The following is a 126368-nucleotide window of genomic DNA, read 5'->3' on the forward strand; positions in this document are numbered from 1 at the left end:
CCATAATTTTCTGTCTACAAAAGTGGCGCGCTTACTTATTTAGCGTGTCATCCACTTTTGAAGTCTTGACGGATCATGACGCACTCAAGTACTTCATGATCACTAAGGTCCTCACTCGCCAACAAGCCAGATGGGCTGAATTCCTTGGCCAGTTTAATTTTATCATAACTTTCCGCCCCGGCCGATTATCTTGTCTGCCTGACGCATTGACGCGCCGCGAGGATGTATATCCCAAGTCAGGGGAGACATTCGCGGAAAAAAACCCGGGCAATATTGGCCAACTCTTCAAAACTCAGGAAGACGGGTCCGTGTCATTGTTTTCGATCTCCACGGACGAACTCGGAAACCGTGTGGACGCCTTCCGTTTGGCACAACTGAACGACCCGAAATTGAAAAGCATCATTGAGGACTTGAAGAAAGGAAGACGTCGCCAACATTTCAGCCTGGACGACAAGACAGATCTTCTGCTCTACGACGATCGAATGCACGTTCCAAATGATGAGGCCATGAAGCTGGAAGTTCTTTTGAGCCGCCATGACACTCCATTAGCGGGCCATTTCGGTCAAGACAAGACTCAACAGCTGATTTCTCGGGATTTTTATTGGCCGCGAATGACAAAGGAAATTTGTGACTATGTCTCTAGTTGTTACCACTGCCAGCGAAACAAGACCCCAAGACACAAGAAGTACGGCCTACTCCAACCTCTTCTGATTCCGCCACGTCCTTGGGAATCTCTTTCCATGGATTTTATTTCTCAATTGCCGGACTCGAACGGTTTTGACGCAATTCTTGTGATTGTGGACCGCTTCTCGAAAATGGCGCTGTTCATCAAAACTAATACTACCGCCACTGCTGAAGACTTGGCCAACCTCTACGTCGAATTCGTGTTTTCGAAAAACGGGCTGCCTTCGAACATAGTTTCGGACAGGGGATCGCTATTTGTCTCGACTTTCTGGACTGGTCTGTGTGATCAACTGAAAATTACTCGCAATTTGTCCACAGCTTATCATCCAGAATCAGACGGGCAGACTGAGCGAATCAATCAAATCCTTGAGCAGTATCTTCGAATGTTTGTCAATTACCAGCAAGATGACTGGAGTACTTGGTTACCTCTAGCCGAGTTTTCTTATAACAATTCAACCCATTCCGCCACAAAATACTCTCCTTTCTACACTCTTTATGGACGACATCCGGTTTTCGACTCAATACACGTGGACAACTCGAAACCCGCCTCCGACTATCTGAAGAATATCGAATCGTCCCAGCAAGACATCAAGACACAAATCTGCAGGCCGCCAACGAACGATATAAAGCAGCGGCTGACCGACATCGACTCGAACCTCCGGCTTTTTTGGTAGGCGACTTGGTCTGGCTGGATTCCTCAAAGATCAGATCAACCCGACCAACAAAGAAACTCTCAGAAAAGAAATTTGGGCCTTTTGAAATCACAGCGGTGGTCTCGAAGAACGCTTTCCGCCTGAAACTACCGAGCTCTTGGTCGCGGATTCACCCAGTCTTTCACGTTTGGCTCCTTTCTTCTTCAATCCCGCCTTTTCCTGGGAAGTCTCAACCACCCCCGGAACCTGTTGAGGTGCAAGACCACCTCGAGTGGGAAGTTTCTGGCATTCTTGATAGCCGGCGACAACGGGGGCGATTGCAATATTTGGTTGAGTGGTCCGGCTACATGGACAACTCAGACCGCACAACGTGGGAGCCAGCCTCGAACCTGACCAACTGTCCGGATCTTCTGAAGACTTTTCATTCGTCTTACCCGGATAAACCCCAACCTTGACACCCTATTTTATTGACATCATCTCTCTTCCTATTTCATCAACATCCTTTCTTTTCCTATTTCATTCGACATCATTTCTTTTCCTCCTTTTTTCTCTTTCTTTCCCTTTTTCCTTGTTCCTTTTTTTTTTAAAAAACAAAAAAAAAAAAAAATCAACACATTAACAACTTTTCTGCCTCTTTCCGACTCTTTACCCTGAAATTTTCGACCTCCGCCAACCTCAAGTTTCTTTTTGGCTTCGCCATTTTCACTTAGACTCTCTTGCCATTTTGTTCTTTTTCTATTTCGGATCTCTCAACGGTTCAAATCATCTCGACATACATTGTTATTCTTTTTCACATCGACAATCATTCACTGTTCATTCGCGATTCTTCAAAATCCTATTCATCACTATTCCATTCTAAACTCACAAAATTCTAATCATCACCATTCAATTCTAAACTCACAAAAAATTCTAATCATCACCATTCAATTCTAACTTAATTCAACAATAGACCAAATCAGAAAAAAAAAAAAAAAAAACTCTATTAATTCTCAATCACAAATCACATTCGCCTTTCTTCTCATATCACTAAAAATCGTCTCTTCTCTCGATCACAACTCTCTTCGGTACTCGACTTTTTGGTAATCTCTTGGTTTCGGTCTTCGGTTTGGACGACAAGCGTGGATCGGGCGTTGGGGTTGCTGGCCTCGGGAATCGGGGCGAGAAGTGTTGAAGGGTGGATGCAATGTGTGGTTTCAGTGGGGAAGGGATTGTGGATGGTGGACTGCTTGGTTACTCCTTTTTGGTTCGCTCTTGGGACCTTTGCTTTTTTTCAACCCGGGCACCTGTCATACGACAGAATGGATTGGCTCCAGTGTGTTGGCCAATAACCTTTCTCGGCCATTCACACAATATCGCACAACATCTTCAATCAGCGTTTTCAAAACATCTTCGAATTGACGCTTCCGACTCGCCATAGCCAACCATAAATCGCAACTAGTCACGTACCCAAATCTTCGACTAGTGCGATCGGGATAGGGAAGATAGGATCGAGTCCCAACCACCTCTTTCCAGTTCTTTGAGATTCAACTCATCGTTGCATAACCTTCGGCGCATAATCTTGTAGCACTTAACCTCTCCTTCGCTCCTGATTAGTTAGCAGGCCATACTCATCAAAACCCGCACGACTCGACAGGCACCGCTGTCATCTAAACACCTTATGCCATCTACCTTGTTTCATTATGCTTTACCCGCTTGTGCGCGCGTTCTACTATATGTACTGCCACGAGTTGTATGATTTCTTCCCCCTCATCAAAATAAGATTATCGTTCTCAGCACCTTGAGAATTTGCCTTCTGCAAACTTTGTCACTTCGAACCCCTTCTAGTGTTCTGACTTAAAGAACTCAAGTTATCCAAAGCTTAAAACCTCCGAAGTAAGAAATTACTTATCTTCCTTCTTCAAAATGCCCACCCGCCTGCCTGTACCAAGCGCCGTGTGACACACCCAAATACACAGTTTTGGAAAACCGTGTATTGTATCTGATAACCAATACATCCAAAATACATCTATTTTGATACAATACACGCACAATACTGATACTTGTAAAGTATCAGTCTCACCGTTGATATAGGTCCTGAAATACATGTTGGATACACAATCTCAAATCTAAAATCTAAACATTACATAATTTGATTTTACGATGAATTCATCCCCATTTGTTGTGTGATAAATAGTCTATTTTTTTTGTGAAACATGAAAACAGGTCCTGAAAAGAAATCTGGTTTAATGCAGCTTTTGAATGACTACACCAGAATGTTCAAAGTGCTAAAAAGCAGGGCCTTCTGATTTTTGTTGTCTATGAGAATCAATGTGGTTTCCACTACAGTAAGGTTCATTGAAAATGCTAGCACTGCAAGAAATATTTGTGCAAGTGTAACCATATGACCTACAAGAACTCTGAAGAATCTGAGAAACCAGAACAGCGGGCTATGAGCTAAGGAGGCGGTGTTGGAAGGCCAAAAACAAAGGATGTGAGGAAATGAAGAGACTCAGCACCTTGCAAGCTAAGGAGGCCAAAGAAGAAGGAGATGAGGATATGAAGAGGCTAAGCACCTATTGAGGTGCGGCATGGAATGACAAGAGAAACATCAGTGTGACATTGCATAGTGAACAAAAGTAAAAGAGACAGAGAAAAGGAAAGAGACTACAAGCAAACCTGAGGAACCATAGCAAAGGGCCGTGAGTTAAGGAATTTTGGGAGGCTGATGACAAATGAGATGAGGATATGAAAAGACTACAGTTGCGCGCAGCAAATTGCTGTATGTACCGCTAAGGTACAGCGCGAGTTCACTGTCCTTTGAGTCCACTGTATTGGGGAAAAAATCAACCTCGTCCATCTCTCTGTGGGCTCGTGGCTGTTTGTTGTTATTGCTGTTGTTGTCATTTGATTTAGACTTGGGTGGATGTTTTTCTTCATATTTGGTTTGTTTTTCATTGAACGCAGCTTGTAATAAGATCTGGGTGTACCAGTGTTTTTCTGGGAACCACATCTGGAACATGGAAATTTGATAACCAGGATTCAAAACCGTGGCAAGCAAGATTGCATCACATTGCAAACCTTCTTTGAGATACTTGTTAGTCTTCATGATTGGTCAAATAAAATTAGGATCAGTGCCACTGCGGATGGGGGTAGTAATACGGGTAGACTGGCTGGATAGGGTTCGTCGGGTGGGAGTACCCTGGGGGGATGGAGGTCTTGAAGTGCGCGCCATGGCCCATGAGGGAGGGATTTACTCGGTTGCTGGCGATACTGCCAACCGGACAAGTCTGAGGTTGTGGATTCTCTGGCAATACCGGGTCTGCTTGTGTGTACTTACATGTGTATCTGGGGTCAACAAATACTCCCCGGACACACAACGCGGCGCAGTCTCATCTTGTGCAATTTAGCCAATACATTCCGATATGTGTCAGTATTGGGAGTGTAACATATCAAATAACCAATACATGATCAGCAGCAAGGTTGGATTGTATCTAATACACTGCAAGAAAAACTCTAGAAACTGCTTGCAGTTGAGATGCAGCAAGCTTGAATCAAGCCTCAGCTCAAGCTGGAGTCAAGCACCCAAATTCCATGCTGGTGCACCTTGAGTGTGTACCTTGTTCAGCATCTCAATGCTGAACATGCTGTAGTGCTCATGCAGTAGGCTGAGGTAAATTTTCAACCTTGAAAATGAGCATACCCCTGAGCAACCTTTTATTTGCTTTTAGTAAACACTCCATCTGCCATTGAATCCAGCCAGAATAGCATAACAGGGGTATGTACACTTGAAAGGGATATCTACACATGAAAGGAATATGTACACATGAAAGGGGAATGTGATAAGGTGTATTAACACATAAAAGACACAAATGATTAAAGGGGTATGTATGCATGAAAGGGGTATGTGCAGTAAGGGGTCTTTGCACATGAAAGGGATATGTAAACATCACCTGAATGATGAAAGGGGTATTTAAAGGGATTTAAAAAACTCAAAGGGGACATGTAAACATCAAAGGGTCATGAATGCATGATGAAAAGGGTATGTACACATTGTGAAAGGGATACATGCACATGAAAGGGATACACACACATGAAAGGGGTATGTGCACATGAAGGGGTATGTACACATTATGAAAGGGGTGAATGCATAAAGGGAATGGTCACATGAAAGGGGAATTTGCAAAGGTATCAACTCAGTATTTTGGAGTGTGCATGTACTCAGTTTTTTGTACCTCAGACTCACTCTTGCATAAATTATACAATGTGCATGGAATCAACCAGTACTTGATTCTTGCATGAGGCACAGCTTGCCTTGAGCTCTTGCATCTCAACTGCAAGCAGTTTCTAGAGTTTTTCTTGCAGTGATAGGCAATCCAAGAGATACAATACAGGAGCAAGAGTATTGTTTTTCAATCCAATCCCAATCCATGGTATTGGGCCATATTTCAATACGTTACAGAGACAATACCAATAATTGTATTGTATCTGTTACAGCGTTGTCCACAGGTACCCACCTGTGGCTTGGTATTAACCCACCAACAGTTAATCAGGAACAGCTCTGATGGTGTGCAGTGAATTTGCAAGAAAAACTGTTGGGTTCTGTGGTGGATCTACAACAGTAGTTATTAGTATCTTGAATTTCAACTGTTGGAATTTGCACAAGTTTACTTGTAGTGTAGCCCATTCAAAAGACCCTGAATTTCATTCAGATCTAATATGAACACTCTCTCCTTGGCCAGTAACAGTAGCAACCATTATGTAAGCCCCCTCCTTTGGGGTCTCACAAAACTGTCACATAGTCATCAGTAGATTACATAATCCTCCCAATACTTAGTCTCAGCCCGTTCCTTCCCTAGCTCAGCAGAGATCCCTGTAGACTGACACATCTCTACCCAATTCTGTTGAAAACCAGTCTGCACAAGTATTTTGCAGTATTATTTTCACACCCTGTGTGATATTATAACCAGAAATAAATTGATTAAAACTGGTCATCAAGGCATTCAAAACTCTGCTTTATGTCAAGCTCCAAGGGTGCATTGAGAGAGTATACACTTGACCCTATTTGCTAATCCAATTGGTGATAAATCACCTTGTAATAAATGAGTTGAATAGTTCCCAAGTGAAATGATCCAGTCGGTATCATCTGTAAAGATAGCAATAGCTTCCTGGAATGACAATGGCCCTTTCTCATAATCAGAGAATTGCACCACTTTTAGCTCAGTTTATGGTTGGGAGAACGGTTATATTTAATTTCACCTGCAACATAGTTGCTAAATATTTTCATTGTGAAGGGATTTCATATCACTAGAGGCCAAGGCGGCTGCGCCGCTGTACACCTTATATCAAGCACAAGCTGAGGCTACCACAACCCTACCTAGAGCTATTACCTGTTAATGCAGTTCTGCACCAATACATGACTTCCTGTCACATCTGGCACCCTCATAGTTGCGGGTATAGACCAAAAAGTCAATATTTTTGCAGGTAAATCTAGCTTTTGGGGCTCCAGATTACTTTTGGGAGGCCCTCAGATCTTGATGGGAAGTTTCTCAATGTAAAAATTACATCAGGTACCTTTATAAATTTGTCTCCCCCTAATTGGAGGTATTAGCAGGATTTTCTCATCAATGCTAAATCTGAAAATACAATGTCAAGCAGCATCAATGGGACATTGCCTTGACTGCTAAATGACATTAAATTAATTCTTTGATTATTCTTCAATCAGGTATGTAGATATTATGATGAATCTAGGCAATGAAGCCCTGACAGATTATCATGAGTTTGTGGAATATTATTAACAGTACGGACCTACTTCGCGCAGCAGCAAAAAACTCTTCGCGCACAGAATTGACCGTCCCCCAACGTCAATCCCCCTGTGCGCGCAAGCGGAGAAATACTTCGCGCACAGCGACTTCCCCTGAAAGGAGGGGATTTTTCCCAAATTTTTTTTGATGGATCAAAAGAGGGGGTCTTAACTGCCCTCTCCAAAAAATATTGGATTTTTTGGAGGTGTCCTTGTCATGTAAAAAAAAAAATCATAATATTAATCCAAAAAAAGGCACCCGCCACCCCAATAGCCCACCCCGGGGACTTTTCACCGCTAAGACTTCAGCGGTCGGGTACCCAGCCCCTCGGAAAGAAAGTTCAAGGGGCAACAGCTCCGGGCCCAGCTACCCCTCAGCCGCCGTGCCAATGGCCGGCACAGGCCATTGAGCGGAGTTACACACTCCCCCAATGACCGGCCAGCACCTGTGTGCATGTGGCACAAATTGCCGGTCATCGAGGGGGTGTTCAACTGGACCCGGTCATTGAGGGAAGTATGTACTCCTCTTGATGACCGGCACGGACCCGGTCATCGACAGGAGTGAACACCTACTTGATGACCGGAATGGACCCGGTCATCGAGAGGAGTACATACTTCCCTCGGTGACCGGGTCCGTTCCGGTTCACCTTGATTGAGAGGAGTGAACACCCCCTCAATGACCGGGCCCGTTCCGGTCATCGAGGGGAGTGTTCACTCCTCTCGAAAACCGGAGCAACCAGGTCACCAAGAGGAGTATGTACTCCTCCGAGAATGCCCGGGACGTTCCGGTTATCAAGAGGTGTACACACCCCCCTCAATGACCGGAACGGACTCGGTCATCGAGGGAAGGATTTATTCCTCTCAATGACCGGAATGTTCCGGTCATCAAGAGAGGAGTATGTATGTACGTACTCCCCTTGACGGCCCAGTTGCTCCGGTTGTTGAGAGGAGTGAACACTCCCCTTGTGACTGGAACGTCATTGAGGGAAGTTTGTACTCCTGTTGATGACCGGAACAGAGTGGCCATCGAGAGGAGTAAATGATCCCCTCATTGACCGGTAGTCTGTGCTGGCCGGTCATTGGGGGGCGTGTAACTCCGCTCGATGGCCTGTGCTGGCCATCGGCACGGCATGGCGGCTGGGAGTTAGCCGGAGCTGCTGCCCCTCGAACTTACTTTTCGAGGGGCTGCATACCCGACCGCTTGAGTTTTGGCAGGTCAAAACTCCCCGGGGTGGGTTATCGGGGCAGGGGGAGCTTTTTTTTTTTTTGGAGGGGGCAAGCAAGACCCCCTCTTTTGATCCATCAAAAAAAAAAAATCCAGAAAAACTCTCTCCTTCTTTTGGGGGAAGTCGCTGTGCGCAAAGTATCTTTTTGCTTGCGCGCACAGCGGGCTCGACGTCGGGGGACGGTCCATTCTGTGTGCAAAGAGTTTTTCGCTGCTGCGCGAAGTAGGTCCGTAACAATACACTTTCATTGAATTTGCAATCAAAGAGAGAAAGGGGCACTCTCCCGGCAGAAATTTTCTCTTTGATGTTTGGACCATTTTGCTCTGTAAAACTCGTACTTGTGGAGAAGCAAGATTTATTTGAATACTTCTCCAAGTTGGGGGAAGCTTCTCATACACACAGTGACAGTGACATGTGGTATTCCAAAAAGGTTTCACAAAGGGAACTGGCAGGATCTGTCCTTCCGGGACCCCGGGGGCAAGGGACAAAAGGGATTTGTGCCCAAATTTTGGCAGGTTGAGAACTCATGGGTGCAAGATCAGGAGGTTCTTGCGTTTGGGGGCGTTCAAACTTCAAGGTAGAGCCCCCAGGTTGGTGTTTTTTTTCCTGGAAATTGGACCTGATCAAGGTCCTGCGCAATCTGATTTCAACTTTGAAATCCCCTATTACCCATCCATCTCTCAAGTCCTACACCATAAAAATAGACAGTATACTTTGTGTATTGGTTCCAGATCATCGGCCCAAATATAAACATATACAACAAGGCCCTCTGGAGGGTTTTCCTCTGATTGGTTCTTGATACATGAATGCACACATGAAAAGACCAAAGAATTGCCCATTTGATTTTTGTGCAAAGCCAGCAGCCACATGTCCTCCAAGTCTTGCTTGACAACCTTGCACAGATCCCCATGTATCATCTGGCCCAAAATATAAGAGGTCTGTGGCCAGTTCCATTGTGCCAATCACACATCTCCAGGATGAAATCTCTCCGCAGCCATCCCCCACAAAGCCAAAAAATCATTTGAATGCCAACAGAGATAAGTGCACATTTACCATCAAGGAACACATCTGACACCCCCACCCAGAAGGCAAAGATATTCTATAAGTGTTGAGATGGTGAAGCTGGTGTGTAGTCTTTGTATGCTTGTATGTAGATATGCTTCTACCAAGCAGCCCATTACTACAGTCTACCAGTTTCTAACTTGCCTTTCTTTCTGTACTATCATATCTATCATTTACCATCAAGTCCTACCATGAGTATTGGTGGCCCTCCCTGGTGTTCCTCAACAATAAGGGACACACAAAGAAGTGTGGCGTACGCGCCACCACCACACCCCAGCAATCTAGACCATCAGGCACAAATTGCAAACAAAGATAAGGCTACAGGAAGAAGAAACAAAAGGTACATATGCAAGTAAAATAAATCAGGCCCCACCAAGGAAAATATGTTGCAATTGGAATTTGGAGCAAAAAATTTACAAGAAATGGTATTTCCAACATCCTTGTGTCTCATGGAATCCGCTCGCCGCGCGCTCAAATCATCTCTAGCCATGACATGGCAAAAAAACATCAAGTCAAGCTGGAAGACAGGTACACAAACTCATCCAGAAGTCACCTAGGAACCAGAGGGCAATTTTGCAAGTTTCTCCCGGACGGTCTGAGCGGATCCCTGTAGCTCTATAATGTGTATCATGGCTGGCTGAGTAGGCACATAGTCTTCAGGCTGTCCGTGAGAATGGGAGGTCAGAAGGACAACGGTACTGCAACCTGAGCGAGGCAATCTGCTGAGATTCTGGCCGCTTCGTTGTCTCGGAGCCCATCCGTGCCAAGCAGAGGTTGCCTGGTGTTGTTATTGTTGCTGTTGGCAGTCGTTGAGAAACATCTGGTCGTGGGCAGACAGGGGCGCCTGTGGGACCCGTGAGTCGGCTGGGGTGAGCGCAAATAGAGACAGAAGCAGAAAAGATATTCGGAAAAGGAGAAATATCTTGTCAATTATTTTCATCGTGCTGCTCGGCCAAAAAGATGCCGCTCCTGCTCAAGGAGGCAAAGCGGGACATGAATCTGCAGCGCCAACTGACTCACCCCTCCGAGATGCAGTAAAGTCAAATCCAGTACTATTTTCTTGCCAGCTAGAGGGACCCGTCGGGAAGATCATGAGAGATCAGATGAGTCGGACAAGGAGATTTGTCAGGCAGACTGAGTGAGTAGGATAGTGGGAGGGAAGGGGAATTTTTCACCCAGCGTTCGAGGAGAGAGTTGATGGCGTCCATGAGCTTGTTCAAGAATAAATCCATCCACTGCGGCTGAACCTGGTTGGGGATGACAATAACGGAATGGTCGTGAGGAATGCTGTTGAGATGGCTGTAGACCTCCTGCAGCTCCAGCGCGTCCTCCGCCGTCATCTGGCCGCAGAAGCTGATCTAGAGGTCAAGAAGGCTCGAATTTGGAACACCGGGCGCTGCTTGGGTGTTAGAAGCATAGGACCTCTCCAATGGAACATGTACATACATTTGCAGCACCTTAATTTATCCACAGGTCTAGATGAGGTTGTGTGGCAAACCCAAAGGCTTGTCTGGTTGTTATGTGTGGATAGGGTCCGTTGGTAAGGCCGCGGCTAAATTGTAGGTTGTTGTTTGAAACTGGTTGGTATGCGGGCGATGTGGCATCGTGGAACAAAGAAACGGTTGCTGAGTGGCATCGAGGAACAGAGAGACATTTACAGACAGCTTTGGCAGGTGGATGGGCCATGTTTTGCTATAAAAGCAGAGCGTTATCCAAGGCTGTTTCCCCCAGGGCAATTGGGGATGCTGCACTTCCAGCTACCCATTGTCCTCAACCCCTCCGCTGTTGCGCCTGCGCAGTTTGAGGGGCAAAGAGTGGGCCCCCCACTGGTCAGCAGCCTTTGCTGCGGGCCGGGGGCCTTCACGTCCAACCTTTTTGACCCGCACGCTTGATGTGGGCTGGAGGTTGAGCCTGGGGGCACAGAACTGCTGATGTTGGAAGGCTAGGTTGAGAATTTAGAGTGCTACTTTTTTTTGATTCATATTGATTGAGGAAAAGTTGTGGATTTTACATTGGTTTTTTGTACAATGGGGAAACCCATGATTTTTTTTCTCATTTTGTGTGTTTACAGGGGGAACCCTTGAATTTTTTTTTTAGGTTTCTGGAAAATCTGTGTCTTTAATAAACTTGGATACATGTATCATCAAATTTGGAATCAAAGAAATCTACCAGAAATGAATTCTACAACTAGGAAGACTCATGGATGTTTGGCCTGCGTTTGCCTTTTTGACTTGGATGGTTCAACCTGATTGGCCTGTGGTGAGTTGGGCAAAGGATTAGTGAATGAGAGGTGGCCAATACCAAGACCTGTTCCCATGACCTAAACCAAAATCCATTGTTCAGGTCATGGGATGGGATTAAGGACTTGATATTTGTGAAGGTATTCACTTGTTATATTTTCTCTTCTCTGCTTTATAAATTGCTTTATTAAGTTGTCTACATGTCACAGATTGGATTTATCTAGTATGCTGAGGCAGCATTGGTAGGAGGAAAATCTTCTCATCCTTCAAAAATAAACCTTGCACACCAACTTATAAACAATGTCTGCTGCCTTCAGGCATGTATTTATTTCAAGATCATCCACAATCTTATTGGGCTCCTGTCCAACAGAAACCACTGCTCCTATCTCTCATGAAACAAGCCACCCCTAGAGCTCCAATCCACAGTCCTGAAACCGCTTCTGTGCTTGAGGTCTATGAAACAATTTTTTTTGTTCTCAGAAAAGTTGGAGAAGAGGGGTTTTAGTACCAGTCAAAGGATGCCCAGGCCGTAAAATCAAACAATGTTAATGGCAGGACTTCTTAACTCATGCACATTTTGATTTACAGCCCAAAACCGCAATTATTTGTGGGGACAAGAAGTCCCAGAGACTGGTGTTCTGGGTCTGGCCCGCTCTTCAGGGTTTGTAGATCTTGACAGGAGGCCTAAACTTGCTCCACTGGTGACAAGTTACACAGTCATGTCAGAAATCATGACAGATCTGCATACAAAATGAACTATCAAAACACAAGACATCAGTTCATATGGCTGTCATGAGAGAAACAGGGTTCCCAGACAAGTTACAGAAAAACTAGGCACAATGATCTTCATTGATTTCTTATATATCTAGACCAGCTTTTTAACTACCAGGAGTAATAACAAAATCCTTCCTCTTGTTTTAGGGTATTTCATTATAGATTTTCTTCCCAGCTGCTGATCTCATATCATGAAAAATATACTCTTGCTTGCTGTTTACTGCTTGCCAGTCACACAATGTATGCTCCTAGATGATGTTGGAACAAAAGGAAAGAACATTGCATCAAATCATGGTATGAATCAACATTGCATTTGATCCCATCATCCCTCTCTATTTCCTTCTGATTGAGGAGACTCATTTCTGCCTTTTTTTCTTGTTTCCTCTTCCAAGAAGGGGAAGAAATTAATTCAACCTCACCTGCTAGATTAACTACCCACTCAAGCAAATTTGAAGAGACCATTGATCCAAGATCCCAAGTTATTCCAGGTACCACTCATTTAGACACAACAGAAGAACTGGATGCTCTAGAATTCATAGAGACAATTCCACAGCTGAGGTTGAGACCACAAGGCAGAGAGAAAGGGGCTAATCTGGCAAGGAATCGTAAGTAGATGTAGTGGGTGACTTCCTGCCAATATTTGAGGGCTAGAACAGATCAAGAGTCCCAGAATCTAGATTTACCTGCAAAAATCTAGACTTTCTGGGTCTACAGATATGACAGGAAGTCATCCAGAAACAGTCCAAGAGCAATGTAAATGCAAATGAATAGAAATTGATGGTAATCTGTCTGCATTCTCATTTTTAGAAGTGGCAGATCCAAACTCTTCCAAAGGAAGGAGAAGTAAGCCTTTCAGCTTCTTCTCAATCCAACCTATGAAAAAAAAAATCCATATTGCTGACAAGTATTGACCAGCCCTTATGGAGCTGCTTCTACAGGACTTGAATTCCATAAGGAAAGACTCTCCAGAAATAGGCAGGAATTACAATGAGTTTGGCCATGAGGGTCCACTCATAGAAGCCTTGGAAGACGTTGACAAACTGCTGCTGATTCACATAAAACACCGGCTTTCAGTCTTGGCTAGTGGTAGAGTTAAACTTCCAAGCTGCAAGAAAGGTTTCCCTGCTTTGAGGATTCTGGACCATGGAAATATCCTGAGAAATGTCTATAGTCCTCAGCATAAAGTGTGGGTAGTTTTTCTTATGATTTTCATTTGAAATTTCTGGTGTGAAGTTTCACTACAGAGGATGGAGCCTTCTCAACTAACCAGCAAACACCCACATCACATCAGTGTTGTTCCCATAGGAAAAAGTGTAAAAAAATGTTTCAAGGATGTTTCAAAAGGCTTTCACAGCATTTTTGGGAGGACAGAGTTCCGAGATATTCCAACTCATTGCAAGGATACAAAACCCCCCAAAAGTAAATTGAGTAGGTGTCAATTGCCACCAGTTCTTGAAGAACAAATGTCTCATAGAGATAACTGCCAATGTCCAATGAGTCTGGAAAGCCTCAAGTTGGTGGGAAAGCTGCGTATTTTGGATGAAGAATTGGATTCTATTGAGGGGTTTGAAGGAAATCTGCAAATGAGATTCAGGATACTCTATTCCAAAGCAATCAATTTTATGTATAAGCATGAGTTGATTACCGTTGGAAATGTGCAGTCTTTGTTTGGAAAAAACAATCTGGAATATGCTGCATCACACATGACCTCGCTGAATGATTGTTATCACATATGATGAAGCCAAGTTCTGGTATCCCACCACCACAGAAGGCGTCTACAACTGCTGGTATACATCAGATTTTATGAACTTTTTCACAGCTAAGGGAAATCCACAACGTGCAGTCAAACCTTTGTTAATGCTTATTTTTTTTTTTCTTTTGAATCTACTTTTTCTCATAAGTTCTTCAGAAGGAACAACAGGATTATTTCTCATACTATCTTCTTTTTCTCAAAGCCAAGTACTACTTACACGAGCTTCCACACAGTCTCAAGCAAGGGAGATTCCAAGAGGGGATGCACAATCTCTTTGCCTCCTTTACCTCAATTGATCCGGATGAATACTTCAAGGAAAGAGCCAATGCTTTAGCAACTATCCAGCCAGAAATTCAGGAGGCAGTCCAGCTCTTCAAAGTATTAAAAGATGATGTATCAGACCAAGAAAGTGGGCTGGCAATAATACTCTTATCACAGTTTTTCGAATTCCTTCAAGGATATCATCCAGGAATGTTTCTTATAACAAAGGACCACGACCCAGATATGATCCGGGATCTGAAGTTGATGGGGTTGAGCAAACAACTGATCACAGAAGTAGACAAGTTCTCTACATACATATTCCAAAACTATCGCACCACCCCCAACGGTGAACACAGCCAAACTGTCCTGGAAAGGTATGCACGAGAAAGTTTGGCAGAGCTGGACAAGCTTTCAACTCACGTTGAGAGACTGATTGAGGAGCATTCCAAGGCTGTCTGTTCTGTCCTGCAAGGCCAATCCATCAATCACTACTTTCTTCAGCCGTTTGTGGACAGAGAAATCAAATGCCTGGGAGGATTCACAGCATACTTGAAGGAAGTATATAGTTCTGAGCTTTCCGTATAGGCTGCACCCTTATGAGCATGATTGGTTCAAATGATGTTCTGTCAAAAACAAAGAACTTTATTTATTATCTCCCATTGCCCGCTTCCTTACTTTGGAAATCTACACTTTTCACTGGTCTCTTTGGCCATGTTTTGTCATGTTTCTTTGCTTTCTCCACATGACTTTTTGGGGTTTTTCTTGCTTCTAAATATCCTCTTCTTGGGGGTTGTCCTTTTTGCATCTTTCTGTGGTCTTGTTGCTTTTTCATCTTTCATGTTTCATGGTTGTTTCTTTGGTCCTAAGTTTCGCGGCCATGGATTACAATTTCATCTTGTGAGCAAACTGTAGCAGGATGTGCATCCCAGAGGCTGCTGCAGATCTGAGCCCGGGCAGTCCTGTGCCCGGTTCACTTGTACTGGTGCTGTACATGCCTCCGAATCGGAGTTCATTTGGCAAATTGCTCGGAAATGAACAGGGGATGGACCAGCGGGAGAACCCCAACACAATCCAGCGCGGATTAATTGCCCTGGCCACTGGCGATCGATCCCCATTGAACTGTAGATTGCACTTAAATATGCCGCCAGTCGGACTCGGAGCAGCCCACAGTCCGCCCAGAGCCAGAGCCAGACCCACAGCACCCTCGCCCCCATGCCATCCCCCTTCTCGCCCGCCGAGCTGCGGCTGATCGCCGTCATCCTCGACACCGTCTTCCACGCCGAGCCGGCGGGGGCGGAGGGGCTGTCTTCGTACGCCTTCTCGACGCTTCCCGACTTCAGTCTGGCCGAGTTCGCGGCGCACGTCGTCGCCAGTCTGCGGCCGCCGGAGCTGCGCAGGTTCCGTCTCGGCCTGGCCTTGCTCTCCAGCCGGCCCGCCGCCCTCCTGCTCACCGGCCACTACGCCGCCTTCCCCGAGCTCCCCCCCGCCGCCCGCCAGAACGTGCTCGCCGGATGGCCCGCCTCCTCGCTCGCCCTCAAGCGCGCCCTCTTCTCCGCCTTCGTCCGTCTGCCCATCGCCGCCATCTACGCCAACAGCAGGACCGTCCAGCGCCTCATCGGCTTCCCCGCCGACGGCGACCCCCGCATCGCCCCCGCCCCCGCCCCCGCCCGCCGCATCCCGAGCTACCCTTACTCCTTCATCCAGCCCTCCCCCCTCGAGGTCTTCGAGACTGACGTCATCGTCGTCGGCTCCGGCGCCGGCGGCTCCGTCGTCGCCAGTCTGGTCGCCAAGGCCGGATACCAAACCCTGGTCATCGAGAAGGGCCGCTGGGTGCCCACCGAGCAGAGTATGTGTCTGCCCTCTCTCCCAACCACTCGTCCAGATCCACTCAGTCAGGCCCTCCGTTTCCATCCCCCCTTAGTCACGGGCTCTCTTCATGGCTTCAACGACATGCTCGAAGGGAACGGCCAGATCAGCACCTCCGACGGCAACCTCATCCTCCTACGTTTGTCCCTCCCCTCTCTGCGAAAACATGCCCAAAGCAATCTAAGACCATCCTGCCTGTTATAGTTGGCTCGACGTTTGGAGGGGGCACGACGATCAACTGGTCGGCCTCGCTTGCGCCGCCCTACCATGTCCGCAAAGCGTGGGCGGACGAGCACGGCCTGGGCTACTTCGCCTCCCCGGGCTTCGCGGCGGACATCGAGGCGGTGACGAGCCGGATGGGCGTCTCCACCACCGCCATCGTCCACTCTAAAGCTAACCAACTCTTCCACAAAGGCGCAAAGAAACTCGGCATCCATGTCGATCTCATTCCCCAGAACACGGCGGGAAAGGCACACGACTGCGGGATGTGTCAGCGAGGATGTGCGTGGCTCCCCCTCCCCCATCCGCCCATTGACCCAAAGTATATACATATATGTGTTGTTTTTTGTGTGTGTGTGTGTTTAGGTCCGTTTGGAGAGAAACAAGGCGCGGCGCAGACCTGGCTGAAAGACTGTGCCGAGGCGGGCGGGAAGTTCATGGAGCGAATGCGGGTGGAGCGGGTGCTGTTCTCGACGGAGCCGGAGCCGGAGCAGATCCGTACGGATCCGAAGGAGAGCAGTGCGGAGGGGCGTGGGCGACGATATGCGGTGGGCGTGCTGGTGCGCGACGCGACGAGCGGGCGCCGGATGGTCGTCCGCGCCCGCAAGGCCGTCGTCTGTGCCAGCGGGGCCATCAACACGCCCGCCCTTCTCCTCCGCAGCGGGCTCACTCTTAACGGGGCCGTCGGGAAGGGATTGCATGTCCACCCGGTGACCGCGGTCACCGGATGGTTCGACGCCCCTGTGCGGCCATGGGAGGGCAGCATCATGACCCTGGTCCGTCTCTCCCCTCCTCCTCCTCCCAGCCGCTGATGTTTTGTCGCGAGAGTCTCATGAGGATGGCGCGGTGTGCAGATCTCGTGCGAGCTCGAGAACCGCCAGGGCACCCATTACGGATGCAAGCTCGAAGTCTTTGCGTCCAACCCGGGCTTCTACGCGGCCCTGTTCGTCCCGTGGCGCTCGAGCGCGTCGCACAAGGCGCACATGGCCCGGTACGCCCAGAGCTTCACCATCGTCGTCCTCGCCCGGGACAAAGGCGCGGGCCGGGTCTCCCTGGACCCGGACGACGGCGACCAGCCGCTCGTCGACTACGCCGTCCACCCCTTCGACGCCGACAGTCTGCGCGATGGCATCCTCCTCGCCTGCCGCACCCTGCGCGCCGCCGGCGCCATCGAGATCGCCTCCACCCTGCCCGCCGTGCCCCACTTTGTCGCCGACGCTCGCCAGGCCCCCGACCACGCCGCCCGTCGCTTCGAGAAATGGCTGGCCCAGATCCGCGCCGCGGGCGTCAAGCCCGGCCACGGCGTCCTCGGCTCCGCCCACCAGGTACAGCCCTCTCCCCTCTCCCCTCCACGCCTTTCACTGACTGACGCGATCGATGGGTGTCCAGATGAGCTCGTGCAGGATGGGCTCCAAGCCATCGGACGGCTCTGTCGTCGACGGCCACGGGAAAGTATGGGGCCACGAGAAGCTGTGGGTCGCCGACGGCTCGGTGTTGCCGACGGCGACGGGCGTCAATCCGTCCATTTCAGTTCAGTCCTCGCTTGCCCCCCCCCCCCCCCCCCCCCCCCCCCCCCCCGATCCGCCGCCCAGCTAACACTCTCCCTCCCTCTAGATCATGAGCGTCGCCCATCACATCGGCTCCCAGCTCGTCAAGCATCTGGATGGCCAGGACCACGCCCGCAACGGGACTGGTGTGACCGCCTCGAAGCTATGAGCCGTCGTCCTCACATCTCTGCCCGCTTGTTACCCCTCTCTTCTCTCCCAGCACCAGCACAGCGGGCTCTCGGACACTCTGATTATTTATCCAGTCTGGTCGTTCTCCTTCAATGGCGGCCACGGTCGCGGAGACGGCTGACGCATGTTGCTGCATCCATTCTATACATGTACCAATAATATGCATGTGCCCACCGCCCGAGATGCGCTTCTTGGACGTGCGAGCCGGATGTGTGCGCCGACGATTAGCGGGATGGTGGATGTCTGGCCGGATGAGGGCCACTGGGGAACGGGCCAACATGAGGCTCCTGTCCGTATCCAGGCTCTGTCTCTGGAGGGGTCGGGCCCAGGAAGGCTTCCTGATCATCTGGATGTTAGGGTGGATGCCTTCCATCAAGGTATGGGGGGCTCCGGGGGGAGCCTCAAAGGCCCTCTCCGTGAGAGCCCCAAAGGAAGGGCCAGCCCCTTTCTCCCGACGGACGAGGAACTCTCGCTCGCAGGCTCTGTTGGGGCCTCAAAGGCTCACAAGGCCTCCTTGTGAGAGCCCCAAAAGGCCAGCCCCTTCCTGTGTCATGAGTTTCTCCCCACTGGCGAGGCACTCATGCTCAGTAGGGGTAGAAACCATCAGACAGATAAATAGGGTGTTCAAAATTGATTTTTGAATATCATTTTACATAAAATCATAAGATTTATCGAAGTTTTGAGAGGCGCTTGAAATGAAGAGAACCCCTAACTTAACACAGGACCCTCTTCGGAGGGCCTGGTGCAGCCTGGCTGGCGCGGAGCGCCCCTCGCCAAGCGAGCCTCCAAAGGAGGGTGTCAGGGTACGTCTCTAAGGTGGCGTTACCCTGAATTAACTTGATACTGAGTATCAATGAGGACAGCGCTGGCGAGGCGGAAAACAACTAAAACAAGTAGACCGTAGTCTATCTCTACTCAACCGTCTAGGCGGGAGGAGGAGCCACACCTCTTGTGCAAGAGGGGCCTAGCGGAAAAGGATTCTCGCTGGGATCTAGAGGATCCAGACGGCCGGAAAAGGAGAGAGTAGAAAGGAGGAGAGCCTCTTGAACTTACTTGGTCGGAGACTTACTAGTATCCGGGAGGTAAGTCAAAGGCCGAGGGGAGTTGCACGTGAAGGTTGGTGGAGATGGAGGGAAGGTCGAAGGGTTGTGAATCAAGGAAGTTGAGTAAATGAAAAGATGGGAGTTCTAGAGGTATAGGCCCCAATCGCTGATCTTTCAGCAATGTAGACGGGCTTGGTACCAAAAAACTCTGGGGGACAAACTCCCTCTCGAGAGCCCCCCTACTATATGAGAAGAGCAAGCTCCGATCCCGGAAGCCTTTCTTCTCCTAACTTCCTGCCCGCTGTTAAGTGGGCATAAACACATCGCGCAGACTGAGTTACTCAATACAAGTAACTCAGCTGTCGTACTAAGCAACCACCAAGCTGGTGCTGCTATTCATGCTGGAGGACGCGTAAGCGCAACTCCTTGTTGGCCCTCTGCGCTGTTGGAACTAGCAGAGGGCTGACACTTGCCCCCACAAAAAAGGACGGCTCGGATCCAAGCCTCCGGTTTTTTTTTCTGAGCACAAAACCATCGGAGTAAGGTATCAGCATTGGGTATTGCCGTCTGTGGTAACCACCTGTCCGAATCAGCGGATCAATTCTTGAAAAGCGTCAAATATAGACGACAATCTTGCCCCTGCACGCGTGTCAGTTTCTCATCCAATATTTTGGAAGGGAAATCCTGATCTGAACTTTCCTCCGCTTCCGGAAGTACCAACGGCTGAGGAACCTCATGGGTGTCCCCCTCGGTGACATACTTTTTCAAAAGACTGACTGGGAAGGTTGGATGTTTAAAATCATAGCCCTCCGTTAAGAACACTTCCACCGCATTACGGCCATGAAGATTGGTCAAAGACTCCGTAATTTTAGGCATAGGATAGCGATCTGGTGTAGTATACGTGTTTAGTGCCCTGAAGTTGCCCACAAGCCGCGACTTCCCGTTATTCCACGCAATGATGACTGGCGTGGTGATCTCGACGCCTTTGTTTGCACCAACTTTCCTGATTATGCCCATCTTGCTTAACAACAAGATGTGCTCCTCGATAGCCTCCCGTGTCCGTGGACTGGCTGGGTACAGAGCCTTTTGCAGAGCTGCCGGATAAGGCTTTTTGACCGTCAGCGTAATTCCCACCTGGTGGCCGTTAATCGCCCCAAATGGCTGGTCAACCGTTGCAAATGCTTCCTTGAATCTTTCCAACACAATTACCAGCTCGTTTTTGTATACTGACGTCAACTCTCCAGAAATCTTAGCGTCACGGTCTACTTCGTCGTTAAAAGAGAGCTCCGAGGACTTTTCCGGCAGTACCACATTAATGGACTCGTCAAACTCAAAAACCCGCTTCCCAACCGTAAATTTCCAACAGCCGTTGTTGAGGAGAGAGATCTTGTAGTGCGCCAGGTAGTCGTTACCCATAATAAAGTACCTGGCATTCATGTTTTCCATCACAACAAATGTCACGACCATGCGAATGGTACTCAATTGCAGCTTAATGTTCACTACTCCCAGCGGAACAAGCGCCCCCGATGCACTATGGAAGCTACCTGTTTCAATAGGCAGGATAAACTTCTCCCACCCCGGGCAAAACCGCTTAAGGTAGTTTTTGCCCACTACTGATTTAACTGCTCCACTGTCTAGCAAGACCATACAGTCTTTCTCACAGCACGACATGCGGACAAGATTGTTTTTCCCTAAGAGAATCCTTACCGGTCGAGCTATGTTGGCGCGAGTTTTGACTCGCAGCTGTTGCAAACTAACTTAGCGACAGCAATTCAGCCGTATCGGTTTGGCTTGCGCGGGGTGGAGCTGAGTGGTGGGCGCGGGAAATGGCAGTTAGCTTCGAGCTAACCGTCACTAAATGTAGTGACGGTTAGCTGAAATTCAAGCTTCCCACTAATTTAGCTTGGGCTTAGCTACACCCGGTGTGGTTGAGATTGGTGGCTAAACTAGCTAATTTCGAGCTAAACTAGTCACCGGTAAGGATGCTCTAAGGGCGTACCTATCGCAAACGCTCCCTGAGAGGTCTCCCCAATAATAGGCCCTTCTGGGTCGTAGACGCTACCGTCTTCCTCATCCCGCTGGACATTATCCTCATCAACGTTGTTGACCTTTGTAGGGCATCTTCGCGAGGTATGCCCTGACTCGTTACATGTGTAACACGTAATTTGGCCAGCCGCAGGTGGCACTTTGGGATTGGTTGTCGTTCCGGCAGGGACCTTCGCCGGAGCCGGCGCCTTCAGCTGAAACCTTTGCCAACATAGCCGAGTCTTGTCACAAATATCTTCCAAGACATTTGTAACCTCACTCAGGTCAGCAGCGGGATTCCTCATCGCTGTCTTGACCGCAAACTCCACCTCATTGTCCATCAATCTGAGCAACTTAAAATTGATTGATTCCTGAGAAATACCCAACGAGAAACATTGGAGCCTGTTGTACTGACGCGTGACCCAATCGGCCGGTACGGTCTCACCCGCGATAAACTTGTCCGCATCAAAAGCATCCTCTTTTTTTCGCTTCCAGCTTGAAGTCCCCCACTTCTTGCAAATCTCCTCTCGCCAGAAGCTCCACTTCTTATTCCGATGCATAGCTTCCATGGTCTTGAACCACAAGCGCGCCCCATCGGTAAGAATAGTGAGTAATTTGAGCACTATTACCCCATCATTAAGATGGCTGTGGCGCTTGGCGGAATCAATCCAGTGGATAAAGTCCATGTGGTCGTATTCACCCTTACCAGAAAAGGTCGGCCAGTCCGACTTGGCAATGGCATTAGTTAGTTGTTTCTGAACCTCCAGACTGACGGGTTCATCCTCATTATCTGAGTCCGATGGATTCAATTCCTGTCTGGGGGGAGCGGGGTGTTGCTTCCGCAAGGTTGATCCCTTTCACCAACCCAGCTAGTTCGGCAATTTCAGCCCGCAATCTACCTCCTTCCGCGCGGTTTTGACTCATCATCGTGTCGAAACGCTCATTTAACTTCAAAAAATCTCGCCGCTGGCCCTCGCTGGCCTCCTCAATACGAGTATGCAGCTCTTTGACTATCCCCGTCTCACTGGTTGTCCTCTCCCGCTGCTCGGGCCTATCCCTAGCCACGGCGCGCTCCATCCTTTCGACACAACCGTCCATGGCTAAACCAACCGTTGACGCTACCTGTTCTTTCACATCAGTGAGCTTAGCAAAACCAGTGAAGTCAATTGCTAGTAACTGATCTAGGCAACTAGTAACCTTGGCCATGTGGCCTCTATCACCGCCGCCACTTTATTACCATTGTCAAAGGGGCGTGACTTAGACTCCATGGCTTGCTCCAGTTTCTGCAGCCTGTTGGCAATGTCAGGTTGTGGTTCTGCTACTCTTAGCTTTATCATACCTGCTGGTGTCACTCATTCATGACCTGTCATTTACAGGTCTTACCCTCAATTAGGGATCTTCATGTGACACCAGTGGATGTTCATTCACCCACCTGCAGCCATTCATATCCAAGCGTCCTTAGTACAGTGGTTAGTACACTTGACATGGATATAAGAGACATGGGTTCAACTCCCATAGGACACATAATATTTTATGGAGTTTCACAGGTAATGTCTGCCGTGAGTTTGCCACTGTCAGACAGCACAGGTTTAAGCTCGATAGCCGCTTCCAAGCGGTGCACCTTAGCGTCCAGCTCCTGGATCACCTGCACTAGCTTAGCAGAGTCGCACTCCGGACGAGCTGTCAAAGCCGCCATGATGGACTCAGTTGCACTTTGCAATGAAGCCTCAAAAATATGTTCAATACCTGACAGATCCTGGGCTGTCCCCTTATTGGACTGCAGGGCACCAACCAAACTGTTCAATAGCTTTACTTCTCCCGCCACCTCGTTCAATTTCTTAATGGCAGACTGTAACGCAACAGAAGAGGAATTACCAACAGTAGTCAAGTTGGTCAAAGAGAATGTCAGTGATTTAGTGTGATTAAGAAGAAGGTCCTGCAGATGAGATAACTTATTGGACGTGGGGAGAGAGACTTCCGACGAAAGAGAAGCAACAACAGTTTTAATAGACTGATCTAAGTGGGAAACTATTTGTTTGGAGTTCCCATCCACTACTTTTTCTATTTGGCCGAACATATACGAAAGCAACCCAGTAGCTTCTTTTAGTGTAAGTCCCACTGGTTCCCTCGGTTCCTGCTTTGCAATTGATCTATTGCTTGGTAGCCTCCTTGGATCGTGCGGCTCATCCGGAACACTTCCCCGTATACTTGGTTTCTGTAGTGCTGGCAGCCCCGCATTCGACCCTGACCTCTCTGGTTTGCCTGCGGTGCTTGCGCCAGTCTCGCCTGCTGGTTCGGCTGGCCTTGCGGCTGAGGTTGACGGTTCCTTGCGTTCCTGGCGTTGGGGCGAGCCGTCGCCGGGTGAGCCGGCCCTCTTGGAATCTGAGCATTGGCGGGCCTGGGGCGCGTGTTGTGAGGATTCCACCCCTCCGTTATGTGGGATAACCCCTCCCAACCAATCAGTTGCACTAAGGTGTTGTGGGTTGGGATCGACTGGTCCCTGAAGAGCAACATCTGCTCGTAGTTTGAGGCCGCCATCGCCTGTCGGAACGCCTCCATGAATCACAGGTGGGTCTGGATGATCAGCTCCGTCGCCGGACTGAACTTGACGTCCTCCTCCTCCTCGCTTAAACTCTCCTGCTGGGACAAGTTCGGGTTTGGCGGCCCTGGTAGACGAAGATTTAGAACCAGCGTTAGATGCCGTCTTCTTTGGGGGAACCATATTAAAGGTTAAATCAAAACAAACCCTCAGTAACGATGGTCGTCAACGTCTCTGACTCTGGGCGAGGATGATCTTTTACTGTGGTATCTCTATGGGTCTGATCGCCGCTCAATTCCCAACCAGTGATCACAGTGGCATTGGCTGCAGGTGGAGCTGGCGTGGGCTCTGTTTGAGATTGGGTGTGGATTTGATCGATGAACCAACGCAAAACGGGGTTTGCTGATGGGGTGACTGGAGGGTCTGGTCTGAATGATGTTGCGGTTGACGGCGCCGGGCCAATATTCGCTGGTACGGCCCCTGTAGCCTGGATGGTACTGACTGGAGCTCTAGCCGTATTCCCGGTAGGACGGAACAACGAGTCGAATAGAGCCGCTACTCCGTTATCGGTGGTTGGTGGCTTGTTTGCCGCCTGGGGTTAGAGCTAGTATCTGCTGTCTCTACTTCTGGCGGAGCCGAACTTCGATTGGTAGGGGCTGCAGGAGTCCCGCGGTCCAACGCAAAGAAGCTATGTATGTAGTGATGTCTGACGGGGCCCCACTACACTTGCCTTTGATAAGCTTACACCTTTTGGAGAACGGGACTAAAGAATGTCTGCTCACTGATAAAGCGACGACGACGTAGACGATCTCGCTATTTGAGCAAGATAATCACGGACAACTGTGGTCCTAGCTAAGCTCCCGAGGGATGGAGTAATACATACAAAAAACTGGGCTCAATGAGGCCAATAACACAGGTCTGGGTAAATGGGATGAGGCCCCCAAATGTCAGGGTACGTCTCTAAGGTGGTGTTACCCTGAATTAACTTGATACTGAGTATCAATGAGGACAGCGCTGGCGAGGCGGAAAACAACTAAAACAAGTAGACCGTAGTCTATCTCTACTCAACCGTCTAGGCAGGAGGAGGAGCTGTCAGGATTTGGGCCCTGGCCCGACCGGCCCGGTCGCAGCCCCTGAACTCCTCAACTTGGAGGCTGACATCTCAAGCCCTTGTGCCCTCATACAACTCAATCACCCGTTCAACCGTAAGTACAAAAAGCCTTGCATCATCAATACTGAGGGAACCAAACCAGTTGAAACATTAAAAAGCTAACCAGTCCCTTGTCATACCGCCTCATCCAGGCGACGAAGACATGGACCGAGAAAACAATCAGAACCGCCAGGTTGACAGAACCCTGCCTTCCGACCCAAACCAAACCAGCCAACAACCAAGCGTCCCAACCGTCTCGTAGGGCAAAAGACTGGACCCTGAGATTCAACCAGGCCAGCAACAACCAGTGCGTACTCCTTGAAGCCACATCAGCAGTACTCCGGGTATAAAACCTGACCTCCACCTCTCTCACTCTTTTTCCTCAGCTCTTGTTCTTCTCCTTGACTACACATCAGCTCAAACCAGCCCACATCCCCCTTCATCTCAGCTCACACCAGCCTCACTCGCACTCAACACCCCTTGCCGACTTTAGCTCACTTTTTTCACCTTTTATCATCGACAGCTTGCGACGACCTCGTACCGCACTCGCGTCATTCTCAGACCTGTTTTCTTTTATCTCTCTTTATCTTCTTTGTTTCCATACTTAACCGCAATCGTTTAAGAACGCTATCTCAGTTGCCCACCACTGCCCTTAAGGTACAAAATTGTTACTTGTTTCTCTCTCTATTGTTTTCTCTCATGAAGATTACCATGAGCTGACAAAAAGATGAAATAAAACCCTTAAGTCTTGCTATTCTCACAGATTTACAGTCTCGGGGCTTTCCAAACGAACGAATTCCTCAAATCAAACGACTTAAAAGGGCAGCGAAGAAATGGCATCGAGCATTGCAACCAAGGAAGAACTCGCGTGTCTCCTCACTCTCCAGGGAGACACCAACTACGCCCTCTGGTTCCTTCGCATGCGGACGTTCATGAAAAACAAAGATCTTTGGGGCGCAATCAACGCCGATCCTGGACCAAACCCCACCCGCGCCTTGAAGAAGCAACTCAACGATTCAGCAGGAGTCATTAGCATGAAGATCTGCGATCGACTCTACCCCAGCCTCGTCACCGAAGAGAACGAAGATAATGGCTTCCTCCTATGGCGAAAAATCACCACTCAGTACTCAAGGTACACGGCCCATCGATTCAGCAGGTGCACCACGGCATGGGACAACCTCCAATTCAACGGTCATATGCTTGACTTCTTAGATGGCCTCGACCGATGCCTCACTAACTTCGCCGCCATAGGCGAGCCACGCAACAGCCGAGACATCTGTGGATATATCGTTGCCAAGATCGGATCCTCTCGCCGAGCTCTCACCGACTCATTCCTCATGCAGCCCGATCTCATGCACAACCACGAGCTCCTCATAAGCAAATTAAGGGACATAGAGGAAGAAGAAGAACCCTCCAAGCGCAAGTCACCATCTGAAAAGACCGCTCATGCACTCAGCACCAGAACCAGGCCACCCTCTGGATATCGGAACGGCCGACACAACCCGGAAGATCAATGCTGGGCATTACACCCTGAAAAACGACCTGTCCGAAAACCCCGTGTGGCACCCACTCAGCACTCCGCCGTGACCACAGAACAGCCGCCAACAGCGACTCCGTCCCAGTTCGAGCGCCCTGCGTTTGCCAACGTCACCACCGTCAACTTGTGCTCCCTGCAGTCTTGGACTCAGGAGCATCCCACCACATGTTCAACAACACAGCTTTCTTCTCCGAAGTCTCCGACTGTAACATTCCCATCAGCACTGGGAAGAACTCAATAGACCTAACGGCCACCAAGATCGGGACTGCTAGCGTTGTTGACTCCAGGGGAAGGATCGTGGCTCTCAAGGAATGCCTCTACGTTCCCGGCTTAACTCGCAACCTCCTCTCCATGGGACGTTTTCTGCGCACCTCTGTTAACATTTCCAGGAACAAGGACCTCTGCACAGTTGCAATCAATGGTACAGCCACTTTTGACTGTGTCCTCCGCAACGATATTCTGGAACTGAAAGAGAGCATTGGCCCGGTACCGCCCGCAACATCCGCACTCCTCACCAAAACCCACTCCGGAGGAACCACCACCTTCAAAACTTGGCATGCTAGACTTGGACATGCCGGCATAGCCAGGATCAGAGAAGCTGTCTCCAACAAAGGCATCACCAACGACTCCGCATGCGACACCTGCATGAAAGGCAAATCCTGCCGCTCCCCATTCAAAAGTCACTTCGACAAAACCTTCCACCCCTTGGAAGTAGTTCATGGAGATCTTGTCGGCCCCATCACGCCCGCCACCAACGCCGGTTCCAGGTACTTCCTCACCCTCGTCGACCAGCACACAGGCTACATCAGTGTTACCCTCCTCAAACGCAAGTCAGAAGCAACTTCGGCCATTATTGACTTCAAGTGCTTTTTCAAACGTCAAACCGGCCACTCCATCAAAAAGTTCGTCACCGATGGCGGGGGCGAGTTCTGCAACCGAGAACTCTCTGACATCCTTCGCCAGGACAGCATACAACACAACGTATCGCCACCGTACACCCCTCAACACAACGGGATCGCTGAACGCGCCAACAAAACCATCATCAACATGTCTCGCTGTATGATGGTTCAATCGGGCCTTGCCAAGGAGTGGTGGGGAGAAGCCGTTCTCACCGCGATGGCGACCACCAACTCTCTCCCCTCGCTGGGAAAGAGCAAAATCAGCCCTCTTGAGAATCTCTTTGGCAAACCCCCTAACATGTCCTTCTTTCGACCGTTTGGCTGCAAGACCTGGGTCATCAAGCCCAACCAACTCAGGACGGCAAAATTTGATCCCATTGCGTGGGAAGGAATCCTCCTCGGATACGCCAACGACTACTCGGTGTACAGGGTGGTTCGGCTGGACGACAAGAAGATCATCAAAACCAGGAACGCCTACTTTGACGAGTCAATCTTTCCCTCTCTATCAGCTCTCAATCCCAGCGTCGACATGCACCCCGAGGAACGCCTTCCAGACTTCTCCGGCGTCGCTCCTCTCCCCCTCATGACGGACAACTCTGATGAAGAAGATGTCCCACCTCCTTCTCCCTCCCCGAACGATCTAGCCACTCTGGACAATTCCGAAGAAGAAGACCGGATGGACATCAATGCAGATCCTGAGCCAGCACCACCTAAACAACGCCTTATTCTACGACTAGGCCCTCACCCCACGCAAATCACCAGCGACGTTGACCCCTCAAACATCTTGAACCACCCTCGGCGACCTGCTGTGAGCTACACCACGCTCACGGTCAAACCCAGCAACCACTTTCAGGCCATGAGGTGCGACGAGCACAAGCACTGGAAGAATGCCGAACTCAAAGAAATCCAGAACATGCGGGACCACAACGTCTGGACTGAGGTTCCTCGTCTTCCTTCCCACTCAACCATTCCCTCCACCTGAGCTTACAAGAAGAAGCTCGGTGCCAACAACCAAGTCACCGAGTACAAAGCCCGGATTTGCGCCCAGGGGTTTTGCCAAACCTACGGACTGAACTTCGACACCAAATACGCCCCCACAGGGAAACCTTCCTCCCTCCGTCTTCTTCTCTCTCACGCTGTCTCTAACTCCCTCCTCATTCACCAGCTCGACGTCAAGAGCGCCTTCCTCACCTGCCAGCTTGAAGAGACAGTCTATATGCTTCCGCCCCCCGGTTACAAGACCGACGAAAACATTGTCCTTCACCTCAGAAAGGCCATCTATGGCCTCAGGCAGGCCTCCCTCGCGTGGTACAAAAGATTGAGCCAGTTCCTCGTCTCCATTGGATTCTCAATCTCTCTCGCCGACCCGTGCGTCTTCTGGCGTGCACATCCCAGCCCACTCTGGATCTTCTCCCATGTAGACAATCTCATCATCGTTGGCTCGGATCCCGAGTCCTTTCGAGTTCAAATGGCTGCTGATTTCTCCATCAAGTACATGGGGGCCGCTTTGTTTCTCCTCGGTATGAAGCTTGATCGCACTCCGACCGGCTTCGTGCTCCACCAGTCACAATACATCGAACGCAAACTGGTCGAGTTTGACATTGTTTCCCTTCCTAACGCTTCATGCCCTCTTGACCCGCGCACTCACCTTGCCAAAGCAACCCAAGCCGACATCAGTCGCCTCGCTCCCCTCAATGTCAACTACAGGGCTCTCATTGGGTCACTCAACTACCTCAGCATACTTACACGTCCTGACATCTTGTTCGCCGTCAGCAAACTCTCCCAGTTCCTTGAACACCCCGGCCTGTCTCACTACACCGCTGCGATACAGGTATTCAGGTACCTCAAAGGCACTATCAACCGTGGCTTGACCTTCTATCCCTCAGCTGTCACTCCTCTCTCTTGTTCAGTTGACGCTGATTGGGGCAACTGCCCGGACTCTTGGCGATCTCACACAGGATATGATGTTCTGTGGAATGGTCACCTCATCTCGTGGAAATCCACCAAACAATGCACCGTTTCACTCTCGTCCTCGGAAGCCAAATACAAAGCGCTCACGGACGCTAGCAAAGAGCTGGCTTGGATGACCAACCTCATGAAAGAGGTCTTCTGCGATGTGCCTTGACTGACCTCCGTTGTTCGCGTTGACAACCGGGGCGCAATTGATCTCGCTCACAGTGAAACCAGCCAGAACAACTTCCGAACCAAGCACATGGACTTGCGCTTACACTTTGTTCGGGAGCTAATTCAGTCCAAAGTCATCCGCCTTCAGTACGTCCCCTCGGCGAGCAACATTGCCGACTTCCTCACCAAGCCCGTTGGCCGCAGCAAGATCACCCACGCTCTTCGACATCTGACCGGGGACGCCACAAGCATCTCTGCTTCTTGCTCTGACGCACGAAGCACGGCAGCCTGTCAGGATTCGGGCCCTGGCCCGACCGGCCCGGTCGCAGCCCCTGAACTCCTCAACTTGGAGGCTGACATCTTGAGCGCTTGTGCCCTCATACAACTCAATCACCCGTTCAACCGTAAGTACAAAAAGCCTCGCATCATCAATACTGAGGGAACCAAACCAGTTGAAACATTAAAAAGCTAACCAGTCCCTTGTCATACCGCCTCATCCAGGAGACAAAGACATGGACCGAGAAAACAATCAGAACCGCCAGGTTGACAGAACCCTGCCTTCCGACCCAAACCAAACCAGCCAACAACCGAGCGTCCCAACCGTCTCGTAGGGCAAAAGACTGGACCCTGAGATTCAACCAGGCCAGCAACAACCAGTGCGTACTCCTTGAAGCCACATCAGCAGTACTCCGGGTATAAAACCTGACCTCCACCTCTCTCACTCTTTTTCCTCAGCTCTTGTTCTTCTCCTTGACTACACATCAGCTCAAACCAGCCCACATCCCCCTTCATCTCAGCTCACACCAGCCTCACTCGCACTCAACACCCCTCGCCGACTTTAGCTCACTTTTTTCACCTTTTATCATCGACAGCTTGTGACGACCTCGTACCGCACTCGCGTCATTCTCAGACCTGTTTTCTTTTATCTCTCTTTATCTTCTTTTTTTCCATACTTAACCGCAATCGTTTAAGAACGCTATCTCAGTTGCCCACCACTGCCCTTAAGGTACAAAATTGTTACTTGTTTCTCTCTCTATTGTTTTCTCTGATGAAGATTACCATGAGCTGACAAAAAGATGAAATAAAACCCTTAAGTCTTGCTATTCTCACAGGAGCCCCACCTCTTGTGCAAGAGGGGCCTAGCGGAAAAGGATTCTCGCTGGGATCTAGAGGATCCAGACGGCCGGAAAAGGAGAGAGTAGAAAGGAGGAGAGCCTCTCGGACTTACTTGGTCGGAGACTTACTAGTATCCCGGAGGTAAGTCAAAGGCCAAGGGGAGTTGCACGTGAAGGTTGGTGGAGATGGAGGGAAGGTCAAAGGGTTGTGAATCAAGGAAGTTGAGTAAATGAAAAGATGGGAGTTCTAGAGGTATAGGCCCCAATCGCTGATCTTTCAGCAATGTAGACGGGCTTGGTACCAAAAAACTCTGGGGGACAAACTCCCTCTCGAGAGCCCCCCTACTATATGAGAAGAGCAAGCTCCGATCCCGGAAGCCTTTCTTCTCCTAACTTCCTGCCCGCTGTTAAGCGGGCATAAACACATCACACAGACTGAGTTACTCAATACAAGTAACTCAGCTGTTGTACTAAGCAACCACCAAGCTGGTGCTGCTATTCATGCTGGAGGACGCGTAAGCGCAACTCCTTGTTGGCCCTCTGCGCTGTTGGAACTAGCAGAGGGCTGACAGAGGGACTTGCACCCTATACCCCCCTGCCCGCCCTACTCTTTTTGGCATTTGGCAGGGCATTATTTTAGAAACACTATCAAATTTGATCCACTCAACCTTTTTTTTTCTTGTTCAGTGTGCCATGACCGCCTGCTTCTTCTCTACAAGCATGCCAAAAATCAAGTGTCCCACTCACTTCGAAATTGGTCTTTTTCCTTGTTTTCCATGGGCAATACATCTGCAGGCTGCTTATGTAATGTAAAGCCACCAGTCAGAGTACAGGGAGTGGTGCCATCAAACCTGAGCACTTTGAAAGTCTTATTATGACAGTAAAAAATGGTGAGAAGGTCCAAAAATAATGCTACATATCCTACAAGATGCAGGACAAGGAAGGGGTCATTTGGCTCAGTGGAACCTTCATGCTATTCCTCACGACTGAGTAGGTACAAGCAATAGAATGGACAACAGCAAAAAAACAAGAAAGAGCAGTGCAAGCACTGGCACATAGTGTATAAGCCCCTCCTTTGGAGGGTCCCTGCGGGACGGCATCCCCCCTCCACAAAGAGAGGGTCTAGTTAAGTTAGAGAGAACCCTCAACTTTGACCCCACCAAAAGTTTGGACATGTAGATCTTATGATTTTATGTAGAAAGTGGTTTGAAAATCAATTTTGAACACCACAAATCAGAGGACTTCCCGGGCAATCTGGGACCCCTGCAGATGTTGGTTTAGGTGGAAAAAGGCTAGATTTTTGCAGGGAAGTCTAGCGTGTGGTTCTGGATCATTTCTGGGATGCAGATCTTGGTTTGTGTCTGTTTCCACTCTTTCTATGCACTCCAGGACGCTCGGCACAGTAGCCATACAACCAATCACCCGGAAAAAGCCTGCCAAAACCAAGGATGCATCTCCAGACAAACAAGCGTGACGAAACCCACAAGATGCATCACCAGACCCAAGAAACATGACAAGACCCAAGAAAGATGACAGAAGCCAAGAAGCTTGGCCTAACCTTTGGAAACAAAGGCCAAGAAACCGGACAAAAGCCAACAAACTGGCAGAACCCAAGAAACCCAACAGAATTCAGGAAACATGACAGGACCATGGAAAGATGACAAAACCCAAGAAGAAACATTGCAGAACCAGGAAACCGGACAAAACCAACCAAACTCAACAAATCCAAGAATCATGACAGGACCAAGGAAAGATGACAAAACCCAAGAAGAAACATGCCAAAACCCAAAAAGAATAAAAAGAATGGCAGGCCCAAGAAGCTTGACAAACCAAAGAACATGATATGACCCAAGAAACATGAAAAAACCAAAGAATCCAAAAAAAAAAAAGGCAAGACCAAAGCAACTAGGATTTTTAAAGCAAGGGCACTTGCAATGAATGGTAATCATGAATTTTGGAAATTTTGCATTGTTCCTTTTTTGAAACTCATGATAAATAAAGTGCAGATCATTCAAAAGTTTTTGTTTGGTGGAAGAACCAGTTCATAGTGCTTTTTGTAGTATGATATGTCTTGGTTTATGTCTTGGATTTTTTTCTGTACATAAGAGTAAAAAAAGTATTGATTCATATGTTTATCTTGCAGAAGAGAATCAACAGCATTGGAATGCTCATGTATCATTCTCCCAATGTGCTCTGAATGTTCCTCCAGCTCTGCCAAATTCTTTCTTGCATAGTTTTGACTTTTGATGTTATGGCAATTCAGAAAAGTGGCCCTGCAAAACTTGTCAAGTATGTGTGGAGAAAGCTTGTCTGCTTCTGTGAGGAGGGTTTTGCTCAACTGTAGCAATTTGAGATTATGGATCAAATAGGGATCTTCCTCCTGGGTTGGAAAGAGTCTTGGATGGTATACTTGGAGGAATTCAAAAAACTGTGATAAAAGGATGATTGCCAAGCCATCTCCTTGGCCTGATGCATCATCCTTCAACATCCTGAAGAGTTGAACTGCCTCCTGAATTTCTGGCCAGATAGTTTCTAAAGCATTGGCCCTTTCCTCGTAGTATCGAGCAGGCTCAATTGCTAAAAATGAGCCCCAAAAAGAATCCATCATACCTTGAAATCTACATTTTTCAAAACCTTTTGTATCCAAATATAAGTATTTCCTGGCTTTGAGAACTAAAAGAAAGTATGAGAAATACTCCTTTTGTTTCTCCTGAAGAGCTATTGAGACAATGTGGATTGAACAGAGACAAACTGTCAGCATCAAATTTTTTTTACTGAGTTGTATTATTCTATCATACCTGGGAAAAAATTGTTAAAATCTGAGGTATACCAGCGGTTGTAGACACCTTGTGTGACTGTGGGATACCAGAATTTTCCTGCATCATATTGATTTTCAATGTGATACCAATCATTCAATGATGTCATGTGTGATGCAGCATATTCCAGATTTCTTTTGTCAAACAAAGACTGCAAATTCTCAGGAGCAATCAACTCATGCTTGTACATAAAATTAAGGGATTTTGAATAAGCTATTCTGAACCTTAGCTTCAGAATCTCATGCTGATTTGGGATGAAATCAATTTCATGATGTAAAATGCGCATCTTTTCAACCAAGTTGGAGGGCTCCATGCTTCTTTGATATTGGTCATATTCTATATCAGAAATTCTTCCCTCATGAACTGGTGCCTTGGCATGAGCTGGAATATCTTCAACATTATAATTCTTTCCACTTATAGAGTTGAAGTGTTTTGAAATTTTTTTGATAGTTTTTTTCACAAGTGTTTCTGTGGGAGGAACACTGATGCAAGAGAAATGTTTTGTTTTTGGGTAAGTTGAAGAGGCACCATCATCTGAAGTGAAACCTGAATACAGAATATGAAAAATATGACAATATGGAAAGAAAATCTATTTACTTACCGTATACTTTGGTCACTAAAGACATTTCGAAAAATATTTCCATGTTCCAAAACCTCCAAAGCAGGAAATGTTTTCTTGGAGCTTGGAAGTTTGATTTGACCAAGAGTCAAAACTGAAAGCCTATGTTTTATGTGAAGTAAAAGCAGCTTGTCAACTTCTTCCAAGGCTTCTTCTAATTTTTGACTTTTGGGACCAAACACAACAGGAGTGCTCTCTAGTTCTGGTGATTCTGTGCTTATATAATTCAAGTCCTTTAGAAGTAGCTCCACAAGAGCTTTTCAGGAATTATCAGCAATGTATATCTGTCAAAAGTTTATGAAATTGAGCTAAGAACCAAAAATATTCACCTTCTTTTCCTTCTGGAGAGTTTGGATTTTCTACTTCTGAATATCAAAATTTAAAATAAGTATTATTGATTCTTTCCTAACTTGATTTCAACTGGTTCTACTGAATTGAATCCACTTACCATTGATTGCTAAATTGACTCCTTTTTCTCTACCATGTGGTCTAGGAATCATCTGTGGATTTTTTTCCACAGGTTCCACCAGTACATTCTTTTCATCATTGCCATGGACAAGTGTGCTACTTGGAATATCTTGGAAGATTGGATCCCCAGTTCTCTTGAAGCTTTCTGATTGGCTAGCCAGTAAAGAAGTTGATCCTGGATGGATTTCTTCTTTTTTTAAAAAGAGGAAAAAATGAAAATGCAATGGATGAGTATGCTTGATAAGATTTCAACAGAGAGGGCTAATCTAATGAAATATAATTTTCAGGTGTACCTTTGTTTAGTGCAAACTCTTTTCCTCTTCCACTCCCCAGCATACATTGTGTTGCTGGCAAGCAGTACAAGGCAAATAAAAGTATTTGATTCATTATCTGAGAGCAGCTTCTGGGAAGATGATCAAAAATGAAATAAAAAAAAATCAGAAAGAATGTAGAGTTTGAGTATCCTTCTCATAGACCAAAGGCTGGTCTAGATATATAGGAAATCAATACAGATAATCAAACAGGTTCTCTCTCTAACCTGTCTGAGAAGCTGTTTGTCTTCTGCTGATACCAATCAATCATTGACATGATAAATTTCGGTTTCAGTTAGCTAGATGTATGGTCAACCCCCCTTTCCCACAAGCAACATCAATTGTATTACTCCTGTGCAGCCAAATTCTAATTACTGTTTCAGCATCCGCACCTAAAACATTTAGTGTTATACACATGTAGCCATTATTTTGAACTACTAATTTAAAGTTTGACTGCTGCACATTGCATGACATTTCCCATCTCACAACAGGTTATGTTTCAAGCACTAGGGGCAATGGTGTGTAGTTATAATACACTATGATAACCGCTGTTATCTGTGTAGCTTAACGCTTGCTGTTACTGCGCTCAGGCGTTAGCGCTACTAGTAACAACCAATTTTCCCCCTGGGCCCGATTTTTTTGGTGTGTTACTCGCGTTACTAGTAGCGTAACACGTTGTCCACTGTTTAAAAATATAAAGAGGGGCAAATGGACCCCTCTGAATCATACATAGTCCAATATCTGCCCCTCTGTGCAGACAGATATTTTAACAGATGTCAAAAATCAAACATCCTGGGTGTGCAATATTGTAACACACTTCCGTTACGGTTAACAATAACAGTAACAAGAGAAAGATTGTTACGGTATTGGTACGTTACCAATAACCGTACCATACCTACCTGCTGTTTCTAGGGGGATTCAGACTTGGCCATGCATGACTTGCATTCAATTTTGCAAGTTGGTGTTCAAGCCTCTTCTTGAACACCAAATTTCAAAAAATTATTCAAGCAGGCTTAGGGTGTAGTACCATATGGCCTGCATGCACTTTTGCAACTGAGTGAACTTGAACACTGAATTCAAGGATTGCATCCAAGTTTCACCTGGCCAACTTTGAGACCCCTACTATCTCCGACAAATTTTCTTCTTCACCATTCCTACAGGTATCATTGTTGCTGTTGGCCCATGGATCAATTTATGCTACTAGGGATCTCCTTCTTTCAGTGGTATTTTGATGCTTGTTGTAGGATGTTTTCAGAACTCTGTTGTCTGCCAGTGGGCAGGAGTGCAGTGCCTTTTGAAAAGGGTCAGCCTAAATGCACTCCATAAATTTACTTCATGCACTCCAAAAGTGAGTTGATGGAGCATGCACTCCAAGAAAGTTGTAGTGTGGGCCCCAGCAAGCCAAAGAAATTGGAGTAAGTCACCATGCACTCCATTTGCTACCAAATTTAATGAGTGTCCCAATAGCTCACTCCATACAATTGGAGTGCATGGACCCAGTACTCCCTTCCTGATATTTTTCTCCCTGAAAAAGGAGTGCCCCCTGCACACTCCAGCATCCAGTGGAGTACTCAATGAACAACCATCCATTGGAGCACTCCCCTCCGCTTGACCAGTCATCTTGTCATGTCCCCAGTCTATGGTTAGTCTCGGAGTGGGATGTGCACTCCTAGAGTCACCATACTGCTCAATGGCTGGCCATCGACAGACACATTCCACTTGATGGACGGTCATCGGGCAGAGCACACTTGATGACCGGTCATTGATCAGTGGGATGTGTACCCCAATGACCGGTCATCGAGCGGAGTACACACCTTGTTTGCTGACCGGCCATTGAGTGTGATGTTCACACTCGATGGCCGGTCATCGAGCAAGATGTGTATTCCGCTTGATTGCTGGTCATTGAGCCGAGAACACACCTCGCTTGATGATCGCCAATTGAGTGCACATCACACTTGCCGGTCATCAAGCGGGGTGTGCTCCGCTCAATGACCGGTCAACCAGGGTAAGCGGAGTGCACGCTTCGCTTGATAACCGGCCATCAAGTGCACATCACCGGTCAACCAGCGGGGTGTGTGCTCCGCTTGATGGCCGGTCATCGAGTGGGGTACACATCCCACTGGTTGACCAGTCATCAAGTGGGATGTGCACTCAATGGGCGGTCATTGAGCGAGGCGTGCACTCCGCTCAATGACCGGTCATCTTAATGACTGGTCATCAAGTGGGGTCTGTAATCCTCTTGGTGGCCAGTCTGGGGCCGGGTGGGCACTCCACAAAAGAGTGGAATGGAGTGTACTCCAATGCACTCCAGTTGAAATCGTGCCCAATGGAGTGCATAGCCAAGACCCTTTGCTCAAAAAGTGAGTGCTTGGGTGTATACTCCATTTTTTTTGGAGTGTATCTAGCTTCACTCCCTTATTTTGGTAAGTTTTGGCTTACCCTGGCCTGTACTCCAACATAAATGGAGTGCCCATGTGGAGACTCCATGAATTTGGAGTGCAAAATCACAGTTGGAGTACCCACTCCCCAAAGCCAAAAATGTGGAGTGCATGAAGTAAATTTTTGGAGTGCATTTAGGCTGACCCTTTGAAAATCATCTTGTGTAAAATTGGTTGAATTTTGCAATAATGCTGTGCATTAATGAGGCCACTAAATGAACTCAAATTGACAGCAAAAGCATGGAACTGGCCATGTATGGGTCAAAGCCTGAGAGATCTTCATTAAGGATTGCCAAGTGAACCCAGGTACCCACAGCGGGTGCAGTTACCCCCTGGTTTTTCTACCAAAACAGACACCTGCACCCACACCTGGCACCCACGGGTGTTTTTTGTGGGTACCGCGGGTACCATTTTTTTTTTCATCAGGAAACACCAATCTGGACAGCTGGCTGGTCATCAAGGTATACATACAACTCAATGACCGGCCCACGGGCTATTCATCAAGGTATACATACACATTGATGACCAGAGCCAGCCAGTCATCAAAGTATCCACCTCAATGAACAGCCAGCTGGCTTTTCATCAAGGTATACCTGCACCTTGATGACCGGCTGCATTGGTCATCAAGGTGTATCTATACCTTTATGAGCCTGAGAGACGGTCACGGTAGTTATGGTACGGTTATTGGTAACGTACCAATATTGTAACAGTTTTTCTCTTGTTACCGTTACTGTTAACCCTAACAGAAGTGCGTTACAATATTTAATAACCAGGATGTTTGACATTTGAAATCCGTTACAATATCTGCCTGCACGGAGGGGCAGATATTGGATTACATATGATCCAGAGGGTTCCATTTGCCCCTCTTTATCTCATTAAACAGTGGTTAACGTGTTACGCTGTGGTGTGCCCAATCTGTTTCAAGTATCAAATTACATCAAGTGATGGTTGAATACATGAGAAGGAGATATATTCTTAGATTTATTATTGCATAATTAGATTCTACAAGTCATTTAACCCCTAATCACTCACTTGAACCACTAGGATAGCTCCACTCAGTCAAAAGTTATTTTGGTTAAATGGTTTTCATCAAACATAAGTACATAGTATAGTAGTACATTGGTAGTACATACTATGGTATTAGAGCCAACCACAACTGGGTCATATTTTTTGTGGATATTCAATTAGAGTTAGGGCTAGAACCACAAGTTGGTCATATTTGTATGCATATTCAATTAGACTTAGGGCTAGAACCACAAGTCAGCCGCCTTGTAGATAGACTATATAAGGAGCCCTTCCTCCCCCCTCATTTGAATTCAGCATGTGAACAACACTGGGTCGCTACGCTAACCATAGCGGTTAGCGTAGCGTAGCGCAGCGCAAATGCGCTATTTTTCAGCGTAGCGTTAGCGCAATTGCACGCATATGCGCTAACGCTACGAGCACGCGGTGCGCAGCTATTTTAGCTGATAGCGTAGCGTTAGCGCAGATGCGCACAATTGCGCTAACGCTACACATGCAGGGCGCTACGCTGCGCTACAGCGCCTTCAGCGGGAAAAAAGGGCTTTTTTTCCGCTAAAAGCGCTGTAGCGCAGCGCAGCGTAGCGTAGCGACTGTAGCGGCGCGCTAATGCTAACAAAGAATTGGCGCGCTGTTAGCGCCGCTGAAAATTAGCGCAGCGTAGCGGCGCTAACAGCGCGCTAACGCTATGCAAAATAGATGGGCGCTTTTTGCCGCTACACTAACGCGTAGCGCTGAAATAGCGTAGCGTAGCGTAGCGACCCAGTGTTGATTTGAATAGCAGCCACCAACCAAACAGTCACTCATTCATTTTACAGTGTGATCTCAAACATCCACTCACCCAACACCTGAGATCATAATCAGGTTCTTAAATAGCTTGTGTCATTGCACATCATCTGCATTGTTTGATCTAATTCTGATAGAGACTACTACACATAGTGATCTCTATCAAGGTTTTGCCACAACAATAAATAAGTTTTTGTTGTCAGAATCCTTGTGTAGTACAATAGAGGGGCAGGTCCTTCAAACCACCCGTAACATAAATATTGCTTAACTGCAAATATCATATTTGTTATCTCCCCCTCGCAGAACTGCCACCCGTCCCAAAGGAGTTCTCACAACACTACTAGTAACACAAGTAAAACACCAAAAAAAATCAGGCCTGTTATGATAAGGGCTTGGGGTTACAACTGGTTGTTACTATTAGGGATAACACCTGAGTGCAGTAACGGCAAGTGTTAGGTTACACAGATAACAGCGGTTATTGTAGCGTATTATAACTACCCACCGCTGCCGGTCATCAAGGTCCTTGATGACTGGTTGGCTCCAGTCATTGAGGTCCTTGATGACCGGCTGGCTCCGGTGTGGTAGTTGGAAAAGTGAAAAATCAAAAAAAAAAAATCTACACCATATATTTACTCACCCTAGGCCTCAAAATACCATCAAAAAGACCTCAGAAATGGATTCTACGGCCAACTTTGCCCCCTAGTCACCACTGGAAGTGTCACCAGGACCCCACTGACACCCTCTTGGACCCCTCATTGACACAGCCATCCCCAGTCATCAACCTGTCACACCCCTCAAGTAACCTTCCCCAGGTATACCCATAATCAGGCCCAGCCAAACGTATACTTTTTTCTATCCCTCTTATCTCCACTGCATATGCAGGGGACCAACCCCATTCCCCCTGTATTTGACATGTCCACACTTTGTTTATGCACCCCTTGCAGCTATATGCAGTCTTCTGACGCTATTCCTGCACCCCTTGCATTAGTCTGACACCCTTTATGCACCCCTTGCATGAGATACCCCTGTATTTGGCATTTCCCTGCTTTGTTCATGCACTCCTTGCATTAGTATGACATCATCTTACATTTCTCACCCCACTTTTTGGCTGTATTTAGTATCTTCTGACACCACTTTTATGCAGCCCACCAGCTAAAATCCCTCATCCAGGGTCACCCTTGTAGCTAAAATCCCTCACATTTGTCTATGTAAGGAGCTCTCCCCCACTTGTTTTTCCCTCAGCTCAGTAGTGACCAGTTATGTACATACCATCCATAGCTTTACCATTACCATTATAAAAACCCTTATAACGACTCATGACATACCTTACATTGCAAATAACCACTGAGCTCATTTCTCATATTCTCATACTCTCATATCTCTTGGTTGACATATCATGTGCCTGTCACAAGTTACCCAGTTCCAGGCTCAACTCCCAACTGAGACATATACCCTTCTCAGCCTAGGCACTCTTCTCAACTTTATATATCACCCTCTTGAGGACCTGTGTTCAACCCCCACCAGAATCATCAAGTCAACTTTCACCCTTTTCACTCCTCATAAACTCTTACATTGGCGGTGGGCAGAGCCAGATACATTATCAATTTGGATAACTATGCCTGCAACGTAACCTTTACAGTTACGTTACTGCCCAGTTACCAATAACTGCTGGCTGAGTTACGTTATCCAATTTGCATAATTGGATAACGCAGTTTAAGTTACAATAACGGATAAAGTAACGTTTGTATTGCTCTGTTATCCGGAGCTTAACAAATGCAAATTATATAATTTGGTAAGGGGTTGGTTAAGTGCCTTCCTGCTTTTTTGTATGTTGCGCGTTCAACTCCCACCCCAGGAGGGGGTAGTCAGTCCCCTGTGTGGCTGTGTGTGCACCAACACATGTATGAGATGGGGTTTTTTGACGTTACGGATATTGTAATGCCCCAAAATTACGTTAACTGCACCTGATTCACGAAAAATTTATGTTAACAGGACTGTAAAAAAAGTACCACATCTGTGGGTTAAGTTACATTACAATACAGTAAAAAATATAACATACTTTATCCCGGAGGGCAGATATGGATAACTAAAAATAGTTATGGTATCCAAAATTGCCCCCATAATGTACCGTAATGTATCTACCCACTGCTGCTCACATCTATCACATACCTGTCATCAAACAACTTCATCTAGAACTAGACCGGACCTATCACTTGACATAAACTTGCCAAGCTTACCTTGGTGGGTCTTGTTATCTGATAGCAGAAGGGCATTTTTTGCACCTCCATCATACCTTTCACCATTCAGCAAAAGGGTTTCACAACTAATTTTGAGTCTTACACTGAGTCATGAGTATATCCATCATTGTCTTTGAATTCTAGTCCATATGTACAAAACCTCCTGATCATATCTTCAAGTGTTTGGATCATCCTTTCAGCTAATCCATCAGTCTGGGGGTGGTAAGCAGTAGAAAAGGAGAGTTTTTTTCCTAGCATACTACGCAAACCAGTCCAGAATTCAGATGTGAATTTGGGATCTCTGTCAGAGATGATGATTCTGGGGATGCCAGTTCTAGGCATTACTCTGTTCCAAAAAAGTATGGCAGTGTCCATGGAAGTATCATCTTTGAAGCAGGGCACAAATATGGGGGTCTTGGAGTATCTGTCTACTATCAGCATTGAAACTAGCAGCTCCTCCAGGAGACAAGGAAGTTACCCAACCTATTTTAATCACATCCCATGGCTTCAAAGGTTCCTCAATTTTCATGAGCAGTCCAAATCTCTTGCCTGTGGCTTTATTGGCTTTCTGGCATCTATCACAGGAAGAGCAATATTCACCAGTGTCTTGTCTCCAATTATCCCACCAGGCAGTATCAGCTACTTTCTCCAAAGTCCTGTCTTCAGAAAGATGACCAGAGTAGACAATGTCATGGCATTCATGTAAGATGGTGTTGATGCTTTCTTTGTCAGCTAGGACTAGGACAGAATTATGTTTTTCTCTGAAGTAGATGAGGCCATCAAATAGAGAGAATCTTCCTTCATCATATAGCTTTCTCCAAGGATTTTGCAGAGAGTTTTTCAGCTGGGCATCTTTAGCATCTTTCAACAAAAGTTCAGACAAGACAACAGTGTTTTTATTTTGTTGGTAACCTTCTCTTACTGGGTCAAAGAACTCATTCTTGAAATTAGAGACATGGATGCCCATGATGGGGAACCTGTCATCATCTTTGTCTTCTGGGTCATAAGCAGGGTTACTAGGATCATTTGGCAGAGCCCATCTGCTAAGTCCATCTGCATTCTTGTGAATGTTCCCATCTCTGTGGATTATGATCATATTGCCTCTGTATTCCTGGATAGCAATCTGCCACCTGAGCATGTGTCTATTGGGAGTCTTCATGCTCAGCAAGGATCTCAAAGCTGTGCAATCAGTTACAACATGAAAAACACTGCCATCCAAGTAGTAATGGAGTTTATCTAAGGCCCATATTAGAAACAAGCATTCAAGTTGACTAGCACCATATCTAGTTTCACTGTCCTTCAATTGTCTGGATATGAAAACAATGGGTCCTTCTTTCCTTACTCCATCAATGATTTGAGCTTGGTGTAAAGCAGCACCTAGACCAGTCATGCTAGCATCTACATAGAGTGTGAAAGGATGGGCCCATTCAGGGAACAATAGCAAGGGAGCTGTAGTCAGTTTCTCTGTCAACAAGTTGTAGGCCACTATCCTGTGATGAGTCATCTCATATATGACATCTATCCTGGTAAGCTCAGTAAGAGGCTTTGCTATCTCTGCAAACTTCTCAATGTGCTGTCTGTAGTAACCAGTAAAGCCAAGAAAGGATTGCATTTCTTTCCTACTACCAGGCACAGGCTTTTGGAGGACAGCAGCCACTTTATTCTGATCTATTCCTATGGAAATTCCAGAAACAAGATGGCCTAGAGCTTTGATTTGATCAAATCCAAAGTTACACTTATTCAGGGATATTTCATATTCATATTGATGACAACTTTAAGTATCCTGTCTATCCTAGTGTGGTGTTCTTCCCAAGTATTGGACATAATGATGATATAATCAATGTAGATAATGACCCACTTCTCATCAATCTCTTTTCTGAACTCAATGTCCATCATCCTCTGGAAATGAGAAGGGGCATTCTTTATCCCAAAGGGCATTCTCAGATATTCATAGACTCCTTTGTGCATAATTATCCTGAGCAGGTGTCTGGAATCTTCTGCAATGACATTCTGATGAAAACCTTTGAGCACATCAATGCTAGTCAGAGATTTAGCTTTGGCAAGGTTGTTCAGAGTCTCACTGAATTTGGGAATGGGATATCTGTCTGAAGCAGTGTAGGAGTTTAAAGCTCTGAAATCTCCTACCATTCAGGACTTCCCATTGTGCCAGGCAGTGATTACAGGAGTGGTGATCTCAACTACTTCATTATGGCCAACTTTCCTTAGAACATTCAGGTTTACTAGCTCTTCAATATGTTGCTCTAGGGCTTCTCTGATTTTGGGGCTAGCAGGATAAGGAGGTCTTCTGAGGAGAGGGGGATAAGGCCTTTCAGTTTAGAGATGTCACTGGGTACCCGTCGGCGGGTACCCGGCACCCGTGGGGGGGTACCCGGCACCTGTGGGCGGGTACCTGGCACCCGTGGGCGGGTACCCGGCACCCGTGGGCGGGTACCCGGCACCCGTGGGCGGGTACCCCCCTTCAGTGACGGGTACCCGCTAGAGATGGGCGCCACGCATCCGGGTACCCGCGGTTGATTTTAGCCATTTTCTGGCATCCGCATCCGCATCCAACAGCGGGTACCCGCGCGCCTGGGCGGATACCCGCGCGGGTATCTTTGGATACCCGCTCCTCAAAACGTGCTTACCGGTTGACTGCTGCATATGTCAATCAACCGGGAGGCACTTCTCCTGGCTGTCAACCAGGGGGGACTTCTCTTGTTCAACTGCTGCATAAATCTGTTGTCCAGGAGGGACGCCTCCCGGTTGACTGCTTGATATGGCTGTTGACCGGGAGGGACTCCTCCCGGTTGACTGCTCGATATGGGGAGGGACTCCTCCCGGTAGACTCCTCAATATAGGGAGGGACTCCTCCCAGTCGATTGCTTGTTATGACTGTTGACTGGGAGGGATTCCTCCCGGTTGACTGGTGTGTATAGTCGTCCCTCCCGGTCGACTGGTATGTCTAGTTGTCAACTGGGAGGGACTCCTCCCGGTCCACTAATCAATATGCCTGTTGACTGGGAAGGAATCATCCCGGTTGACTATTTTATGTTGCTGTTGACTGGGAGGGACTCCCCCCAATCGACAGCAACATAGAACGGCTTTATGGCTGCCGACCGCTGCAGCTCCCATACCCTAGGGAGAGCAGATACCCGCCGGAATACACGGGTACCCGCTGGATTCTGCCGGAATCTCAGACATCTGCATCCAAATCCGCATCCGCTGGCGGGTACCCAAGGGCCTCCAGCGGATAGCGGATACCCGCAACGGGTTACGTGCGCCCATCTCTAGTACCCGCTCACGGGTGCCAGGTGCGGGTGCGGGTATCTTGAATCCTGGGTTTTTAAGGCGGGTACCCGGGTACCCACACAGGTACCCGTCCCAAATGTCCCCTTGATGACCGGACAGAGGGGACTGCAGCCCAATCACCAGTCTGTGGGTTGAGAGGGCTGCCCAGTCCTTGAGGGTACTGCAGCTTGATTACCGGTTGGTCCGGTCATTGAGGGGACACAGCCCTCTCGATGAACGGTCTGTGATCCGGTCATCAAGACCAATCTTTCCGGTCATCAAGGGGACTGCAGCCCTCTTGGTGACCGGTCTGTCCAGTCATCAAGGGGACTGCAGTCCTCTTGGTGACCGGTCTGTCCGGTCATCAAGGAGACTGCCCTCTTGATGACCGGTCTGTCCGGTCATCAAGGGGACAGAGCCCTCTTGATGACCTGTCTGTCCGGTCACCAAGGGGACAAAGCCCTCTTGATGACCGGTCTGTCCGGTGACGGTCATCAAGAGGGATGGCTGCAGGTACCCGCGGGTACCTGCCTTTCGCACCCGGGTACCCGTCAACGGGTGCCGTTTGCGGGTGCGGGTGTCCAGAATCCTGGAAATTTGAGGCAGGTACCCGGGTGCAAAGTGACATCTATATTTCAGTTGTCAGTTTGAGGTGAACTTCATGGCCTTTAATGGCACCAAGGGGTTGGTTGGTGTTAGAGAAGGCAAGCTTGTTATTATAGAGGACTTCAAATAGCTTATCTTTCTGCTCAATGGTTAGCTAATCACTGAACTTGGCTTCACAGAGTTCCTCTACAATAAATTGCTGCAATTGAGGATGGGACTTCTTTACAGCAGAAATTTCATTGGAAGGACTCATTTTCTCCAGATGGTGAGATTTAAAACTGAATTTCTTCCTCTTGTTCTCATTGCCAATGGTAAAGAATCTCTCTTTACTATTGGTAAAGAATCTCTCTTTACTATTTGTGATATCAAAACCATACAGAGACATGTAATCATTTCCAAGTATAAGGTAATTTATTCTTGCATTTCTCATAACTACAAATTCTGCTAGAATTCTAATGAAACCTTTATTGTGGGGAAAAATCAAAGCCATTTCTATTATGACCATTGGCTGTAATTGATCACTACAGCTGTGGAACTTAGCATGGTTGATTGGCATGAGTTTGTTTTACCATTCTGGTATTATGGAGTCTAGCAATCTGTTGCTGATGATTGAACAAGAAGCTCCACTATCAAGAAGACATGAGTGCTCTTTGGATTCAATGAGGACAGTAGTGAGATTTGCTTTCCCAGTGAGATGAGCTTTTCCTCTATCAGGTTTACATTTCATCAGTCTAGCATCCTCTACATGGGAAAACTGGCAAGATTTGTCCCAGGTTTGAGGTTGGTGAGTCTCAGCTTGGATTTCAGCAATGGAGAAGTCTTGGTTTATCTCACACTCTACAGCATATGCTCCAAAATCAAAGTCAATTAGGGGATCATAATTGGCACCATTTCCATTGTCCATAGCAAGGATCATGTGGTTGGTTCTATGATTATCTTCTTCTTCATCTAGCTCTGATGCAGACTCTTGTGGCTCACTTTGATCTTCTCCGTTGTCACTCTTGGGATCATCATCATCATCCATTCCTACATTGTTGATCCTGCTCTTCTTCCTAGGGCATTCCCTGGAGAAGTGGCCAGTTTGTTTGCAGAAATGACATATAAGTTTTTCCTTTTCAGGGGCAGAGACAGGATTCCTTTTTGAAGAGGACTCAGTTGGCTTATCAGCTTTCTCAGGGGAAGGATTATTTCTCCATTGGGATCTGTTTGGAGCATTAAAACGTTTTGTCACAGGCTTGTTCCTTTTCATGACTCTGTCTATGACTTCTTCAGCAATTATAACCATGTCCTCAAAGCTCATTTCAGTAGCATCTCTCTTGTATCTGCTTTTAACAGCATGCTCAAGATTTGGAGGTAATTGCTTTAAGATCTTCTCACAAATGAGATACTCACTGAGATCAGGTTGATAAGCTTTCAGTCTTTCTCTTTGAGTACAAAACCATTTATGGATCTTTCTCCCATCATAAGCAAAGTGATCACTTTCAAACTCTTGTTGCATTTTCCATTTCCAGTTCTCAATGCCAAAATTATTTCTGATGGCATTCTTCCACCAAGCCCAAGATTTGTTTCCATACTGATCTCTGATGCCTAGGTACCAATCCCTTGCAGTGTCAGTCAACAAGATTGTTCATCTACTGATTATCATATTATCTAGCATCAAGTAGTCTCTGACCAGGATATCAGTGTTTTTAATCCAAAGTTCATGATTGTAAGGCAATTCTCCAGAGAATTTCTCCCAGTCTCCATTCTTAGGAATACCTTTCCACAATTCCTTCCTCATTTCAAAGTCTACTGCTCCATGATCAATGTAGGGGAATTCTTCTTGAGCATTTGCATCAGGAGTATTACTTGCAGGCTTGGGGAAATTATCTCTTGATGGTCTCTGGGGTTCAGGAGTAGGAACAGGAGGAGGGGCTCTGTGTTCCTGTTGTTGCTCATGATGGACATTCTGAAAAAGATTATTGTATAAGAGATGTGGGGGTTGCTCCCTGTCATCTTGTATTATCAAGGAATCCAGCTTTGAGCTCACAGAATTTACTACAGAAGATATGTCACTGAATCTTCTCTTAGATTGTTCAAATCTGTTGTGCTCATTTGCATGAAGGTCATTGATCTGATTACCAATGGATGAAAGATTGTTGCTCACTTTCTCCTCAAAATCTTTCAGATTTTGACCAATTGTATCCATGTTGGAATGGCATTGAGATTCATTTACCAGAGTCAAATCTTGAACTGTCTCAAATTTCTCATCTATGTGATTCTTCAGTTGTTCTAACACATTGTTACTCACTGTGGATTTCTCTCTGGAACTTTCACCTATGTTGTTCAGGATTTGGTCAAGTAAAAAGGGAATGAATTCATTCTTAAACAGATCAAGAATGGAATGATTCAAGACATCTTTAAAATTGCTGACACAAGATTCAAGAAGAGTACCAGGAATGGTTTCAACAGTACCAGATAATTCAGAGAGAAATTTTGAGAACAAGACTTGTAATTTTTCTTCTAGAAACAAAGGGCCATTTCTAGACATTTCATTGTTAAGATTATTGAGGAAAAATTCTCTATTTGAAGGGTCAGAGAGATTGTCAATATTCAAACTAAGACCTAATGGGGAATCACTACTCAGGGAACTTTTAGGTAAGGATTCATCTAATAAGGGCCTCTCCATCTGGATCTCCTGCGTCCATAGCCTCTCCTCACTCCCCGTGTGGCTCTCATTAGGTACTCTCCTATCTGGATAACCCGCTGAGTGTTGTCCCGTGGGCTTCTCCAGTTGCTCTCTGATCCTCTCCAATTGTCTTGAGGATGAGGGGGGTTGTGGTCTGCACACCCTTGCTGCATGGGAGGATAGGGGTGTTGATTGTACCCGCCAGGTTGATAATGCGGGTTGGGGCGGAATAACTGAACCACCTCTTGCAGTATAGAAGCTGGTGGTGGTCTCATTTGTAGCGTCTGCAGTGGTGGTGGCGGCATTTGAGGACCGTGGTAGGTCTGGCTCTCTAGGCGCGGCTGTTGTTGCGGCTATGGACAAGATTCTAGATGGTTGGGGGGGGGGGGGGGGGTAGGACTCAGGAACTCCTGCGCCATAGCTTGTTGTTGAAAACCCGTAGGTTCTGGAGTCGGCGTGACTAGCATAGTCTGCTGACTGGTGTGTGGTATTATTGCTAGCTGCGCAGGGGTTCGGATTTTCTGCGCGGTTGAGTCTGGCGGCCCATTGGCGTTGTTCTGATGCAGTAGAGAGGCCTCTAGATTGCTGAGTTCATCTCTGGGGATCCATTCCTGACACAGGTGTATCGCGTCTTTCCTCCCAACTAGCTCTATGATGATTTCTTGGGTCAACAAGGCTTGGGAGAGCGGTTGACTTGTCTGAGGAAGGTTCGCCGTTAAATCCATCTGTTACCTGTCTATTGGGCGCGGAACCGGAGTGGATCTGCTCAAAGCCAGAGCTATAGAATTCTCTCTTGGATGGTATAGCGCTGGAGGGATCCCTGTATCTGGTGGGAGAGGCCCCTCCTCCGGGAGCTTGAGGAAGTCCTATTGTAGAGGCGGCAAGGCTGATTCTAGCTCTTCAAGGCCGTTCTTCTGTGGAGGGGCTGAGGCGGTAGCAGAGGCGCTGTTCTGCGGAGAGATCTCTGCCATTTCTAAGGTGGGGAGGCATTATTGTAAGATTTTTAGAAAAGGAATATGGAGAATTTTAAAGGAAAAAGTTTGTAGATCCTAATTACCTGGATCTTTAGACATTCTAGAGAGTCTATCACTCCTACGTGTAGTAGTAGAGGTCTTTTTCTTGATTTCTTTTGTGCTAGACTTTGCTGGAGGTTTGGAAGTCCAATCAGAGATTTTTACCGCTGCCGTGACCTTTCTGCAACGGAATTTCGGAGCTTTAGCTGTAGCTATAGGGGTCCACAAGGTACTACTGATCAAGTTGCTGTTGCACGGATCTGCTACGCGCTTATCGTTGTAGTTTTCGTCTTCTGCGCTGTCCTGCGCCGTTGAGAAATTCTCTGCGGTCACTATTGGTAATCATAGTTAAGAAGGAGGAGAATATTTTGAGCGCACTCCGTTTTTTCGCTCTCTCTTCTTGATCTGAAGATATAGAGGATTCCGATGAGGATAAGTCCAAGGATGCTACTATTAAATTACGTTTAGTGTAAATAGCGCTAACTTAGCGGTTTTTGAGGCCGCTACGCTACGCTAGATTGTAGCTTAAAATCTATTACATTTAAAGCTAACAGGTATTTGAGAAAAAAGTGTAATTTTAGCTGCAAATTACAGCTAATTTAGCTTTAATGGGTAGCTAATTAGCTGTAATTTAGCGTTAGCGTGATTTAGCGGCTTTGTATTACAGCTAAAACTAACAGCCAAAATCATTAGCGGCCAACTACTACGCTACAGAATTAGCGCCGCTAATGTAATTAGCGTAGTAGTTGCTTCCTTGAATTAAGTCCGACAAAGGGATAAATAGATTTGCAGAGGAGTCGCAATTCTGCACTTTCACGAGTACACAGGACGTAAAAAAAAAAAAAACAATGGTTCAGTTAGGTATTTTATCAGTATAAGAGCGATTGAGCATAGTTTTGGAAGAATTTTGATGTTAGTAGGATATGTAGAAAGATTTTTTTAGTGAATTTTTGAAATTTTTATGAATTTTTCGTTTGATTTAATCAGGATGATCAGTCCTTTGGCTTTATGCAGTCTAGAATTATGAAAAGGATGAGTAATTTCCCGATGAGGCCCCCAATTGTGAGCCTGAGTCTCTATAGTGACAGCAGGACACAAGAAAATGGGGGGCAAGATTTGGATTTCTTTGGATAAAGAAAATACAAATATAAGAGAGAGAGAGAGAGAGAGAGAAAAGACTGAGCAGATTCAAGATAAGCAGATATTCAAGGTTATTCTGGTGGGTATGCACGTCCACTGGCAATGCTACCTCCTTAAAGGAGTGCTGCCAAGCTGTGCTAGAGAGTGCAACAGCCTCCTCTCACCAAAGAAACGTGGAGGCCTTCTGGATTAGATAAGTTTAATCCAGCCACAATTTTTTAGCTTCCTTCTGGATATTCAAGGTTCTTTAAAGGGAAACCTATGTGGTTTGTTTCTTACAAAAACCACAGAAAAAGAAGGATGTAAATCAGGCGCAGACCTGTGATCAAAGATTGGGCAAAGGCCAGAAAAAGAAGAGCAATCAAGCAGACACAGAGTTGTACCTCTGAGATGAACAAGGTTCAGTGAAAGAGGTTACTTACTGTCAATATCCTAGGCGCCTGTGACAGTAGGTATACTGGGAGCGTGGTAATCTCTTTGGTGGTGATCCTGGGGTTATCTGGGGTGTGGTTCTGGTGTGCTGAAGTCTGTAGATCCTCCTCAGGCAAGGGGGATCCTGACTTCGAAAATTTTCACAGTTTGCTTATGTAATTACATATGTACATGTGGTTTGGCGCGCCTGGTAGCGCTGACACGTCACGACTGTGCATGCGCGCCACAACTCAAGAACTCAGTGAAGGAGTAGAGTTACAAAGAATTGGTAAGTTGTGACTAGGATTAAAATTGCATGAGGAAACAGAATATGAATTCAAAACAAGGATATCTTCTAAGATGAAAAAGATATGAAGTAATTCATATGTAAAAAGTAGAAAAAGGCAGACTTTAGGTCAGCTGTATTGACTCTAAGGCTGACACCCTTTTGTCAACATACTGACCAAGAGGCTTGAAGCATGGACTCCATAAAAAGATAAGTCTCTCACTCAGTATCATTCAATCATCTGTATTGGTCATTGAACTTTTTTTTCTTATCTGCTTCTCCCATACATCCTGGCCCAGACCACCAACTCAGGGAGCAACAACTTTAAAATGTCCAGAGAAGGCTCAAAATAAATTACTTGCTTTTGATGGGACCAATTGGGATGTACTATAGCAAGCAACCACCATCGTTGTATTTGCTATGTCATTTCATTAATACTTGGAGCTGGTTTAATAGCACTCAAGCTCTCAAAAGCCATGGTAAGACCGGAAAGATGCAACATATGTTTACCAATCCTCAACACTATTGTCAAGGTCCGGGAGGAGGAGGAAGAGGAAGTGTTGGATAAGGATGTTGTTGATATTGACAACAATGACGTTGAATCTGATGATGAGCCTGTAGATCCTGATGATGCTGAGCAAGAAGCACCCAAGCCAGGTTGGGAGTGGAATGAAGATGACAGCAATGACGTTGAATGCCACAATTCTGGGATTGGATTCAAACTGAAAAAGGTATGCCATTTTCATTACTGCATCTTTGAATTGGAATTGGAGCAATCATCTTTTCTTATCTATTTTGATCATTTTAGATTGATTATATTTGTTGCCAAATTGCATCTTCACCTCAAAAACAGGCAGAGTGGAAGTTATGGGCAAGTAAACTTGGCTACAATGGGCAAGGACTTATTGGCGGGTACAGAATAAGATGGAATATAGCATATGATAGCCAACAGAGAGCTTATGAAGGACGTCAAGTAATTTTTTGATTGATTCTAGTGCGGTACCATTATCCAAATCTGAAGTAGCACCAACTTGTTTTAAATAGGTAATCAAGCAGCTGTTAGATAACAAGTCTGACAAGCACTTGGGTAAAAGGTCCAGCAAGCACTTCTTTAAGTCGTACGAGCTGACCACGCAGGAGTGGTCCAACATCCACAGCTTGAATGAAGTCCTAAATGTATGTGTCACTTTTTTTCTGCGCCACATTGCTAGAAAATGAGTGTAACACTCAACTCCTCATTAAAAATTATCTCAGGAGTTTCTTGAGATCACAAAGAGGGTCAAGGGGGATGGTCCAAACTTAGCAATGGTTTTATATGAGGATATTTGGCTCCTGGACTTGTTGGGAAAGAAGAAGATTGCAGCGGCTCTCACTCCATTGGAATCAATGTTTGATCCAATGCTTGCAACAGCAAACAAGTACCTCAATCTGGCCTTAGAATGCAAAATTGTCCTCATTGTCACGTATCTTCATCCAGGTTATTCACCAACCAATTTGCAGGACACCTTGAGAAGGTCATTGAACTTGTCTCGGAAAAGTATAATGAGTGCAAGGCTCTACTCAAGTCACTCAAACCCCAACCATCTTCCCAAAAGGCAACTCAATCGGATTCAAACACGCCACCAAACAACTCCAACACAGATGGAGACAAATACAACTACTACCCTGTCAGCAGAGACACCAACGAGGTTAATAACGAGATGGAGCAATACAACAACGGTGAATTCCCCATGGCAAGGAAAGGATGTGCATTGGGCTGGTGGAAGGTAAGCCATCACTTTCTTGCTTCAAAATATTGGATACTTTTGGTTATCTAATGTTTCTTTTTTCTCTTCCAGGCGCACAGAAAAGACTTCCCTGTCTTGGGATCTTTGGCAAGAGATCATCTTGCTTGTGTGGCCAGCTCTGCGCAGTGCAAGTGTCGGGCAAACTTTTTCGGCCGCTGCTTGGGTTTGTGCTTCTGGACGATTGGGGCTTGCAATACAATCAATTGAACAATGTATCAGCATTCACATGTGGCTGTGTGGATCCATCAAGCTAGGAGAGGTAGTTTTGCTGACTTCAAGATGTCATTGACACAGCCACAAGCGGTCCAAAATTCATAAAGTACATGGTTAAAAAATCAAAGAATTGTTGCGCGATTAGAGATTAGAATTCAAATAAGCTTAGTTTTTTTCTTTACTGTGATTTTCTGTTATGTGTGAAACTCTCCTGATTAAATATAGGGAGTTGAAACATTGACTCCCAAGAATTAATAAATCGACTCCCAAAAGTCGTTTACATTGTGCAGACCGTCTCAGGAAGTCCCCCCTGGGTCTTCAGGACCTCGCGCGGCCCCAACAGCATTTTGGGAGTCAATTAATTAATTCCCTTCTCAAGAATGGGAGTCGATACATTAATTTAACAAAAAATGACGGAATATACAAAACAATTTATATCTTGTCACTGTTGTACCCAAACACCCTAAAACTTTTACAGCAATCTAAATAAACTCTTTAGAGAATATTGTGAGATTCACGGCATTAGTACCCCTCAGGGAGACCCTGTGTAGCCGGGGGCGGATTTGGCGGATTTCCTACTAAGGCAAACCCCTGAAATGTTATCTACGGTGCTCCAAACAGCCCCAATTTTTTTCTGCTATAAGAATACACTCTTTAAAACCTATTTTGAGCTTCACGGCATTAGCACTCCTCAGGGAGACCCTGTGTAGCTGGGGGGCAGATTTGGCGGATTTCCTACTAAGGCAAAGCCCCAAAACCTTATCTATGGTGCTCCAAACGGCCCCAAATTTTTCTGCTATAAGAACACACTCTCTAAAAAGCATTATAAGCTCCAAGGAGGTATTACACATCAGGCACACCTTCTATTGACCGTGGTGTAGTGTAGCGCAGCGCAAACACACTATTTTTTAGCGTAGCATTAGCGCAATCATGCACATCTGCGCTAAAGCTACGCGCACAGGGTGCAAAGCGTCTTTATCTTTTAGTGTAATTTTAGTGCAGATACGCGCGATTGCGCTAATGCTACGCTAAAAAATAGCACATTTGCACTGCGCTACGCTACACCACGGTTGATAGAAGGTGTGCCTGATTTTTAATACCTCATTGGAGATCATAATGTTTTCTAAAGAGTTTATTATTATAGAAGAAAAATTTGGGGCCGTTTGGAGCACCATAGATAAGGTTTTGGGGGTTTGCCTTAGTAGGAAATCCGCCAAATCTGCCCCCCAGCTACACAGGGTCTCCCTGAGGAGTGCTAATGCCGTGAAGCTCAAAATAGGTTTTAAAGAGTGTATTCTTATAGCAGAAAAAAATTGGGGCTGTTTGGAGCACCGTAGATAACATTTCAGGGGTTTGCCTTAGTAGGAAATCCGCCAAATCCGCCCCCGGCTACACAGGGTCTCCCTGAGGGGTACTAATGCCGTGAATCTCACAATATTCTCTAAAGAGTTTATTTAGATTGCTGTAAAAGTTTTAGGGTGTTTGGTTACAACAGTGACAAGATATAAATTGTTTTGTATATTCCGTCATTTTTTGTTAAATTAACCCGGCTACACAGGGTCTCCCTGAGGAGGGCTAATGCTGTGAAGATTAACTTATATTTTAAAGAGTGTATTCTTATAGCAGAAAAAAATTGGGGCTGTTTGGAGCACCGTAGATAAGGTTTCGGGGGTTTGCCTTAGTAGGAAATCCACCAAATCCGCCCCCGGCTACACAGGTTCTCCCTGAGGAGTACTAATGCCGTGAATCTCACAATATTCTCTAAAGAGTTTATTTAGATTGCTGTAAAAGTTTTAGGGTGTTTGGGTACAACAGTGACAAGCTATAAATTGCTTTGTATATTCCGTCATTTTTTGTTAAATTAATGTATCGACTCCCATTCTTGAGAAGGGAATTAATTAATTGACTCCCAAAATGCTTGGGTCAGCCTAAATGCACTCCAAAAAAATCCCAAAAGCACTCCAAAAGTGAGTGTATGGAGTGTGCACTCCAATGATTGTTGGAGTACAGACTAGAGTACTCCAAGTCAATTGGAGTGCAGAACCGGGGACTCAAGACTCTTTAGAGTGCACCACAAAGAACTTCAGTGGCCAGGAAATGTAATGAGTGCCCATGAGTCTCACTCCATCGGATTGGAGTGCATTCCCCCAGCACTCCATTCCTGATGTTTCTCCTCCTCAAAAGGGGAGTGCAGTACTGTGCACTCCAGCCACTCCAGCCAGAGCTGGAGTGCCTACAACTTCAACTGGGCTATGTACAAACAAACCCCACTTGATCCTCCTGATATCCATGACCCGTACAGACCGGCATTGAGCGGATTAACATCTCCTCTCAATGACCAGTCTGTACCGGACCGCCGGTCATTGAGGGAAATCACAGAAATCACACCTCTTGATGACCGGTCTGTGCCGGTCATCAAGGGGAGTAACATCTCCTCTTGATGACCGGTCTGTGCCGGTCACCGAGGGGACTCACACCTCTCAATGACCGGCGCGGACCGGTCACACCTCCCAATGACCGGCACAGACCGGTCATCGAGGGGACTCACACCTCGATAATCGGTCACACCGGTCATCGAGGCTAATAACACCTCCTCTCGATGACCGGTCATCACCGGTCATCGAGGTGAGTCACATCTCTCGATGACCGGTCAGACCGGTCATCGAGGGTAATAACACCTCTCGATGACCGGTGATGACCGGTCATCGAGGTGAGTCACATCCCTCGATGACCGGTCAGACCGGTCATCGAGGTGAGTCACATCCCTCGATGACCGGTCAGACCGGTCATCGAGGGGAATAACACCTCCTCTGGATGACCGGTGTGTACCAGTCATCGAGGGGAGGCGCTACTCTCAATGACCGGTCGGTCTGACCGGTCATCGAGAGGAGGTGCTGCTCCCCTTGGTGACCGGCACAGACCGGTCATCGAAGGGACTCACACCTCTCGATGCTCCCGATGACCGGTCGGTCATCGAGAGGGCTCACACCGCTCACGCCACTCGATGACCGGTCAGACCGGTCATCGAGGGTAATAACACTTGATGACCGGTGATGACCGGTCATCGAGGTGAGTCACATCTCTCGATGACCGGTCTGTGCCGGTCATCGAGGGGAGTAACATCTCCTCTCGATGACCGGTCAGACCAACCGGTCATTGAGAGTAGCGCCTCCCCTCGATGACTGGTACACACCGGTCATCCAGAGGAGGTGTTATTCCCCTCGATGACCGGTCTGACCGGTCATCAAGGGATGTGACTCACCTCGATGACCGGAGATGACCGGTCATTGAGAGGTGTGAGTCCCCTCGATGACCGGTCTGACCAATTATCGAGAGGTGTGAGTCCTCTCGATGACCGGTGGTGACCGGTCATCGAGAGGTGTGAGTCCTCTCGATGACCGGACTGTGCCCGTCATCGGGAGGTGTGACTGATGACCGGTCCGCGCCGGTCATCGAGAGGTGGGAGTCCCTTCGATGACCGGTAAAGACCAGTCATCGAGAGTAGCACCTCCCCTCGTTGACCGGTACACACCGGTCATTGAGAGGTGTGACTGATGACCGGTCCGCGCCGGTCATCGAGAGGTATGAGTCCTCTGGATGACCGGTTGTGTGAGTCCCCTCATCGAGAGGTGTGATTGCTGTGGGCACTCCAAAGAAAAGGAGACTTGGAGTGCACCCCAATGTACTCCATTTGGTATTTGCTAGCTGGAGTGCAAAGCCAAAATCCTTCACTGAAAAGGTGGAGTGCTTGGGCTTGCACTCCATTTTTTTTGGAGTGCATCTAGCTGCACTCCCCTATTTTGGTCAATTTTGGATTACCCAGTTGTGTACTCCAAGAAACATGGAGTGCCCATCTGGGGACTCCATGTTTTGGGAGTACAAAATCAAGGCACTCCAACTTTTTTGGAGTGCTGGCCCCCTAAAGCCAAAAATGTGGAGTGCATGAAGTAAAAGTTTGGAGTGCATTTAGGCTGACCCAAATGCTTTTGGGGCGGCGGGAGGTCCCAAAGACCCAGGGGGGACGTCCCGAGACGGTCCGTGCAACGTAAACAACTTTTGGGAGTCAATTTATTAATTCTTGGGAGTCGATTTATTAATTCTTGGGAGTCGATTTATTGATTCTTGGGAGTCAATTTTTCAACTCCCTAAATATAAGTGATCTTGCCTTCCAACCCTTTTCCCCCCTTGGGAAAAAGTGGGTTTTAGTCCACTGCAAACCCGCTATATAGCAGATTTTCTCTACCGCTTTTTCCATAGCCCCTCTGAAAAAAAGCGGGTTTGGTACCGCTTGGAAACCGCTATAAAAGCGGGAAACGCGCTTTTGCACCGCTGAAATTAGCGCGCTTCCCGCCACGCGTGCGCTAAATAAGCGCGTTTTAAAAATGGACCGCTTTCTCCCCGGCCCAAAAAGCGATAGCACAGCGGGCCGGGCCGCTAAGCAAAGTGGCAGCCAAAACCGCTGTGCTTTCCGCAGCGAACAAACTTAACCCAAGGCCCTCGCTGCTGCAGGTGTGTGTCTCGCGAAGCAAGCCTCCGACAGCCCTCGGCAGGAGGGACTTGCGCCCTATCACCCCTTTTTGCGGGGGCTAGATTCTAAATTTAGGTGGCAGGAGTTTTCAACCCTCTATAGTTCCTTGCTTCCTTAACTTTATTTGCAATAAAATTGCTTAGGTTGAAGACTAGCTTGTGCCTGTCAAACCTAGAGAATTTGGGTAACTTCTCAACATTCCTTCCAGTCCAAAAAAACCCTTTAAAAACACTCAAAATATGGATTTTGCAAGGAGAGGGTCTGTGTTCCCCAAATCAGCCTCCACAGTTCCCTCTCCACCAGCACACAGAGGGGATCATGGGAGGTAAACAAATGTGTATGCTTTTCTGCAGCATGTTCCGACAACATTGAGATAATCAAATTGGAGTGGATGTGGTAGGTGAGCTGTAGAAAAAATAAACTAGCTACCTTGAAAATCCATTCTTGGTGCGTGAGTTCGGGGAGCTAAGGGGTAAGTCCCTCCTGACAGAGCCTCGCTTCGCGAGTCCCCCGAAGTCTCGAGCGACTTTGTTAAGTTCGCGCAGCGAAGCTGTTACACCGGTGCTGAGGATCAAAATGCGGGCAGCGGTTTTTTTTGCTGCGCGGCGCTGAAAACAGCTCTTGGCCGCTGACACTATTTCTTTTTGTTGTCAGGAAAAGAGGATGGCTGCTGCACTGCGCTATTTTGGCGCTTTTTTCAGCAACGCGCAGCTGTTGCGGTGGTGAGGACAGGTAAAGATGTAGGGACAGGTATCTGGTTTGGGAAAAAGAAAGACCAGGTACCCGTAACCACGGTAGGTACCCGGGTCCCAATTGCCATCTTCAACACTGTCAGTGCAGGAATAGAACCAGGGAAACTAATCCAGTCGTGGCATGCACAAGGAAATTGAGAAAAACATCATCCAGAAATTTTATAATGCTCACCATCCAACAACATCTGTTCATGACCAAAACATCTTCCAGAAATTTCATAATGCTCACCATCCAACTCAAGATATGCAGTGCCGCACAACACAACATGGGGTTCAATAGAATTCTTTTGCAATGATGCAGTCAGTATAGGAAATGCACCAGCGGACCCAGGTACCTGTTTGCACCTGGGTACCGCACTGTACCGCACCCTTCCTTGACCCAAATCCAATACTCATCACCACAACCGGCACCGCGGGTAACAACCTTAAACCAAGGTGATCAGCCAGAGGAAGAGCCCCTCCCTCCTGTCTCAGAGGTTGTATACATAAACTTGGCGAACGGAAGGAATACCTTCTGGTGACGGAAGGAATACCTTCTGGTGGTTGCTTTGGGCTTTAAGTCTGTGCCTCAGCAATGATATCCGCCCCTGATCACGCGCCTCCTCCCCCCGCCCTCAAAGAAACCTGCAAGCCCCCAAAGACTTGAAAAGGAACCCAAAAATATGACAAAAAACAAGAAGAATGAATGGCCATAAGAAAGATGAACAAAGAGTACCAAGAAGAATGACAAGAACATTTAAAAAGCATGTAAAACCAAAGAAACATGACATAATCCCAAGAAGTGCAACAAAAAAAAAGAAACATGACAAAAGCAGGGAAAAATGAAAGGAACAACAAGACCTGTGCCAGTGGATATAGGTTCTAAAAGCAATTAATCAGGCAATTGGAGATAATCACAACTTGGAATTTTTGCATTTCTGCCAAAACTTTGCTTGAAGCTATTGATTGATCAGAGAGTGCAGATTGGTTACATCTTTTTATGTAGTTGAAGCTCATATTCATATATTTCCTTCTTGATTGATATTATTTCTCCTATGAATTTGATGTTCTCTTCCACATAAGGTTGAAAGAAATATTCATCAATGGATTGAACCTTCAGAATAAAACATACAGCCTTGGAATGCTCAGCTATCAGTCTTTCAATGTGCTTTGAAAATTTATCCATTCCTTCCAATTTTTTTCTTGCATGCCTTACTAGGTTGATTTTGCTGTCTAGTACAAATGTGCCATTGGGGGTTGTATGATAAGTGTGCTCTACATAAGTAAAAAACTTGTCTGCTTCTCTAATAAGGTTTTTGCTCAATTGTAACAACTTGAGGCTCTGAATCAAATCTGGGTCTTGTTCTTCTTTTGGAAAGATTGTTGGATGATATACATGAAGGAATTCAAAAAACTGTGATAAAAGAATGATTGCCAAACCATTTCCCTGGCCTGAGACATCATTTTTTAATAATTTGAAGAGCTGAACTGTTTCTTAGATTTTTGGCTGTAAATTTTCTAACAAGTTTTTTCTTTCCTTGTAGTATTGATCAGGGTTCATTGACAAAAATGAGGAGAAAAAAGAATTCACACTAATTTGGAATCTACCTTTTTCAAAGTCTTCTGGAAGCCTATATAAGTAGTTCCTGGCTTTGAGAAAAATTAGATAGTATGAGAAATAGTCCTTCTGCTCCTTCTGAAGAACTTTTGAGAAAAATAGAATTTGAAAAAAGGACAAATTTTCAGCATTATTTAATTTCAACTGAGCTGCAGTGTTGAATATTTTCCCTTACCTGTGAAAAAATTCATAAAATCTGATGTATACCAGCAGTTGTAGACACCCTCTGTGACCGTGGGATACCAGAATTTACCTGCATTATAGCTACTTTTGATGTGATTCATGTTATTCAGTGATGTCATGTGTGATGCAGCATATTCTAGATTTTTTTGTTCAAACAAAGACTGCACATTTTGAACAGAAATCAACTCATGCCTGTACATGAAATTGAGGGCTTTGAAATAAACCATCTTGAACCTTATTTTTTCTTCAGGATCTTTAATTGAATTCAATTTTTCATCCATAGTGAGCATCTTTCTTGCCAACCCCATGCTTGCCTGTCTCATTGGACATTGGCAATTGTCCTTATGAGTCATTATTTCTTCAAGAAATGGTGGTGATTGAAATTTATGCATTTTATTTGTGAGTAGTTTGGTACTCTTGCAATGAGGTAAAACATCTTCAAAGTTCATCCTTCCACATATTTTGGGAGAGCCTCTTGAAAAAACCTTGAAAACCTTTTTGACCATTTGACCTGTGGGAACAGCACTGATAGGATAAAAATAAAGATTTTTCTGGTGAGTTGCAGAGGCTCCATCCTACCAAATTGGAATCAATCATGTGATGTGTAGATGAGATTCATGTAAAAATAAACATCTTACACTTTATTTTGTGGAAAGTAGATATTCCTCAAAATATTTCCATGGTCCAACATTCTCAAAGCAGGGAATTTTGTCTTTGAGCTTGGAATTTCCATTTTACCTGAAAGAGTTAAAACTGAAAGACGATGTTTTATGTGAGCTAAAAGTAATTTGTCAACTTCTTCCAAGGCTTCCAAAAGTGGAATGTTGTCATCAACCCCAACCACAATCCATCCTAGCTCTTTTGAATCTATGCTCAAAGAATTCAAGTCCTGTAGAAGGAGTTTTATGAGAGCTGTCCAGTACTTGTCAGCAATATAGATCTTTGGCCAGTTAATTCATTTGAGAAAAATCAAATAAAGACCTACTTTTTCTTCCTTTTGATGAGTTTGGATCTGCTACTTCTGAACAACCAAATGCAGAGATTTTCATCAACTCTTTTGTAAGTTTTTTGGCAATTGATATTATTTTGACACCTCCACTCACGATTTATTGCCAAATTACCTCCTTGTTCTCCCACCTGGGAACTCAACCTCAGCTGTGGAATGTTCTCTATGAATTCAAGAAACTCTTTTTCTTCTTTGCTATGGACATGTGTGGTACTTTGAACAAATTCAGATCTTGATTCCATTATGTTTTGCAATTCTCCTGAGTGGGTAGCCAATGTAGCTCTTGATTCTGGATGGATAAAAAGTAAACAGTAAAAAACAGCAGAATATGAGCCTCCTTGATCAGAAGGAAACAGATAGGGCTAATTGGATGAAATATTTTCATTCATACCTTGGTTTGATGCAATATTCATTCCTTTTGTTCCAAGAAACTTTTCCATCATACATTGTGTTCCTGGCAAGAAGTACAAACCAAAAAATAGTAATTTTTGCATTTTCTGAGAGGAGAAGCTGGTAAGATAATCCAAAATGAATTTGATTTTATATTTTAATGAAAAAAGAAGCAGGATTTTGTGTCTGCTTGTTGTTTTCAAATGGCTGGTCTAGAAATATAAGAATTAGATACAGATAATCAAAAAAATGGTTTGATGTGACTTGTCTGAGAGCCTTGATACCAACTAATCATTGTCATCATTTTTCTTCCCACTCTAGGCTCTGGCAAAACACAATAACCCAGCTGATTCCAGTTTATCAATCTGTCACATGGTGTCATACCAAACAGGATTGTTTCAGTTGGCTAAGTACATGTATGGTCAACCCCTCTTAACATATTTGAGTGTATAACCCATCTGTGGCCAGAGTCTAATTTTTGCTTCATCATCTGCGCACCAGCAGCCGGATGACTTATATCAGTGTTATGACTATGTAGCAGGTCCTTTGCAGGCTGCTAAACGCAAGCCAATCCATTCCCGGACCATTGGAGATGCTCTGACTGCTGCAGCTTTCATTATATTACAAAAGCTTATGAGCCAAGTGCTAGCTCTGGCCAATTCTTTTCTCCACTTGTTAGCCCATGGATACATATCCGTCTCCATCAACATCTACGAGTGTCCCAGATGAAAATAGGCTGGGAAGTGGAGGACTTCCCGTTGAGTCTGGGAGCCTCCCAGATCTCAATTTACACACCCAAATCCTTAATTTTTGACAAAAAGGGAAATGTTTTCCTAGTCCTACAGTTCATTACTTTCATGTGCACTGGTTGAGTTTTTGATAGGTGTCTTAATTTAGGATTTAGAGAGGCATCTAGAGCTCTCTAAATGATGACGGGAAGTCATCCAGTCACCCAGCCGATTCCTCAAAGATTTTGACAGTGCCCTGGTTATATATGGACCTTATCTGAAAAGAAGGTGTGTGAAGTTTGGACTTGATGGGCGCTTTGGATATCTGCGACTGCCCAGTGAGACCCTGTGCATAAATTTATATGCTCTCTCAGACTTCAGCATATCAGTTCAGTGCTATGTTGATGTTGAAGCAGGTCGAAGCTGATTGAAGGTGTTGAAGGATGCTGTGAAAACATTGTATTTATGCAAACCAAGCGTTGCAGACGGATAACCGCTGGGTCTCTGCTGGGTGCAGCATCCGGATTTGGCTTGGGAGTGCTATGTACAAACGCGTCGGCTTGGTCCGGTGGCCTCGAAGCTTGCGTGCCCCGACTGCCGAACTATGCTAGTCGGTCGCTCCAAACTGTCCGGCGCACAACAGAGCTGGAGACCAGCAGTTTGCGGTGTGCTGGAGTTCGGAATGCGCAAACAGGGCGAATTATTTGTTCTGTTGATCCAATATCTTCCACCCTTCACTGCCATGGCGGCGTCCCATGCTGCACCTAATGTAGAGTCCAAACCCTATCAGCGATCCGCCGTGTCCGGGACGGTGGAGTGGTTGCTTGTCAAGGCAAGTGGTGGTCTGGTGGATGGGCAAGTTTCCTGGGTACCAATACGGGCCTGCCTGAGTTGACTCAACTCCTCTATATAGTCTTTCTCCAACGCGCACCATATTTTGGCTCCTGAGGAGATAAGTAAATAGGTTCAACCTCAGCTGCATGTTAATTACGTGCGACAAGCTTTCCTCTGAACTAATTTTCAACTTTGTATACGAAAGTTTTGCTGTCCAAGCAGTGTACCAACAACCCAGCCGGATTGCCGGATGGCGGTATCCTGCTGAATCTTCCGGCGCTTCTTCTTCGTGCTCGTCCGAAGCTATTAAAAGACAGTCAGTCCTGTGGCCTTTGGTCAGCGCTGTTCCAACGTACTTCATCTCTTAATAGTTCTTTCTTGCCAAGGACATTATTACCTCGCCAGACAACCGACTATTTCCCGAGGAGAAGTGTATTACCCCAAGAATCGTGATGTCGTTCGGAGACAGAGCACAAGCAGCGAGCGAGAGCAGATGGATGGCTCTGAGGACACCAGCTAACATGGCTTCGTCAAGTGCTGGTCCAAAGTATGAGTCCTACCCTCCGATGCAAAGGCTACAGAGGCATTCTGCAGACTCCTTAAGCACTTCAAGCTGCCCCAATAGCCGGTATTCGAGCCAGCTCATCAGGACACCGGCGCTCTATTACGGCTGCGTGGGCCCTCGGAACCAAGTGGTAGCCGAGCAAAGTCGCGTGATGGTCCAAGTGAGAGAGCCCTTCATGCAACACCACTCTTCCGTCGATGTCGCTGATCTTGGTGCCTTCTGTTGGTATGAGAAAGCACCCGACGGCCTTTCGGTACGCCACCAGCAATACGCCAGTCTTGGTTGTGCCCCAGGTCTCGCATCGGAAGACGGTCTCCACCATGGATTCCACGATCGTGCAACGAGGCCCGGCGGAGTGGGCATTCCAACGTGCCTCAAGAGGGCCTGATGTCGAACAAGATGTGTTTAATCAACCTCATAACCCGGTGAGTTTTTGTAGTCAATTGCGGAAGGTGTGGAGCTCAGAAGTCCTGAATCCCTAAAATGTGTTCTTCCCGCAAAGATCGACCACGACCGCCCAACGAACCTCAGGATTACGACGGAATTCGGTTCATCAAGAGCAAGATCAGCTACCGAGTCAGGCCATCAACACGGGCTGCCGGAATCATTCAGAATCTTGATCACTAAGAACTTCGATCTATTTTACTTTATCAGCCTTCCCGAAGGCATCCTTGCCGCTTCCATAGTCGACAAGATCTTTGCACGGTATGAAATCCCGCAACAGGAACGATCCAGTTGGAGTATCTTTCGCGTGAGCGGAGTTCAGCCAGTGGGCCACGCCCTCGATCCACTGGAGATGTGGCAAGAATGTCTTGCAGGGTTAGCGGCAGATCGCGAGAAAGTGTTGATGTTCATCATCCTTCCTTCAAGCTCCAACCCCGAGCTCATGTCCAGTCATCTCGGAGGCCTACTCAACTCGACTGACTGTCCGCCTGAATATGAGGAGACTATACCGTCGGCCTCCCAAGTCTTTAGTCCCGAGCACCCCCTCTCCGGGCTGTCATCCGCGCCCCAGCCGCACGGGTTGGAGGAAATCCACGCCGATCTCGCCGAACAGCCACATCCGGATCCAGCATGCACGGATGAAGTCCAAAGCCCAAGGGATGCGCCTCCGCGAGGGGACATCGGCCGAAGAGTGAGCTTCATCCACGCCGAGCATGTCCCTTCTATCCGCAACTATCCGGTCACACCCCCGATCAGAATATCTGAGCTGGAATCTTCGCCTGGAGGTGATCGAGGAGCCTTCTCTTCCCAACAAGGCTCTAGTCGGTGGCTCCCTTGGCACAGTCCGCCCTTTGGGTCGTTGGATTACTCGGTCAACGAGAACGGCCCGGAAAGTCCCTTTCAGTATGCCGGTAGCTTGTCACCTGGTCATTCTCAGCGGCCAGACTCATCTCACCTTTCCGAATCATCTTCTGACCGTATTTTGCAACCACTTTATCCGAGAAAGCCTGGTTCCCAGTCTGCTTTACAGCTGTTTCCTGCGACCCATGCAGCCCTCGACAATCAAAACAAGAGTTCGAGCAAGGTGGCATGCCAAACTCAATGCAGATCCGACATGGGGTCGGATAAATCATCAGCGCCAATGGAGAGGAGTGAACCGATTGAAGTCGACCATTCGATCCGCTCTTCTCCTGCTCCTCCTGATTTAGAATTGTCGTCAAGCAAACAGACCTCAACGGATAGCAGTCAATCAAATCTTGGCGGTCCTTCATCCGGAGAGTACGAGGAAGAGGAAGGTAACTTGAGCGATGGCAAAGAGTCCTTCTCAACCTGCCCATTGAGTGATTTCCCGCCCCTCCAGGAAAATGGTCAAGCTGAAGATTCAAACACCAGCCAAACTGATCGCTCCGAGACGTCGGAGCCTGATCCGAACAGCAACGTGACGTGGTTGGATGAGCTTCTTGCAGACGCATTCAGCTCCAAACTTGATGATGCTATCGAAGATACATTTTTCAGCCCCCGCACCGAAGTGAACACCATTACGCCTTCGTCATCAGCTGAAGATCTGAGTGATGAATCTCTTCTCGAGAATCCCAGCGCAACGACTCCAGAAATCCGGCCTTCAGATAGCCAATTAAATCATCCTTCCCTTGATTCCACTCCAGATTGCCCCACCGAGGTCATTGGCAATGTTAAGGAGGACGGTGATGGTTTTCCATATTTCGAAGCCGGATCAGAAGACGACCTGGTTTCGGATGGCTTCCAGGTCCCAATGAAGAGTGGCACAGTAATAGAAAGGGACTATGGTGCGCATGAGGCCCACCTCCCACCGTACGATAGCGCCGGTCACGATCAACGGACCAAGCAACCTCCCACAGAATCCGAACCAGAGGAACCTGAACAGACCGTGAGGAAGGCTCGATCCGAAGAGAACATTTTTGCGGATCGACGTTGCTGGGCCACACGACCAAACATTGAGAAAGTGTGCGACCACCTAGAGACGTCCTTCCCAAACCACAACATCGACCAGCCGATCGTCCGCATCTTGAAGCATCCGCAAAATAGCCATCAATGCCAAAAACAATCTTCCTCACAACGTGTCTCGAGGGTTCTGTCCATCAGATCGACTGTGAGCTCACGAAAACAGAGACGCCATCAACCCAGCCTTGCACCCAGCCTTGCAACGGTGGACTCTCCACGAGCCACTCATCTGCCGGAATCCCCAGTTGGATCCAATGAGGTCCCTCTATACTCTTCTCCCCGAAACAGCATCAAATTGTGGGGGTTCAAGACAGAGGAAATCTTACCCGGGAGCCAGGCAGAAGTCGCTCCCGATCCTTCCGGTCAAGAAAGTCCCTTTGGTAAGGACTGCTTCTTCTTTGTGGTGTTTTACTTTTTCGACTCGCCAGTTGCTCAGATTGTCTGCGGTTCTATTGCTTTCTGATATCAAGCGTCTCAGAAATGGGTCAAGGGGAAGCTGATAGGAAGTGGAAGCTTCGGAAGGGTTTACTTGTGAGTTACTCTTTTATGTAATCATTGGCATTGGATTATCATCTCATCAGATTTTGAATCTGAACATTTCAACATCACAGGGCTCTTAATCTTACTAACCAGGCAATGATGGCTGTGAAGCAAGTCAAAACCGGAGACCGGAACTCCAACAGACCGTCCGTTAAACCAGCCTTAGAATCAATCAAGTTAGAGATACGTTTCTTGAAGGATTTGGAACACCCCAGTATCGTCCAATATTTAGGTCTGAACCCCTTTTTAAAATAAAGAAAACATAGCAAAATGATGATTTTTTGCTGATGCCAGATTTCACTGTGACACAGGATTCGAAGACACTCCGGAGCATTGCAATATATTTCTTGAATATGTCGAGGGCGGATCGATTGGAAGCTGTGTCGGTAAACATGGGAAATTAGAACGGGATGTGGTCAAGTCGTTTACGAAGCAAATTCTGGAGGGACTTGCATATCTCCACAGTTGCAACATTATGCACCGAGTAAGACATCAAACTGAGCTCATTCGGACCATATCGAGCTTCCGATTGAAAGACTGATCGTGCAAAACTTAAACATATTCCGGCAAAGGACCTCAAAGCTGACAACGTGTTGGTGGACTTGATGGGGAGATGCAAGATCTCGGACTTCGGGATCTCGAAACGGTCGCACGAGGCCTATCAGACCTCCCAGTACACGCCCATGCAAGGCACCGTATTTTCCATGGCTCCGGAGGTCTTCGATCAGAAGATGGGCTGCCGCTATAGCGCCAAGGCTGACATCTGGTCCTTGGGCTGTCTTGTTTTGGAAATGCTTTGTGGATCGCGAGCCTGGCATGGCTTAGGCTGTCTGCAAATCATTTACAAGGTATGTCTTCTTGTGGTTCAAATGAGTGTGCTTCCTTTCTCACTCCAGAGATTTTTCTTCAAGGTCGGCATCGAGAGACGTACACCGGAAATCCCTCAGGAGCTCCAAACCTGCAAGTTTCAAAGCCACTTCTTGAAAAAATGCCTGGAGATGTAAGCAATTCACTCCCAGTTTGGCCGTCTTTTCGCTTCCTTCCTTGCTAATAACCTCTGTGTCTATTCACATGAATCTCCTTCGACTTCGAATTGGTTAGTCAGCCCTCTTCGCGACCAACTGCTCGTAGACTCATCGACCACCTCTTCGTCGAGCTTGACCCTGAGTGGGACTTTCAAAAATCTGAACTGTTTAAGGTGCTTTGAAAAGGGCTTCTTCGTTAACTGATGTACAACTGTCCAATTCTGCATAGACAATCGTTTCTCTCTGCCTCATTCTTCCTTACTTCCAGATCGCACTGTAGCGATGACTGTTTGATAGTGTTTGCCAACTACGATTTTCTATAACATCAAATCTACAATTCAAATTGTTCCTGTTAGTGGTCTGGACCAGCATAAACTATTTGACGAGGACAATGTAAAGCCTATTTAAAGAGCTTCAATAACTACCAATATCGCGCTGTTTTTAGTAGATGACTTCCCGTCGCGAGCTGCGGGCCTCTCAGAAGTGATCTAGAGCCCAGAAAGCTAATTTCCCTGTGAAAATCTAGACCTTTCGGGTCTAAACCTACATCTGCGAGGGTCCCAGGTGGCACGGGAAGTCCTCCAGTCATAATCCAAAGTACATTTCCCCGCATAAATTTAGTTGTTGAGACTGTAATTCAACATACTTGTAAAAACATTTCATACAGTTACAGTCATGTCACAAATCATGACAGACTTGTGTGTACCATGATCTTTCAAAAATACAAGACATCAATACATGTTTCATGACGGGAAATTTGTGTGATTATCTGTATTCTTTTCCTCTACATATTGTCATGAGGGTGTCAGGGTCTTCAGGCAAGCTACAGTGGCACACTTCGTGATTATCTGTATTAATTTCCCATATATCTTGACCAGCCTTCCCACTACAAGAAGCATACCCAAGCTCCATTTTTTCTTGTTATTTCATTCTGGATTTTCTTACCAGCTGCTGCTCTCAAATAATGCACAATATACTCATACTATCACTTGCTGTGCACTGGTTACCAATCACACAATGTATGCTTGAAGCCAACTTTGGAATAAAAGGAAAAAATTTAGCATCAAACACAGGTATGCATTTGACTAGATTAGACTTTTCTGTTTCCTTCTGATCAACAGAATGCATGCTTTACCATTTTCTCCTTGTTTTCTCTGTCAAGAAATCCATTCGGGCTCAAATTCTATATTGGCTGCCCACTCAAGCAATTTGGAAGAAAGTGTCAATAAATACTCCCAATGTGGTTCAAGTACCACAGATTTCCATACAAAAGAAGAAAATGATGTTCTGCAATTCATAGAGACAATTCCACAGCTGGGGCCAATACCAAAAGGCAGAGAACAAGGAGGTAATTTAGCAGTAAATGGTAAGTGGATATGATCCCTTAAATACATTTCAAGTGAACTTAAGAATTCATAATTATCTTTTTCAATTCTGATATTCAGAAGTAAAAAATCACAACTCCCCAAAAGGAAGAAAAAGTATGAAATTTTCCTTCTTCTCAATTGAAAGAAATTGCTGACTGCTGTTGAACAGCTCTTATTGAAATACTTCTGCAGGACTTGTATTCCATAAAAATAGATTCACCAGAAATAAACTGGAATTATGACGAGTATGGTCAAGGAAGTCACCTAATTGAAGCCTTGGAAGAAGTTGACAAATTGCTTTTAGTGCACATCAAATATCGGCTTTCAGTCCTGACTGGTGGTAACATTAAACTGCCAAGTTCAAGGAAAGATTTCCCTGCGTTGGAAATTTTGGTTCATGGGAATATTTTGAGAAATATCTACAATCCCCAAGATGAAGTGTAAGTAAATTTAATGATTCTCATCCAAAAATGACCTATTCCAGTTCCACTTCAGAGTACAGAGTATTTGAAATTAACAAGCAAATGATCAATTTTCCCCGCATCAGTGTTGTTACCCATCCCATACGTAAAATTTTACCCAAATTTTTCAAGGATGTCTCAAAACACTTTCACAACCCTATTGGGAAAGTAAATTTTCAAGATATCCCTACTCATTGCAAGGATACAAGACCAATCAGAATCAACTTCAATGAACTGCAATCAACACCAGTTCTTGAAGAAATAATAACTCATGCAGATAACTGTCAATGTCCAATGAGCCAAGCAACTGTCAAGCTGGTGGAAAAGATGCTTGTTTTGGGTGAAGAATTGGATTCAATTATAGAGGTTGGAGGACATCTGCGGAGGGAGTTCAGAACAGTTTATTTCAAAGCCATCAACTTTATGTATAAGCATGAGTTGATTGCTGTTGAAAATTTGCAGTCTTTGTTTGACAAGAATAATCTGGAATATGCTGCATCCCAGATGAAATCACTGCATGATTGGTATCACAACCCATATGGACGTAATAACGAGAAGTTCTGGTATCCCACAGTCACAGAAGGTGGATACAACCGCTGGTATATGTCAGATTTTACAAACTTATTCAGAGGTAAGAGTGGATATTTCAGCTCAGTTGAAATTTCTTAATGCTGACCGTTTTTTTCTTTTAAATGCACTTTCTTTTCATCAGTTCTTCAAAAGGAACAGAAGGATTATTTATCATACTATCTTCTTTTCAAAAAATTTGAGGAATATTTACATTTGTTTCCAATTTATTTTGAAACAGATAGATCCCACATGAATATGGGCTCTTTTTGTGCTTCATTTTTGTCAATAGAACCTGATAATTATTACAAGGAAAGAACCACTGCTTTGGAAACTATTCAGCCAGATATTCAAGAGGCACTCAAAATCTTCAAATTATCAAAGAAGAATTTAACAAAACAAGGTGGTTTAACAATAATCATTCTGTCACAGTTTTTTGAATTCCTCCAAGTATACCATCCACAATTTTTTTCAACAGTTATGGATGTGGACCAAGATTTGATCAAGGATCTCAAGCTGCTAAACTTCAGCAAACAGCTTATCACAGAAGTAGACAAGTTTAGGACTTACATATCTCAGAATCACCACTTATTCCCTGATGGTGATTTGGCAGCAAGCACAATCAAGGTTAAAAGTCATGCAAGAACAAATTTGTTTGAACTGGATCAATTCTCAAAACATGTTGACAGAATGGTTGATGAGCATGCCAAGACTGTCTCTGCTATTCTCCAAGTAGAAACTATTGATGACTATTTTTTTCAGCACCACATGGAAGAAACGATTGAATCCTTTCGAGAACTCAGGTCGTATAAGAAGATGTGGTATGAACTGCGGCTCACCCGACTGGAAAACAGATAAATGATCCAGACTCTCCCAATTGATCCTACACTACAAATGATGTTGTGGAAGAACTAACAAAAATGCAAAAATCAATCATTATCCCTCACTGGAAGCTTCCTTGTTTTGATAATCAGCCTCACTCAATGTTTCCTTCCTTTGGTCCTGTTGTGTTTTCTCTGAGTTTTTCATTTCTCTAGACTTCTCGGTTTTGTCACAGTTCTTGATTTTTCTCATATTTCTTTGGTTTGTCACGCTAGCTTGGGTTGTCATGCTCGTGTTTATTCCGTTTTGTCCCACCTCTTGAGCTGTGTCATTTGTCTTGGTTTCGGACCGGTCCCACCGAGCGCTTCGTAACTTGCGATACTTTTTTACATACCACAAGGCAGTTTTGGGTCCAATCTTCCCTTTTGATGGTCGTCATTGAGAACAAAAATTTGTTGAAGGGCCCTGGAGCTGCGTCAACCTATGGAAACCCTTGAGTACTTCCGCCGCGCCCAGTCAAGGGATTTGTCTCCTTCTGTCTGGAGATTTCCTGGATACACATTCACATATCCCTTGTTGAGATCTTTTGTGACCGGCGAATTCAATTTGCCCACTCGGCTTCTTCTTATCTTGGGCATCTGATTGGTGCCGTAGCATTTGTGTCCCGGTTGTATTTCCTTTCCAACGTGTTTTTCCACTCAAGCACCCTCGCTCCTCACAAACAGCTGACTCGAACTTCCTCTCCGAAAAGCCCTCACATGGTTCGAAACTCCCAAGCCTAAATATTGATGCCTATGGTTCAATGCTCTCAGCTGCATTGTCTTTTGATATTTATCCTATTCAGTGCTAGAAGGTCGGGCCAATGTAGAACAGCCCATGATAAGGCTGAAGGTAAGCGGTCAGAGCTGGAGATTGCTTTCAAGTACGAATTCTAGCTCAACATGCTAAACATCCTTCGTCTTTTCATCATTTACCACAGGAGGATTCAAGAACAAGTCTGCAGTTCAAGATGAGACAAAAAAGCCAACCTCGAGTCTTCAGTCACACTATCACCAGACAAACCAGGAATCTCAAAATCTGAAAGAATATAGCAGTCCAGTTTTTACAGCCGTAGAATTACATTCGGTTGAAGATGAATCAAACACATCACAGTCCCCAAAAGACACTTCCAAACAATCCTCCAACGGCCATTCAGTTATAAGTCCCCCGAACGCCTCAACTTCGCTCTACGATTCAAAACCACAGGTCGCCGATATCCCGCCGACACCCTCTTCCGGAGATCACATCAAGCCGGACTTCGACGATGGGAAGGAGCAGAGCACGATTGTCATACGCGATATTCTTATCGCCATCTCAATCCTGGCACTATCCCTGCTTTTCCTCGGCATTATGTGGCTCGCACTGATAGTGTTCCGTCCTATGATCAGATCATCCCGGATGAGGTTTGATCCGCGATACCGGTTCAAAAGAAACAAAAAAACGGATGATCCGCCGCAATGGTGGACTCAGTTTCACATAAACTCACAACGGTCAGAAGGTGGGGTTTGGTCTGACACCAGAAATCTCGCTGAACGCTCGAATCCAGGTAAAGAGAAATGAAAACTATTAATAAACTGATCCTTGGAAACAAATACTGATGAAAATGATTTCCTTCACACTAGCTGGATCTACATTTGGACCAACAAACGGAATGATAACCGAATCCAAACCCTGGCATGTCAGCGAGGTTGTGCCCACAGAATTCCCCGAAACGTATGAAGTGTTGAACGACCCCGAAAGTCAGTGGGAACCGGAGAATACTAGGATCCACGAGAAACACGTCCCGCAAAGTCGACTCGAGACCTGGCTGAGAGGGAATGATGAAATGAGGGGAAGGCTGTTCTCAGCTACCGTGGTGTTAGTCTTCCATTTCAATGATACCATTTGTTGCTTGGTGATTTCTTCTCTCAAGGCGGTTAGTTCAACCCGGGCGACTGACACTGCTTCTTTCCCAGCTGGCATAAGGACCCAAGCCTCTTCTCGAAAAAAGAACCCACCCTGGTGCCGGGATTACCTTCGCTGGGACCTTCCGACTCGGCTTCTAGATTCTGATCTTGTTTGCCCTACCCATTCTGGTAAATATATATGTATCACATTTCTTCTGTTCTTCAACTTCTTCCGGTTCTATGCATCCATCCTGTCTAGCATGTATAAGTAGTGTATCATATGAATGTAGGCAGAAGAAGATATCCCTTCCGAGTTTTTCATGTCTCCAAAATGTATTCAATCTGAACCAGTTGCGCATTTGGGTCTTCAAACCCGATTAGTTCCTGGGGGTGATTTACGGGCGCTTAACACATCTCCCTGAGTAGACAGACTTGCTCTACACCCCAGTTGTTTAACAATTGATGACATCAAGCCTTGTTTATCAAGGCCCATCTCTGAGGGATGGTAGCCTACGTAGAACTTGTAACTCGGACAGCAGCTGATATCAAGAGTGCTCCACAGCCATGTATGTCATAGGTAACCTAGGAGGTTTGAGTGAGCTGGTGAAAGACACTTGGCTTGAACGAAAGCATTGGGCGGATTCAATGGGTTCACACAGAGCCCCAAACACCGGCGCGGGTCTTGCCAATATTCCAATGGGTGCTTGACGACCTAGTCATGAACCAGTCAAATCCATCTTCTTTTACGGGTGGACTGGCCCAGACCGAGCCAATGTGTTTGTCGGACTTGGCACTGTTAAAAAACTGGCGGTCACTCCATCTGAGCTGGCACTTAATGAGCCAAAAAACTGTAGGAATACAGACCAATGACACCAGCAGGAACCATTATGGACACTGCTTGGTTAGACTCAGCTGCGTTGAAAGGCAAGCCCTTCCGCGGTCCCCAGAACCCAGACCCAGTCGCGTTGAATGGCGAAGCCCTTCCGCGGTACCCAGAACCCAGACCCAGCCGTGTTGAATGGTAAGCCCTTCCGCGGTCCCCAGAACCCAGACCCAGCCATGTTGAATGGTAAGCCCTTCCGCGGTCCCAGAACCAAAACCTAACCCAGAGCGTAGCTGAGAAAGTATCGCTTCTACGTATGCAGAAGCGAGAACTAAAACAGTCAATGCCAAGGAAGAAGGAAGACTAGAACCAGAACCAAGACAACCTCCTAAAGGAAATCAAAGACAGCTCAACAAGCAATCACGCAGCGACGTTATCGTACGCACAGGACAAATTGAGGAGATTAAGCTGATCAAGCTAATTGCTCGTAAGTCCCAGAACAGAGACATAAGTAGGGAAGAACAGACACAAGATTGAAGGAGCTAACAAGCTCCACAATAGTTGACAGACAACAAGCTGAAGTAGCATTGGCCATATAGGCAACTGCTCAATACTACAAGATTCCACAGTCCTATCACTTAAGCTAGAACATCTTGTTCTGCTTTCAGGTAAATTTAGCCTACAAGTTTTAATCTCTTTACTTGTATCTAGTTAGTTTCTCTCAGCATCTAACAAAGCAATCTATTTCAGTTGCTCCAATTTTTTCAAAAACTACCAGTGACCATCTGCAAGGAAATACTACATTCATTCACTTCGGCCATTTCCCGAGCTTCCGCCCTTCAAGACATAGACTCTTTTTATAAAACATCCAATTCAAACATCAGAAGAATCATCTCAAGTTCAAACGCTCCAACCTAGCTACCACAATTACCACGATGCTGACCTTCAAAGTCGTCACCCTTTTAGGTCTATTCCCCAGCGTTTCTGTTTTCGAATTGCCTGCCGTCCCGCTCTCATCCTACGGAAATCAAGCTGCTTCTCGTCAGCTCGACTCATCGGCCGACTTACAATGCGGCCTGGATATCAACATATGGGGCCAGATTTCGCCCACTGTGGCTTCGGGACACGCCAACCTCTGTCTACAATGTCGGACAACAGGCCCTGGTGTTGCTCTGAGCTTTAGCTACGTTGAGGCTCTATCGACTAGTATCAGTGCTTACGGGGTCACTGAAAGTGCTGCCCAGATCTTGCAAGCTTCCATCAATGTACATGCGTTTTATATTTTCTCCCCGGTGTGATTCGTCCGTTGGGCATAAGAAACTGACGGTTTTCTGCTCTATCCTTGCGACTTCAAAAACAAACCGCTTTCATCAGGACGACCTCGGTAACAAGGCGAGCGAAGCGGAAACCAGTGCAAGTTGTGAATCGGTCTGCACCAGTGATGATCGTGGGTTCACCTTTGGTCGACATAAGCTGTTGAGACGAAGTTAACGAGATCGGTGGCTTCTACTACCTTAAATGCAGGCTGTGCTTCCTGCGAGTTTACAGAAAATGGATGCAAAATGAGGGCGGTTGACTATTCGAATGAGATTTTTGCGGGGAAAGTAGTTGCGGAGGCTTTTGAAAGATGCTTTACGAGAGGAGGTTCCCAATATTGCGGGCTATGCCGTACGTGAACCCATTTATCTGGGGGCCCTTTGACCCATCATCTCTTTCTTTCTCTGACATGCTCTCGTATGCTCCGTCTCGCAGCGAACGACCAAAGCTGCAGCGGTCCGAAACCTAGCGGCCTGCCTCGGAGGAGCCTCAAATCGAGGGGTTAGCCAAATCATGCTGCCCCCTCTCATTCTCTGTGGTTAACACATAGCTTATACACAAACTAGTCTCCTGCAAGAATTATTATGACTACTCTGAAACTGGTAATGAGTGCCTCAAAATTCCACCGTCTAATTCTTGAAAAGAAAATTAGACGTTGGATCAGAGCTAGTTTTGGACATCTTTGGGTTTTGAGTTTTTGGATTTTTTTTTGGGTGTGGGTCCAATTATAATTAGAAGTTGGTTGCAAAAGTTTTGACTAATTAGCAGTAGCATCATACTTTTTTCAGGAATATTTTTTCTCTACTAGCCATCTCATACCTGTAACCATGTCATTGGAAGTTGATAGATAGACTACAAGCACCCCCTCAAGGCCCTCAATAATCATCAAAAACATCCAAAGGTTCTCCCTCATCATGTGCACATCTTTGTTTCTGCCAAAGCTTCATCAAACAATATCAAATTTGGAGACAGACACTCAAAAAAGGATTGAGAAATTTCCAGATTCTCTCAGGCAGAAGGCACAGCTTGATGTAACATAAGAAAAACACAGTTACCATGCCCAAATGCAATGTTTCCATTAGGGGGGTTCACACAAGGCTCATTTTGAGGAATTTCCACAGAGGGTTTGACTCATAAACCTGAAAAGATTCCTGCATAAGTGATCCCTAATTAGTTCAGGCTTCAGCAAGGCCTCAACGGTAGAGGCCTTTCTGAAAGCTCTATTTATTATCATTCACACATATGTACATAAATAAGGTTTGGGGTGTTGGCCTGGCTGTGGTGGGACTTTCTTGGCGGATTGTGTTTGCATCCTGATGTGTGTATGTATGCTGTGAAGCCCCTCTTGAGGGTTCACAAGAAGAATCACAGCATGGGATTAGATAAGTGTTTCCCGGATTCATACTCCCAGACTCCCTGTGTCACTCCTAGCTCAGCAGAGAGAGCCAGGGCCAGGTGAGCACATATCCTATCCTAGAGAGAGAACTCAGGCTTCTATTGTCCTGGGCTAGCAATTCAAACACACAAGTGGATCCTCCTCCAATCCTGTGTGCCAGTGAGCCACCCCTGTCTCTAAGACCTTTAATGAACAGTCCAATTGGACTCTCACATATGCAGGTAAACATGGACACTGTAAGATGGAGAGATCAAAGATTTATTGCAAACACTTTTTATATACCAGTAGTAGTAATAACTGAACAATCAACACAATAAAGAAGAAGAATAATATACCAATTGATAGTATAAGTTTGAGCAACAACTTTTACCTGAAGATGAATAAATGAAATGTAAAGACAGGAAGAAAACTAACTTAACACAAGTCCCCCCTGGTGGGAGCGCTGTGGCTGGCGGCAAAGCCGCCCCTCCCGCAGGGAGGGACTTGTGCATTATCTCAAATTTCACGCGGGAGCAGAAAGTTCATTTGGCTGAGAGGTTTATAAAATTTTTATAGCTCCTCCCCCAGCCTCTCCACCAATATGCCCTATCTGTACCCTGTGCTACTTTTCTTTCTCTACAATTTAGTCTACTCAGATTTTTTCTATCCCAATCTGTTGACCTTTCCAAAAGATCAAAAATGCACAAGTCTTCCAAATGAGGCTCCACTTGTTTGGGACTCCAGGAGTTGTTTTTCTGGCTACAAGATAGATTATAAGTGGCTCAAATTCCTTGCAAGAACAGAACCTACAACTCTGTGTATTCAGTTTTTCTATATTGGTTGGGATTTTTAGTGTAGCAGATCCTTTCTGCTCCTGCTTAAATCAAGACATAACTCACAAGTCTCTCCTGCGGAGAGCCCTTTGGGCGGGGTCCCCCACACCCTCCACTCAAGAGGCTTTGTTAAGCTGGGGCAGACAATATGTTGCTGTAATTTTAACTTAATATAGAAACTGAGAAACACAATAACTATAAGTGCTTGACTCAGCCATGCAATAAATCCAATCTGCAAGGTACCTATTGATCTCCCCCTGAGTGTGTTATGTAGTTGTTGATGTGATGTGTGTCTGATTGAGTCTTGAGTGATTGTTGAGTTGATGTTTTTTTTTCTTTTGATCTTGAGTGTTGTCATTCAGTGAATAATGGGTGGGCCCAGCAAGTGATTTGTTGAAGCTGGCAGATTGAGGAAGAGGTCTTCTGGAATGCCATGGAAGTATCTGGAGCTTGACACAATTGCATGTGGCATTTCCATCCAACAAACATCCTGGCTGGGCTGCCTTTGGTATGCAGGGCCAGCTGCGGCATACTTCTTGTGTTGAGCTGGATGAGGAGCCCTCCGCATGGTTCACCAGCTGATTTCAAAATCAGCCCTGTGTGAACCCCCCTATTATGTCTGGCACAAAGCTGGACAAAAAAATCACACCCATTCAACTTGTTTCAATCAGTTCCTTTTTTTCCATCATGCTAATTACAAGTAAGGCCAAGTAGTGTGTCACATCTATGTACTGCAATAGGGGGGTGCAAGTTGTCAAAAATGTGCTGCGGATTTTGTCTGCTTCATGGGCCCCTTTCAGCAAGCTTTATGGATGGCAAACTGCTTCCAAAGGCGGGCTCCCCCCCCCAAGCCTTCAGGATGAGCCAAAGCTGCAGGCGATGGCTTTGATGACTGCTTTCGGAATCCGAGTTAAGTGAGTCCTCTTAATAACAGAGGGATAAGCTAATTTGGCGTGGCCAGCCGGTTCTTTGGAGGCTCCAGGAGGAACTGACGGAAGTTTGGCGCTGCCCGTACACACCCTTTCTTCGCGAAGGCTGATTATTATGGTTGCAAGGGTAGATAGGATGACGATAGATGAAGGGCAGCTGCACAGGCAGGGTCGAGGGCGTGTTGTGCTGAGGGTTCATGTCTGGTGATGGCTGATGGGAAGAGCTTGTCTGGCAGATATCGAGGGCTGGAGTGATCTGCGCCCTGATTGTCGAGTCGGGTTGATGGTCTAGCCCCGATATTATATTGTAAGGCTTTCCCAGCCCAGAGGGGAGAGTGGGCAAGTCCGGCCGGGGCACGGCGCGCGGGCTTGGCTGATCCGGGGAGGGCTTGAGGGCGTGGTAAGCCAGGGTATGCTTGCGCAGGATATGCTTCTGCCGGGGGCCAGCCCCGCATACATATAGCCCGCTCACCACCCCACCGACAACCCCACCACGCCCAGCATGGCCACCCTCCAGCACCACCCCCACCCACACCACCACTTCCCCCAGCGGCCCCACTCAACCACCCCGGACACCCACCACCGCCGGAAGTACCAGCGCCAGAACGCCAGCCTCCACCGCGCATCCGTGCCCACCGACCGCTTCAGCGCCGAGCCGCCCGCGCCCCACAGACACCCGAGCCTCCTCCGCCGGCCTGCGCCCGCCTCCGCCCCACACACCCTGCCCCTGCTGCCCTCCACCCTCGCCCGCGCCCACAGTCTGCCCGGCAAGCCCCTCCGCCCGGCGCCCCAACGCTCCGCAACCGCCGTCCGCCCCGCGCCCTCCAAACGCACCCTCACCACCTCCCCCCCGCCCCCGCTCTCCCGGCTGCCCACATCGCCCACACCCGCCTCCGCCGTCACCGGCGCCTCCGGGCTCACCGTCGCCGGCCGCATGGTCGAGCACGACCCCGCCCGCTCCCGCAGGTCCGTCCGCCCCCCCTCTCTCCCCACACACACCCCCGCTGACCCCGCTCGCGTGGCCACAGAGAAACGCTCTCCAGCGTCCTTCGCGCCGTCAGCCAGTCCGGCGCCGGAAGGGCCCGCCATCCCTGCCCGCCCAGCCCCGGCCCCAGTCCACGCCCAGCGCCCCCCGTCAACGCGACACCCGTAAGCCCCTCTCTCTTCCCGCCGCCCCCACACACCAGCCCTGACGAGTGTTTGCGCTCGACAGACGCCCGGGCCCCCGTCGCTGGCACAGGAAGACGAAGACGAGCCCGGCCCCGCCCGCCCCCCGCCCGGCTCCCACGCAAGCGGATACATCAGCTTCGCCAGCCTCAACCTGCGCGCCCCGCCCAGCCCGCCCGCCTCCCTCGCCGACGACCTTCCCGACGCGCTCCTGCCCGCCCGCTCCCCGGCCGAGCCCCACCCGGTGGCGCTCTGGCTCCCCCACCTGCCCGCCCCGCCCGCCGCCGACCCGCCACTGGCCGTGGACCTCAAAACCTAGACTAATACCACCCTTCCCGCGCTGTTTATATACACTCTCGCTATGCCCTGTCCATACTCTGTCACTCGCTCGCGAGCGGTGCTCTTTCTTGCGGATCGGCTATCTCCACACACACGCGGGCCCAGACACCCCCCTGTATATTCTTGTACACCCACATACATCTCCACATAATCATACCTTCACAACCACACCCTCGTTATCCTCCACCGTCCTCTTCGTTGTGCTGCGGGCCCAGGTGCCTGCTGCTTTGCCCCGGAGACAGAGACGCGCTTGGTACAGCTGCACGGCCGGTTCCAGGGATAAAGGCCCCCATCAGCCAGTAGTTGGAAGGGACGACAGAGGCTGGGCTCCTCCCGCCGAGCCACATAAAAACACCCGCCTGCTTCTTTGGCGCCGACTTCAGCCCCCGAACGGAGGGTCCGGGGGACCCCGCCCGGAGGGCTTTCCTGCGGGAGGCGCCGCCTCGCCGAGCTTGACTAAGCCTCTCCGAGGAGGCACTTGTGTGAAGTTTCGCCGCCTCGCCGCCAGCCACAGCGAGCCTCCCACCAGGGGACTTGTGTTACCTGGCGCGCCGATGTCCCTCTGCCCACAGCAACATTCACCGCCAGACGGTCCCGGTAAACTGTGTGATCAGCAGAAAACCATCCCGTCCACGCGAATCTCCAGCGAGTATGCGCACGTTTTACGCGTACTTGAAAAGGGCCAATCCATCCATCCAAAGCCAACGACCGTTGCCATTTTTCGCCTGCCGCGACACCCATTGAGCCTGGGTTCTAAACCAGACGCTGATTGGGTAAGAAGCGCCTGGGCCATTTTTCAGATCCTCACTCTGGGATGTCGATGATCCTGCTGTAGGTCTGGAAAGGCGAAGCACAAGCCTCCGTTCGATAGCACAACGGACTAGAAACATCGTCAGCTCTCCCCACCACTACGACCAGAACCCGCCAACCCCTGTTCAAGCCGCATCCAAGCCATTCATTCCTTCGATCTACTGAAACACCAGCCGAGATGAAACTCACCACCGCGGTTTTCCTGGCGGCATTCGTCCTGGCGCCGGCCGTCTGGGGCGCCTACGTGCGCTGCGCGCATTGCCGCGACGTCACGGCCATCGAGTCGCACCACTTTGGGCAGCAGCTAGTGCTGTGCGGGCACCCAGCGAGCAACGGACCGTGTCCCTTCATGATTATCAGGAAGGTCGTGGCTTGCGGCAGCGGCGAATGCGGCCTCCCTCCCCATGGCGTCAAGTTCTCCGGCGCGGCCGATACTAGGCACCGCCATTGCTCGCATGTCAATTGGTACCCTCTCGACAACAATGGCAACTACTTGCAACTGCCTGCTCCCCCCGCTGCGCCATCATCCTCAAGCCAACGTCAAGCCGCTCCAGCCTCACATAAGCCTACTTATACTTACCATGAATGGATATAATGATCAGTTGTCACATACACAGAGAAACTATGTAGCTTGTCCCCAATAGTTTGTGCTGTTAAATATGAAAATCTTGTGATTAGGGTGTCCAAACAAGCTGAAAAAGTACATATATTCACCAGCCAAACACGGCAAGTAGAGCAATTCTTTTGAAGGGTCTTGAAAAATCAACTCCCTGAAAATGGAGATCCCAACTCCCAAAACTTGGAGTGGCGGATGTTGGAGAGACCAGGTTTCTGGCATCTGGCCCGGGTCTCCAGGACCAAGCATTGGTCAGGGAAATCCTTGGGAGTTGGAATGCCCATTCCAACACATTGTGTGGGAGCTGGAAATTTGATTTCCTGGATGTATAACTGGAGTTATTTTGCACACTGCAAAAAGCTCTTTGCGTGCTGTAGGAGTCTTGTAATCAATATTTAAGAAAAATGTGGCAGATTCCAAGATAGCTCTTACTTTTATATAGTAATCTCTATCAGACCTAAATATCTAATTCAATGTGTTTTCCGACCAGTTATAACTAAGGATAACGTGGTTGGTTATGGTGAAGTTCATCTAATTTTGTTGATGTTATAATTTGTACTACTACTTCTACTACTACTACTAATATGCTAATAAGAAGAATGGGTTGTTGGTTGGTTGGTTGGTTGTTTGTTGTTTGGTTGTTTGTTGTTTGGTTGTTTGTTGTTTGGTTGTTTATTGTTTGGTTGTTTGTTGTTTGGTTGTTGATTGTTGCTTCTACTACTGCACTAACACTCTACTGACTGACTGACTCTACGCTACTCAAAACTAATACTGCTAAACTACTACTACTAAACTACTACTGTGACCAAACCTCTGTAGGCTGATGGGGAAAAAAGAGAAATCATGGGGGGGAGTGTAAGCTCTCCAAACAAGCTTCACTGATTGTGAGGAGCTATGAGGATCAATGAGGGCGCAATACAAGGTCAAGACCTTGGAGGGACACTTCTGGAACCTAACTCTGGATAAATTGCAACCTAGTCCAGGGGAAGTGTTAGTACTTCCCTTCTATATACAACGGGGAGAGAATAGGAAATGAGAAAGGACAAGGAGGAAGGGTTGGGTGCTCACCTAGTCCAGGGGAAGTGTTAGTACTTCCCTGCTGGACTAGGAGGGCGCAGGCCGGTGAGGTCTAAGAGTTCGGTCAGAGGCAGTTTGGTGACATGCTCGTGATTCCTTTGGTGAGGTCACGGGGGGTGGACTCACAGGGAGAAGAGCTCCTTTTATATTGAAGACTGAGGGATTTTAGCTCCAGGGGAATGTGTTTGAGGGAATTTAGCTGCAGGGAATCTCAGTTGCACAGCATATGTACACCTGTACTGCACAGCCACACAAACAATGAGGGAATTATGCTGCAGTGACACTATTTGTACACCTTATCTGCCTGCATATATTGCACTGCCTGATGTCATGCGTTGCTATGTACCCAAGCCACCTTCCATATCCTTCAGGATGTGTTGCTATGTAACCAAGCCACCTTCCATGCACTCTGCACCCAACTAGAATACTCCTCCTTTCCAGGATTTGGGGTCAAAGCCTCTCTCTGGTCCTCCTTCCTTCCTCCTCCCTTGTCCTTGTATCCATGTTGTGCATTCTTCCGTCCAATCCGCCGTGGCTACCAAAGGGTGTATGTATGTACATGTTGTAACTGTTGTGTAAGATTATCTCATCCTCTTGTAATGGGTTCCACATGTATGTAACTGTCCTGTTCCAATGTCTCTGTATACATGCTTTTGGCATTGCAACAGGCACAGCACACCACAGCGCATTTCCAAATACTTTGCGCACTGCAGGTGAAGGAAGCAAGTTTTTCAAGATTTTTTTGATGAATCAATAGACAGGCCTCTGATTGACCTCTGTGCATTTTTGAAGGTTCCTTTACTGGACTGCTTGGCAAGATGATAAAGCGGCCCTCTGAAAGAGGGCCTGGTAGAGCTGAGTTGTACCTGAACCTTCTAAGGAAGGTTTGTATAAAGAATCTTTAGCTTACCTTTCAAAGGCAGCAAGTTGTTGGAACCAACAAGATAGTAGAGTAGAAAGAGAAGGGGGAAGAGTTTGAGTTGGTGGGTTTGGGAGAAGCACTGATTTGAAAGGGAAAAGGATAAGTTGAGATTTGAAGATAAAAGCACCAGTTGTTTGTTGGGCAAGGAAGGCAGGCTTAGTATATAATCTGTAAATATTCTGCAGAACCTTCTTTTGCGCAAAGGTCCCAGATCTTTCATAGCCTAGTTACTGGTCTGACATGGAGGTTGTGTCTTTCTGGTATTCCTGCTCAAGGATAATCCACATGTGGAATCTTCATGTGGATTGTGCTCACTCAAGTGCAGCAACCAGAGGAAATAACACACCCAAGTCATACAATCTCAGAGGTTATTCACACATTCTCAAATCCTCTGGGGCATTTGTGTGCTCCCACATTGTCTGTGGCGCATGCTGTGTCAGTGTTGGCCCTGTCTGAGACTGGACTAGCTAATGGCTGACAAAAACCAAGTACAGTCATTTGAGGACCTGGAATTCATGTTCCCGCACTTCAAAAATTCCAAATGATTTATTGAAACATGATAGATATACAGCAATGCCAGGAAAGCTTGCGGCCAGCTTTTGGACCGCTGATTTCAGCCTCAAAGCCTGTATGGCTCCTGTATGTCAGGAATGCCATCAGAAGAAAAAACCTAGTTTCTTTGTTTTCCACTTTGGGGCCTTGAGGGCCCCACCATTGGATTCCTGGAGTGATTTTACTTTGATATGGCCCTTTGCTGCCCCTGCCCCCCTCGCCTCTTGCCCGGCCCGGCACCCATGTCAAGCAAAATCAGCTGCCCAAACGGGTTTTGTCTGCCTGTACAGTGAAGCTGTACAGGCCTGTGGCTGAAATGCAGAAATCATTCCAGCCACAAAATTTGGCAAGCTTTTCTGGCATTGCTGTATATTCAAGTGTTTTAGAACTTTGTGGCCACTTTGCAAGAATAAGCCTTCAAAAAATTAGGAGATTGCACCACGTACTGGCGCACTTTGACAGATTTCTTGCAAAATTTCCTGATTTTTCAACGTCATATTCTTGCAGAAAGTGGGAAAAAAATCTGAAACATTTGGCATGCAGGAACATGAATTGCATGTCCCCAAAGGACTGCACTTGTTTTCTTCTTAATGGGTGTTTTCAGCATACAACAACAGCTTCAAAAAATCTTGCAAAAAAATGCACAGGGGACAATCAGAGGCCTGTCTATTGATCCGTCAAAAAAAATCTTGAAAATTTTGCTTCCTTCCCATGCAGTCCACAAACTGTTTGGAAAGGCGCCCACTGCACAGTGTGCGGAGAGTTTTTTGCAGTGTGTGAAGTGAGTTTGTAAAATTGATGCAGTGAATTAGTATGCACAACTTCCAAAAAAAAATAATCTGTTTTTGGAAAACAACTCCCAAAAAAGGGGCTAGGTCAATGTCTGGAGCTGGTCAGAAAAATTTTCCTGGCAACATAAACACCTTTTGGGAGTTGTTTTCCCAATTTTTGAGAGCTGTTTCTCCAAGCCTCCACATCTATGTGATGTTTCATGTGCACCCTTTTGGGGTTGAAAGCCCATTCATACCATTTTGCAAAAAAATGCACAAATTCATACATTCTAATGCCACTCATTTATTTGGTGTTTCCAGGGTCCTAGCTAGAGATGGCCATTGGTACCCGCTGGCGGGTACCCGCCACTCTTCAGTGGTCCTTTATGCCCTGGGAAGTGCCAGCCAGCAGGCTTGGGGTGTTCAATTTTGGTAAAAATTCAAGCATGTAACTTTTCACCCGCCATGGTTGCCTGTAGGGGCAGATAGCTACCTGCTAAAGAGTAGCGGGTACCAGCCAGTGGATGCCAATGGCCATCTCTAGTCCTAGCACACCCAACTTGCTAGAGGAAATTTGTTGAGCCAAATGAACATGGATAAAGGCTAACTTTTTTCTTCATATTTCTGTGCCAGTGTAAGAGCCAGAGCTCTTCACTGGGATAGGGGCTCTGGCACACAGGTGAGAAAATGTTCTTGAGAGGTTCTGATGCCAAAATTGGGATCCTTATTGCACTAGCTCAGGGAGACAAGTCAGTTGGGGTTGGGACTCTGCTATCTGTAACTAAGAAAAAGGATAGAGAGAGGAGAGGAGAAAAGGGGAGAACATGCCTAGCTCAGGGATACAAGTCAGTTGGCAGGTCTCTGCTGAGCTAGAAACACCAGGAAAGAAAATAGTCACTTGATGGCAAGTGACATGATGTAGCTTTGGTTTCTGCTCTGGAGCTGCTCCAGCGCTGCTCCAAGTCTGCTCCACATGCACTTTTAGAGCTTGCAGGACTACACCAGAGCACTTGATGTGGTACAGTCAGCCAATCCTACATTTTTCCCAGAAACATCTGATGCTCATCAAAAGCTGAGCAGTAGGCAATTACTGAGCCTGGGCCAAAGCTGAGCATCATCTTGGAAAAGGCTTTTGCAGAGCTGAGGATCAGCTGGGACAATACTGTTCCAAAGATTAACACCAGCTGGGCCAAGAATTTTCAAAAGCTGAGCATCAGCTGAGCCAATGCTGGTCCAAAGCTGAGCATTGGCTGAGCCAAGGCTGTTCCAAAGCTGAGAATCAGATGTTTTAAGACTATTCAAAAGATTAGTATCACCTGATCCAAGGCTGTTCCACAGCTGAGAATCAGGGGAGCCAAAGCTGGTCCACAGCTGAGAATCAGCTGTTACAGGAGTGGTCAGAATCTGAGCATTGGCTGGGCCAAGATTGATCCAAAGCTGAAAATCAGCTGAGCCAATACTAGTTCAAAGCTGAGCATTGGCTGGGCCAATGATAGTCCTAATCTGAGTCTAAGCTGAGCCATGACTGGACTAAAGCTGAGAATCTGCTGGGCCAGGACTGGTTCAAAGCTGAGCATGAGCTGGACACAAAAGCTGAGCATGAGCTTGGAGCTAAAGCTGAGTATCAGCTGACCAGAAATGAGGATTAGTGGTGCCCAGAAAACTGAGGATCTCCTGTAGAAATTCTGAGAGGGGGAAGTAGATGGGGGTGAGATGTGGTCAGATGGTGGGTAGCCCACTGGAGCTGGCATGATGTCACTTGTCATCAAGTGAATTTTTTTTCCTGGTGTATGTAGGGCTGTGGCAAGTCTTGTGAAAGGGTGTGTGAAGCCGGTGAGGCAGGGGTTTTACAGCCAGACAGATGGCCAGGGGTTACGTACTTCACCATCAATAAATTATCAAAATTTCCTTTTTCATTTGTGTTTGTATTTCCTGAGTAGTTGTATGGATCTGGGGCTGCTATGGCCACAGTGCCAATTGAATAAGCCTCCAAGATAGAATTTCACTCACATTGCAGGAAATTGATATTATTAACTCAAAATTTGCCCAAAGAAGACATGGCCATCAAGCCAAAATGCTTGCGTTTCAAAGTTCACGGCATGGAAATTGGCTTGATGGATTGGGAGTTAAAAGTGTCTGAGTTGCAAAGAGGCCAAAAAAGTCACAAAGCCACAGCTCTCAGGCCATGGCTGGGACTGAAGCCCCTCTTTCAAAACCTTGAAGCGCGAGGCGCCCCAGCCCCTTTGTTAAACCAGAAGATTATGCAAAGGCTAGGCCCTGGAAAAACTTAACACAAGTCCCTCCCTCACGCCTACGCTTGGGGGGGGCAAAGGGAGGGACTTGCATCTAAAGTCGGCTTACAAGGGGGAGAGCTACTAGCCAAAGGGTGTGCAGGTGATCTCACCCCCCCCCCCCCCATCTTTTCCCCAGTAGCTCTTGTATAAACCTCTGGCCCTTGGCACCATTAGAAGCGCAAGACGTCCAGCATACTGATTCCAGCTTGAAAAGCCCAAATATCTCAATCCTCTCCCAATAATCCCTGTGTAAATTAAATAAAATTGTAAGCTATCCAACCTCTTCAAGCCCGGATATCCCAATAGATATATCTGGTGCTAAATGCATGAACAAGTATTGCACAGGAGCCACAATTGTACATACATATTATCAATAGATTCCAGAATCTATGGATTTAACACTAACAACTGGCTGTATTGAGTCAAAAACCTGTGAGAGGGTCCATGGACTGATGATCCGAATGGATCCGCACCTCTCAAAATCTACTTCCCAAAAAACCAGGGCATGATGGACTACACATCACAAGCCACTGGCTATTTTTGGCCAATTGTTTCCAAAAAAAAAAAAAAAGAGAATACACCTGAGAAGCAAGGCTACAGCTTTGTCTACTCAGGATTATCTTTGAGAGGTTCTGTTTTTTACATAGAGGTTGAGTTTAAAAATTGTGAAAATCAGGCCAACTTCTCGAAGTGCTCAGGCCGCGCGGCCGACTTTTGGGGTAAGCCTCTCCTACGGAGAGTCCCTTCGGGACCCCCGTTCGAGAGGTCGGGCCCCGGATGCGCCTCGCGATCCGGCGCGGAGGCATGCAACTCGCCCCGCCGTGTGGCCGTCGACGCGCATTTTTTCGAAAGCGGTGGCACCGAAAAACCCATTCCTGTTGCGCTTTTTCGAAGAAGTTTTCCTCTCTTCTGACTGATCAGGTGGTTTTTTTCTGTTATGTTGTGTTGCTTCTTTTTATTTGAAGACTGTTGGTCCAGATCAATTGTCCAGCCATGTTAGAATAGGTTGCACACAGTATTTCTGATTTCTTGCAAAGCGTTATGTTTGTTTGGCAGCTCCCATTTAGAAGCAAGATCACAAAGGCGTAAGCTTTATTAAAAGTGCGCATGGGCGTGCATGGTAGAGGGTTTGGCTGGAACTTCAACTTGTCCTCCCGACTACTTCCGTACCGTGATGTACAGTCCGTAGGATTCAAAGCAGCACAAGGTGGTGCTTATCTCTCCCTATGTGATTCTAATTGTGGTATATGATTACCTTGTTTCGTTCAAATACGTCAGACTCAGACAGTTCGTGAGTCGCCTTTTTAGCCGACCAAAATACGTCTCTACTTGCCATCGCGCCTGTCTTTTATACATTTGCCTGCAAACAAAGCCATTGAAAGGCCTGAGTTTCCCCCCAGCCAGAGCCGGTAGCAACTAAGGTTTTTTACTGTCGAAGGTTACCACAACGGGGGTAAGGGGACCATGGCGATCGCTAGCTGGGTCGCTCGGAGTCGTGGGTTCCTGCAAACTCAGTGTCTGTCCGCCGAACTCAAGCTGCCCCCAGCGGTCTTCTCGGCTCCTCGATCATCAGCAGCACACTTCAGAGTGTCATTGAGCTTGGTCTCCTCGGCCTATGTAGGTATGTAGGAACCGGATGATTTTTTTATCTGAAAGGGGGGGAAAGCTGCCGCCGACGAAGGCTATAAAGAAGCATACATACATATACACATGCACAGCGTGTTGGCTGTCCTCTTCGGAACTCCAAAGCCGTTCTCCTCCAAGGCAGTCCATCCCATCGATGAGATCAGTCAGCAGGTGTTTGAAACTCCGGGAGTGGAAACCGAAACGGGAACAACCTCGTGGTTCTTTCTTACAATACTCTCTTGACTTGCCACAAGCCATGCGTACACATGGACAAGCAGAGCGCTTCGCGATGTCCTGGAGAAGGTTGAAGTTATGTCGAAGGCCTGCAGCAGTCATCGCTTTTGCCTTTATGACGACGACGACTATGATGATGCAGAAACTGTATCTCTGGGCTGCCCTGAATCGATGGGCTGTATCGGAGGAGCCGACGGGTCCGACGAACAGACGGAAAGCAAGCGAAATATCAACTCAACCAGCCTCACAAGGTTATCGCCCATCCGCTCAAGAGAAGGCCGCTGGAGCCTTGCATCCACCGAGCGTACATACATGGCTTGCTGTCTTGGCTATCCGACGGCTGCCTGTGAGCACAGCGATTCTGTTTCGGTTTCCCCAGTTCCGGCTCCTCCACGTGCCCGTACAGTCCCAATCGAGCTTTCTTACAAGCCGTCTGGTATAAATATTCTTCCCAAAGCACAAGCATCTCCAAGGAATAGTATACGGGGCAACTGGGAGTGCGCTTCCGTGCTCTCTGGCCAGGTTACATCATCTGACATCATTGACTAGCATAAAACCACGCCTGCTGTATCCCTGAAACGCCGGCATCTCTCGGGATCGTAAATCTCGCAAATAATGATTTCCACAGGGCAATTCAGCCCTAGCTTCCAGAACTATCACCAATCCGAGAAGTACCTCAGTGATATGCGCCGGGAAGCGGAGATTGCAAATGGTAAGAGAGTCCATGATCTGTGTAAGTTAGATTGCTGATTTGGGAAGTTGAGGCTGACCTGTCTATACGGGACACCGGACTGGATCTCAGACCCTCAAGTGGGATGCTCTATCACGGCGATCGGAAACAGGGTGGACGGATTGATCCGTTCCTTGGAGCGCCAGAGCTTCCCGTCTGAAGTCTCGAGGTGTCGCGTGGCCAGCCAGGATAAGTGGGAAGCTTTTCGCCAGGTCGGGAGCAGCGAAAGCTCCAGCTCCGAAGGTGGGATGACCAACAGGAATCTGCATCGATTCCTTCTGTCAGATGTAAATTTCATGCTGCTAAGCCACACAGACCGATCGCTGGAAATACTCATCATAAAATATTTTTTTTGATTTTGCCACTTGCGCAAGGCCAGTGTAGCCAATTCTTGTCGTCCGACTCGACGGGCCAGCAGAGCTTCAAGTCCCTCGAAACCAAGCTGGGGATATGGGACGAGGAAGACAGCCCGCGAAACCTGCCGATCCTTCTAGCGCGGATACCGAACGCAAGCCAAGCGCAGCAATGTCTGGACTCGTACGACAAGAGTTGCGGCTGGATCCATCGGCTGCTTCATTGGCCGGCATTCCGCGCGAAAGCTGCACACATGCTGTCCCGGAAGCACCGGCTTTCGTACTGCAACCAGCCCGATATCCACTGGCTGGCCGTCCTGTTCGCCGCGTGTGGACTGGGCCTTTGGGCCGGCGATTCTATTGACACCGAGACGTGTCAAGACCTTCCCAGGACCAAACTGGGGCAACGAAGGCTGGCTTTGCGGTGGTTAAGGTGCGCAACTAGCGCCCTGGTGCTTGGCCGTGAGTGCATTCATTCCATTCAACTTTCAACTGGATTTATTTACTGGGCAATCTCTGGTACTTCACCCTCATATCTGCTAGAATACGATCAAGATCCTTCTTTAGATTCCCTACGAACAATGTCTCTTTTGTTATGCTTTCCACTGTGAGTCTGCCTGAAGTTCTCTTCCAGAATCAAAGCATCTAAGAGATACAAATTATTGATTCTCTGTGGGTCGACATGCAGTTATTTCTCTGTGAGTTGATTTTGTACACTTTAACAACTGAGCGAAAAGGGCGGTAAAGGTTAAACTGGATGGGTTGCGCGGGGTGTGTTTTAGGATGACCCTTCAATGGAAGGAGCGATGGAGCTGATCATGCAAACCATCAGCCTAGCACGCCAGCTGAACCTGGTAAGACAGCAATTATCTGGTATTTCAGGAGGGGGGGTTGATGTTGACGATGGCCTCTGAACCAGGACGTTGATCCAGACGATCTTCCCTACTGGAGGCTCAAGAGCGAGACGGCCAAGGATGAACGGCGCAGGTTTATGGTTGCAATCCTGTGCCAAGAGTTCCAGTTGGGCGGCCTGTTTTGCAAGAAATGGTACTTCGAATCGCCCTCGCAATTCGCGCTCAAGATGCCCAACCACCTCCCCGACGACGCCCATCGGCGGGACGAAAGCCCGGCCGAGAATCGCGACGCACCAGCCGAGCTAGACGGCGTGATCTCGCGCTACAAAGTCGGGCAGATATGGCAGTTGATCGGAATCGGCTTCAGGTACGTGTGCATTCTGTTTCCTTGGCTTTTGCGCCGGGTTGACTGACGTGATCGATGCGGGAACCAGCGAGCAGGCCGGTGCGCCCGCGCATGGCCGAGTATTGGAGCTGGACCAGCAACTGCTGGATGCCGAGGAGGAGTTCCCAGCACGGCTGAAGACAGCCTTCGAGCCACGCCTGGGCCTCCTTGATCCGCTGCCAACGCAAGGGACCGTGGCCGAGATGGACCGGCTGGGCACCCATCTCGTCCTGGCTAGCGCTCATATCCGGCTCCATCGGCCTTTCGTCATTCCTCGCGGTGGAGTCTCGTCCGCACACCTCGAATGGCACCGCAGAAGGATCTTGTATTACGGCCGTAAGTTTCTGCTACTCGGCTCTCAAACACGCTCATGGACTGAGGTATACATGGCGGACTGTTTTCTCAGGGTTTATTCTGGCTCTGTACGAATCCGATCACCTTCCCCTCCTCAAGCATGGTCAGTCTTTCCATCTCAGTATTTTCTATTTGGAATTCTCATCCTGCTTTTAAGAAAAAGAGAGAAAAAGGCAAAACTGATTATTAGAGTTCTCTCTGTGTGATCACCACAAGTATCCATGAATCTGTTTGTGCTCGCAGCGTGTATCGCACTTTCGGTGTTGTTGATTACCCCAACAGGCCCAGAAGAAGATCTCATGAACCTGAGACAACAAGTCCACCAAGTCTACAGCACTTACCAAAACACATCCGTAAGCTTCTGTTCGATTTAGGTGTCCTCCTCTCTCCAAGTATTGACGACTTTGTTCTTTCCCTTGTTTGTTAGTCTTATAGCAATAGCATGATTTGGAACCGTAGCTACAAACTACTCGGATCAATCTTGGAGACCGACAGGAAGATTCTCCTCAATCCAGAATACAAGATCAATTTCGCCCTCTTGGAGACTTTGCTTCAATGAAGACAACAAAAACTTGATTATAGTCATATTCGGTCTAGTTCTCACTTTAAACAACGCACAATAATCAATCAACCTCATTCACGACTTGTAATATTACTGTACTGATCCAATTTCGCTTGCATAATCTTTTTTGGGTACTCTACTAGCAACACATAAGTAAGGAACATAACTAATACATGAACATAGATTTCTTGACGCATTCTCAAGCAATTTATTTGATCACCAGTCCGTACATAATTGTAATTTTTCAAACAAAATCAGACAGCCTTGATTGTATTTTGTTGGCCAGATTGAAGCCCTTTAATCCACTGGGCCGATGAATATTATACTTCTGTGATCAAATTGTCGAATTTAAACTCGCACATTGGGTGTATGCATCCGTCTATGCATGTCGATCTGCATGCGTCATCAATCTACATAGTCATGACGATCGATCTGGACCCCGCTTGTGAACTCTGGTCATCCACACATTATTCGCCGATAACTCAATTCCCCCTTTCCGTTCCGTTCTCTCTTCCTCTTATCAAATCATCATCGCTTTCATTGTCAACCCTTCGACCCTCATCGATTCTATCTTATTCGAAGACATTCTCCTTTGCATCGAATCAATCATAAAAATCCGATAACTCAATCTTAACCCTCGTCGACTTCAATCTCTCAGGAGGAGCTAGGATCAGTCTCTGGGCAGGTATACAGTCTTATTTCTTACTGTCGACCAACATCATTCAACTTGTTATTGACATCGTTTTATACTCAATCACTTTAGGCTTTTCCGTTGTGATAATCCTGGTGTTTGCGTGTCGTCATCGTTATCATTGTGTCGAGATTTCTTTGGTTTAATTCATTTTTCTTTAAGGTATTTATCAGCATTTTATTGTTACGATTGTTCTATAACTATTGTTCTATAACTAATCTGTTTTCATTTCATTCCTTTAAGTGTTATTTACTTTTATTGAGTTTTATTATATAACTGTTTCAATAAAGTAATTCGTCTACCATTTTTACATGGTAGCGAGAGTCATTACTTGACAGTTATAAAAAACTCAAAATAAGAAAAACACTTCTAGATAAATACGAACGAGATGGCTGAGCTTCCAGTAAATCCACGAATCGATGACTCCTCGTCAAGCAACAATGATCATCGAAGTGATAAGATCCGTATAACTAAACTCCGTCGTGATAATTTTCCGGAGTGGAAGAAGTCATTCAAACATCTTATCGTCGGTCGTGGCGATGAAGAAGTATTCGATGAGAAATGGTGCGAAGAACACAAGAATGAGAAAATTTTTTGGAAGAAAACGTCCAACGCATATACTCTTCTTGAGCTATGTGTTTCAGCCGATCTTTATCCCGTCGTTCAAGCAGTCGATACATTTTCTAAAGCTATGAAGGACTTGGCTGAAGCTTGCGGCAAAAATTCGTTAATCAAACTCGGTGACAAACTTTTCGCACTCATTCATCTCGATTATGTTCCCGGGACATCTATTGCAGATCATATTAGTAAATTTCAAACGATGTATACGTCTTTAAAATCAGCTCAATTGGCTACTCCTGGTACTCAAGTTGATACTGCGATGGCTGGCATGTTCTTCCTCAAGAGTTTTCGACATGACGAATCTCTAGCTCCCCTTATTCAGAATCTCTTTGATGTTACTCCGTTCACATTCGAAAAACTCGCTATCCGAATGGGTATTGAACACAGCCGAAATCATATATCAGATTCAGTTAATGCAATTTCCTCTAAACCTTTCATCCGACCCAACAAGGACAAGTTTAAAGCAGTTGAGAAGAAATACAGAAATGTAGTTCCAACAAAAAATTGATCTCTCTCATCAAGCTCATCTTCAAAACCAAAGATGAGTGATATCGAACTTGACCAATTAATTGAATCTCTTACCAAACTTCGAGCACAACGACTTAACTCGATAGACGAAGAATTAAATGATGATGAAGATGCTGCTGAAGCTGTCGCGGAAGTAATAAACGATCCAGAAGATACAGGGTTCTTTGTCGACAAAGAATCCACTTTTCATATTGGTCCTGTTGACAATGAGCAAATTCGTTTAATTCTCGACACCGGTGCATCGAAATCAACTGTCTCCGACGTTCGCCTTTTGTCTAACTTGCAACCAATTAGCAAGACGATGAAGACATATTCTGGTTCCATTGATATAACTCATACGGGATCAATGCGGTTCGGAAAATACGACTTGTATCCAGTTTACCTTGCACCTTCTGGCAAGTGTAACCTTATATCAGTCTCACAGTTGGAGGATCATGGTTTTTGGTGCATACACAAAAACAAATTGTTTTTGGTGTATATGGGTTCTACGATTATCGAGCGATTTCCGCGAACTGGCGACTTATATGTTTCATCCGGTTCAAGCGTGGTCACCTCGAGAACGTTGTGTTCTATCAAGGAAACCAATGCTCTTAAGGACTGGCATGTTATTCTGGGTCACCCATCCGATGTCTATCTGAAGAAATTTTTTGAATTAATGAAGATTTCGCCAAACGACAAATCTGGATCGTCGATAAATTGCGAGATTTCTCCGAATTCCCGTGGCTCTTTTTGATATATTCTGGTTTTAATCAACGACTTTTCACAATTCAATCGAATCTTTCTGATGCAAAAAAAGTCTGAATCCGAAACTAAAATCATGTCGTATCTTAACGAGATAAAAAATCAATTGGACGTCACACCAGCCATCCTTCATATGGATCGCGGAGGAGAATTTGGTTCAGTGGTTTTTAAGGCTTTTCTTTCACAGCGTGGAATTTCCTTGGAGCAAGGACCGGCTAACTCTCCTCAAACGAATGGTCTAGCCGAACAATTCAATCAAACGCTCTTGATGAAAATGCGTTGCATGCTCGCGCAATGCTTGGTGCCGTTAAATTACTGGGACGAGGCTGCGAAATTTGCGTCCTCACTTATCAACATGCTACCAACTTTGGCATTGAACTGGCAATCACCGAATTTGGTTTTGACCAACAATCACTCCTTGATTGAGCAAGTAAGGCATGTTCACACCTTACTTCCTTTTGGTTTGAAAGTTTATGTACATTCTCAGTCACCCTCATCCAAGGTTCTCCCGCCATCGAAACCATTCTTTTTCCTTGGCTTCGAGTTGAGATCAGATGCTTTACGATTCTTTGATCCAATATCTCGCCGAACTATCATTAGCTGAGACTTCACCCCATCTATTCTCTCCTTTCCGTATAATTCTGCATCTGCAATGATGAAGTTGCCCACGACTTTGCCCAAGTCATTTGCAGATGAAGAATCTATGAGCAAAAACGTCACGCTTGATGCTTCTTCAAATAAAAAACGAACAATTCAAAGCCGACTCCTCACTCTGCTTCATCATCCGTTCCATCTCCACCAATATCTTTGCCCTCTCCGCCAACATCCTTGCCTTCGCCTCCGCCTACTCTTCCACCTATTCCCCCATCTCCTGCTTTGGATTTTCCAATTCGACAAACTGATCAACCTGCCTCATCATCAAAACAGCTTCCGACAAAGAGGTTTACTTACGAGTGGCAGCCTAAGGATCAACACGCTCAGAAAGACATTTCATCAATGATTGACCCGTCGAATATTGTAGAAGGCTCTCGACGTGCTGCACAAGAATTGCCAGATTTAACTTTTACCGCAGCCGATGAATTTCCTCACTTGAATTTAACTCAGTCGGTTTCAATCAACGATGCTATGAATGATAAACCATCTTTACCTCAATGGGAAAACGCATTGTCTTCCGAATTCAACTCTTTGCAATCAAAAAATACCGGCACCCTCGTTCCACCTCCCTCTGACGATAAAACCATCGGCGGTATGTGGCTGTTGACAAAAAAGCTTAATGAATTCAAAGAGGTTATTCGCCATAAGGCGCGTTGGGTGGTATTTGGAAATCATCAAGAACACATGCTCCACTATTTTGAAACGTACTCGTTGGTGGCAAGGAACGAATCACTTAAAATGCTGCTTTCTCTAGCGGTTAATTTAGACTGGAATGTGTTTCAATTCGATGTTGAAACTGCATTTCTTTATGGCGACATTGATGCTTCAATCTATGTATCTCAAGTTCTCGGGTTTGAAGATCCGGATCCATCGAAGAAGGGTTGGGTATGGAAACTCAACAAATCTCTGTACGGAACGAAGCAAGCTCCACGAATGTGGAAAGCTCATCTTGTGGCAACCCTCAAGTCAATTAATTTTGAGGCTTCCATTTTGGATGACGCCCTTTTTCACAACGCCGAAAAATCAATTTTTCTGCATATGCACGTGGACAACGGTTTGGTGGTTGGACGATCTCGAAAGGCGGTTCTGGCTTTTTTGGACGACTTGAAGAATTCATATGTGTTGAAGATTAAAGAAAAACCTCGGCAGCACCTCGGATATACTCTGGATTGGCATGATGACGGCTCATTAGTGATTCATCAATCTGACTTTGCGCGCAAGATAATCGAAGAGTTCGGCATGGCTAGCGCGACGACGGTAAAAGCTCCATCTCCGATGAATTTTCATCGAATTGTTGCTTCCGATTCCCCTTCTTTCGATGTTAAAACTATGCAAAAGGCGATTGGCATGTTAAATTATCTTGCTCTTCACACTCGCCCGGACATTGCCTTTACAGTCAATGTATTGGCACAGTTTGCATCTTCCCCTTCCTTTTCACACTGGTCTCTCATCAAGCATCTCCTTTGGTATCTTCAAGGCACGGCCGATGTTGGCATTCATTTCAAAAAGGGTCAACAAACCGATGTTTTGTGCGGCTGGGCGGACGCTGATTATGGTACATTGTTGGTATCTAAAAAGTCTATGTCTGGCTATGTCATTACTTTTTTTGGCAACCCGATTTCGTGGACAACAAAGAAGCAATCCGTGGTTGCGCAGTCAACGACTGAAGCCGAATTTATCGCTATCAACAAGTGCGCGAAGCAACTCCGTTGGATGTCTAATCTGATCACTTCTCTGAACATTGTCATCGATCCTCCCCTCATCTTCAACGACAACTCTGGCGCTGTTACAATCAGTAAAGAGGCTCAGCTCAACCCCAACACGAAACATATTGAAATTCGCTTTCAATATGTCCGACAACTTATGCTAATGAAGGTTCTCCGCGTGGGACAAGTGTCGACAAACGACATGATTGCAGACGTTTTGACGAAGCCATTTGGAAAAATTAAACTCCAGCTAGCGTATAAACAATTACATTTGATCAATGTGCGTGTTTAGGAGGAGTGTCGAATTTAAACTCGCACATTGGGTGTATGCATCCGTCTATGCATGTCGATCTGCATGCGTCATCAATCTACATAGTCATGACGATCGATCTGGACCCCGCTTGTGAACTCTGGTCATCCACACATTATTCGCCGATAACTCAATTCCCCCTTTCCGTTCCGTTCTCTCTTCCTCTTATCAAATCATCATCGCTTTCATTGTCAACCCTTCGACCCTCATCGATTCTATCTTATTCGAAGACATTCTCCTTTGCATCGAATCAATCATAAAAATCCGATAACTCAATCTTAACCCTCGTCGACTTCAATCTCTCAGGAGGAGCTAGGATCAGTCTCTGGGCAGGTATACAGTCTTATTTCTTACTGTCGACCAACATCATTCAACTTGTTATTGACATCGTTTTATACTCAATCACTTTAGGCTTTTCCGTTGTGATAATCCTGGTGTTTGCGTGTCGTCATTGTTATCATTATGTCGAGATTTCTTTGGTTTAATTCATTTTTCTTTAAGGTATTTATCAGCATTTTATTGTTACGATTGTTCTATAACTATTGTTCTATAACTAATCTGTTTTCATTTCATTCCTTTAAGTATTATTTACTTTTATTGAGTTTTATTATATAACTGTTTCAATAAAGTAATTCGTCTACCATTTTTACACAAATCAACGGTGCAATTCCCACTTTCATCAAAAGACATCCAACGACACCTGACATTTGGTGTCAAGCTGCTTCAAAACAGCCAAGTCAGAAAGGGGTCCAGTGAGTTGTCTAGTTGATTGCCATTCAGATGTTTTCCAATGAGCAAGTACATTAGAGCATCCTTGTGCCATGAAATCAAGCGTACCGGTGGCTAGCGAAGCGTCGAGTTCAGTTTTGTGCGCAGGTTGATGGCCGTTAGCTCGCCAGCTAACCGTCGCTAAATGTAGTGACGGTCAAACTTCCAGGGAAAGTCTCTTTGCTTCAGCCTGCCTCAGCGGCATGTGGAAGACATGGCTGCCCTTCCTTGGCTCACTGCCCGCGCACGAGTCACGCTCGGACGGGACTGGTAAGGGCTGAAGTTGCGAGGTACCGCTGAGTGCCTTGCTGCGTGCCGAATGCCGAACCGGAGCGAACCGGGCACTCACCCGTGGCCGAACCTGGCCGAACCGGAACTGACAGATCATGAATCGAGTTGGAACACCTGCAGACGGCAGTCGTAGGATGATTGATTCTGGATGGCATGGTACCTGTCCCATACGGGGTTTGTCTTCTAGTCTCAAGTTGCCTGGTTTGTGTAGTGAACAGTGGAAACATGTCGCCTCATCGTCCGTGTTCATCACCTGAAGCATCTGATTGGATTACAGCCACATCCCATGGTCCCGCGAAACGGGTCTTCCTCCGCCTGATCCCGGCTCATGGCCAAGCCGGTGGCTGCCGACCCAGGCATAAAAAGCCGAGCTACCTCTCTCCCCTCCAACCGCATCGACCTCCGGACACCACACCGCACTCGCTTGTTTCGCCGCCTTGTGCCTTCAATAAACCACTCGCAGTCATACTCCAACACTCACGAAGTCAAAAGTGAGCAGTCTTACGTATCCATTTACTTTCACATTCAGGTTTACCTGACCAGGTCTGCTTCCACACCAGATGAAAGCCTGCGACTTGTTCATACGACTCCTCTCACTTTTGGCGCTGGTCATCGGCGTCTGCTCAATGGTCGACTATGATCGACAAGTCTTCACGCACGTCTGGACGAGCCAGTCACCTGGATCAAGGAGACAGACATTCGGAGGCGCCCAGGTCGATACTGCAGTTTCCGTGCGCCACAACCCTAGTCGACAAGAGCCCCTCGCCATTTTCGTCAACAATCCTTTAGAAGTACCTGTGATGGTCCGGGTCAAAGTCATTGGCATAGACGGCAACCCTTTCCCGAACTCCATCACCGACCACTTCATTCGGCCCAACCCGCGACCCTGGCGAGAAACACGAGTGCGCGCATTGGACGAGCTTCCACTATCAGTAGAGGTTCAATATTTAATTACCGGGGCGGAATACGAGAGGCTCCTAGGAGCAGGACCCTCGATCCAAAGACAAGAGTCTATCGCGCTCCCCTCTGACGAAGTCCCCCACTCTGAACCAGGGTCCCCCTCTCATGAATAGATCACACTGTAGAGCAACTTTCATTGATCTTTTTTTCTGGGGCGTCGGTTACACATCAACACAATCAGTGTCTATCTCTACATTCCATCTAGAATCCCACCACATTTTCTGCCTCCCCGCATACATAGAAAATTAGTCTTTTACTCAACCAACACATCAAGTCTCACTTGTTGACTTCTTGCCGTAGAAGCAAAACACAAATGATCTTAGCTCAATATTGAGACATAGCCTGAGCAGAGCTCTTGTGCCATCATTGCCAAGGAGAGATAGATACACGAACGGCTGACATGTGGCCCGAGGAGGGGCGCAAGACGCTCCAGCAATCCAGGCCCTTGGCGAGCTCGGGCTGGACCTTCTCAGAGAAGTGGGAGGCCATGTTTTGCTGAGTGAGGAGTGTGCGGTGGCGGGTGCTGTTTTGTTCAGATATGTACCGTTCGAGCCGGCTTGGCCCGGCCCAGCTGTGTCCGGAGCACCTCGCCGGTCACTAGTGCTCATGCAGATCCGGCCGCCGTCTCCGATTGGTGGACTAAAGCCAACGGTAATGATCCCCTTCTTTATTTACATAAACATGTTTTCTCCGAGTAACTTTGGCGGCGTGTGGAAGCATCTGGCGTCAAACCTTGCCACATGTCTGCCCTTCCTTGCCTGACTGGCCGGCCCACGAGTCCCGCCGAGCCATGTCCAATCAGGAACTGATTAGGGAAATTACAAGAGGATGGTATCGGGCGTCAAGATAGCAAGCTTTCGAATAGAGGAAGAGGAAACTCGAGAGGTCGAGGATCTGGGGATAGGTTCGGGCAAGAAAGAAGAAATTCGGACTACTCGGTCCATCCGGATTATCATCAAGACGATGGCTATAACAAAAGATATCGTGACTACTCGGAACAAGACTATAATCGACAAGACGATTTTACTGGAGGCTACAATCAAGGTGCTCGAGGCGGCTATGGCCGCAATCAAGGCTCCAGATACGGATCTAAGAAGGATAATGACAAATCAGTCACGAAAGAAAAAGACCCGCAGTAGGCTCTCCCATTTCTTCATTGATGAATTGCTCAAAGCGCTCAGTGTACGCGGATACACGAGATGAAATTTGAATTGTTTTTCCTTTTTCAAATTCTTCTTTTCCTCTACCAAATTTCCATTGGTCATCATATAACGAGTTGCCGTAATCTGACCGGACAAGTTACTCATTTGTTTCTCGTGTCTATTGTATTCTCTTTTTCCCTTCGTTTTTGTTCATCATAGCAACAGAAATGAAAACCGTTCTACACGTGTCGTTGTGGTTTCCAATGTAGAGGAGGAGAAACGTTGGCCGTCAAAGCTGTGTTGTGAGATGAATTTGACGGCCTGGCGCACAGCCTTATTGGAGAACGGTGGGCGAAACTGGCAGCAATAAGTCCCGGCAAATGCATAATGAAGATGCTGATCCTTATGTATCAAGATTCAGCGACCAATGGGGACAATATTTGACAAATAATGAAATGCACATTAATCTGCCACGTTGCCGTACCCTTTGGCCGGAACGGCGAGAATTTAGGGAGGTTCTATGGTCTCAACAAAAAAGACATCGATCACTGGAAAGCACGAACTTTACACAAGCCGTGCTCGAGGGGTGCGAGAACCCTTCCTGGCGGGAGGGGATTCCTCCTCCTTGTTGCTGCCTGCTGGCCAAGAAAGGATCCCGTAAACCGCTGCAGCACCTGCTTGGTGGGAAGGTTCAGGATGGTTCCTCTGTGGCAAGCACCGAGTAGCCACTCATTGGGTAAGATCTCTTCCCAGCGAGCAGGTACAAGTATGCTCGCTTCCAAGGTGAGTTTATTATGTTACTTGAGAATACCTCAGTCCTAAGTACTCTAGTATGTTCACCGGGGACGTGCTCGGCCGGCGAGAGGGTTCATTCCTGAAGTGAAGCTCGGCATGCGTTGCTAGTGAGCCTCCGATTTTTTTTTCTTCCACATTGGGAATCAAAGATTTACCCTGTGATTATGTATTTGCCCAGACTTATTGATGCTAGTTTCGCCAACGCATTGGAGAATGATCTCTTGCCGCAGTATGAGGACGTATTGATCGGTTTCAAAGAAGGTTTTGATCAAGGTATCCCTGATCATAGGATAGGGAGTCTGGATTGTTTCACACCGGACAATCACAAATCTTCCGAAACCGCGCGACAAAAAATCGAGGACTCCATCCAGAAAGAACTGGAGGTAAAGCGGATGTTCGGCCCTTTCTCTCGGGAAGAAGTTGCAGCTAGGTTCAAATTTTTTAGATCAAATCCTTTAGGTGCAGTGGTCAACAATGATGGCGCGGTTCGGCCAATCAATGATCTTTCATTCCCGAGGGGAGATGCAGAGATTAGGTCGGTAAACTCTTTTGTCGATAAAGACCTTTTTAACACGACATGGGACGATTTCAACATCGTGTCAAAATTCTTCGCCGGCGATGAGCGGCAACTGGAGCTGGCGTTGTTCGACTGGGAAAAAGCCTACCGGCAAATCCCTACAAAGATGGAACAATGGAAGTTTTTGCTCATGAAAAACTTCGAAGGTCAATTTCTGTTGGATACGCGCATCACGTTCGGAGGCGTAGCTGGGTGCGGCTCTTTTGGACGACCAGCTGACGCGTGGAAATTGATAATGAAGGGGCATTTTGATTTGGTTACTGTTTTCAGATGGGTCGACAACAATCTTTTTGTACGGGTAAAAGGAGCGCCCGTGGACATGCGCGACATTGTGAAGAAGTCCTTGGAGCTGGGGGTCTTGACGAATGTGAAGAAATTCACGAACTTCTCCGATGAGCAAAAATTCATTGGTTTTGTGTGGAACGGCATCCATGGAGGACGCGCCGTAGCTGTACATTGTTCAGAGGCTGAGTTCTGTGAGGGTTTTAGCCCTTACTCAGCTTCCTAGGGGAGCCCGACCTTGTCGCTAATGCCACCAGCTCCAGGCTCCCCGATGTGTGGGTTGGCTGCGTGAGGAGCCCACTCATCCTTGATTTAGAAAGGCGCGCCGCAGCCGCTCTTTCGTCCAGGGCGTCCGCGTATTCTTATCGCGGTGGGCCTTGAGTGGCAACTCCTCCGCGAGACAGCTTTTAGCGCCTAGCAGGAGGCTTCTTGAGGAGGGCCTAATGTGAGCCCCATAAACTCAGCTTCTAAGAGCCTGAGACATTAGGTGAGCTCAAACCTCTGAGAAGCAGGAACCTGACACGCAACTTGATTACAACTAAACCACACACATCAATCCTACATCGACAAGATAGCCAAGGCGGACTCTTTCTCGGAGGGGGAGTACGGTCTCAGATAGAGCTTATAGCAGTCTGAGGTCCAACGACCCAGATAGCACAGTTGGTCTACCGGGACTCCCAAGGCATGCCGCAGCGAGGCTCCTCCGACTCGGAAGGAGTGCCCCGAGATGCCACGGAAGCCACCAGATTCTAAAGTTGTCTTTAGGAGAGAGACTACCGCTGGCCGCGTGAGGTGGCCACGTCCTGTCGGCGTGGGGTATCCAAAAAGACCGTCCTCTGGATGCCTAGAGTCCGCCAACCTCCTGAGAACCGCCGCGACGGGGCACAGCGGGCCTCCTACTGGTTTTAGGTGCACCAATTGAGGGGCACCGGGTCTTGCCGTCTTTGCGCCTCTCAAGGCCAAGGAGATGACCGGCGAATTGGAGTCGCCTTCGGGGTAGGACAATCGTACGTCTCCTACGAGGAGGGAGGAGGCCGCGTCCGGGGGTGTCGACTCGTGCCAGTACGTTAGTTCCGCCAAGCGGGTCATCCCCCAGAAGGCGACTAAGGCTAAGTCGAGCGCCGCGCGTTTGAAGGGATCCCCACCTCGCCAGGTGGCGTAGAGGTGGACCAGATGGTGCAGATGGATAGCCGATTTGGGGGGGCGGGCGGGAGATTCGGCGTCCAGCCATGCCGAAGAGCGTAGAAGCACGATAACCTTCGAGGCGGACCCGGAGGGGTATGTGTGGTCGTGGTAAAGATGCCACGCCTTCAAGCCGAATAAGTATCGAGCCACGGTTTTAGCCGTCACCTCTCGTGAGGTCTGCTTGCCAACCGCTCTTCCTGCCCACCAGCAGAAATGGTGGATGTCTTTTTCCGTTGCCGGTAGGAGGACGCGGACGTTAGGGGTGATGCGTTTGAAGCGAATATACTTCTTCACTCCTGCGTTGTATGTGAGTAGGGTATTCCATTTCCAACCATACTGCATGTGTATTTACTCTCCCTGTTTCTCCAGGATCCTGGGACCCTGAGACCGCAAGTTGGGTCGCGGCGAAGCCGCGTTTGGCGGCGGAGCCGCCCACAAACCCGGAGCAGCAATTTTGCGGCGAAGCCGCTGGCGGCCCCGGAGTCCCGCAGCGGGTGATTGGCGCGGAGCTGATGCTCTAGCAAAGGAACTGTGCTGATGCAACAGTAAAAAAAAGGACCGTTGGGCTGATGCCCCAATGCCCTAATGCGGGTAATTTTTTGGTTTTTTTTTTTTGGAATTTACTCTTGCTGTTTCTTCAAGAACCTGGCCCCTTGGGGCCGCAAGTTGGGTCGCGGCGGAGCCGCCCACTCAGTTGGAGCAGGAATTTTGCGGCGAAGCCGCCCACTCCGTTGGAGCAGCAATTTTGCGGCGAAACCGCGGGGCGGGGTAGAGCTGATGCTCGGCCCCTCGAGGGCTGGTGCTCGAAGAAGTTTGGGGCTGAGCTGATGCTCTGGGTTCAGACGCCAATGCGCACAAACAAATTTTGATGGCTAGGAAGGCTTACGCTGATGCGCTGCAGCCTTAGCAGACCAGGGGCATTTTGTGGTGAAAAGAAGAGCCCTATTTAAGCTAATCAGAAAGTCCTCGCAGCTACTGTATCCCGGTCCTCCCACAGAATTGTAACATGGGGTCATCTCCGATGAAGTCATGCCACGATCAGCCCCAAGACTTCCAATCTGGGTAGTGACCGCGAGTCCGCTCATTTGCTCGCACTTAGTCACGGGCTGCCAATCCCAGCCCGGCGCTTTTCCCCAAAGGAAACACATGCACCACCTTATGCGGAATATCATTCACGAAGCGTCTGACACCACGTAGTTTCAACTGTCCCTAGCCAGAGAGCCAGGATGAGCCCATACATTAAAGACACCATTCTTCACTGGCGTGCTGGTGCATACAACAGCTTAGCAAATAAAATCCTGCTTGGCAAGCAGGTGCTGGGTAGCTGCTCTGTGGAAAGGTGTCCTCAACGGCGAGAACATCGCCGAGGAGGAGGCTGCTCCGGCGAGCGGGTCTTTTCACTGCTTGCTGGGGAGGAATCTCTGTTGGAATCATCCCCGGCAAGCGGATCCCCACTCGCCCGGGAGGATTCCTCATGTCCGAGGACCTTGCACCTGCTTGCTGAGAAATCTTCCTCAACAAGCAGGTACAAGTCATGGGGGGAATGGAACAAAATCCATCCCGCCAAGTACAAAGGTGTACCCGTTTGGAAAGCCCCCCCAGAAAGCAGTTACCATTTTTAACTGCTTGGAGCAATCTTCCTTGGAATCATGCGCCAGCGGAACAATCCCCAAGTAATATGTACATGTACCCGCTTGCCCAAGATGATTCCCAGACCTTGGCAAGCAGGTGTAATTTTTATGACCAAGAGGAAGCCTTCCGGGCAAGCAGGGGAATCCATCACAAGGTCCTGCAACATTTCACGTCAAAGGTATCAACAGGTTTGAAGCAAGGAAAAGACACACAAAAATGATGAGCCCGGTATATTTTCCCACTGTCAATAAAGGCCAGAAATATTACCTTTGTCTGCTACTGTTACACTGACAAGGTATCACTAGCTTCACAGACATGAAAACAATCAACAGAGCGACCTATGACACTTACTGGAAAACAGCAGAGGTCCTCAGACTTGCATTGCTGCCAATGCTGGCACAAAACCGCAGGCTGGCAGATGGGCAAAGCCCTACATCATTTTTTCTGCATCCTACTTATCCACAGCCCACTCTCAAACCCTCAAGAATTGTTCAACCACATTGCTGTTGTGCTCTTGGATGACCTGCTGCACCAACTCCAAACGGTCTACCAGGTCAAAAACCCCTCAGATCAACTTCACATCTTGCTCTGCTACTACCTACTGGCAAGGAAGCCTCAGAAGAGTGGAAAAACTCTTGCCGGTTGGACTCCATACCCCCGCTTCTGGGGAGGGGCAATTATTGAAAACACTATGCATGAAGAAGATCTCCAGTAAGGGGAGTGTGCAGACCTATTCCAAAAAATGTGACAAACCCTGAACCATAAAAAATGGATCATTGTTGACTTAGCTGTGCATTTGGCGGAAGCAAATGCTGCCAGCATGCTATATGTGGATGAGCCCGGTGGGTGTGGCAAAACCTACACAATGAATACTGTTATCCATTCCCTGAAAGCCATGCACATCCCCGCAGTAGTGGTTTCATCCTCAGATGCTGCTTCCCTAATGTCAGTCAATGGTGCCACTGCCCACTCCCGGCTCAAATTTCCAATAGAAATCCACTCAACCAGCACCTTCATGTTTGCCCTTTGGTCTCAATGCGCTGAGGTATTGAAAGAGGCAGGTGTGATCATATGAGACAAGGTTTCAATGCAACATGACATGCTGTTGAGGTGGTTGCAGACCGCTTTCTTCAAGATCTTATGCAAGACGGCCAACCTTTTGGTGGCAAGTTAGTCATATTTGGGAGGGGGGGATTTCCAACAGACACTCTTGGTTGTGCGCAACGGGACTATCTTTGACCTGGAGGCAGCCTTCATGATCACCTCATCTCTATGGGCCCATGTTATCAAGTTCTCCTTGACCAAGAACTTGAGGCTGAGTGGTGGTTCAGACTCTGCACTGACAGAGCTGAATGCTTCATTCTACCGCTGGCTACTGACAATTGGAAACAGTACTGGGCAGCACAAATATCATACCCCCCAGACACTTGACTTTGGAGACGTATATGCAAGCCTGACTGAGACAGCTGTTCCCAATCATTTTATAACCACCGTGTACCCAAGTTCACCTCTGCACTCCTGAGATTGAGCCACCAACATCAAATACTATGGCTCACGTGTGATTTTGGTGTTGCTCAACCATCAATGATGTTTGTTCCCGGTGCCTGCCCGGGAGATTTGTTGAATTCCTCACAATTGACGCCATGGCCACCAATATGAATGGGATCAATGAAGAGGAAGCAGTGACAGAAGAAGTCCCCCACATCACCAGGAAAAAACAATGATCACTTGCCTACAAGTGACATGAAATAGTAAAAAGGCCCCTTTGCACTTTGCTGTGTCACCTGCAGACAAGTGATCATTAATTTTTCCTGGTGTATGTTCTTGATCCGCGGCCTGCCAGAATCAACCCTCCAAATCAAGTTTGCCATACTCATAATCCTGCTCCACAACCTTGACCTGGGAGCGGGACCAGACTATTGATAGATGAGATTGCCCCCGGTGGGTTCAAGTGCAGCATACTTACCAGATTGCATGTCAGCTCTATGTGCACCATCCCCAAGATCAAACTTATCCACAAAGCTAATGCCTCTAATGGTGTATTGTTCAGTTGGTTCCAATTCCTGGTTGCAATAGCATTTGCGCTCACAATCAACAAGTCCCAGGGCCAATCACTTGCGCAAAGGTCATGGTGTACCTCCCATACTCTGTTTTCAGCCATGGCCAACTGTACGTTGCCCTCTCCCAGGTAACATCCATCATGGCTCTCTCAATAGGGATTGTCACACAGCCAACACAGCCCAATTCCAAAATCAATGTTTTCAACCTTGATGTGATCAGGAGGCGCACAACTCACGTAGCACAAGCTTGAGTGAACCAGAGATCAGGATTCTTTGCACATGCATATACAATATGGGCCTTCAATGCTATGTTATATGATTTATTTCTTTGGGGGCCCAAGACCTGGAGCCAAATTGACCCCAGTTGCTCTCATCCATACCCTCACCCCTTTTCCTATCACTGATCGCGCGGCGTTTGCGCCGCGTTTTCCCCTAGTTTGTTTTCATTTCAAGTCAGCCTCCGCGCCGATGCGCTTAGCTAGATATCTGAGGGCCATGGCTTACGCTGATGTGCTCCAGCCATGGAACCCTGGGGAGCAATCAACAGCGGGAACACGGGACCATTTATGAAAATCCTTGGACCCAGGCAGCGGCAAGAAAATTAACACAAGGGAAGTCGGCTACGCGGCCCAAACCTGCGATCAATTTCATTTTTGAGATTAGCCTCGGAGATGCAAATCATGATCATTGAGATGAGCCCATAGATGCAAACATGACCTGGGTCCGCAAACCAAACAAATCAACCCAGATATTGACTGCCGGCGCATGACTTAGGCTAGCAACACGCTATTCCTCACCAGAGCCGCTACGCCCTCGCACAATCGTCGCAGTTCCTCCCGCGGACTTCCCACCCCGCAACCAGAGATCAGCGGTAATGTCAGTAGGTGAAATCTCTGCATCAGATCATTTACTCAACCAACTTCATCTCACCCCCGAAACAACCAAGCTGCGGATGAAATATCAATGCAGCACCGGCACACAGTCGAAGCGGTTGACCGCTCACTTCGAGACCTTATGCAAGACCTGACAACCGACCATTCGGGGGCAAGTTGATACTGTTTGGTGGAGATTTCAGGCAGACACTTCCGGTCGTCCGGAACAGCACCATATTTGACCAGGAAGGCGCCTGTATTATCAGCTCCTCTCTCTGGGCCGTTGTCTCCAAATTCTCTTTGATGGACAACCTGAGGTTGAGAAATGGTCCGGAGCCTGGGTCAACAGAACTGAATCTGGCCTTTTTCCGGTGGCTGCTAACCGTTGGCAATGGGAGCGCTCAGACCAAATACTCTGCTCCTGTGACCATCGACTTTGGCAGTGTATTTGCGAACCCCTGAGAAGCAGTTGTCTCAAATCACAGCATAACAACTGTCTACCCTGGGCTTCATGTTCCACACTCCCGGGATCACGACACAAACATTGAGTATTACGGCTTCCGCCTGATCTTGACGCCTCTTAACCGGGACATTCAAGAGATTAATGACGTTTGTGCCTGACGTCTGCCTGGGACCTTTGTACATTTCCAGTCGATTGACACTATGGCTACAGAACTGGACGGGGTTGGGGAAGAGGATGCGGTTCCAGAAGAAGTTCTGCACATGTTCTCAATTAAACTCATCCACCAGGCAAACACTGCACATGGGGTCTCCTTCAGTAGGTATCAGTTCCCGGTGGCAATGGTGTTTGCACTGACAATCAACAATTTGCAGGTCCAATCACTTGCGCAGGTTGTGGTCTACCTTCCAAGGCCCGTATTCAGCCACGGCCGACTCTACGTGGCATTATTGCGGGTCTATCTGTGGGGATTGTAACTGACCCATTGGCCACAACCACTACCAACATTGTTCATTTGGACGTACTCAGAAAGTGCTCCAAATACATAGATGACTAGGTCTACTCCCACAGACACTGATTAATTTGTATGTAGAGTTTTTATGTATGCGCGCATTCTGTTCCTGTAATTAATCCCAGATGTCTGAATACACAATGCATTCACAAGCCGGATACCAGCAAAAGCTTATCCAATTCCGGGCATGGTTGCTCGGGCGGACACACAAGAGATTGGGTTGCAGAGGAAGCAAACAAACCACAAAATCATGAAAGAGGAGTTAGGAGTTAGGGTTTGGCTTAGGGTTTTTTTTAAAAAAAAAAAACAGGCAAGGTGTTAAATGTTGGAAGGAAACATCAGCTACGCCCACCCCAAATTGCGGGCAAAATCTGGCCCCTCACAGCTCATTCCTTTAGCATGGAACGCCGGCGCGCCGCTCTGTACTCCTTTGCAAATCATATTTCAATTTCCCAATTGCGCGGCGTAACACGCCGCGTTTTTTCTAGTGTCTACCATTGTGGGCACCAAGATGGTGTGTCCATCTGAGAGAAACGCTGCAATGCTCGGTAGGTGGTATTGGACTGGCATTTCAGATGATCTTGGAAGAGGGCAAGGAGCGGGCTAGTATCTGACAAGAAAAATTGGAACGGAGGGGATTCAATGGGGGTTTCAGAGCCAGTAATCCCACAACCGACAACCACTATTTAAAGAAAAACGTGGATATCAGGGCTACACGATGTGTCAGGCGACGGGAGAGAGCAAGCTACACAGGTCCAACGGCAAATCTAAACGAATCCTGCTACTCTCTTGGAGTCTGGAGCAGTCTCCCCGGGAGAGTGCGTCAGCCCGGTTGCTAGCGGAAGTGATCCATCGTGCCTTGATGTCCACTTTAGGAGGTCTTGGATGACTTTCCATTCCTTGTTAACCGCTACTTTGCCAGACCTTTGTCTCCCAATTACTGATTCCGTAGACGTATTGTCCGTTCCCACCCAAAAAACCTTACCTTGATGTCCTCCCAGTGACAGCAGGATCAGCAAGCCTAGTCGAACCGCGACAGTCTCAAGCCAAGAGATGTCGCGAGGGTGGTCGGGGTCAGAGTTCCAGCCTGATCTGACGCGAAATTGGGCCCAGCGTCCGCAAACTATCACGCCAATGCCGAAAGAGGTGGAGGCGTCACCGACCCATCCTATATCGACTGGGTGCGGACAAGCCACTAGTCGAGTAAGCTTCTGGGTCGTCAACGTATGGATCCATCGCTCAACGTCGTCCAACACGTAAATCGGGGGTTGACGCGGGTGGTGGCGGAAAATCCAACTATTCATCCAGCGGTAGAACCCATTGATGTAACATTGGAGCTGGGGGAACAGGCAAGCCACGTGACCCAACCTGCCTGCCATTACTTCTACTTCATCGAAGGTGAAAACCTTCCCTGGGATCAGGAGGGAGCCTAGTTGATCGAGGCGCCGTTCAACCTTCTCCTGCAATAGTCGGACGGTCATTTCACAACCGTTCCAGATAAAGCCCAAGAACTTCTGTTCGTCTCCGAAGGGGGAGTACTTAGTTTTGTTTGTCAGTACCCCCAGAACTGCGGACCTGTCTGCCACTTCGTCCATATCTACCTGTGAGTCAATTTCCTTCACAAACAGGTTGTCGTCCACCCAACGGAAGATGGTGGTTAAGTTAAATTCATGTAGCATAATTAATTTCCAGGCGTCTGCTGGCCGGCCGGAGGAACCGCAACCGGCTACACTGCCAAAGGCTATCCAAGTATCTAGCAGCAGTTTGTTGTCAAAGGTGAGCGTAAACAGATATGGCCATTGTTCCGGGGCCGTGGGAATCTGGCGATACGCTTTCTCCCAGTCAAACAAGGCAAGCTGGCAGGGTTTGTCGCGCGTTCTGAAGAATGCGGCAACGACTTTGAAGTCGTCCCAAGTTGTCGTGAAGTCGAGCTTGTCGACAAAGGAGTTAACGGAAGGGATGTCGGGGTCTGACCTTGGTTCACGGGGTGGGTGAAAATTACAAAGTGTGTTTTGCACCGACACCTTGGTGTAAAACCCACCCAATGCAAAAATACTCAAACCCCCCTATTGGAGTAAATTTGCATTGACCATTGGCAAAACCAGTCGATGCAAACCTTGGAGTGCAAATATTTGCGTGCAAAAGACAATCTGAGGGGGTGTGCATTGGTAATTTTACACTCACACCCATTACACACCCTGCTGCACCGGGTGCAAAAATACCGACCAGGCCCCAAACATCTAAGTTTGCACCTTAAGAGCATCCGCATTGGTGCGGGTGTAACTCAAGGAGTAACAGATCTGCTTACTCCCGGATTAGCGCTAATCCCGGCCGGCAGCCGCATCGGTGCGGGATAAAAAGCTGTGTAAGTATGTGGTATGCACCTACAGCTTATGTAAGCTGTGTTTGGTGCATACTTTTGGGTGGGGAGGAGTGTCTGCATGCAGCGCTTACTCCCAGGATTAGCGAGGAGTAACTTTACTCCCGCTTACTCCAAATTGTACTCCCGGGAGGAGTTTAGTCCGATTAAATCGGACCCGATGCGGTTGCCGAGGAGGATTAGTTACGCTAATCCTCCCTTAATCCGCAACCGATGCGGATGCTCTAATGAGCACTCAGATGAGATCATCACCGTGTATCCTTGGTGAGTCAAGGTTAACCGTGGTCATCAACATTACCAATATGGATATCCCGCCCCCCGCAGGCTGTTTCGGAGTATCAAGACTTCCCTTCAAAGGTAATGTCACTGCCCCCTTCTGATCAACTGTTCCACCCTTTCGCCGTTTCAACCAATTTTCCCTTCTTCCTAATAGCAATCATTTCAACTGACTCTCTAACTCAAATCCAATCCCTACTTCCAGTTCCCAAATGGCGCGAACCAAGTCCACTCCATCCGTTAAACCTTTGAAGCGCACTGCATCCATACCCGGAATCCCAAACGTCTCAATACCCAGGAATAAGCAAGCTGAACAGCCAGCCGTGCCGGGCTCCCAACCGCCGTCCACCAATGGCGCTTCCCCCAAATTGAGAAAACCCCCAGACAAACCCAACTCGCCACCGGGATCGCCAGCATCAAACTGGCAGCTGCCTTGGGGAATGAGCAACGACCACAAGACTTTCATCAATCACGGCTGCATTCTGGACAGCCAGGGGTACCCCATCTACCCAAACCGAAATACAACTTTTGTACTCAAGCCCGGGGCGGAGATTTGTAATTTTGGATCGGTCGGTTTTACCCAGCGGATCAATTCCAGCAAGAACACAAACAATCAATGGCGTCTTGTCCGGGTCACCTGCCTTGGAGTCATACTCTGCGATCAGGAGAATTGTGACTACACGGGGTCACCTCCCACCGGCGCCGGAAAGATCGAAGAGCTGATTGAGAAGTGAGTTTCTCCAACCAACCAATCATCCACCCAAGAACTTACCTGGTTGCCTTTATGTGTTTACGCAGGAATCCTCCTTGCCCAGGGAAGGCCGGCAAGTGCAAAGGAAAGCTTTACTGGCAGGCCTGTGAAGACACCTCCATCCGGTTTGATTTACACACTAGCGGCTGGGCTCTCCTCCGACACCATGGTTTACACAACCATCCATGGCCCACAGCAAAGAAACCACCCCCGTTAGCAATGGAAGAGCTGGCCGCGCGAGTCAAGAAGAACCCAACAGCAGGGGCCTTAAAGCTAAAGGTAATTCCATTTCTTTTCCTTCTTCCCGTCTCCGTCTGCTTTACTCACTCTGACGAACTCACTCCCACACTAGGTTGGCAACACAGGCAATCCACAAGAGCCGATTGATAGTGTTTTAGACATTCATGAGTCTTTCGGGAATTCGGATCGACTGCGCCATCTCCGACGGACGATCCTCCGAGAACTGAACCTTGCACCAGACAAGAATGGCGGTGGCGTGGGTGACAGGTTCATCCACGAAATGCTCGAATGGAACAAGTTGAGTATTTTGATTATATGTAGTTACAACGACTGACTCACCTGTTCATTTTGAATTAACGTTGTTATTCATTCCGAAACCAATTCAGGAGGGGGATGGAAATGATTTCATGTGGGTTTCGGAAGGGGCAAGAACACTTCACGTTCCAAACCCAATGGATGTCAGAGCGGCTTCTCAATCGATCGGAGGCCGGAAACAAGCTTTATTCTGGCGGCCTAATTTCCGATGTTACGTACAAGTTTTTCGAATTTGGATACTTGCTCACAACATCGATGTATTGCGAAGCCATTCAATGATGGATACCAGTTCAGCTGAGTTGGATCCTAGGCCTAGCTGAAAGCTACTACACTATCCACTTCTCAGTCCTATTCCAACAATTCTTCGTACCCGGCATCCTCCCGCACGAACGCGAAAATCTTGAAATAAGTATTGTGGACTTCTCACTAGCTCAAAAGAAGGGATTTGCGGCCGCATACACAAGCAATTTTGGAGGTACAGAAGACAAGGCAATTGGGAAGCTCAAGGGTTGCAAGGAGCACTTCTGACAATCTATCACCCGGGTCGCTCGCAATCGTGCAGTCATAATGGCTGAAGAGGAAGTAAGTAGGATTCCACCAATCTTTCACACTTCCAATTGAATTTCCCCTAAAAAACCCTTGTGCAGTCTTTATTCAAGTCCATGTCTATGGGCTTGTTGCTTCCAATTAAAGATGGGGGCACGTCTCATCTCGAAAAGGTTGACGAACTACGACGTCGTTTTCCTAAAATCAGGAGGTGGCTCGACTGGTGGACCGTGGCAGACATTGAGGCCATCTTATTCCCTAGCGAAAGGAAAATGCTCAAGGACAACCCGGCCGCCGACGCTTCTCTTCCTTCCTCAACCAATGCTCAAGAAAGTATGCATAGGGTTTACTATATGTTCAGGTAAGCAACATTCCCTTTTTCAGAACAATTCTATTCTACATAAATGAATAATTTTGTAATGCTACTTTTGATAGCGCTGGCAAGAAGCCTGTCATGCTTGGGATGGGAGAGCTGTATGCGTTCGTCAAAGCTTTGGAGCGAGACTACCAACACGTCATGCGGGGCAATCCGATTGAGTATGGAACCCAGTTGAAAAAACAGATCGAAGTTTCTCAATCTCTCGGGTGGTCCAAACCAACAAAGCGTAGGAAGAATGACATCAATGACGGTCGGCCTCCTGATACAACCGCCGAACTCTTGGATGAAAAGAACCGAGATCACAAGCGGGTCAAGCTGGGTCGTCCTCCAAACTCACGAAACGTTGATCGGCACCCGTTGCACACATTTGTATCATATGGTGACTCAGCTGACCTCCGGAAGAAGAATCGATGCTGGCTTGTTGCAGCTTTGGAATCTCTATATGCCGTCTTCAGCCCGGTTTGGACGATGGAACCGACCGGAAGGAAGAACGACTTATTCTTCTTGCTCTTAAATCATTTCAACTCTCGGGCAACTTGGGAGCTTACACAGAGCTCCGCAATTCGCTCGATACTCACTCGGGGGTCCAACACTATCTTTGATGCTGCACAGGCACTCCACCCCCAGTCCTTTGTTTGCGGCGCGTTTGCATCACTCGATTTTTTTATCGAAATACTTTTAGACCCCAAGACAAACTCTTTGAAAGTGTTACCAAAGCTTTTCTCAACCGTGGTACATCGCGAATTGACCTGCGCCATCCATACTGATGGGACACCAATTGCTCATCCTCGATCAATCCTTGAGTCATTTGTTGTGAAGATTAGGAGGTCAATGTTTGTATCAAATGAAATCAGTTGCAAGAACTTGGCCGAGCTTCTACAGAAGTGGACAGCTGATGGCCTCATTGGAGTTTCGGGTCTGCAGTGTCAACATAACAACAACAATAACACCACTACTGCTCCTCGCAAGAAATCCAGCAAACGAGCCCCTCCAAAAGAGCCCTGCCCACCTTTATCCGAAAAGTCAAGACTTGCATTTGTGCAGGGGAATGCGCCTGTACATCTTTACTTTCACGTTGGCTTGGCAGAAATCGAGAGGTCGGAGCAACAGGATTTTCTAGCCAAAATTGACTGGCCTTTCAAGATAACCATGCTTGGCGTAGATTACACCCTTATCTCTCGGGGATTTTGGGATGGAGCTCACTACTCGGGGAAAGTCTTGCGAAATGTCAACGGTATCACAGCGGTATGGAAGCACGACAACCTCCGGAACAAAGGAATCGCTACTATGGTTGATGGAGTCCCAGGTAGTATTGGTGGGGCTCAGCCGCACACCAGTTGGCTCATCTATTCTTGCAAATGGAACACCGAAGAAACCAATTTTGTGAATCTTGGTATCCATAACTTGAAACGCGATAACCCTCGAGTCCAATCGGAATCACGTATCCCTTTCATTGGGATGGGTGCCATCATTGAATCATCCTATCACTCGCCAATGCCGATTCCTCAGAATGACGGGAGAAAAACCGCCCACGATGTCACTCCAACGGTAACATTTACTGAAGTCGATGGCCGAGATGCTCTAGCTGGTAAGGAAATCATCCATCCAGCGCCCTCATGTTTAATCTATCTCTGATTTGCTTTGAAATTTAGAAACTGAGGACATTTCACAGGTTCCAGAGACCGATTGGCCCGGCTTGAAGATCAAGATTCGCGTTGGCAAGAACGGTCGACGTAGTAGCCTTCAAGAAGAGGCCAACCCAGCGATCAATGACTCCGCCACCGCCCCTGCTGCGACATTTCCTGCAGTCAAGCCACCCCGAGAGCTCAACCGGGCCGCTGCAGCCAAGCCACAAAGTAAACGAATCAAGCGCCCCAAGCAGCCAATGTCGCAGGACAATCAGCCACGCTCGCAGGACGATGCTGACGATGCTATCTTGAAATTACCGGCTACATTCCCCGCAGTCAAGTCTCGCATAAAACCTGTGCGTGTCTCAGCGGAGCAAATAACGCGAGCTGCTTCAAATCTTGCCCAGGCCGCAAAAAGCGAAGCTTCAAGGCCAGCCCCAGGAACAAACTGGACTCAGGTTTCGGAAACTGCGTCTTCAAGGCCAGCCTCGGAGAAGAAACCTCCTGGAAAGCGTGGTAGGCCGAGGAAGAATTCCGCGCGTTACACGTCCAAGACGTTTCAGCCTGCTCCCTTGAATGACAACGATTGGAATCGTATTGCGGCAAATTATTGGCGCTCAGTCCGGGAGAAAGATGAAGGAAGTGAAGAGGCGGAAGTATTGGCCGCCTCCCCCGAACCAGCATCCAAGGTGGTTGATTTGGCTGTTCAAGAGCGCAAAAGTAAGGCAAATCCAAATCGTAAATCCGCCCGCGCCAAGGGCGTTCGGCCCGCTTGCTAGGTGTTCTTTTTTTTACAGTTTTTGTGCTGTTTGGTTGTTTCGGCAGCAATGGTCTGCCTCAACGTTTCTTTCTGTTTATGTTTATTTGTCCTACAGACGTTTTGCTTTGGCAGCAATGGTCTCCCTCTGAATGGCACCGTTTCTTTCTGATTATTTGTCCTACAACCTTTTTTCTTTCCTTTTGCGGCGCATTTTACGTTGCAAAATTGCTCTGTGCGCTTCGGCATATCTACTTCTACATTGTTATTTTTGCATTGCCTGGATGTTGTGTGCTTTTTTCTTTGTAAATTAGTTTTTTAGCTATAATGTATGTAATTTTACATTGTACATATTTTGCATTGAGGTGACCATGCGCGTGGTAATGTGCAAAACTCAGGTTTCCATGACTCAATGGGAGTTTTACCCTGATTTTTTGGCACCGCATGATTTTGCAGAGTGGTGATTATAATGTGGTGGGTGCAAAATTATATATTTGAGGCTGAGTGTATAATTTTGCATTGTTCCACTTTTGCATTGAGTAAGCAATGTAAAAAACAATTTGCAAAATTCAACATCCCCTTGGTTCACCACCGCTCCTAGAGGGCTGGAACGAAAGAATGGAAAAACTCTAGACACCTGCTTGTGAGTGTAGGGCCCGTACATCCTTCCTGCAGCTAGCTCGGCGGTGAAGGATTTCTCTATTTTCTCTCTTGCGAGCAATGCGGAAGAATGATTGGGAGGGGTCCACCACCTCACCTGTGGTGATAACGTGTGAGGAGGGATGCCTTGGTCGAATCCATTCTTGAACCCTTCAAGAACGTCATCATATTCTGGGAGTAGATTTGCTAGTGATAAGGCACTCTCCCACTCAACAATATTCATTTCACAGACGGAAGCAGTAGGCCAAGGGGTGTCTGTTTCAGAGACCCAGTCAGTGCGGTCTGCGGCACTGGTCAAGGCAAAAATTGAGATAACTTACCTATCTGTAGTTTATCGTACACTGGGGAAACTCTAACCCTTTTTGAGTCAGAGCAATATGGCACGCAAGTCAATTCAGGTAAAATAAAACCAGGAAATTGCATTATTTGAATTTAAAGAGGAACAACAATAAGTAAGTTGTGTCACAACAACGTATCATCCAATGAGGACAGGAAGGAATTGGATAGAAGAGTCAAAAAGTGAAGGGACCACATGTAGGACACTAGATCACAAAACAAGAAGATACAAAGAGGGGGGATGTGTAGTGGGTCTCACATCGGTGCTTGTTGATTGCCGGCACCTCTTTCTCTTTGACCTCTGCTATTGCCCAAGGCTCCTGGAGTCCTGCCGCCCGCCGGGTTGTAGAAAGCCCTGTCGCCGCCAAAATAGCCTCTGGACCTGCCGCCTCGGCCCCGAGGAAAGTTGTTTCGAGATGATCCTTCGGCTACGTGGGAGGGAGCTGATGTGAATGTGTTGGCAGCACGACCCTTTGGAGCTCCTGTTGACGGGTCCCAGCCGTTGCGGAGGCCCCCGACTACATAGGGATTGTCATCGAAGTCAATCTCATTCTTCTTCCTTACATCCGCATACACCTGATCCGCTATATCTTGACAAAAAACTGAGATATTGGGGATGAAGGTTTCGTCCCCAATGCTGATGTGGTGTGCAAAGGTATTGGCATGCATCTGAATGTCATATCTGAACACGGCCATGAAGCAGAAATTCGAGTGGATCCGGTCACAGTGAGCTTTGTGGATCAAGAGCCAGTCGGCGAAGATCTTGAAACCGTAGACGTCTCTGATGCAAACATGAAACTCCCTATGCGCCACCGGCCAAGCTCCAAGCGTTAAGGTCCATTCACTTGGGTAAGGAAAGCCGTAATAACGAAGGCCTTTCTCCGCTGCATTCTCCTCAGACTTGGGTCGGTTCAAAGCCTGGTGTGACATCGCATCTGATTGCCACTTGTGATTGAAGATGGTTAAGGGGATTTGCGCTTTGAGTTCTTTAAGATTTTTATCAAAGAACGGGGTGAAACCAACGCTTCCATGCTGATTGGAGCAACCGGTCTTGAAGCTTAATCCTTTCTGCTTCGCATCGACCAAAGTGGCTGACCCGGTGTGGGGAGTATTGAAGGAGGGCATGGATGTTTGTGGGGGGACATCATTCAACAGGTTGGAAAGAAGGGAAGGTCTGATGGTTCGGCCGTTGATTGAGGTCTCGGCAAGAGGGGTTTGGGTGTTATTGACAACTGATGCGAACATCTTATAGAAGAAATCGGATCGATCCATATCTCCTTCATTCTCAGCTTCTACCGCTTTCATCCAAATGGCTTCCCGGTTATCTTTGAAGGGAAGGGAACCTTGTGTTGCCGCCGGTTCAGCCACCTGCTCTGTGTCGCCCCTGCAGTTTGCATCGCCAAGGAGCTCAAGAATCTCTGGATCGCCATCCGTGGTCAGATCTTCTTGGAGCGCCGGCTGGTTCTTGGAAGTGGATTGCTTCTCCGGTTGCTCGGCCGCCTTCTTAGTGGACTTCTTTGGCTTAGCCGGTGTGTTCGCCTTAGCACGCGTATTCTTCGCAGGACCTGCGGCAGGATCTACCGGTGCTGATTCTAATCAAGTCACTCTCGTAAGCCCTTGCTCAACCAGTAAGGGAGGAGTTTCAACAAGTTGATACCTACCTTGAGGAACTAGGGCAGCTTCCACAGAATTCGCTTCTGCTTGTGAATTCTCTATGCCAGCCGGGGGAGTCAACTCCTCACCGGTCTTAGGGTCGGCTAGGGCTGCTCCAGATGCGACTGGGCGCGCTTCGGTGGGTGTTAAGGCACCAGTGGACTTGTCGTTTGACAGTTTCAGGTTGGAAGACTTTGAGAGAGTGTCGGACATGTTGGGGGTTGTGCAAGTGGTGAAAGGGGTAATACTATGGTAATTTAGCAGGCGGGAAATGGATGTATGGAATGGGCGAGTCTTTACGCTGAGGAGTTCTCAACTGGTGGTCGAAGGGATGACAGGATTTGTGTACTAAGTAATGGATGGGTTTTAAAGGAGGGGGATGAAGACTTCTGCCAAAAATTTCTGAGAATGAGTGATACGCGCTGTTGGAGGAAATAGCGAATGAATGGTAACGAATGCCGGACAAACCTGTCCCAACCTGAAGGTTTAAATACCTTCGAGTCCTCCAGGTCCCTTGGGGAGTGGGTGCCTCTCGTGGGGTCTGGCCTCGATGGTTCGGGTCGACCACGCGTATATCCGGGCCTTCGCAAGTGCGCGTATCTCCTCAGGCGAAACCAATCCGCGCGGTGTCGGTTCCCAACGTGTCTTGGGTCAGATCCTTCGTCACCGCGGGTTTGGGGGCAGGCGCAGGTCATGGACTTAGGCCACCTATGCTGCGCGCCGGTAACCCTCAATTAAGAAAACAGTTCGCCTGCCTGAAGGAAAAATAGAGAAAAGGATTGGTCAAATTGTCCCCTTCTTACGGCCCAAAGCCAAATTTCACTTCAAAGAAGTCCAGATACTTGCGGGAAGGCTGAATCACGTTTCGTACCTGCTACCCCACCTGAAGTGTTGTCTCAATTCGCTTTACCAGTGGTTGATGTCCTGGCAGCACAAGCGGTCTGCACGACATACTCCGGCGGACGCGTTGGTCGATCTGGCGTTTTGGAAAGAGACGCTAGAAAATTTTGAACACACACAAATCATCAGTCACGGGCCGCCGGTAGATGTTGGTTGGGTTGGGGACGCCTCTACCTCTTTTGAAATCGGCGTGTTAATTGGGAATTACTGGGCACAGTTTAAGCTGCTCAATCCGAGAGGAGACCCGAGAAGAATTTCCTATCTAGAGACTGTTGCTATCCGGTTGGGTCTTTTGATGCTCCTGAAGCTCCGGCCTCAGAAGGGTAAGACCCTTGTGGTATGGACAGATAACACGACGACCAAGAACGGTATCAACAACAATGGTGGGCCAGCTACGCTAACCGTAGTGTTGGCGTGGCGTAGCGTAGCGGAATTCCGCTAAATTTTAGCGTAGCGTTAGCGGAATTGCGCCTTTCTGCGCTAACGCTACACGCAAAGGGTGCACAGCTAATTTAGCTGTTAGCGTAGCGTTAGCGCAGATGCGCGCAATTGCGCTAACGCTACACACGCAAGGCGCAAAAGAGCGCGCGCTACGGTGCGCCACAGTGCTTTTAGCTGAAAAAAAGGCCTTTTTTTCCGCTAAAAGCGCTGTAGCGCAGCATAGCGTAGCGTAGTGACTGTAGAGGCGCGCTAACACTAACAAACAATTGGCGCACTGTTAGCGCCGCTGAAACGTAGCGCAGCGTAGCGGCGCTAACAGCGCGCTAACGCTACTCAAAATGGGTGGGCGCTTTTTGCCGCTACGCTAACGCTAAGTGGCCCTGTAGCGTAGCGGCCCACCGTTGTCAACAACAAGCGATCACGAGACATTCATGCAAATGAAGAATGGATCAAAATACAGGACCTTCTATTGATGGAAGGCGTGAATTTGACCTCTCGGAGGGTCGCGTCGAAGGATAACAAGTCAGACGCGCTGTTGCGCGGTATTAGGTCCGGACAGGACATGAAGCACCAGGTGGTCATTTCTTTACCGGAGGATCTGCGTGATCTCCTTGTCCAAATTGTTTTTATGATCTGATACCGGGTAGCAGAAATTAACTTGCAATTTCATGTGTTTTGGGTATCCAGGTGATGATAGTATAAGGTCGAAGTTAGGGGGCTTGCGTAGGCTCAGGCTTCTCCCTGAGTTATGGGTGTAGCGCTAGCCCCTATCTTCTCCGCTGCCATGATGGTGGCGCCTTATTTCTCTCTGCCCCAGGAGGAGAAACACTCACCCGCCACCGGTCCTCAGGCACAGGGTTTTTCCACCCGTGGTCTGAGGCGTCGCAAGGCGCCATAGTTACCTACCCGGTTTCTAGGTGAGACTCTCCGCCAAGACCCAAACACCGGCCCTAGTGAAAACCTACCGTGGAGGTAGGGACCACAAGAGCCTACGGCTGAGACTTAGCTATTGCGACACGCAGCAGCTAAGTTTTAGCCGGAAAAGTGTGCTAACAATCAGGAACTGATTGTAGGAATACAGACCAATGAGAACAGCAGGAACCCTTATGGAAAACTGCTTGGTTAAACTCAGCTGCGTTGAAAGGCAAGCCCTTCCGCGGTCCCCAGAACCCAGACCCGCTGCAACCAAAAAGGAAGCATGCACGGTTAAGCCCAGACCCTGCAGCGCGGACAGGTAAGCCCTTCCACACTTGCCCAGACCAAAACCCTAACCAGCGAGCTAATGTATCGGTTCGCCGATTGCAGAAGCGAGCTAGGTGAGAACCTTTTCGGTAATCGCTCCAGACCAAGACCAGAACAAGACAAAGTTAAAAACCTTGTACGTACCAAGACAACTCCGGCAGACTTGATAACCAAGGCTGACCGCAAGTTTGTTCTTACTCAGAACACTCGCAGAACGACTTGGCATTAACCCAAAGAACCTCAAAGACCTCTTGGAGGAAATCAAAGTTCGAAAAGTAGACTCAGAAGCTACGAAACCGTACGCACCAGATGATGCGAGAGACTCAAGCTATTTAAGCTATCTGCTTGTAAGTCCCAGAACCAGACAGTTGCCTTCAGTGACGGCAGCGCACTGGGCTAACAAGTCACTCCAGAGATCTTCACATTCTTCCCCACATCAGACGTTGCTCAGACCAGACAAAGCATTCCTAAGACCTTTACAAGTGACAGAACCACGTGTTCTGCTTTCAGGTAAATAAAGCACATTACTTTTGTTTCACGACAGCGTTGTAATTAGTTAGATAACTGTAGAGTCTAACAAAGGAATATATTTCAGTTATTCCAATTCTTTTACTGATGCTCCTGCAACATCAGAGGCGCTGCAACCATCCATTCCCAAAATTAGCAGCAGGCCCACTGCTTACTCTCCTCGTATTCACAAAGCCCAGGCTGCCAACCCTTAATGCATTTACTGTGTCAAAGAAGTCTTATAAGCACTGGCAACCTCACGCGCGGACGGGACTGGTAGGGTTGAAGTTGGTTTCGACTTCTAGTCTCAAGTTGCCTGGATTGTGTAGTCGACAGTGGAAACATGTCGCCAGTCATCGTCCGTATTCATCACCTGAAGCATCTGATTGGACTACAGCCACATCCCATGGTCCTGTGAAACGGGTCTTCCTCCTGCCCAATACCGACTCATGGCCAAGTCGCTGGCTGTCGACCCAAGCATTAAAAGCCGGGATATATCTCTCCCTTCCAACCGCATCTACCTCCGACCGCACTCGCTTGTCTCCCCGCCTTGGGCATTCAATAAATCACTCGTAGTCATACTCCAACCCTCACGAAGTCAAAAGTGAGCAGTCTTATAACATATCTGGCTTCACATTCAGGCCCCCCTGACAAAGTCTGCTTCCATACCAGATGAAAGCCTGCAACTTGTTCATCCGCCTCCTCTCACTTTCGACGCTGGTCATCGGCGTCTGCTCAACGGTCGACATTGGTTATCAAGACGTTTTCAAGCACATCTGGGCGGGACAAAATGGAGAAAGGCAACAAATATTCGGAAACCGCATGGTCAAAACTGGAGTTGACGTGGACTTCATCCGTGGGAGCCCTGGAGAAGGGGACTACGGCATTTACGTCAACAATCCGTTAGAAGTAGCTGTGAAGGTCCGGGTCAAAGTCATTCCCATGGACGGCAACGCTCTCCTGGACCCCATCACCGAACGCATCATTAAGCCCAATCTGGTTTCGTCATGGAAAGTGCGCAGATTGATAAAGCAACCAAGAGCAGTAGAGGTTCAATATTCAATCAACAAGGCAGATTACAAGACGCTCCCAGGACCCCTGATCCAAAGACAGGAGTCTATTGTGCTCCCCTCTCAAGAAGTCCCCCACTCTGAACCAGGGTCCCCCTCTCATGAATAGATCACACTGTAGAGCAACTTTCATTGATTTTTTTTTCTGGGGCGTCTGTTACACATCAACATAATTCGTGTCTATCTCTACATTCCATCTAGAATCCCACCACATTTCTGGCTCCATACATAGAAAATTAGTCTTTTACTCAACCAACACATTAAGTCTCACTTGTTAACTTCTTACCGTAGAAGCAAAACAGAAATAATCTTAGCTCAATATTGAGACATAGCCTGAGCAGAGCTCTTGTGCCATCATTGCCAAGGAGAGATAGATACACGAACGGCTGACATGTGGCCCGAGGAGGGGCGCAAGACGCTCCAGCAATCCAGGCCCTTGGCGAGCTCGGGCTGGACCTTCTCAGAGAAGTGGGAGGCCATGTTTTGCTGAGTGAGGAGTGTGCGGTGGCAGGTGCTGTTTTGCTCAGATATGTACCGTTCGAGCCGGCTTGGCCCGGCCCAGCTGTGTCCGGAGCACCTCGCCGGTCACTAGTGCTCATGCAGGTCGGGCCGCCGCTACCTTACACGCTTGGACGGGCCGAACCGGAACTGGCAGCCCCGGCTACAACAGGTACATAATCTGGGTGATCTGATCATGAATCGAGTTTTTTTTTTTTTTTTTTTTTTTTTTTTAAGTGAAATTTGGCCTATGGCATTGCACACTATGAATCTAGGTAACATCTACGTGACATGGGGCGTACACAATACTTATGACAAACACAACTACAGGATTGCTAGTGTTATGAGAGGTGGGGGTGGATATTGATGTAAACGAGATAACAGAAGAGAAGGGGAAAGGAGAATTGAAAGAGAGGGGGTTGTGTCTGGGAAACCAGGGAGGTCAAATCAATGAGGGAGTTGTTCAGAGAATCGGTTGGAGTCAATGAGGAATTTTGCCAATGCCACCTCAGCTCTTCGATTGCCAAGAACCAAGTCGAGTCTATCCGCTCTGAAACGGATTCGTAAGAGCCGCAGGTGCCTTCGCAATGCCCTCCTCTGAACTCGAGCACTCGGGCAGAAGTTCATAAGGTGGAAACTTGTTTCTCTTGCTCCACAATTGGGGCAGAGTGGATCGAATGACCTGCAAATTTTAAAAAGATGGCTTTTCAGTGCGTTATGACCAGAAGCCAACTGATTTATCAAAGAACTAATGGCAATATGTAGACCCGACGAGACTGCGGGTTTGGGAGAGAGGCCTGCTGTTGCAGTCCGATGCACTTTTTTGAAATTTCCCTTGACGGCTAGATTCTGTGTGGAGGGGGACTCCAATGCATCCTTAGCAAGTTCATCCGCGAGTTCGTTACCCAAGATGTCCCTGTGACCGGGGCACCACACAAAAGTGATTTTCAAATGCCCTGGCAGCTCTGACAATGCCAACCGTATTTGCTCAAAAAGCCATTGACCTGGTTTAGGGGCTCCCAAGTCGCCGGTTCTTATGAGTACACCTTGGTTGTCCACGAAGATCAATAGGTGAAGGACCGATGAATCCACGATCATTTTAGCCAATCCCAGAGCCGCCAGGACACCTGCCACCTCGCTTTCGTGGTTAGACACAAGCCTGTTGCCTCCTAATGCAAATGAGCTAAATGCATTTTTGGCCGGGCAAACAGCCGCCCCCGCACCTCCCTTCTCAGGGTGGAACGACCCGTCACTGAAAACTAGCAATCTTGTTGGGTCAAACTGATACATTGAAACAAGGGACTTAACCGCGGTAATTGCTTCCTCCTTGGAAGCTTCCAGATTCATGAATTCCAGCGTTCTCGGAACCAAGGAGCCGAAATCAAAGTAAAGATGGACCATCTCCGGGTCCATCCCCATCGCCTCTTCCACCAAGTCAGACGCCAGACCCACTCTTGCCGAGTCTGCAAGGCGTGTCGCAGGATCGGATCTGCTACGTAAAACAAAGGAGCGCACAATGTTGTTTGCTTTCAGTGTAATGCATTTCCTGAAAAAGAAGGCAAAACAGGTCTTTGAAATTTCATTAGCGAAGTCCGGTACAGCCGATCAATCTTGAATGAATTTGTTTGAGGTTGACTTGAAAACACCAAGGGTGAAGATACCCGCTAGTCGGTTGATCTTGTGTGCCAATGCTGTAACCTTGCCTTTGTTAGGAATGGTCGCCCAGAGAGAAGCCCCATACAAAATCCTAGGGAAGAGAACACATCGAATCAGCTTAACCCTGTCCGCTTCTTTAGTGCCCCAGCGAGAGTTGCCAAAGATCCTCAGCTGGTTTATTGTTCTGTGGGCCTTTTCCTCCAAGGCCTTGAAATTCCGATTGAACAGGAGTTTGCTATCAAGCCAAACTCCTAGCCACTTCACCTCGCTTGCCGGTTTGAGGGTCTGACTGCCAAAAGGGAACAAAACATCAGCAGCTATCTTTTTCTTGGTTAACCAAAGAAACTGGGCCTTGGCCTGATCAAAAATTGCACCATGGGTCACGCCCCACTTCAGGGAGCGGTGACCCTCCTCAATCAACGACGCCCTTGCTGAATCCGCCGTGTTTGCCGCGACAAGATGGACAACATCGTCCACGTAGCCTATTGACACTGTGTCTGAAGAATTAGAGAATGTTTTGTTCAGCAAGGAGTTGTTGTATAGAATATACAGGATTACCAAGAGGGGAGATCCTTGGGGGAGGCCAATTTCAATAGGGAACGCTTTGGACACAAAGTCATCGAGTCTGATTGTTGTCGACCTGTCTTTCAAGAAGTCTGCGATGATCAGCACAAGGTAAGTCGGGCATCTCAGCTGGAAAAGGTAGTGGATGAGTCTGGAGGGGTGGACAGAGGGGTACGCCGACTTCACGTCAAGAAACAGTGCGGCAACCACCTTTCCCTCCCTCCACTTATTCTTAACCCAATGTTCCAAAGCAAATAAAGCGTCTTCTGTGCCAGATCCCTTTCTGCCACCAAAATGTCCATCGGCCAACACGCCTGCACCTTCAGCCCATGCCGTGAGTCTTCTGGCCAGGATAAGCTCGAATAGCTTGCTCATGGAACCCAGTAGCGCAATCGGACGATAAGCTGCAGGGTTTGTATAGTTGGGCTTCCCCTGCTTCCGGATGATGGCGGTGACCGCAATCTTCCAGGAACGCGGATATTTGCTCTTGATTAGAATGTCATTGTACAAATCGGCCAGCTTTACTGATAGGGGTTCAGAAAGGGACTTAAGAAGCTCATTCGCCAATCCATCTATTCCCGGAGCCTTCTTGGGTCTGATTCGCCGGATCGCCGATAGAACCTCCTTCGTAGTCACTGGGGGGTAGCTAACGAACCTGCAAGATAAATCAAACTGAGTATCCGAGATGTCTATGGGTACTTGTGAAACTGAAGTGCCATCGAAAAGTAACTTAGCCTGTTGTGATTTCTCATGAACAACCAAGCCTCCTGGGCCTTTGAGTGGGAGGACTTCTCCTCCTGCCGACTTTGCGGAGAAATGGAGGACCCGATAGAGGTCGCCCTCTGAAGGGTCCTCCAGTAACCTCCACCAACTGCGTTGTTTAAGGGAGTTCACAAGGGAAAGGAAGTAGTTGTTCCATTGACGGTAACATTCAATGGACTCGGGCGACTTAGCTATGAGCATCCACCTTCGGGCGCTGTTCCGGGTACGCAAGACGGGGTCCAGCGTCTTACTGCACCACCAAGTTTTGGTCTTGGTCCTGTCGGCTCGTACTTGTCTACCCAACGTCTCCTGCACAGATTTGAGGAAGGTCGTCAGCTGTTCGGCCTGCCCATCCGGCACATCACTTGCTGGGGGGTTCAAAGCAGATAACTTAGCAGATATAGATTTAAGTTTATTGCCATCAAGTTCTGCCCATCTGGGGGGGCACCAACGAAAAGGCGGGGTGGGCTTTTTGACCGAGAGGAGAGCGTGGAGGGCCTGATGATCCGAACCAAAATTCTCGCTCGAGACTGACACTGCTCTGACCAGCTTCGCGCCTAAGAAATTCGCCCAGGTCAGATCGATTGTTGATC

At 47.4% G+C, this 126368-nt stretch overlaps 13 protein-coding genes across 13 annotated transcripts; 12 read left to right on the forward strand and 1 right to left on the reverse strand.

Moving 5' to 3' along the window:
• Positions 1–15644: 15644 nt before the first annotated feature.
• Positions 15645–18233, forward strand: PtA15_5A762 (uncharacterized protein; the record flags this gene model as incomplete). The annotated part of the gene is made up of 8 exons (XM_053169558.1): positions 15645–15992; positions 16224–16278; positions 16354–16437; positions 16503–16799; positions 16884–17293; positions 17372–17842; positions 17907–18047; positions 18132–18233. 8 exons carry the CDS (start codon positions 15645–15647, stop codon positions 18231–18233), a joined length of 1908 nt encoding a protein of 635 aa, XP_053020743.1.
• Positions 18234–18435: 202 nt separating this feature from the next.
• PtA15_5A763 (uncharacterized protein) lies at positions 18436–18773 on the forward strand (the record flags this gene model as incomplete). The annotated part of the gene is made up of 2 exons (XM_053169559.1): positions 18436–18542; positions 18611–18773. 2 exons carry the CDS (start codon positions 18436–18438, stop codon positions 18771–18773), a joined length of 270 nt encoding a protein of 89 aa, XP_053020744.1.
• A 32495-nt stretch (positions 18774–51268) lies between these two features.
• PtA15_5A764 (uncharacterized protein) lies at positions 51269–52897 on the forward strand (the record flags this gene model as incomplete). The annotated part of the gene is made up of 3 exons (XM_053169560.1): positions 51269–51523; positions 52388–52558; positions 52874–52897. 3 exons carry the CDS (start codon positions 51269–51271, stop codon positions 52895–52897), a joined length of 450 nt encoding a protein of 149 aa, XP_053020745.1.
• Positions 52898–59546: 6649 nt separating this feature from the next.
• PtA15_5A765 (uncharacterized protein) lies at positions 59547–61352 on the reverse strand (the record flags this gene model as incomplete). The annotated part of the gene is made up of 6 exons (XM_053169561.1): positions 59547–59755; positions 59845–60377; positions 60491–60764; positions 60838–60873; positions 60956–61147; positions 61250–61352. 6 exons carry the CDS (start codon positions 61350–61352, stop codon positions 59547–59549), a joined length of 1347 nt encoding a protein of 448 aa, XP_053020746.1.
• A 1228-nt stretch (positions 61353–62580) lies between these two features.
• On the forward strand, positions 62581–67546 carry PtA15_5A766 (uncharacterized protein; the record flags this gene model as incomplete). Its single annotated transcript, XM_053169562.1, has 11 exons — positions 62581–62787; positions 63033–63126; positions 63216–63535; positions 63612–63800; positions 63878–66179; positions 66270–66330; positions 66411–66571; positions 66651–66823; positions 66912–67187; positions 67251–67339; positions 67441–67546. 11 exons carry the CDS (start codon positions 62581–62583, stop codon positions 67544–67546), a joined length of 3978 nt encoding a protein of 1325 aa, XP_053020747.1.
• A 1940-nt stretch (positions 67547–69486) lies between these two features.
• PtA15_5A767 (uncharacterized protein) lies at positions 69487–72672 on the forward strand (the record flags this gene model as incomplete). The annotated part of the gene is made up of 7 exons (XM_053169563.1): positions 69487–69823; positions 70052–70162; positions 70238–70577; positions 71426–71472; positions 71561–72166; positions 72243–72477; positions 72576–72672. 7 exons carry the CDS (start codon positions 69487–69489, stop codon positions 72670–72672), a joined length of 1773 nt encoding a protein of 590 aa, XP_053020748.1.
• Positions 72673–74264: 1592 nt separating this feature from the next.
• PtA15_5A768 (uncharacterized protein) lies at positions 74265–79269 on the forward strand (the record flags this gene model as incomplete). The annotated part of the gene is made up of 5 exons (XM_053169564.1): positions 74265–74594; positions 74704–74757; positions 78382–78749; positions 78812–78932; positions 78997–79269. The coding sequence occupies 5 exons, from the start codon at positions 74265–74267 to the stop codon at positions 79267–79269; spliced, it is 1146 nt and encodes a 381-aa protein (XP_053020749.1).
• A 1008-nt stretch (positions 79270–80277) lies between these two features.
• Positions 80278–80694, forward strand: PtA15_5A769 (uncharacterized protein; the record flags this gene model as incomplete). The annotated part of the gene is made up of 1 exon (XM_053169565.1): positions 80278–80694. The coding sequence occupies one exon, from the start codon at positions 80278–80280 to the stop codon at positions 80692–80694; it is 417 nt and encodes a 138-aa protein (XP_053020750.1).
• A 7100-nt stretch (positions 80695–87794) lies between these two features.
• Positions 87795–91425, forward strand: PtA15_5A770 (uncharacterized protein; the record flags this gene model as incomplete). Its single annotated transcript, XM_053169567.1, has 13 exons — positions 87795–87951; positions 88049–88621; positions 88819–88923; positions 88993–89207; positions 89300–89735; positions 89817–89880; positions 89962–89971; positions 90056–90127; positions 90193–90494; positions 90562–90848; positions 90919–90969; positions 91083–91219; positions 91294–91425. 13 exons carry the CDS (start codon positions 87795–87797, stop codon positions 91423–91425), a joined length of 2541 nt encoding a protein of 846 aa, XP_053020751.1.
• Positions 91426–98298: 6873 nt separating this feature from the next.
• PtA15_5A771 (uncharacterized protein) lies at positions 98299–98811 on the forward strand (the record flags this gene model as incomplete). The annotated part of the gene is made up of 1 exon (XM_053169568.1): positions 98299–98811. The coding sequence occupies one exon, from the start codon at positions 98299–98301 to the stop codon at positions 98809–98811; it is 513 nt and encodes a 170-aa protein (XP_053020752.1).
• A 715-nt stretch (positions 98812–99526) lies between these two features.
• Positions 99527–99901, forward strand: PtA15_5A772 (uncharacterized protein; the record flags this gene model as incomplete). The annotated part of the gene is made up of 1 exon (XM_053169569.1): positions 99527–99901. The coding sequence occupies one exon, from the start codon at positions 99527–99529 to the stop codon at positions 99899–99901; it is 375 nt and encodes a 124-aa protein (XP_053020753.1).
• Positions 99902–114595: 14694 nt separating this feature from the next.
• PtA15_5A773 (uncharacterized protein) lies at positions 114596–115508 on the forward strand (the record flags this gene model as incomplete). Its single annotated transcript, XM_053169570.1, has 2 exons — positions 114596–114689; positions 114754–115508. 2 exons carry the CDS (start codon positions 114596–114598, stop codon positions 115506–115508), a joined length of 849 nt encoding a protein of 282 aa, XP_053020754.1.
• A 6389-nt stretch (positions 115509–121897) lies between these two features.
• On the forward strand, positions 121898–122404 carry PtA15_5A774 (uncharacterized protein; the record flags this gene model as incomplete). The annotated part of the gene is made up of 1 exon (XM_053169571.1): positions 121898–122404. One exon carries the CDS (start codon positions 121898–121900, stop codon positions 122402–122404), a length of 507 nt encoding a protein of 168 aa, XP_053020755.1.
• Positions 122405–126368: the final 3964 nt, after the last annotated feature.

The sequence above is a fragment of the Puccinia triticina genome, chromosome 5A (genome assembly GCF_026914185.1).
Source record: "Puccinia triticina chromosome 5A, complete sequence".
NCBI classification, from domain to species: Eukaryota; Fungi; Basidiomycota; class Pucciniomycetes; order Pucciniales; family Pucciniaceae; genus Puccinia; species Puccinia triticina.